At 38.1% G+C, this 122378-nt stretch overlaps 2 protein-coding genes across 9 annotated transcripts in view; one reads left to right on the top strand and one right to left on the bottom strand.

Moving 5' to 3' along the window:
* Positions 1 to 702: 702 nt before the first annotated feature.
* Ammecr1 (Alport syndrome, mental retardation, midface hypoplasia and elliptocytosis chromosomal region gene 1) lies at positions 703 to 104333 on the top strand. Its single transcript, XM_021188180.1, has 6 exons — positions 703 to 1337; positions 49724 to 49834; positions 83412 to 83526; positions 96528 to 96618; positions 97939 to 98035; positions 99870 to 104333. Exons 1-6 carry the CDS (start codon positions 868 to 870, stop codon positions 99982 to 99984), a joined length of 999 nt encoding a protein of 332 aa, XP_021043839.1. The 5' UTR covers positions 703 to 867; the 3' UTR covers positions 99985 to 104333.
* Positions 104334 to 112285: 7952 nt separating this feature from the next.
* Tmem164 (transmembrane protein 164) overlaps positions 112286 to 122378 on the bottom strand; it is a 161210-nt gene continuing 151117 nt past the window's right edge. For 6 of the 8 annotated variants that reach the window (XM_029534094.1, XM_029534096.1, XM_021187825.2 and 3 more), the window contains one exon: positions 117353 to 121545. In XM_029534094.1, coding sequence (XP_029389954.1) covers positions 121339 to 121545 — 207 coding nt within the window. In that variant the 3' untranslated portion in view covers positions 117353 to 121338. Of the gene's footprint in view, positions 113333 to 114096; positions 114159 to 117352; positions 121546 to 122378 lie in introns of those variants that run through there. The other 2 variants (XR_003843017.1, XM_021187826.1) reach the window with 2 other exon arrangements.

Here is a 122378-nt window from a genome sequence, read left to right as displayed (position 1 = left end):
CCCCCCCCCCCCCCCCCCCAATAAACTAAAACAAAGTTTAAGCCAAATTTTGCATTTCTTAGCAAAATCTCAGAAAAACTGTGGTGTCTGGCTAGGTTAGCATTAAAGATACTGACATGTGGCCATTTCCCGGATGGCTTTTACAGTGGCTGTCTCAGGTGTGGAGCTCTAAGGAGCACCTGCTTGCTCACACTCTTAACAGTTCAGAACCAGTGTATTTGAGGCCGGGTGGCTCAGGTTCCACCTAACTGGGCTCGAGTGTCACTAACACTGCATGCAATGGGGTATCACCAAGGTGCGTTTTGGAACTTGGATGCTTATTTCAGACTTTCTCCTTTCTTTCCCCCTTTCACTAGTTTCTGTCCCCCTGCTTCTTCTTAGAGCTTGCCCACCTCCTCTCCTTCCTCCCACTCCTCTAAGTCTTGCTCTCTCTCTCTCTGTCTCTCTGTCTGTCTGTCTCTCTGTCTGTCTCTGTCTCTGTGTCTCTCTGTCTCTGTCTCTGTCTCTGTCTCTGTCTCTGTCTCTGTCTCTGTCTCTGTCTCTCTCTCTCTCTCTCGCCTTTCCCTTCGCTTTTCCGCCTTCCATCCTCGGCCAGGAGCCCGGCTCCCAGGAGGCGCTAGTCGGGCGGGACCCACCGTAAGGCGCCAAGCCATGAAAGCTCGTGGCGCGCGCCGCAGGCGGGGGCGCGAGCACGCCCGCCCGAGAGCCGCGGCGGGGCTGGGCAGCCCGGGCCGCCGAGCCGCGTGTGCGCGCAGACCGCGAGCCCCCGGCGCGCCCCCGGCGGCCGGGGCCGCAGCGTGCTCGCCCCCGCCGCCAGCTCGCCTCACTTATGGGTCGGAAGCGCTGCGTGGGGGAGACTGTTCCAAGATGGCGGCGGGTTGCTGTGGGGTGAAGAAGCAGAAACTGTCCAGTTCGCCCCCCTCCGGCTCGGGTGGCGGTGGTGGCGCCTCCTCCTCCTCCCACTGCAGCGGGGAGAGCCAGTGCCGAGCCGGGGAGCTGGGACTAGGAGGCGCCGGGACGCGGCTCAACGGACTGGGCGGGCTGAGCGGCGGCGGCGGCGGCGGCTGTCCCCTCTCTCCCCCTCAGGGCTGCGGCGGCGGCGGCGGCAGCGGCGGCGGGGGCATCTCGCTGTCTCCACCTCTGAGCTGCGGAGTGGGAACCCTACTTTCTACTCCGGCCGCCGCCACCGCCTCCTCGCCGTCCTCCTCGTCTTCATCCCCCGGCTCTCGGAAGATGGTGGTGTCAGCGGAGATGTGCTGCTTTTGCTTCGATGTGCTCTACTGTCACCTGTATGGATACCAGCAGCCCCGGACCCCCCGCTTCACCAACGAGCCCTAGTGAGTACCGCGCTCCCCGTCGCCCTCTTTCCCCGGGCTCGGGATGGGGCTCAGAGTTGAGGCAAAGTCTTTTAAGTCCTCCGCCTCCTGTTCGCGGGTGCCCCTCAGTCCCTCTTGCCGCAAGGGTCCCCAGAGCCGCCCGACCCGTGGGGGCATTCGGTGCTCCCTCCTCTGATCCTCGAGGGGAGCACCCTACCCTCGGAGCAGGGGGCTGCTTGGCCAGACATGGCCCCCCCTGGCTTCCAGACTGCTCCCGCTTCCTCTTTGCGCTAACTTCCAGGAGTTTTGCCCCTTCCCTTCGATCCTTTCTACCCCTCACTCTCCACCCGACCAGCGTCTGTGGCGATCTGGATCACTATCCGTACCGACCTCTCCTCACTTTGCTCGCCATTGCCCCACGTGAAAGCCCCGCCAGTATTCCCGCCCCGCGTACCTTGCACATGGAGAGCTACTATCTATCCCATTGCAGGGTGAAAAATAGCAGTGATCTAACTTCTATTCTGCTAGTGATGGAACTTAGCTCTCGATCTCCAGGGAGGTTGCCCATCTTTTCCTCCGGGTTTCCCTGTTCCTCGGGGAGGGGAGAGGTTTCTTAAAACACCTTTTGCCTTACTACCTATTTTTATCTGAACGTACCCATTAAAATGCATTTCTAGTGAAGCTAGCGCACCACCTCACTATTGAGAGTGATACCTTTTTTTTTTTTTTTTTAAATCTCTTCCTTCTTCATTCCAGTGTCTTGGTATAGCACATTCAAAGAATGTTGTCCCCAAAGAGGCACTGTCAATTTGTACTAAGCGTGCGTTTGCTTTTGTGTAGATTTCACATTTAAGCAACCTATGTTAAACTCAATGATATGAAGAATAGCTAACCCAGTACATGTGTAGGCACTTTTACGATTTCCTTTGGCTTTTGTAACTTTACATTATCGTATCCTTCAAGTATATGGTTGAAATTGTTTAAAATAGCACTATTTACAAGCTAAAAGCCAGGTTACTTCTAATCTCTGTCCATTTGGATGTGTGGGAGATGGGGCATATGGTTTTTCTTTTAAAATGTGTAAACTGAGTGTAAACTGACTTTCTGAGTTAAATGCTAGACAGAATGTAAAGTCCAAAGGAAGGCAGAATGGGAAAAGGGACGATTGTTTTTATTATGACTGCTGGCATCCACAAGAAAAATACAGAAAAAAAAAAATTAAGCACACTTATACTGAAAACCATCAACCCCATCCCTTCTGCCCAAGAGCTCCTTGTTCCCCACAGCGTAAAGACATGAATTGATGTTCTTTTTAACTCGCTGCTTCTCATTTTGTGAGATTAGAAGAACGAACTACTACTGATGGATAATTATGAACAGTCTGACGCTACTAAAATATTAAATTCATATGTAAAGTGGAAATTACAATAAAGTGTCCTGGAAATTGTGCATTTGTATTGTTTGTTTCTTTGCTTTCATTCTTTAAATGTCTTTAATTTTGTAGGACTCCGCTGTGCTCCGGACATTTCTTGAGGTTTCATGAGAAATGGATGAAAAGGTGCCCAGGTGGACACTGTGGAGTGAATGAGGGGCTTTTGGAAAGTTCCTAATGTTAATTCTAGGAGCTTAAATCCTAATTCTCCACCTTTAATTGGCCTATTTATTTTTCATTAAGAGGTAAAATTCATGTTAAAAGGAAATGTGTGAGATACTTAGGTCAAGTCACTTATTAGTGGCCTTTTCTTGGGTGGCTGTGATGTAGTAAAAACTAGACCTGGGATGATTCTTAGACTGGCTCTGGAAAGTCATGGGACTGTCAAAATGTACTCCTGTTAGTTCTTAAGCTGTTACATGACTTCTGCAGAGGCTTTTTAGCATTCATGCCCCATTGCTCTAAAGCATATGAGAACACACTTTCAGGAGGTGCAATTTTCTCACTTTTAGAGTGAGTTTGGGTTAACTGAATAACTATCACAACAGTTAATGAGCTTGACCAGTTCATAAGGGGAATGTTTTAAAAATTATTATTATTATTATTATTATTATTATTATTATTAGCAGTGGCCACTCTCCACATGGGCTTAGGTTGTTTCTCTTTTAATATCTGAGTTGCTGAATTTCTGCCTCTCGGGACCTTAAGCAGATAAGACATGCATCTGACCACTGTGAATACATTGAGATGGTGGTGGAAGAATTGTGGCTATGACGGGTTAGGAGGCTTTCAGTGTGTCCCATTTCTATAAACCAGCTAGTTTATAGAAGGCACTGAACCTCAGTAACCAGAGAATGAAGAACATCTCTCCTTTCCATTTAAACTGATTTTTAAAATGTACGATGTCAAATTCAAGAACATCTTCTTGATTGTGGGAGTGAAATAACTGGATATTCCACAGTGCCTTGGAAAGCACCACACGTGTCTCCATTTTATGAGTTTGATATTGTGTGCTTATTCTTGTGGCACTCTATAGGCTTAAATTGTTTTTCTTTTTACTCCACTGACTTATGGGAATAATGTCATGGGCAATATGTTTAAAGTCTTTTTTTTTCTTGTCTAGCAGAAGACGTGCTTCTGACAATATCAAATTATCATATGTAAAAGCATAGAGTAGTATTGCCATCTTCTCCCTAGGACCTTTCTGTCAGAATGCTTGTAACTGGTGGGATCTGACTTTTATAGATTTAGAAGTCACAGCTACATCCATGACCCTGCCACAGGAAAAGGTCATTAGAAAATTTAATTATTTATATGTTTCAGGTTGGGGAAGAGGTCATCTGCGAAAGGTCACGTAGATGCAAATACTCCATGGTTGCCCCTGTCTTTTTGAGTACCCAACCATTGCAGAGAGCACAGTTTTTTGTTTTTTTTTTCTCCAGAAATAAGGTTCAAGATGCAAGGAAACCATAATTTTAGGTACATTTTCGTATTATTTAACAGTCAAAGCACTTCTGTGTGAGGAAGCTCTCAAAAACTACTTGAGAAGAACCTGTTGGCTACTCTAAAGGTTCCCCTGTGGCAGGTGTGGAGCCAGTTAGATTCCAGAACATTCCTTCTCAATCATGACTACACAATGGAATCACTGGGAAGTTATTCAAAATGTGGAAACCTGTACTCTCTCCAAAGATTCTGCTTTAGTCCCTCATGGATGGGACCTGGGAATCAGAATTATTTAACGCCCCCCCCCACCAGGTGTGTAGCATGGAGAACTGCTGACTATTTTCTAGGTTTTTATTTTGAGATTATTTGGATTAATTTGGGGTAGTGCCACAGACTCCATATTTTATGAGCATCTTGGGTAATTTTGGCAGACAATCAGTTTGGGAGAGACTTGCAATGTGGTCCATAAAAGACATCACCTGGGAACTTATTAGAAATGTAGGTTCCCAAGCCCCACCTCAACCCCCCTGAATTAGAATCTGCATTTTAACAAGCTCCCTAGGTGATTCTCATGCACGTTAAAGTTTATGGTGGACTTGTTCTCTGACTTTAGCATACATTGTAGTTTTCTGTTGTGTTTGTTAAAATTGCAAGTTGCTGGGCACTTTCCCAGAGTTTGATCCAGTTGCTCTGGGGCGAAGCTGTACATTTGCATTTCTAACAAGCTCCCTGGTGATGCTTATGCTACAGTTCCCAGGGTCACACACTGCCTAACTGTGAGTTAGGGAGAAATGAGGGCCTGCATGGGTGCTTGAGTGACTGTCTGTGTCAGATTGGGCTGGCATGGGCCTCTTTCTGTTTTCCTGTCCTTTATCATTCTCAAACATCACTAGGGGAATTGAGTGCTACCAAAGCAGGACTCAGATTCCTGGGGATGGTGTGCAGCGGGGGTTACTCTAGGAAACTTGTTATGTGATTTTAGGTTTTTCAAGGAAAGTGACCATGTGAAGGGCATATTTCAGGAGTTAAAATAATAGAATATCTTAGCATGAGTTACTATTAAGTAAAGACCCCTCTTGTCTCTATGAAAAGTACTTTTACAGTTGACTCCCTAAATAACAGGATGTGATAAGATTTTTTTCAAAGCCCGTATGTATACTTCTATTTGCTGGAACTTAAAGAATTTCCCTCATTAGTAAAGAAATACGAAAAGGGTCCCAGTTAAAGCACTGAGATTATATAGTCTTAGATTTTTAATGCTGTGATATGTGTTATATCTCATGAACCTTTTAAATTATTGTGCCATCTGGGAAATTAATGTAACACTAGATTTTTTTGTAGAGATTTACACATGGATGTTTTGCTTTTAAATATCAGTAAGTGTGATTTTCTGTTGCAAGGAACATAACCTTTTTTTAAAAATCCACTCTTGGACATGCAGATCTCATAATGCTCAAGTCAGAGGATGGAGCATTAACTCTTGTCTTACTATGAGAATAAAACGACTGTTTTCAACACGCTTGGGAGGTGGAGGGTTGTCTTAGAGATGTGAGCATTGTGCTCTACCGGAGTAGTAGCAATCTTGCTTATTGAGGATCATCAAGATCAAAATGATGCTTTGATAATGCAGTTCAGGTCAAGTGATAGTAAATTGGCATTGCAAAGATAGACAATTACATTTCTATTGTCTTTTTTGGATGAAGAGGGACTAAAATAAGTAGAAAGTGTGTCTCTACTGCAGATGATACAACTGGACCATGACAGATTTCCTTATCCATACTAGCGTAATGGGACTAATTTCCTTTCTCTGACCATATTGTATAGTTTTTTTTTAATAAAAGAAAAACATTTTTCTGACACTTACTGAGACTTTTGAAGGTATAATATGGTTCTTTGCACCAATGTTGATTTACATTGGAGAATTTCGTGTCTCTTCTTACTGATAGAGAAGACAGACATGTTCTCAGTTATTACTTGTGCCACAAAACCATCAGTGACTGACATAGACGTGTAAAAACATGAATTACAAAATTATTTTTAATCTGTACATCTAGGTATATATACAGTTGAGTATATTTAGTGTAAAAAGTAGAGCTGTTTATTTTCTAGTCTTCCCCATATGGCTGAAAGGAGTGATAATCTAACCCATAATTTTTCCTTGCTTATAAATTATGCTTGAGTTCAGATTCCAGTTAATGTAGCAGGTTAGGAGGAGCCTCTGCTGGGTTCTTTCAGTTCTATGGGAAGAAAGATCATAAACGGAAATGTAAAAGTTACTTTGCTAACACATGTATGAGCTGCTTTCCTAAGTATGTTTTTCTCTTTTAAAAATTACACTTTCTGAAACTGAAGCTGTATCATAGACACAAAATCTTTTTGGCTACAATGAATTATATTTTTAAGTCAGTTATTTTTCTCCCCTTTCTATGGATAACTTCGCTTTTTGAGAATGTATATGTATGGAACACTAAACTTGTGTAATGAGATTGGTCAGAGTTCCCAGGTTTCCTGGATTTCAATAGGCATTAGTCTGTGCTTTCCGTGTCTCCCATGGTTGCCTGTTTTAGAGCAGCACAATGCCCAGAGCTTTTACATTTACATTTTGTAAGTAGTCTCTTTTTCAAACGTGTGTAATAAAGTCTCTTTTTATACTGTTCTGAATCAATTCAGCTAAGTAAGTGAGGACTAGCAGTAAAAACCAGTGGCTGCCAAGAATGGACCTTCAATGTGTAAGCTGTCCTTCCACATTCAGTAATTGGGCGGTTGCTCACAAGACACTGGAGACTGTGGGAAGGCAGTGGTTGTGTAGGTGGGAAGACTAGATTCCCAACAGTAAACTTATTTAGAGTTGAGCTTCTGTAGTTATTGTTGCTAAGAGCAAAAACGAACCACAAGCTTATGTAGTATAAAGAAAAAAATTCCAAAGCAAGATGTATGGTGTAATAGTATATTGTTGGTTGGGTGGAGGAAAATTATGTTTGGTCCAACTATAAGTGGCATTTTTTGTATCAAGTGTGGGTGTATTTTCTACATTTCTTAATATATCACACTTTAAAACTTGCTCAACCTTAAAAATATGTTAGTGTTGAATAGCTGACTGGAAATTATGTGTCACCACAATTTCTCTTCCCCCCTCTCTCCCCCCTCTCTCCCCTTCCTCCCTCTCTCTCTCTCTCTCTCTCCCAGCCTCTCTCTCTCTCTCTCTCTGTTTTAAGCATATGGAGACACACACACACATACCCATAAATTTTCCTGTCTTCTTCAAGCAATGATAGAAATAAGGAAGTTGCTTAGAATTATTTCAACACAATGCAGACCTGCTCAGTTAATAAGATACANCTCTCTCTCTCTCTCTCTCTCTCTCTCTCTCTCTCTCTCTCTCTCTCTCTGTTTTAAGCATATGGAGAAAAATGGTCCTATCCCCTTAAATTTTCCTGTCTTCTTCAAGCAATGATAGAAATAAGGAAGTTGCTTAGAATTATTTCAACACAATGCAGACCTGCTCAGTTAATAAGATACAGGTAAAATAAAAAGGCACGGCATAAAAGAGGGACCAGGAAAAGATATGTGGGAGGGGGTGACTTAAGTCGTTGTTTTTTTTTTTTTTTTTTTAAACTGGGAAAAGCATAGGGGTTGAAGAGCTTTAGTGGCCAACAGAGAATGAACTCTAGGGTGTTCTCAAACCAGTTGCTGTTACTGCCACACCCTTTCCACAGTGCACGGGGATTCCCAGCAGCTGTCTTCAGTCGCCAGCTTGCTCTCTCAGCATTCCTCACACCATTCTGCTTTGCTGTGGTCTCTTTAATTCATAAAAACTTCAAAGAAATTCTACTTTGTGCTGGGAGTTCCCAGGGGAGTCTGGATGAGAGGATTTGAATTAGATGATCATTTCTTGAATTAGAGATCAGGAACGTAAGAGAGGCTTCTGCAGTGTAAGAGGAATTGGAAGATGAGTCTTCAGATAGGAGAGAGTGGCTAAGATGGCGTGGTAGTCGGAGAGTGGTGTTGGAAAGTGGGAAAGTTGACACTGAGTGGAGATTGTGCTTGTGAGAGAAGAGCTGGAAGAAGGGATCAGCGTTTTCAGGCATCTCTTCCTGGAGGGCCAGGTTTTGTGTAGGAGTGGGAAGATTGCAGCTCACCTGCTTTTTTGGCTTCCATCATTGCCTAGCTATTCTGATGCGCAGAAAAGATTGTTAAGCCACTGTATTGGAATGGCTGTGTAATTTACTCATGATTACATCTTCCTTAGGAGAAAGAAGACTGCTTTATAGAATTAGGATCAAGTGTAAAGATAAGATAGTTTTTGGAATGGGTTAAGTGAGGTGGCTGCATATGAGTAAACAAAGCAAAACTGAGGAACAGCAAGCACACTCTTCAACATTCCAGTTGCTGGGATAGGGGAATTAAAAGAAGAGAGGATTCGAACATGAGTCAGAGCTTATAAAACTGAAGCCCATTGGCAGGATGCACCAGAGAAAACAGGAAGAAACAAATGGTCCAACAGGTGACATCATGTTTCTTGGTATGTATTGATATGTTGGCAGTCACTAAATAGCATCTTTTTTTTTTTTTTTTGGTGGAGTTGCTTCTCCTTCTACCTTTACAAGGGCTCTGGGGATTGAACTCTGCTCACCAGACTTTCATGGTAAACACCTTTACCCCTGAGCCATTTCTTTTTGAATTATCAAAAGCACAGAACAGCCACAGCTTTTGTGATGTTTTGGTTAGTCTCTGGGGATCACTTCTTCTTTAGCCACACAGTGACCGTGAACTGCTCAGATGAGCAAAGATCAATGAGAGTTTTCAGCTTTGTACTGCTAGTAAAAACTAACTGGCAGAAAGTTGCATTTCCCTAATGTATGTTTTTATGTTCAGTCTTAAAGCTTGCCAATTTGTGAAGCAGTCAGTGATTTCTTAAAGTTCCTTAGTTCTGTATCATAATACAGCCTTCAGCAAACTTGTCTCATGGAGGATTACCAAAGGAAGTTAATAGTTTCAGAACCGCAATTAAAGGAAAAGAATGAAGGACTAGGAGTGTTGGTACTAGCTGCTAGGTTGTGTGTCCTCAAGCTTAGAAGGGAAAATAGATCGAATCAAGGACAATCTTTTGCAACTTTGCTCAACAGGGGTTAGAAGGATGTTATCAGTTGACAGGCTTAGCCATATTGCTTTGTGATCTTTGCTATGGGACATTGTAAATGCCCTGCTCCAGTCCAGGCCTAATAATTAGTTAAAGAATAAAGTCTGTGATAGTCTTGGTGATTCTTGCCTTCCCTTTGTCCATTTCATTTTCCAGACAAGCCATGTGCAATGTTGGGAAAGCAAAGTTGACTGTGTTAGGCAATAGCCTTCTAGAAGATGATGACAAGCTCTCGAGCAATGGAAACTGGCAAGACTGACTTCAACCTCTCTAGTTTGCCTTGCCATTCCATATATTTTAGTGAGGTCTGTAGGTATATGCTGCACAATTCTAGAACCACATTTGCCCTCCATTGGGGTTTGGATATTGAGAGGTTAGGTAACAACAGATTCTGTTTTCCTTTAGGTGTTGGTGGATCTTTGTGTCATCCTTATAGAATGGAAGCTGAGAAAAAAAACAAACATTTAGTAGTGTTGGCTTAAGGTTCCCACAGGATTGTGTTTGCCTCATATGTTCATGTGATTGTCACATTAGTGTGTTTCTTCTCTGTAACATCATTTTTGCTTACAGTAGCCTAATGACTACACAGTTAATTATAGATGCTTTGGATACAAATTAAGTTTCATAGATGGTAAAGCTGGGCCTCGATACATATCTCCATATAGTAAGGCCATACCACTTGGGTGCTGAATTTGCATAGTTAGGAGGTAAATATTTATATATGATGTGTGTTCATACATCTTTTTCATGTTGATAAGTAGAGAATGGTATAGATTTATTCACTAAAGATGAATCTTGTGACTTCATTTGACCTTTTTTTTTTTTGTTACAGTGGTGCTTTCAACACATTTTATGAGTTCCCACATTACAAAAAAAAAAACAAAAAAAAAACCCAAAACTTAATAATGTTTGTTGAAGTTAGCAGTAGGGTCCGGGGCAGTCAGTAGTTAACCATCTACTTCTGCAGCCCTGTATGCCTCAGTTCAAAACCCCCTCTCAGGAACAAATGGGAGTGAGATCCCTCTCCTTCTCTGACATTGACGAGGCAATGTGTGGTTTGTGGTCTATTTTACTCCACAAACTCCCCCAGCTTGCTTGCTTTCTTATCTGTAGAAAGTCACCTAGAGCTAGAGGCAGGAATAGAGGGCTCATGGGAATCAAGGAGGGTGAAAATGACTTGGGAGTGACACGACCAGGACTTAGGGCCAAACTCTTGACTCAACTCTGAGTCTGAGCACATGGTCCAGAGAGGAGAGCTCCAGGAAGCATGGTTTATAGCATATGCACTGAGATAGTTCTCCTTCAGAACCAGTGGGTGCGGCACTCCTGTTAAAAAATAATTATTTTAATCAGAAACAAATATAAGAGTGCCAACTCTAGGGCCTCTGAATAATTTCAGCAGACTGCATTGAAAACCATTAACACATGGTTTCATCAGAATGAGGCCTTTGCAAATATTTGAAAGCTGTAAGACAAATAACCTTACCGTAGTTATAAATGCCTCTGATTATTACCCTTATTTTTCTTATACTGCTGTGAATATAGTTATAGATTCTTGGATATTTAGCTATACCTTATTTTTCTGCCTGACCCTCTCTCTATCTCTCTGTCTCTGTCTCTCTCTGTCTGTCTCTACACACACACACACACACACACACACACACACACACACACACACACACGTAGCCTTATCTAAATGTGTGTGATGTTTGCTTTTTTGTGATGTTTCTTTTATTTAGTTTTCTTCCACTTGCTATTTATAACAGATTATGGGACATGTAATATTAAAGGACAGATACAACTATTTTTTATCCCTCTTTCCTTTTCATAATACTTAGGATTGAGTGCAGAGAATCCTTTCCCCTGTACTATAATTTCTGTTTGCACAGTTGTATAATATAGCTGTATGAAGACTCATCCTTCTATCTTATACACCTTTTGTCTCCTGTGACCCTTAACAACCTAATTTGTACGTAATATTCCCACAGTTTCAGCCATATACATGCTTTTGATTTTTCTTTATTTTACATATATGAGACTGATACTCTGCCTACTGTGGCAAGGAGTTAACTGTTTCTGGTTTTTAAAAATTATTCATTTTATACTTGCATATATGTACATGTCTGTCTGTCTCTGTCTCTCTGTATGTGTGAGTGTTCCAGTGCTGTTAGTAGACTTTTCTTGGTTCTCCACCTTATTCATTGAGGCAAAAACTCTCTGTTGAACCTGTAGTTCCCTAATTATGGCTAGTTTAGCTGACCAGCTTGCTCCAAGGATCCTCTACCTCTGCTTTCCAAAGAGCTGGAAGTTACAGGCGGGTCACCACAGACATCTGCGTGGTTTGGGGGAGGGAGTCCAAGCACAAGTCCCTCTGCTTGCTGGGCTATGCATCCAGACTAAATTTTGTTTTCTTTTGGACCCAGAGTCTAGCCTAAGCTGACCTGGAGCTCACTCTGTAGGCCAGGCTCGGCTTCAGATTGATGGTGGTCCTCCTACCTCAGGCTCTCAAGATAAAATGATGGACATGAACTGCCATGCCTGGCTACTTTATTTTTTTTTATTGTAGTAAAATCATAACAAGATTGATCTTTCCTCTTAGCAAATATTAAAGAGTACTTATTTTCTAATAATACAGGATAGTGGCTTCACCTTAAACAACTCATCTTTTTCATAGGAATTTTGGGAATGCTTTAAAAATTAAACTTACCAACATATAGCAGAGGGTGTAGAGCAGTTTACAATATAGCTCAATTTAGGGCTTGATATATTTTTCTAAATTTGCTGATAATTATGACTAAACCAGGTTACAAACAATCATAACTGTAAATCTATGTTTGAAATATTTTAAATTGCTAGAATTTCCAAATTGGCTTCATAGTTATCATTTATTGCTGTGCTTGATTCTGAATGCTTGTATTTGAGAAGAAGTCAAATTTCTAGATTTCTTTTTAGCTTATTTTTCTCCTCTCTGTCCGTTAGGGTTTTATGATGAATCTGCTAATAATAATTCACAGAAATGCCTTTGACAGGTAGAAGCCTCGCCTTTGTTCACCCACTTTCAAAGGTACAAGGACTAAGGCATTAAAGGAGAAAATTATTTTTGACAGTTTCTCGGAAATCTGTCTGGGAAACTGTGCTTTCTAGAGAGATGGAAAATTGGAAGATAAATTGCATAATGGGAATTATAAGTAGGACCTTTAAGTCCATATGTGTATTGTAAGCCACTTTAAGTTAAGGCACTTCATGAGATTGCTTTTTATACTGTACACACTTGTTTGTAATGAAAAAAATGTCACTTAAAGGTGGAAGCAGCACCTGTGAAATAATAGCTGCGGTCAAGCCATGGATCTTGAAAATTTGATTTTTTTCCCCTGTTGTTGCTACCCAGCCAATGTGAGATTCTTTACCATTAGTGGGGATATGCAGAGATTTAAAAATATTACTATTGAATTAGAAAGCATCAGTTTGATTTTGGAAGCATTTTCCCCTTCCATTTAATGATAGCTTTTCAGTTCTATATAAGAAAATAAAATTTCCATCATGAATATCATTTCTAAATAGACTTTTAAAAATGAGTATTCTTCATATCTTAAGATGTTAGATTATGGTAGTATATGCTTTATGTTACACTGAGTTGTAATACTACATTCAGATCAAACAGTATGCTTGTTGTGGGCAGAAAACTGTGCTAGTGTGGTTTCTGAGTGGATGTGAGAGGTCTATAAAAAGGCATTCTTTTCCTTAAAAAACTTGTAGTCATATTGAGGAGTTGAGGTTCATAAAATGCATAATCAAGTTGCATATCCTTTAGTGGCTGAATAGATGGTAAAAGACAATCAGTTTCACAGGAATTTGGACTGATCAATGTGGGCTGGGATTATATTGAAGGGCTTTACAGACAAAGTGGAATCCAATCTGGGTAGACTTTCATAGACAGGAAAAACAGTCTAGGTGGGGAAACAAAGAAACAGGTCAGAATGAGCATTATACAATGGTCATTGGATACCAATCAAAGGTAGATTGAAGTTATGGAGAACCTAGCAAGAAATGGTACCTGTTAGCTGATAGTTGAAATTCGGGCACTGGGAAATGATGGTCTACCAATTGACAACTTAAAGCTAGTAATGGTCCTGTGAATTCCCTCTTTCTTGCTAAAGCTTCCCTTTTGTTCAGTTAATTACGCTTCAGCAGCTCTTTTAATGTGTGAATGTCATGAAGCCTGGACAAGAGACAGAAACAACACAAGCAGGAGTCTGCTGCGTAGACAAAGTGACAAAGTGCTTTCATTCATCAATACATATTCAGCATAAGTCACTTAGAGCATTGTTACATCATACTCTGAGTGCTCTCTGTATCTTGTATCTTTTTCTTTTAGACACCTATATCTTCAATGTAAAGTTGAAAAAACTGACTTGCTGTAAAGATTATGTAATTTAAAAAACAAACCACCCCAGATATTCTAGAACTAAACAGTTCAAACCACTTTTTTCTCCTACAATTAATAAAATTTTACTTTGATATTCAAAATTTATTTAATATAATGAAGGTACTGAGAATTATATCAGTTATAGGAGGATTGTATACTAATTATTGAAAATACTTTTAAAATTGGTTTAAACATCTATTAGTCTAATGAATGTTCTCATTGTAGTTCTTAACATACCCTATTTAAGATGTTTCAATTTTGAGACAAACCATATAAGCAAACTTTATTAAAGCTCTATACTACTATTTTGGAACAAAATTTTAGAATCATTGCTTTTTGTTTTGTTTGTTTTTGTTTTTGTTTTTCGAGACAGGGTTTCTCTGTATAGCCCTGGCTGTCCTGGAACTCACTTTGTAGACCAGGCTGGCCTCGAACTCAGAAATCCATCTGCCTCTGCCTCCCAAGTGCTGGGATTAAAGGCATGTGCCACCACGCCCGGCTAGAATCATTTCTTAACTTACCATAGAATAGCACTTTATTTCCTAGTGAATACTGCTTACTCTTAAAAAAAAAAAGCAAATCTTTCCATCTATTACCTGATGTTATATTAAGTTATATTAAGACATATTTAAGACACAAATTGACCACTTTTAAAGGAGAATTTTCTTTTCTTTGAGCTTTTTTGAGATAGACTCATGTTCTAGACTGTCTTCTAGCTAGAGTGGAGGATAACTTCAATTGCTGATTTTTCTGCCTATACCTCCCAATTATTGGGTTTCAGGCATATGTCACCATGATCAGTTTCATATGGCACTGGAGATCAAATCCAGGACTTGGTGCATTCTAGGCAAACATTCTATAAACTGAACTACATCCCCAGCCCAGGAGAGTGGGAGGTATTATTGTTTATATGGGCTAATATTGTCCATGTATATAAGCTAACTTTATTTTCCCAGGTTTCAATGAATGTGCGTTTTTATTTGTCAGTGGCCTCCATAAGGTAGACATAATAGTTAAGAAAGAGTCATTTTGGCTATCGCAGTAAAACAAGTAAATTCTACATTAAAGTGGAAAGCTGGGCTTGGGTCCCATGGGTCTCCATTCCAGTGTTGACTAGGCAACTCCTAAAACCTTGACTCATGTTTATTGCAATTCAGTATAGCATGTCAGTTTTTGCTTGATCTTCAAGCTTGTTTTCACAACCATGAAGAGTTTTGACCATTTGCTAGGCTAAATAATGTTTCATCAACCCAGGATGGCCTCTACTGCTTTCATATATAGGAATAGCTATGTTAATTTTAAATACTTTCCTCTCCTAGTCTGTCTCGTCTTAAATTTAATATATAAATTTAGGGAGAACCTTTTACTCTTCCACTGCATAATCCCTTTTGTTGTTTCACCAATTTCAAGAATGAGTGTTCAATTTCTTGAATGTATAAAGGCCTGAGAACACTAGAATTTTATAGTTTCTATGGCTTTAATTCTAGCAATGCCTACCCCCTTATATCATATGGAATGTTATTTCCAGGTCTTAACTATTTCTTCCATTTGTGGGACCTAGTGGAGTAATGAGTGGAAGGGACTCTAAACTTTTTTTTTGTTTTTGTTTTGTTTGTTAGTTTGTTTGTTTTCGAGACAGGGTTTCTCTATGTAGCTCTGGCTGACCTGGAACTCAGTCTGTAGATCAGGCTGGCCTTGAACTCAGAAATCTGCCTGCCTCTGCCTCCCAAGTGCTGGGATCAAAGGCATGCGCCACCACTGTCCAGCTGGGACTATAAACTTAATGACTGTCAAATTGTTTCAGACAATGGATTTGAATATATACAGAAGTGTAGTTACACCATTTAATGGGATCAATTTTGAATTTGTGATAATATAATTCTAAAACGTATGCAGAATTTTTTCTTGACAGTATTTAAAGCAAAGAATGACTGCGATGTTCTGTAATGCATAAACTTTAACTATTTGCCAAACCTCTGAAATCTACTCTTCAATGCTAAGTTTACCTGAATATAGACATATTAGAAAACAATGAAGAATTTTTCTGAACTTAAGTACCTATACTCTATGTTTGGATTCTAGATTACAATTTCCTCTAGAGTGTAAAAAACCTTAAGACACAATCATTATTAACCTGAATGTATTGATACATATACTAGATACCTAGTAGAAAATAACACATGCTAGAAACATAAATGGAGATACAGCTTTCTAGACTTAAAATTTAGAACACAAATTAGATGTTAAAATAAATAGGTTTAAGATAGATTATAAATTCACAAAATAAAGCATGAGAAGACAAAGAAAATTAAAATTACCATTTACGAAGAGCTACTGTTATTGTTAGGACATGGCAAGTTTCTCAAAGGCAGTTTATTCTTAATCTTGGTGATATGAAGATGTGGTGGGACATTTAGGACATAGATCCTTAGAGGAGGAAGTTAGATCATTTAGGACTTGCCCTTAAAAAGAGATATTGGGTCCATGCTCCCTTTATTTCTTTTCTCTGCTTCTGGTTGCCATGGGGTTTACTCCAACTTTTGTTTCTCATCACAGTACAGTGCTGCCTCAGGCCTAAAGCAACAGAAAGAGATGACTGTTGACTAAAGTCTTTAAAAATTGTGAGCCAAAAGTAACCTTTCCTCTGGTTAAGTTGATGATCTCAGCTATTTGTCACCTAACAGAAGATTGACCCACCGCTACTCATGGCACCTCTCATCAAATCTGACCATTTATACTTTGTCTACATCATGATACTTAAATTGAATAGTTTTAAGAGATTTATGGTATGTTGGCCCAGTGACTATGGACCAGTATTATTCCTTTGTAAGAAAAAAAAAATAAGGCACTGTGGCAGAAAAATGATTTCTACCATATACCCACTTTATTCTTATATTATTGCCACATTGGGGATAGCCTACATTTTGTGGAAAAAGCCAATTCCTTTCAGCCTGAATAGACATATGTCCTAATTAGATACACAGCCAGTAAGTAAATGAAATATGCTCAATATCTCTTAGCAATCAAGGAAATGCAAATCATAACTGTTCATTCCTACTAAGATGCAATTATAAGAAAGAGAAAACATTAGCAGGGATGTAGACCAAAGGAACTCTTACATACTTTTGGAATTAATGTCAGTCAATTCTTACAATCAGGAAAAGTAGTACATAGAAATTCTTAAATATAGAGAACTTCCATATGATCCAGTTACAGCACTTCCAGAGAACAAAAGGAGTAGGTTGAAGATAAATCTGTATGGTCATATTGTTACATTATCGACACTAGTCAAGATAATGACCAAAGTGTGTACTGATAAAATGGATAAGGAAATTGATACACACATACTCACAAACATACTTTGGAATGCTGTCTAGCCCTAAAAGAAGGAAATCCTGCCATTTTAACAACATAGACAAACCTGGAAAAGATTATGCTATGTGAAATAAACTAGACACACAAAAAATATCACATTACGTCCTTTATCTGTTAAATCAAATTCATAGTAAAATATATGGATATAGAGTAGACTAGCAGGGTCTGAGGTGAGGGGATGAAAGGAATATTGATTGAAGTATATAAACTTAGTTATAAGCTGAATCAAGTTTTAGGGGTCTGATAGCATGGGTGTTGGTGGATATGTTCATTTGATTGTCATTATAGTATAAATGTATGCACAAGTAATCACTATATACCATGAATGTATACCATATATTTTAGGCAGGGTCTTTCTCTGTAGCCTTGGCTCTTCTGGCCTTGAACTCAGAAATCCACCTGCCTCTGCCTCCTGAGTAGTGGGATTAAAGACATGTACTGCTATATCAGGTTTATACCATATTTTAAATTGAATGTCTATAGAACATCTTTGTTTTTGTAGAAATGTGTGTGTGTGTGTGTGTGTGTGTGTGTGTGTGTGTGTATAGAGGGGATGTGCATGTGTATACATGTGCCCGTGGATTACAGTGGACAGTCTTGGGTCTTGGGTGTCATTTTTCTGTTGCTTTTCACCTTTTGTTTTGAGAAAAGGTCTATAGTTGACTTGAACTTTTGCCAGCTCTGCCAAGCTCACTGGGCCAGCAAGCTTCCAAGGATCTTTTTGTTTCTGCCTTCCATCTCCCCATCGCTGGGTTTATAGGCATGTACCACTATTTCTGGTTTTCCTTTTTAAAAAACATAGGTTCTGGGGACCAGCACCTTACCGCCTAAAACCCACCCAGCCTTGTTTACGTAAAAAGTCCTGATATCTTTGTTCTAATTTTAATGTACAAAAAGAGATTTGAGTAAGCCTTCTCCAAGGGATTATAAGATGTCTTTGAAAGCAGAAATACTATTTTTGTATGTAATCTCCTTCAAAAATGTTTTATGACTGACCTGTTTATTTTGCGGGTCTGAGTTGAAACTGTATTCAATGCATTAGTCTTTAACCTGTACAAAATTAATCTTTTGGCTGAGAAGAAACAACACTAATTTACAACTCTTACACCACTCTTTATGTTAATCTCCAGTACTAGGTATTTGGGAAGAACATCTTCAGAAAGAAAATTTCATCACATCTTAAATTATTATATAATTTATGATGCAAAGAAAATATTCAGGCCTGGTCAGATGATATGACAGACTCACAAAGCAATTTATTCCCACATATTAGCCTTAAAACATATCAGATTTATATTCTTAAAATTACTCTCCCTGTTAAGTGAAAAATTATTAAATGAAAGATCTTAATGGTTATCCATAAAAGTTTTTGCTCATAAATTTTTGCAGTTGCATATTTTAGTCCCACAGATTTTCAACTCTTAACAATGGAAATATATATTGTCCATTGTATATCCATGCTGTTTTTTAAATAAAATCCATATTTACAAAATGGAATTCAGCAACCAAGCATTGCAAATGTGACAACATCATGAACAACAGGACTGTTGTTGCTGGTTTTATGAGTGATTTCTTATATTCAGTAACTGTTCTTTTAAATTGGCTTCCCAGAAAAGGGCTTGGACTTTGCAAACATTGCAAATTGCCACTGATTTTCATCGTTTTATTCCTGCAGCAGAAGTCTGTACACTGCCACATGAGTCCCCAAACTAGTCTCACGTATAATTCTAGGTACTATTTTAATAGGGACAAAAGAATGTTACATATTTGTCTGTTTTTCTTCCTGCCCCATCATTTCTTCCTTTCCCCTCCTGCCTCTGACTGTGCCCTCCTTTCTCACCTTCTCCAATTCTCCTCTATACATATGAATGTTCACACAACTGCATACAGACATTATTATATTTATGCTGTTATTAATTATACCCTGAAAGCTAGCTAAGTGGAGAGTCACTTTTATATTTTATATCTCCTCTCCTAGTCTAGTATCAGGATAATGTTACTGTTGTCAAACTTTCATATCATACCATGTTTTGGAAACATCATGATGAGTAGTTGTAGTAGATAAAAGAGTATCTTCTGTATTAAAATGAATTTTTAAAGATTTTTAATTGTTTATGAAAGTCAAGACTTAGAGCTCAGAATTACTGTGTTCTTCATTTCATCAAAGAAATACATTGATTCCTCTTTCTTGAAACCTTTCATCTGTTGAGTTACAGTGTTAGACATTGAACAGTATTGTATAAGTAGTCTGACTGGCTAGCATCAGTTATTTTTTCTCATCTTTTATATAAAATTGACATGTGAATCTTTAAAACCTTAGCAGAATATTGATAATAACAAATACATTTTTACTGTATCTTTCAGTGGAAATCACAATTATTTCTTTGTAGTCACCAAAGTTAAAAAAGGAACAGGTTTCAAGGCCCATCTTTTCCTCTGCTGATTTTATAGACTTTCATAGAGTACCTTAAAATAGCAGTCTAGGTGGTGATATCACCAGAGATCCTGTATATTTTCTGTGGACTTTTAAGAGCTGAAGTTAATTTTTAAAAGACTCTATTACCAGTATGATTTTCAAGCTCAAGGAGGGGATTATAGGAATAAAGACATTAAAAATTTTACCCTTCTATAAAATCAATGTGACTGTTGACAACAGTTGTCAAAATAGCTTTTGGGAGTATCAGGAAGATGATTTATAAGGTGCATGATGTAAAGTCTGATGGCCTGAGTTTGATCCTTGAGACTTGTGGAAGGGAAGAACCAAATTCCACAAATTGTCCTTTGGCCTCCACTCATACTCTGTGGCACATATGCATGAGTATGTGTGCACACACATACCCAAACACACACAGTGTAAGTAAAATATTTTGTGGTTCTAAAAAATTTGACTAAGTGCTTCCAGCAGCATGAAAGACCATTTACTCTATACAATAGCTAATATTTCATTAGAACGGTAACCCCTATTCTGTTTTAATCTCCCCTAATGGTGTCTTCTGTCCCCTCTCCATGATAGCCTTGAAAGCCAGCAACCTCAAAAATGGGAAATATCTATAGCATCATTGTCTTCAAATAATTTTCATTATTTGACCTGTATGAGAGCTCTATGAGAAGACTGTATTTACATGATTTGTATGTATTTGATCTTCCTCATCCTCACACATTGGGATAAACCTAGGTTACTTGTTGAAAACTATCAGGGACAATAGTCTAACCCTGAATCTTCCTGAAATGATTGCCTCAAAGACCCTTGTGTAATCAGGAAGCAAAAGCTAAGATAGGATTTTATCTACCACACTATTGAATGTACATCCCTGTACAGGACACCTAAATGAAGAGTGAATGTTGGTTTGATTATAAGCTTGTACACATCATTAACTAACTATGAAGGTAATAGAAGGGACTTGAGTGGCCAGACATTACAGAGAATATGGGCTCTCTAAATAAACCACAATAATAAAAGAAGGAGGACATTTGCTTTTTAAACATTCTATATCATATTATTTAAATGTCTCATTTTCCTAACCAGGACACATACACAAATAAATAAACAACCAGTAGAAATTGTCCCTGAGCAAGCCCAGATATTGTGCTTATTAGACTACTTTAATTTAGATATTCTGAATATATTTGTTTAAAAGAAACAATGAAGAAGGAATTTTAAGAATGCTGTATTGACAAATATAATAGAGAAATATAAATTATGAAGAAACAAATATCTGGACTTACAGTTGGAACAAATGAAATGAAAATTTCACCAAAGTTCTCTAACAGAATCAACAAAATTTATTTTTGTTTTCGAAACTCAGTGTTGTTATCCAACCCTGGCTGACCTAGTACTTACTATGAAGACCAGGATGGCCTTGAACCCACAGACATCTACATATCTCTACCTCTAGAATGCTAGGATTAAAGACATGAGGTACCATGCCAGACAGAATCAAGAAATTTGAAAGTAAGTTCATTTAGATGATAATATTTAAGGAACAAAAAAAATTGAAAGACAAAGAATGGCCAGTCTAAGAGACCTGTGCTATCATGGGTACGGATGTATACACAGTGTCCCTGAATTGAGGATAAGGACAGAAAGACTATTTGAAGGAATAACATAAATACTCCCAAAATTTGATGAAAATCTAACTTCAAGAAGCTCAGTGAACTCAAATAAATCCCAAAGCATATTCAAACTCTTGAATGAGAAAAGCAAAATAAGTCTTGTAAGAGCAAAGAAACTCATCGTAGATGGGGCGTCTCGGTGAGATTAACAGATGCTTTCATATCAGAAAATTTTGACCCAGAAGAGCACTGGGATAAAATAGTCAAAACCGTGAAAGAAATGAAATTTGAACATGAAATTCTATATCGAAGAAGAAGATCTTTTATAAAAATAAAAGGACATTTTCAGCTAACTAAAAATTAAGAATTTGTTGCAGTCTGTCCTTTAAGAAATTATTGGTGGGAGGAATTCTTCAGACTGAAATGAAGTTTACAGTAGTTCTACTTAAGTTTTGCCTTTTGTTTTTGTTTTTATCAAAGTGATATTTACTCACTAGATACCAAAAATTGAGTTCTGAATTTGTAACGTTTACCAGGCTAAGGATATGAGGTATTATGCTGTCTCAAGATACCAAATGGTAATAATCCCAGCTCCCACTGTGCCAGTGATCCCGAGGGTAAACAACTGAGACTCTACAGTGTTCTGTGTTGCTAAGATGTGATGTTTGGGGAGGCTAGTTTTATTAAATATACTTTTGACTTATGATTATTTTTAAATTTATGATGAGTTTATTGGAATGTAACCCCACATAAGTATCTATAGATATAAGCTTAAATGCACACAAAGAAAGAACAGTAGTAAAATTAACTATAAATGTGAAACTAAGAGAGAAAAGTATTTTGATTACAACTGCTTTCTCTGATTTAAAAGACAGCAGCTGCATAAAACCCGTAATGGGTTTGTCATTTACAAATAAGTTATTTGAAGTCGGGCATGGTGGTATATACCTGTGATCCCACCGTTTAGGAGGCTTAGGCAAGAGAATTATATTTTCCAGAACAGTCTGGGTTACGTAGTGAGTTCTAAGCCATCCTGGGCTACATAGAGACCTTATCTTGGTGGTGGTGGTGGGGACCTGAATGGCAGGATAGCACAAATAAAGGAGGTTTTAATGAACAGATATAGATAAAGAGTTTTTGTGCATTACTACTGCTGTTTGTATTAATCTAAAGTAGATGAATTTAAGATACTACTATTCCCAAGGTAACCCTTAATTATATGACTTAACAATTGGTATTTAGGATTAGAATCTCAATGCTTTGGCATATACTCAGATTCTCGATTTTGAGAGTAAGAATTAATGGTATTTCCAAAATTAAGCTTTATTTGACAATTTCTTTCATTTATTATAACTAGGTACAAATATTTTGCCTATGTAGGATATTTTAATTTTTTTCTGGATAAACCTTAATGAAATACTTAAAAATTCACAACAAACAAAATCTCAGAACATTACATTGAAATATGAGTTCTTGTAATTTGAAGTTGATAAAGCTCTATTGAAGAGAATTTAATTTTTGCTTTCTTAGAACTTACACAAACTTATATAATGTGATTAATGGCGTAATATAATAAAGACATTATCTATCATAAGTAATATTGTAGTTTATATAACAATATTGTTGATTTGTTCCTATGGGAAGACAGTACAATCTCCTTTGGCTTGTTTTATTTGTTTGTTTGTTTTGTTTACTTACAGGGAAAATGAGTAAAAGCTGAATACTTTTGAATGTTATCTTGAATTGGTCATAAGTAGCACCACACAAGGGGCCTTCAGGATCCAGGACAGGAGCAGACAAAGCAAGATGTCTTGCTGGTAGGATGCTATTGAACTTGAGCTCTCAGAAGGGACTACTAGCTTCCATGTGTCTCCAGGGATCCTAGTCTCCTTATTTAGCATTTGTTTACCAAGTTTAAAGAGAGTAGTTTAGCAATTTTGTCTTAATGTTTCAGCTGAGAAGCAAGCTCTGCCTGGTGAATGGCAAGAGAAAGGAAACAGTTTTCTTTAATGCACAAAATGCCAGTCTCCCACCCACAAAGTCAAAATAACATCCTCAAGGGATAAAGCCTTGTTAGTTAGGAATGCCTAATTTCTTTCTGTAATACATGTATACAGTCTTTTTCATTGCCTTCATAATAGTAACAGTGTTCTATTTTAAGCCAATTAGTTTAAGTGTTATTTTTATAGTTACTTAATTTTTAAAATTTGAAGTGTTAATTAAATGGTCTCCAAGATGAGTGACCAGTATAATATTTGGTGTGAGGAATGCTGTGACAGTTGTAAAGGCTTCCCTGCCCTTAAGAAGGTTACTCTCTAGAACAAGAACTAATTATGGGCTCATAAACCTACTAAGTGCCTTATAGACATCTAAATAAAGCTTAGAGAATTTTGGCTAAGGTGACACATGGTCACAGACATATAGAATATTAACATAACAAATGTATAAGAAACTCATTTCCACAAGAAAGTCTACCTTCACTATATAAGCTTTTCAGTATTGATGGTTAAGGTTAGACAGTTGTTGATTAGAGAATGACTTATGCTTGTGAGAGTTTAAGTTTTTAATAGTGTCATCCCAGGCACAGAACCATTGTAAGGAATTTTTTCTGGGCCTAGGTTCTAAGAGTAGGTCAGTTGGAAAGGTCAGGCTAATAGGTTGAAGGTCTGTGTCTATTACTGTGACAGTCATTGTGGCAGGAATAGCTCATACGATGGTACGTTACACTTGAATAGCTCATAGTGTAGCTCAGAATGTTGGATCAGTGGAAAAACCTATCCCTAAATCCTATCCCATGATCTCCAGAGTTCTCAGTTGGGTGAAAGGCAATATGCCAGGTGGAGGGACACCTTAAAAGTTTGTAACAGGAAATAATGGGCCCATGGAAAGGGCAAATAGTATATGCTCATGATGTAAACATAGTACATTCCAATATTATATGAAGAAAATGCAGTGTAACCCCACCCCATCTCTCATCTATCTAGTTTGTCTCTCCAGAGGTAACTATCACTGCTGCCAGTTGTTTCTGTGTGTAGACTAGTATTTATAGTACATACTTTTTTTGTTTTGTTTTACACAAAAGTAGCATATTATATGCATAATTTTTCTACACATTTTCTTCAGCAGTTAAGGATTGATTTGGGGGTTACTTTTATATAATTTTACTTTGGGAGCAGTTTTATTTCACAGCAAAAAGAGAGAGAGGGGGAGACATGTAGAGAGACACCACCTAATCCTATTCACTGTTTCAGTATGCATAGTCCATTATCAAGAGTACATTTTTAAAAACTGATGGCATTTGTAAATCATCTTTTCAAATTCACTTACCAAGGGGCTCACTCTTGTGGTATACATTTTACAGAATTGAACATATATAAACGTCTTCCATGATAGGCTCATGCAGAATAGTTTTCCCACAACAAGTTTACTATTCTTAAAACTTCTGTGTGTTACCTATCCCTGCACCTCTGGAAACCATTGACTTTTTTTTTTTTTTTGATGTTTCAGTATTTTGTTCTTTTCTCAGAATGACACATAGTTGGAATCATACGCTATATAGCCTTTCAGATTGACTCTTTTCACTTAGTAATTTGTACTTAAGTCTCACTATGTCTTTTTGTGGCTTGATAGCTCGTTTCTTATTAAGTGTGGAATATTAGTTTATTATCTGATGTAACATACTGTTTTTATCTATTTGTCTATTGAAAGACATCTTAGCTGTTTCCAGGTTTTGGCAATTAGGCATAAAATCACTTTTAGACATCAGTGTGTGAGTTTTTATGTAGACATAAAATTTCAAGTCATTCTTATAAATATCAAGAAGAATAATTACTGGGTCCCACAATAGGAATAACAGCCAAACTCTTCCAAAGTTGACTGGACCATTCTCCTTCCTCCCTTCTCACCTCAGCCAGTAATGAGCAAGAGTTGTTATTCCAAATCTTGGGACATACTTCCAATCGTCTGCTTATTTACTAATACACAGTTTGTCTCTGTTTACTTTTACTTTTTATTTTGGAATAATTATAGACTCACAAGATACTGTAAAAATTGTAGGTAGATCCTATGTGCTCATCACAGCTTCACTTCTGGTGCCAATTTTACATAAATATAATGCATTATCAATACCAAGATATTAACTTTTGGAATCTAATTTAACTATTGTACTATGTCTTTTATCTTAATGCCTTCAAAGTATCCTACTATATAATATAACATAGTTAATTTAACCAGCTCTTTATTGAAGGCATTCAGATTGTGATGTTGCTGGCACAAGAAAGGTCAAGAAACAGGATACATCTGTGTATTCACAGGCACTGCTAGAATGTTATTTGTGTCAATTAGGAAAAAATGCCCTCTTAATTTATGTAGCCCTATAAGCACATGTATTGAAAAACAGAGTGTTACAAGACCAATAGCGTTTAGCAACTCTACATGCATATCTCTGTTGACCTATGCAGGAACCTGTGTCTGATAGCGGAATGTACTTTGAAATTCTTTAGCATATTAGTGTTCTAGTTTGAAACTCTGAAGCTGTCCATTTCAGACTGAGCATAAATGTTTTCCTTGCTGATACTTCAGGTGTTGGATGTTTTCTGTTATGTACATATGTATTGATTACAATGGATTGTGAGCTTCTTGGATACCAGAGACCTTATGTCTTTATCTTTAGTTTCCTTTATTTGGAGAATATTATTTTCAAATAAAAGTGCTGAAAGAATTTTTGTTGACAACATTTTTTTAAGTAAGCCATGAGCAGTGAATTTTAAATCTGCTTCTCAATACTTCAAGAAAGTATCTTGAAATTTGAAAACAAATTATCTGAATTAAAATACCCACACATACGACTCTTGCAAGAGAGCAAAAGAATATGCTATAAAATCAACCAGCTAATAATGGGGTACTACAGTTCCAAAAGCATGAAGGATTATAGCTTTAGGAAGAAAGGCCAAAGGAACAGCACTCCTTGTGAGTAAGCAGGTGGTTGCATTTTGGTTCCACTGAATATTATAGTATTGGAAAAAGAAGAATTTTTCACCAGAGTGTCTTAAGAAATTGATGTATATGAAAGACTTTTATATTTTATAGGTCAAAGAAAGCATATTAAACTCTATTTGTAACAAACCTAAAGACTATTATATACATTGTATTCTTTTGTTAAGTAAGTGTAGTTCTGAGATAGCACATACATTTTATGCCACAAAGTTCCCAATTTCACAAGCTCTTAATTTCTCATTGATTAGGAGGGAAAATGCATTTTTAAGACTTGAGTTTATCATTCCTGTTAAGCTGTAGAAATACTTTATGACTTTATTTTAAATATTTCATTAAAACTTATCTCACTGGAATCACATGTGCTATATGCATATATGTAAATATATATATATATATATATATATATATATATATATGACTGCTATAATTAAAAGACAAAGGAAACTACTGTTTTGTTAAACATGTCTGCATATACTTTATATTAGTAAATAAAATTAGTAGATTGACTGTTTGGCATGATCAAGACATCTTATACAAGTGACAACTGAAAAGAGGTAACCATAGTTGTGAAAGTGGCATGAGGGGATGAGATGCTTGACACCCATAATGTGTAACAGTCGAGATAGTAGTAGAGGTCGCTTCGAAGAGACTGTTGAGACAGAGCTTGCTCTTCGTTTATAATGTTCACAGTGAATTATCCAGTGTGCTTTGATACTAGCACAAAAGTATTTTACATTATAAAGGATGATTATTACTTAAAGAAAATTGGAGAAAATATTTGTTTTTCTTGATTATTTGCTGTAAACAGTTTTCTTGGAACCAAAGCAACAAGGATTGTGGGTTCAATGTGAGACTACACAATTTAATAGAATCTCTGTTAACCTGTTGTTAATTATAACAGGCTTTTACCTGCATTCTAAGAAATACAGCTAATTGGGTTGATTTCAGTAGGTTTATTTTTCAACATTAGTACTAAAATCAGATTGTGTGCAACTCTGAATCATGATTCTATAAATTCTTGGCTATACTTAGTAAATTACAGTATTACTTCCAGTATAATTATAAGAATGCTTTAACATGCTGGATGTTGATTTTGAGAATTTTTATGGTTAAACATTAATTTTCCCTTGAATTTGAATTATTCTTGTCAACTATCATTCGAATCCCATGCATTCATTTGACAGCTTATTGCTGAAAAGTAGGAATTTAAAGAATAGAACAGTATCTTATGTTTCACAAGTTTTCATAGTAGTGACTTGGATGGGCACATTTATATTGTGATTATGTATGCTTATGTACACATTTCTTATAGTGATCTTGATCTCTCTGCACTTGGCATATCCATCAAATTAATCTACTTAATCTTACAGTATATGTAAACATGCTATCTTTTCCATGGAACTGAATGATTGACTATTTCTATGACTGAGATATGTGTCAATTTCTAATAGAATTTAATATCACATTATCTATCAATCTATCTATAATTGTATACCTAGGTATACACAATTAAATTATGAGTTCAGTTTTAAATGTGCATGGATATGACTGTCACTTCCCATTATTCTGGCTTTTGTGAAGGACCCTGTACCATCTATAATCTTGCCTCCTTTTCTTGATCTGTCCCCTTGTTTGTGTGCCTTTTTGATCTTGCTCCATTGCTTTCAGTGGAGTGGGTTGTTTTACAAGTAGGAAACACAAAGAATACATGATGAGCTGAGTAAATTGGATCGACCGTGGGAACAGCAGTGTACACAGTAGGCATTTTATAGTTAGTGAATGATTTGCTGAGGAAGGATTCAGGGAGGGGTTTAAATTATGATTCAAATCATAGTGATTAGAATTTGGTTGTGTCGAAGACAACTAGACATTCCAGACATTGAGGATCATAGTCAGCGCTGAATGATTAGTTTTGTTCAGAGAACTATAGGATAATGATATTTGAGAATTCATGAATTAAATGTGCTCCAGAATATTGGAATGACTTGAAGTTAATTAATTTTTACTTTTAGTTATGTGTGTATGTCTTTATGTATTTATGTACACACGAGTGCAGTGCCTGTGGAGGCTAGAAGCAGGGTATCAGATCTCCTGAAACTGGAGTTAGAGGTGGTTGTGAATCACCTGGCATGGGTCCTGAGAGATAAACCTAGATCCTGAGCAAGAGCAGTACCTGTTCTTAAGTGCCAAGCCATCTCTCTAACCCATACTGCTTTCTTATATTAAATTGACCTGATCAACTGCAGGCTGGATTCTCATCTTGTTTGTGTTAAGGAGTTGGGTCTTGCATACTCTATCCAATTTTGCCTACAGAGGAAAACTCAAAGGCTTCTTTGGAGTCTCTCTTAATCTAGATAACCTATATCTACTCTGACTTGCCTCCAAATAACACAGTAATCCTACATAGGCATAATGTCTACATTCTCTATGTGCAAGATGATGTATATAGATTGAAATGTAAGTAGTGATTGAGGCAAGAAATTTAGAGCAGCAGTATACACACTCATGTGTATGGATGAAAACTCAGGAGAACAAGGAGCCCCTCATTACCCAACATGGAGTCAACTGCTTCAGGTAGAAATCAGAATAAGCTATACTAGTTTTTGTCACTATAGTGACTGGAATCCTGATATCCAGGTGTCCTTTCTCCTACAGCAACAAGGCAGCCTTTCTGCACCAGGATTGGTGAAGAAACTAGAACTGCTTGAAACTTCTTAGTGAGCTAGGTCTGGAGGAGAAAGAGCCATTGCTTTAGTGACTTCTTGTAACTCCCAGTCATATTAGTTGACTGAAATTTATTCTCTTAGTAAGGGGAAAAGTATAATACATTGTTATAGACTAGGTGGACACCCTACTGGACAGTAGATCACAGAATCTATTTCTACTATCTATATGTAACTTTGTATTCTTTGACCAAGAAATGGAAATTTCCTCCTTCCTTCAGCCCCTAGTAGCCATCATTGTTATACTTTTTTCTTGTGTAAGTATTAGATTTCATATATGAGATGTGGTATTTACAGTTCTGTGAAAAACTTACCATCCATAGCATACCCTCCAGATTTATCCATGTTGTAGCAAAAGACAAAATCCCTTACCACCTTTTAAGGCTGAATGGTATCCTAGTGTGTGTTACCACATTTTCTCCATCCATCCACCCATCCACATCCACCCATCCACCCATCCACCCATCCACCCATCCATCCATCCATCCATCCATCCACCCATCCACCCATCCACGCACCCATCCACCCACCCACCCACCCACCTACCCACCTACCTATCCATCCATCCATCCATCCATCCATCCATCCATCCATCCACCCACCCATCCACCCATCGGTGAATACTTAGGCTGTTTCTGTTTTCTTGGCAGTTATAAATAGTTTTGTAAGGAACACAAAAAGGTAGATATCGGTCCCTTTAGTTATAGAACCAGACATAGGAACTTTGTGTTGTAACATAGGTTTGTTTCATTTTGTGTTTGCAGTGCCAGGAAATGTAAGCAGCAGGTTTATGCATTCTAGTCAGTGGGTTTATGCATTCTAGGCAATCACTCTACCATTGACCTATATACACCACAGCCCTGTGTAGTAAGGAGGTTTTTTTTTTTTTTTTTTGATTAAAAAAAAACAAAGCAAAACACTCCCTACTGTTTTTTTTTTTACAATGGCTGCCCTATTTAGATATTTATTGATAATGTATAAGTATTGGTGTTCTCTGTATAAGATTTGTATCCATTCTAACAACTACAAGATAACATCTCATTGTGATTTTGATATATTTTACCTATGAACAGTAATACTAATCATTTTCTCATGGATGTCTTGTCAATTTGTATGTCTTTACTTGAAAACTATTTTGATTCTTTGTCCATTTAAAATCAGATTGCTTTTTTACTATTGCATTGTGAAAATTTCTTATATTTTCGGCATTTATTAGTCCTTTATCAGATGTATAGTTTACATACATTTTCTTCTACAGGTTGTCCTTTCACAATGCTAATTTCGTTTTACCTATTACACATTTGAAGAATCAACATTATTTATGATCACAGCATGCTGCTTTTATTGTGGTTGCTTTATAATACGTTTTGATTTCCGAGAGCACAGTGTTTCTAGCTTTGTTCACCATCTCTTTGACTATTTGCTTGTTTGTTTTTCTTCCATATACATCTAAGAATTGTTTTTTTTCTATTTATATGAAAAATGACATTACAGTTTTGATAGAGATTACATTGAATCTGCAGGTACCTTAGAATAATGGACATTTTCTCAACCTGAGTTCTCCCAGTTTTTGAACTTAAGATAGCTTACCATTTATTTTACCTATTTATCTGTATCTCATATTTTCAGTCTATAGCTGTGATAATCTTCACGGTCAACGTGAATGGATTTAGACTAGCTTAGGAGTGTTTGTGAGCATTTTTCCAGAGAGTTTGACTGTGGAGGGATCACCCACCATAAATGTAGGGACACTATTCCATGGGCTGGTGTACTGGGCTGAATAAGAAGGAAAAAGTGAGCTTAGCATCAGCATTCATTGCTCTGCTTCCTGACTGCAGATAGAATGTGGCTAGGTTCCTCACACATCTGCACCCATATCTAGGGCTGCTAATCACCACCATGCTTTTCCCACCATGATGTCCTGGATCAGCAAACTGTGAGTCACAATAACCCCTTACTAGACTTTTATGGGGACTTTTTTTTTTTTTTTTTTTTTTTACAACAAGAACAACTACTAACTAATGCATAGCCTTTTATCTCCTTGGTTAAATTTGTACATATTTTTTAATTTACTATTAAAATGAGATTGTTTTTTAAAACATACTAAAATATATTTAAAATATTATTTTTTTTTGTTCTTATGTATATATGTGTTTTTCCTGGATGTATGTTTGTGCACCACATCCATGCCTGATGCCTTGAGAGGTCAGAAGAGGGCAGGGTATCAGATCCCCTGGGACTGAGTTCACAGCTGGCTCTGAGCCATCATGTGGGTGCTAGGAATTAAGCTTGCGTTCTCTCTGAGAGCAACCTGTGCCCTTATGGTTAAGCCCTCATCCCTCATCCCTAATTCTTTTAATGTGTTTCTGAACATGGTTTTGCCAATAGTTTTTTTGAAGACTTATATTTAATAGAAATATTGCCTTGTGATTTTTCTTGTGGTTTCTTGGGCTATGGTGATATACACCCATCTTTTACTAATTTTTCAGTTGAGAATTTTTATTATTGTGTTTTAATCTTTTTACTTAATACTTTTTACTTATGTTCAGATTTTCTACTCCTTTACAGTTTGTTCTTGGTTTGGGCTATGTCTTTAAGGATTAATTTTTTTCTAAGATATCACTTTTGTTAAAATAGTATTATCCATGGCTAGCTCTTCTGATTCATTGTGTTTTGGTGATATCAGTTGTGTAATGTTTTTCATTACTGATCTTGTTTAATAGCCTTTCTATTCATTAGTTGAGGTAGTGGTTTGTCTATTTTTTTTTTCTCTTCAAAAACCAAATCTTTTCATTGCCTTTTCTCTATTTTATTTTTATTTTTTATAACATTCCATTTGTTTATGATCTGATCTTTATTCTTCTACTATGTTGCTTTTATGTGCTTTTGTTCTTTTTGATATGTTGATATATTGCTAATAACTTTACTGATGGGGTTGTTTTTTTTTTTTTTTTGTAATGGTTATTTTCCCGTTTTTTGTCCCTGTGGTTTTTCCTCTGGAGTTGGCCTCTCAGAGAGTCTAGGCTGGCCTTGAATTCATGTCGACCCTCCAGCCTCAGCCTTCTAGGTGCTGGGATTGTATGTATGTATGGCACCATGCCTGGCTCCCATTTTCTTTTGACCAAAGCATTTTTATTTCTTTTTAAATTTCTTCTGTGGTCCATTTGCTGTTTAAGAATATTTGTTTAATGTCCCAATATTTGTGTGTTTTCTAAGATTCTGTTAATAATTTTTAGTTTCATTACATTATGATCTAATTTAAGAATATTTTCTACCCACCTGCTCTTATCTTTTGACGTTATATTTTTTAGCCTAAAGTTTGATAACTTATTCTTTTTTCCCCTGCTCTGGACCTTCCGTTCTTTGATTTAACTGGCTTTTGTTTAGAACATTTTGTCTCTGAAACTATTTTCTTGCTGTCCAGTTTTATTTTGTTTTGATTAAAGTTTCTTTGGTATTCTGTTCCTATGCAGGAAAAGGACCTCTTAACAAGCACTATGATATAAATATTTATTTCCTCTAAACTTCATATGCCAAATCATAATTCTCCAGTTGACAGACTTAAGCAGTAAGTTCCTGGGAGGTAACTGGAACTTTATCATGTGCACTTCATGAGTAGGACTTAGAACCTTTATAGAAAGAAGGCCCAGGGCGAAGTTGCTGTCTATGAGCAACTGACATTTACCAGACAAACTTATCTGCTGGTACCTTTATCTGAAAATTCACCGTGAACAGAATTGTGAGAAATCAATTTGTCTTGCTGTTATGTGTATTGTTATCTTGTTTATTATTGCTTATTATTACCTACTTTATGATATCTTATAGTAAGGAATTCAAATGAACTAAGATAGTAGGCATTTCTTTGGTATTTCTGGGAAGAACACTTAGAATCACCTATCTATACGCTTCTAAGCCAGAGAATATTTGTCAGATGGACAGTACTGGAATGGACATTTCTAGTTGACAGAGATATTTCAGGTTTGAGAAATGGTTTGAAAAGTCATTCCAGGCATAGTTAATAGACTTTCCTATTCACCTGTAGTAAGGGGTTAGACTTCACTACTGTCCCCAAATTGAGATGTGACTTTTACCATGAATTCAGAGTTTTCTCCTTAAAATCTGAGTCCTGGTGGCACTCATGTATTTGAACCCATGTATTAACCAAATGTTTGAGTGAAATAACAGAAGAGAAAATGATATACAGGCTTTCTCCTATCTGGACATGAGAACCCTTTTCTGTGTCTTTGAAGGCAAACAGCCTTGGTTGGTCATATTCCGTCTGCTCTATATAGTGTCTTTGGCAAGTAAACTTGTCTCTTTAAATTCAGAACTAAGCTTACTTTACTTTTTATATAAAAATGCAATAGTTGTGCATAGGTAAAACAATCTTGCTGTGAAAGTAACCAATAGTACTTAACACCTAATGTGCTCTCACTAGATGCTTATCTTATTTTCCTTCTTACTGTTCTTAACTCTGAACCATTTGACTGATCAAGGTACAATCTCTTATGATACACCCATATTAGCTCGAGAAGCTACAGTTTCTAGATATGGAATCATCTCATGGAACTACCTGCTAAATGATTGTCATTGTAATTAATAACAGTACTTAGAAATGTCTATATTCTCTCAGGTATCTAAGGAATTGATGTCACATTGATTGAAAATTAGTAGATGTCACATTGACTGAAAATGATGAGAACATTTAGAGTCATACCTTTATTCATAGGGACACACTACATGGGCAGTTTGCAAATTCCCTTTCATCAACAATGTCCTTGGGCTATGTATTAGTTTTTTTTTTTTCACACTCTTGTGACAAAAAATACCAACTTAAGGGAGGGAGGAAGTGCTTCTTTTCAATCATGGTTTCAAGTGGTAAGTTAGGACAATGGAGCCAGCCCACCTGTGGAGGTAGGATAGAACCAGCTCATCTGTAGAGGTAGGAACTCGAGTTTTTTTGTTTGTTGCCCCCCCCCCCCCCCCCGCATCTCTGAGGACCAGGAAGCAGGGAGAAAAGGAAGTAGGATTTGACTATAAATATCAAAGCCTGCCCCAGTGACCTATTTCCTACATGTAGGTTTTAAGAGGCAGAGGTTTTACAGTCTCATAAAACAGTGCCACTAGCTAGGACTCAAGTGTTGAGATTACATGAGTTTACAGGACACATTTTACATCCAAACAATACTAGATCTCTAAAACACCTCATCAGATGTGTGGCCTTCATCTTGAGTAACCATGTCTGAAGATGAAGAGACTTGGATGGTTCCCTATCCTTTTGTATTAAATATTGTGCCTGAGGCGCATATCTTATGAAAACCCTCTCCTTCCTGTCCTGTTCCATCACCTTTGTCTTGCTAAGCCACAGTGATTTGAACTCCGAGGTCCTGGTACCTGATATATGTAGTTACTGGATTTCTAAGAATAAAGCATTTCTTTGCTTTCTCCCAATTTTATCTCTGGGATGTTTCTTTCCCTACGATAGTCAAAAGTGTGTGACTTAGAATCTCAAGAAACACGAGCTATGTCTTTGGTATACATTCTGTGCACTGCAGATCCAAAAACAGTATTCATTGGTCTTAGATTTTGGACATAAATAATTTTTAATATGATAGATTCTTGTTAGAACTAGTAGATTAAATTATTCCATTTATTTTTCTTCAACAAACATATTTCATCCTTGTTATGTTCTTGGGCTATGGTTATGTCCATTTGAAGTTTGACTCTGTCCTCTTGGGATTCATAATCTAGTGAGATAGATGATAAAAATGATAGTTATTGTAAAGAAAAATGAAGTACTTCAAAATTTGCCTATGTTAGGATATTACCAGATTATAACAGCTACCCCCCTGGTAGCCACTTTTACAAAGTTAGTACTGGGAAGGTGGCCTTAGGGGAGGAGCTCTTTGCGCCTTCATTTCTATCATTCGTGTTATTTCTTGTGTGGCTGTGGCAGTCTTGATCGAGTTGGAGCTTAAGGGAGTGGCCAAGCGGGTAGGAGTGAAAGGAAGTTAGAAATGAAACCATTGTAGAGAGTTAGCTTCATATGATTTCAGAGTGATTTTACCTTTTTAGTCTTTCAAATGGTGCTACGTGTAGTATCTTAATACTAAGAGCAATGAGGATTGACATATTAAAAATATATATTAACTCTGCTATGTTGATGAAAATTGTATGAAAATCATTCTACTTAGATGCTTTTAGTTCTGTGGCATTAGGGCCATAGAGTAAATTCTTTTTGACATTGGTTTTGAAGAAAAAGGAGCTCATAAGTTGGAAGGAAGCAGTTTTTACCATGAAGTAAATATACTTGAGTTTAAATTTTAAACTATTGCTGTGGTTTGACCATAAATTAAGACGACCTCTTTAACAACAAGAAAAACATTTAAAGCAGCTCTCATCGATTCAACAGATTCATAAGTGCTGGTCATAAATAGATATTCTTGGAGGTTTAACTTGTTGAAGCCAGTGTCTTCCTGGAAAGCATTTTGATAAAATGCATAGAGTGATAAAATATTTTCAGACTTTGATCTGGTAATCCTGTTTCTTTAGCAGTCTGTACTGAGTAAATAAATCTAAAATCTCTATTAAATCATAATGCATAGCCACTTTGTCCACCAGTTTAACAAGAAGGAAATGATTAGCTAAGGTTTGGAATACTTGTGTAATGAAATATATTTATATTTTCTTCTCTCTAGTTTTCTGTGTATATAGCCAACATGAATAAACATGTTCTATAAGCATTTCAGCCTTTGCCTCAGTGAGACAATTTTGACTACTATCCAATCCATTTCTATTAGTATGATATACCTTTTTCAGATTTTTATCTTTAAAACATTTTTCTTTGTAGTGAGTTTTTAATCTTCTAACATTTATTTTGATTTTTTGGCATGATTTTATCTTTCTTGGTTCCAGTTTCAAGGTATTCTCCTTAAAATACCGACAGTTTCATTCCCCATTGCAAGACTATTTTTTCAGGGGTAAAGTGCTTGCCTAGCACATTGCAAGGCCTTGGATTCAGTGCCCAGTACCACCTCCTCCATACAGAGTTCATGGTCTCATTACTAGCTATGGTAATCTATTATTTGCTATATGCATGAAAATTCTATGTTAGTGGGAAAAGTGAGTAACGAAGGTGTCAGTAGATCCCAAAATTAAGATCTATATTTGTTTTTTTAAAAAACTTTACGATCTAGATTTCTCTAACTGAATCTTATCTTCCTGAACATATTCATGATGAATAGAGCGCTAACTTTCATTGAATTTGTCTTTGAGCCAGACACTTATGTATTGTACAGTTTTGTAGTATATTACAAAAACTCTTTTAAATAAAACTATCATTTGCAAATTGTACTCTTACATTAGAAAATTACAAATGTGTTCCCACAGAAAGCAATTTGAATTTAACTTAATTTTAATGGCTTATTTCTAACGAAATAGTTCTTTATAGCTAATTAATTTTGCCATTGCTTCCATTCCTTCTATCCAAGAAAAGATACTTTCGTGGTCTCTACTCCCTCCTTCCTTTCTTGCTTGCCTCCTGCTTTGGTAGTGGATGCCAGCATTCTGCTACAGAGTTGTATTCCCAGCGCTCTTTCTTTACGTTTTCTGAAGGGTTTTCACTAAGTTAGCCAAGCTGTTCTTGAACTTACTATAGCCCAGGCAGGCCTTGAGCTTGCAGTCCTTCTTCCTTAGCCTTCTGAGTAGCTGAAATGATAATGCTTGTGACACCAGAACTGACAAATCATGCTTTCCTCTGTTATGGCTGTGATTAAGTAGGTTCCTCTCATTCCTTACTATATACTAGTCTCTAGTCTACCATGGACCTAGCAGTTTAGTTGGAGAATTTTTAAACCCAAGCATTTAAATACACATAGGAAGTTGTATTAGAGATTGTTGGTATAGCTCTTTGTGTGTGTGTGTGTGTGTGTGTGTGTGTGTGTGTGTGTGTGTGTTCCTCCTTTCTCTTATCTTCCTAGGGTCCTTTTGTTTGGCCTCTATTTGATTTGTTTATAGAGATGTAAGCTTTGAAGTAACCACTATATAGGACTATTAAAGAGAACGGTAGAGCGAGTGGGCTGCTTGATAGGTAAGCATGTATCCTCGGTCGCAGCCACTGTCATTCATAGATTTTACTTTCCGCTCACATGTCTGCATTGACTTTCTTGTTGCTGTCCTAATTTCCTGTAGAAATTTACTTTGTTCTTTGTCTCCAAAATTAGAAAGTAGTTCACATTACTCTATAAATATTGAACTATCATAGTGTTGCCTGATGTGTTAGTGGGTACTTTTAAAATACATTTCTGTTTATAATCATTTAATGGTATTTTCTTATCCTTTTTTTTTCTGTTTTGTGATAAAGGGCTTTGTGTATCTGTTTTCCTTCATATGGAGTTCCTGTCCTTAGGTGAATGCTCCTTTATGGATATGGCATTGCCGTTGCAAGGTTTGTAGTAGTAAAACTGATATGTTTTGTGTTGTTGTGATCACAGTGAGATAAGCTATGAGGTAAAACTGTATAAACAGTCACAACTAAAATATCCCCTTTAAAAATAGAAATAAAGACATGTACAATGTATATAGTTCATGATTACTGGGAACATCCTCAAGTATGTCAGGTCTTGTAAATATGGTTTTTCAGATTGTTTTTATTTTTTAACTCATGGAGGGAGAATAAGAGTGATCTATTTTTGGCAGGGACTCAAGGGAATATCAGTGTGACTGTTACCTGGCACTTTTGCCACGTTCAATTTCTACCTGAGTTCTTTGGGGTTTTTTTCCTCTTTCTTTCTTTCATTATTTTGAACAATCAAGTTTTCAAACTGAAATTTTGAACAGTGACATCTCTAACCTTTTGGTCTGAGTGGTGTGTTGCCCCTGAAATTGGTTGAGTCACTTAATATTTTCCCTACCTGTCAAAGCTGAAGAGATCTGTACCTTTTGCCTTCTGCTTCCCGAGCCATTTTCCTGCTAGTAGTAATCTTCTATTGTGTCTGGCAAGTTTTCCCACATGTTGTATATGAAACCTACCAGAGTTTGATCCTTAAAGTTACTCAAGGTTAAGAGGCTTCAAGACTTCTACTTCTGTTCATGAAAGAGAAACTATAACTAGTACATGATTGGTTTCTTTCAAGTTAAGAACTGGGAACCACACAAAATATGTGAAAAAAAAATGTATTCTGACTTTAGGCCCCAGGTATACAGGCTGCAATCTCTGAAATGGAACAAATGAACAACTTGAGTGTTACAGACATCCTGACTTTTTGTCTGCAAGCAGTTTAAAGATCCGTGACCCTGTGATCTTGCTGAGCTTAAGAGACAAAGAGGTGCAAATAGCAGGAATTGGTGGAAGATGTTATTAGAGATGGGGAGCTATGGACAGAAGTAACTCCAAAATTCTGCATAGATGTAAATCTGTGTAGGTATCAATCTGAGCTCCTACGCCAGGATCTAGGAGACACTGTGTAATTACCATGTGCATACAGTAGAGCCTCACAAATCTTCAAGTATAGTAGTTCAATTAATCCTAGAGTAAGGCTACTCTGACCTCAAGTGAACAAAACAAAGCCACACCTTGGAAAATGACTAACAGTAGTTTTACTGCGTGCGAAACTTGAATACTCCAGGTACTCAACAGTGTAATTGTTAAAAGATCTGGTCCGCTCCCCCCCACCCCTGATTATTAGATCTTCCAAGAAGCAGTAAAATGTGAGCTGTAACTAGGAGAAAGTTAGCCAACAGAAACACAAACAAAGACAATGACAATAAAATTAATAGAGGGAGACTTAAAACAACTCTGAAAATATATTGAAGGATTAAATGGAAAGCATAAATATTACAAATAAAGAAATAGAAGAGTATAGAGAACCAAAAGGAACTTCTGGAAGGGAAAAGTATACCATATGAAATCAACATGTATTGAATGAGATAAATAGCAAGGTAAGCATTACAGAAAAAAGTACTGATGAATTTGAATATATAAGAGTAGAAATTGTCCAATCTCAGACACAATGAGAATAGCCAAGTTGGGGAAGAGTCACTGAACTCTGAGGAACTATTAAGCAGATTCATATGCTATGTAACTAGAGTCAAGGAAGGAGGATAGGTAGAAAATAGTTGAAGTAATGACTATAAAATTTCCAAATATGTTGAACACTTTTGACCCTTCTCTCCATAGATCTAAGAAACTTAATAACAGAAAATTTAGAGGCAAAAAAAACTACAAGTAAGAGTAATTATAATCAACCTGTTAAAACTAGTGATTGCATTTTAAATGCTGCTGGAGAAAAAAACATTAAGTGCAGAGAGGGTCATTTCCTTCTCATCAGAAACACTGATAGTCAGGGGATAATACACTGGCAACACGCAAGTACTTAGAGTGAGAAAATGTACTTCTGATTGTAAAATCTATAGGTAATAAAAGTGTCTATAAAATGAAGAAGAAATAGAAATGAGGGTAAATTCATGGTTTGAGATAAAAATAGAAATAATAGGCTCCATCACACCCCAGCTGTAAGAAATATTCCTGGCATTCTTCAGACAGAAGGCAAGGATGCCTGATGGGAGCAGAGACAGGTAGGACCTTGGGCTGGCTGGCCAGTCAGTCAGTCTAAGCAAAACAGTGAGCTCCAGATTTAGTGACATGGAGTTTCAATCTCTAGCTAACAGATGAGCAGGTACTCATACTTCTCACACGTACATGAAAACAATGTATACACATACACACACACACAAATATAGATATCTTAGATGTAAATGTAACCATATAATAGTTATAAGTAATGCAATCACTGCTATTAAAAGTTGCAAAAAATGTAAGACCTAAGAGTATATTATAGATAAGAGCTAACTTTAAAAATAAACACTACTTAAAAGCATGAATGTGGAAAAAGATATGTGAACAATTACCACGAGGAAGCTAGAATGCTCATATTAGTACAAAATGTAGGCTTTAGGAAGAGTGGTGTGACCAGGAATAAGGCTGTCAATTTCATAAAGATAAAGTGATCAATTCACTAAGAAATCAATGACTAGAAATATGTCCCTAACAGAACTTGGAAAATAAATGGAAAACATGCATATCCTGATAAGATAAATAGACAAAACTATCATCAGAATTGGATATTTTAACTATATTAACTTGGTGCTTGATAGAACCAGAACTAGTAGGGAAGACTTCATTGAGGAGATAGAAGGCAAATAGCACAGCCAACTGAATCTAATTGACATTTATAAAGTATTGGAAACAACACTACCAGAATGCATTTTCTTCTCCAATTTATGTTACATTCACTGTGAGCCATAAAACATACTTTCAGCATATTTAACAAGGAACTCGCATAATGTATATTTTTTGTGGAAAATAAAATTAAAAGCAACAAAAGGATATCTGGAAATTCCCCAAATATTGAGCTGTTATAAAGTATATTTGTTTGTTATGATTATTGCTATTTTCGAGAGAGTCTCCTAGTGTAATCCAGGCCAGCCTAGAATTTACTGTGTAACCAAAGCTGGCCTCAAACTTACAATGATTCTCCTGCCTTACCTTCTTATGTTCTGGGATTACAATCATGAGCTGCCATGCCTGGCTTTTAGTGTACAATTCATGTAACATGAATTGGAGAAGAAAATGTGATTAATGAGCCAAAAGCATAAGAGATATTAGGAGATATTTTAGATATAATAATGAAAATACAGCATATGCAAATTTATGAGATACAGGTACCACAGTGCTTGAACAGAAATAACTTTAAAATAAACTAAATTCAACACACTTCTACTGTAAGCAACTAGGGAACAAGTGCAGATCCTTCCAGGTAAATGAGAGAAATGAAGAAAGGGAAAGATTAGTAAATGGAAAATAAGCAATACAGGAAAAATACAAAGCAGATGTCAACTCCTAGTAAGAGCAATAAACTTGCTGAGCTGATAGCTAGACTTACAACTATTAAAAGGGAAAAAACATGCTTGCAAATACTCAATGTTGGAAACAATGTAATAGATGCCTTTACAACTTTTGGAGTCACAGGAAGAATAAGAGACTATTGTGAATATTATGCTAGAGATTTCTACAGTGTAGATAAATGAAAGATTCCTTGAAAGGCACAGTTGATCAAAATGAACTCAGAAGGAGCTAAGAAATCTGAAGAACTTAACATCTGTCAAAGAAATTAACTAATTAAGAATCATACCTCAGTTAAAAAATCAATCCCCTACTGACAAATTTGATGGTAAGTCCTATAAGATGTTTAAAGAACAAATAAGGTAAATTCAGAATAGAGAGGACGGTAGAACACTTCTTAATTCATGCCACAGGGCAGATGAGATTGGGACCTGTTAGTGAGAATGTACAGGAGCCATGAAGAACAGTGTAGAAATTGCTGAGAAATATTAATTCTGGACTACCACATTGCTCTAACAGTTCACATTTGAGTACATATTCAAAAGAATTGAAAACAGCTGGGAGGCAGAGGCAGGCGCATTTCTGAGTTCGAGGCCAGCCTGGTCTACAGAGTGAGTTCCAGGACAGCCAAGGCTACACAGAGAAACCCTGTCTCAAAAAACCAAAAAAAAAAAGAAAGAAAGAAAAGAAAAAAGAAAACAGCTTAGGGGTTTCACTGGTCTAGTATGCACTGTGTCATTAATCACAATAGCCAAGGCATGGAAGTAACTCATAGTAATAAATAAATAAATAAATAAATAAGTAAGGGAATTGTTATACTGCCTTTAAAATGGAAAAAATTCCTGGTATTTGCAACAATATGGATTCATGTAGAGACTATTTTGCTAAGTGAGATGAAGCAGCCACAGGAGAACAAACACAGCATGATTACAAATGTGGTGATGCTTCTGTGAGAACTCTGTAGTAGTGATTATTGGAAGCTTAAGACAGAGCTAGAGGATTGTTCGTTGTTATGTTAGGTTATAGTTACACTTGATTTAAGCTGTAAAAATCTCCTATGTGACATAGCCCTATAGTTAATATAGTATGGTTATATTAAAATCCATGAAGGTGATTTCATGTTAAGTATCTCTAGAGGTAAACAAAAGGATGGAACTTTGGGTAAGCTGACAGATAGGTCTTTTACCTTGATTGTGATGATAATGTCATAGTTGTTTGTAACCATACAAGCTCATTAAATTGTAGTACATTTAGCTAATTAAAGCTGTTAAAACTTGAAGAAAAGTATCAGTGTCCTCATTTGTAATAGTTTCAAATCAGAAGCCACCTGCATATCTCTCACCAAACTGGAAGCAACCTACACATCTATTACCAAACTAGAGGCAACCTATATAGCTATCACAGTTTACTGGATAACTCTTCATTGTATTCATTCAGTGGAATGCTAAACCATAGTAATAATCATTCAAGATGTTTCGATATCCAGTGCACTGTTGCTAGGTGCAAGAATACTGACACAATAGAAGCTAGATAGAATGATCCTATTTATATGGAATTCTAGAAAAGGCAAAACTATAGTGATAGAAAGTAAATTGATATTTACCAAGATCCAGGATTGCAAGGAAGGAAGTTATTACTAAAGGGCCTGAAGGAACTCTTGGGGATAATATTAAGAGTTCCAGACTTTGATTGTGGTTCAACTTAGATGCGTGTGTACATTTGCTACAGTTTGTGGAATTTTACATTTGATTCTGGTGCTTTTTTATATAAAAATTATGTTTAGGTAAAAGTGATGTTTAAGAAACAGTTTGGAAGAAAAACCACTGCAGGCTAAACCAATTGTAGCTAAGTGGTGGAGTGCTTGCCTAACTTGTATGAGGGTATGGGTTCAGTCCTCAACACCACACATGCACACACTCTCATACACACACAGGCACACTATCTTATATAGTTCACGGTAGAGGTTCTTGGAAGTTTCAGGTGTTTTCTGAAAGGGAAAAGAAGGAACGAGGGAGAGGAAAACTAGATCATCAGTTGTCTGCTTGGTCCCTGGAGTCTGATTTTCTTCCTCCTAAAATGAGAAAGTCTTGCTGATTTTTCTGTTCAAAGCTATGTCTTCCCAGCTCCTTTCTTCCATAGGAGCTTATAGTCCAAAGAAGGACTTTAAAATCAAAAGAGTCAGTCTTGTTAACTAAATGCAGAAAGCACGTGAAAAACAAATCCATCACTTTTATTATGGGTCTTACTTATTAGGCTGACACATTCCATCAGATCTCCATGGAATGAGAAAGGAGTTAAAATCTAGAACGAAGAAGCTAAAATGATTTTCCAGCTCATTTTACATTAGTGCTTAAATTAATCAGCGTGTTTATTTCCTATCTACTCCATTCCTCCTGAGTGGGCTTCATAGCAAAGGCAAGAAGGTAAAGAATAGATCATTAACTGAGAAGATAGAACATAGGTACAAAATCTAACTACTTGCTTGTTTTCTGTTGTTTTCTTTAAAGTATTGTGATTTCCCTAGTTGCGCTACATATTTTCACAGGAAAATACCAAAGCAAAGCCCCCTAAAAATTTTTAATGGTAGAAAAAACTAAGAGAAGACTGTACCCACTAATTGTGTCCACTGCTATTCATTCTAAAACTTCTGGACCTAATTTTGTTTTCTTAATTTTGTTCATGCTGAGGAATCTTCAGATGTCATCAATAAAGCCTCTTTTTGCTCGATCTGTTTCATATTAAAATAACCCTTGTCATAGGAAAAGCTGAGTTGCAAGGTTTAAAGCTCTTTGAGAAAAACGATTTTAGAATAGGAAATTCCAATGAAAATTGTTTCATTTTTGAAATTTGTAGTAAATTGTCACCTAAAATTAGTGAGTTAGATACTCAAAGGAATAAAAAATTGTGGTATGTTTCTCTTATCAGGGAAGAAACCATAGCTAGTCCATTTTCAGAATGTTGCCATGTATGAAATTCAGTGCCTACTGCAGTATAAATTAGGAAAAGAAAATGTGTACAGATACGTTATTTTTTTCCCGGCCAGGTAATCATGCTTATCTAAATTGGACTGTAATAAAAAATAAGACAGCCTGTTGACCTGAAACTGAATTTTAAAGAAGTTTGCTGAAAATGGTTGATTTAGTCTTTCTAAGGGGAAGAAATGGTTCCTTCAGTTCGAAAATTGGCAGAATCATGGTAATCTCCTAAAGTATACTTCTGATTGGGGTGACTGCATGGCAGTGGTGATTAGTCTTGATTTATAAAGAGAATTCAGCTTTCCTAATCTTCAGTTAAACTTTACTTCTCTCCTTCCTCTGCCATTTCCCAACTAAATTAGAAATATAAAAGTAGGAAAAAAGCATATAATGCTGCTGTTCTTTTATTTCTGTTACTACCAAACCAAAAAAACCTATTAGAATATGGTAATTCTTAATTCTTAAAATGTAGATATTTATGATCTTCTATACTAGTCATGCTATTACCTTACTTTCCCAGGAGCCATGAGGAACAGGCTCCATGGTTGAAGGGAGGGGTATAGTATAAAGCTACGGTTTTTGTGTGTTTTTATTAGGATATTTTCATCTATAATAAACAATGGTGTGGATGAAAAAGTGTCCGATGCATGTAACCACCCCTTCACTCTCTTGACCCCTCCAGTTTAGCCTGTTTTCTTTTCATTTCCAGTTGATGTGAGATACAGATTATCCAGAGCTTTAACATTATTCATTTCATAACATAAATTGTATAATTAAATGATCAGATCCCATACAGAGATAAATAATCACTAAACAAAGGCAGTGGGATTTTTATTTGGGGGACAGTTTGTAGAGAATAAGACAGAAGACCTGCATTTCCCAAAGTCTGTCAAATAACAGGACAATGTGCAATGAGAAAGCAGGGAGGAGGCTCTAAAGGGTGTTGGTAATAGAGAATGAAATGGTAGGCTTTGATGTGGGTTTCTAATAGGAACAGTGTAAGAACTTGTACATTGGTGCTGGTCTTTCTAGATCATTTGACCCATGGGGGCCAAATGACCCTTTTTATAGGGATCCCTTAAGACCATCAGAAAACAGATATTTAAGTTATGATTCCTAACAGTAGCAAAATTACACTTATTCAGTAGCAATGAAAATAATTTTATGGTTGGGGTCACCACAACATGAGGAACTGTATTAAAGGACTGCAGCATTAGAGAAGTACTGTCTCAACCTCTGATGCAGTTCTGGTGCATCCTATCATCTTTTCAGCTAGGCTTTCCACACCTGAGTGGAGGAGAAGGAAGAGGATGGGGAGGAGGAATGGGAGAAGACTGGTCCTTCTGCTTATCTAAAGAGTTCACTGTTTGGTATCCATAGAAATGTTCCTATTCTGTGGTAATTTACACAACAGCTATACTTACTACCCTGAAGATACCACCTCACCATGCTCACAGGAAATGGCATGTGAAGACCAAGTAGCTTTCTATAAGCCTGGAAAAGGGCTCTCTTCAACAACTGAACTCTACTATATCCCGGATCATGGGATTTGTAGCTCTGAAAGTATAAGAAAAATTTCTTTAAGCAATTATTGATAATTATTGATACGATAGTTACTGTTGCAGCCCTGCTGACTAATTCAGGATGTAATGATATTGGGCATATTTTGAATTCATAAAACCTGCAATTTATATGGCTTGGAAAGGAAATATACAACTTCTTTTCATTGAAGTAGGAGGAGAAATGTCTTCACTTGGTGGTGGAAGGAAGGCACCATCATTTTTGGTTTTTACTTAAGCTTCCTAGATCCCAGGGTGTAATTACATGGTATGAGAAATATAATTGGATTTTTGAGCTAAGAAACAAACTAAGATACAAGGCTTCTCTCTTTTCTGTTTTTTCTACCTTTAAAATAAATAATCTTGCCTGAGTGCCCACAGCAAAATATAGGTATGATTTATATTATTTGTGTTAATGTTGTTATCTGAAAGCTTCATTCAAAATGAGAAGTGAGAGCTCGGCATAGACTGTATTTTTTGTGGTTTTTTTTTTTTTTTTTTTTTTTTTGTTATTGTGGAAGGAGAGGTAGGCCTTGAGCTACACTATTGTTAAGTAAATACATCTGTTTCAATGTCTCATGTAATTGTACTCCAGGCTGACAAACACATTTCTAATGCATTGTCTCTTAAATCAATAGACTGTCTCAGAAGAGGACATTGGAAATGGCATGAAATTTGTACTGGGACAATCCTGTACAGATTTTTTTTTTGGTTTTTCCAGACAGGGTTTCTCTGTATAGCCCTGGCTGTCCTAGAACTCACTCTGTTAGACCAGACTGGCCTCAAACTCAGAAATCCTCCTGCCTCTGCCTCCCGAGTGCTGGTCCTGTACAGATTTGTATTGTTCTTTGTGTCATTATTGTTCTATAACCGCTGTTTTGGAGAGCTACTTTTGATCTGACAGGAACTGGCTGCCAGTTGGCAGAGAGGATTCACTTAGATTAGGTAGTTGCTTCCTGTTTCTATGTATGGGCTTGGGAAAATGGCGTTTACTTTCCTCCAAAGATTTCTCAGAACATACTGGTACAGAATGTTCAGACTTAGGATAATTTCTTTAAAAGCTACATCTGGTTACCCTCAGAAAAATAATTCCATTAATATTTCAACTCATTCTGATCCTTTTGTAGTTTGTAGTATTTTTTCAATGTATGTAGGTGGCCTTAAACCATATGGCAAAAGCATTTCCCAAAAACATTCAATCCTTGTCTTACTATGAACTATTTTTCATATTTCCTTGTTATTTGAATAGCTCCTCTCAGCAGGCTCCAAACCCCTTTTTTCCTTTGATCCAGTTCTGCTTATGCTGATGGCTAAGCTCACACACATTGGCAAATTTATACGTGTTTTAATACCATATTTAAGAATGAAATCACCTATTCCTTTCCTGTGTTTGGAGTGAAAATATGTTGTTACTATTTTTAGATAACATGCATTGAATGTTTGTGCAGCCATTGCCCTGTACAGAGTCATTATTATTCATATGATGCTGTATTTTGGGCTCAGTGATTTATTTTGTATCAGTCTACTTTAAAATGCTCAACTGCCTAGATTCTTTTTTTCCATTAAATGATGCTTTTAGATGCTTTACTTTTAAGCCTGTGAACACTTTTTTTTTCAAGATAAAAGGTACTGGATGTGTATTTATAAATGACAAATCAGAGACTCAGACATTTAAGGAAAAACTTTATTCTGTCTACTAAAAGTCTGAATTCTTACATCTTCAAACATCTGTCTTAAACTTAGTAGGGCTGTCATTCCCTCCTCCTCTTGACAGCTGCTTTCCTCCAGTCTTAACTCCCAAAGTGGATGTTGCCTAGGGCATGTAAGAAATAGGAAATAACATAGATAATTTACCTGCTATGAGGACTCAACACATATTCAATAATGTCAAAAATTCAAAGAATGTTAAATCTGGAAGAGACCACAGCAAGTTATAAAGGCTCCCAGTCCTCTGCAGTTTTACATCCCCATGCCCTGAGTTATTGTGAAGTGCCTTTGCTTCCTAGGTTGTTTTGCAAAAATGTAATCCTGGAGCACCTTTAGCCATATATTAACAATTCCTCAAAGAATGACCGTAGCATTATAAGAAACCACATGTAATTTTCCCGACTATGTGGTCAAATTCCTTCTAATATATTTCATAGTTCAGTAAAGTGTTAGTATGTGTAGTTCTATTTATCCTTTTATATTTAAAATATTTACTGGAGAAGATGTACTTAGAAGAATGACATGTATGTATTCTAGTGGGGTAAATAATGAAGGTGTAGCACTTTTAAGTGGCTTCCATTTCAAGTGTTTTGGTAAGAAATGAATTCACTCCCACTTTTATGTTTCTTAATTCACTGGTGATGAAAATATACAATGTAGGTAGGTCTGTATTATTGAAAAACCCTCAAGGTACTTTGAAAGCATGGCTTTATATAGATCACAGGATGACTTTCTTCATTCTATAGCTGTCAATGCTGTCAAAGGACCTGTCTTGTGTAGGGATGTTGTCTAGTCAATGTAACAAGACAGTATTGATGATCTTGCTGTCCATAGGAGTAGTTGCAGAGGTGGACTACACCAAGATGGAAACTGGAAAAAATAGAGAGGTGAAATTTATCTATATTTAGCACATAGGAGCCAGAAAACAGAAAAGTTGTGCTGTCCCTTTGGATTTTCTTTTTAATACCTTTGGTATAGGTCACACCCAGTGCCTGAATGTCACCTTTGCCTTGGTAGTGCTGTCATAGATTTCAGTACTATTGAGCATTGAGTTCAGTGGAGGAAGGAACCTTTTCATAGTGCACCCTGGTTTGTCTGTGGTGCTTGTTTGGGACCCAGTCTGCCATTGTGCCTGTCAGAACTTGCTATAATTTAAATGTTTAAGGTGGGTGATTAACCTGTTTAGCAGACTGTCTTACTGCCCAATAACTTTTTGTTTTTACCTTTTTATTGATTCTTTGTGAATTTCACACTGTGCACCTCAGTCCTACTTGTCTCCCCATCCCTTCATATCAGCCCTCTGCCCTTGCAACTCCCATAAAAGAAAACAAAAACAAAACCAACCAAACAAGCAAAAACATAGTCATGTAAGCTGCAGTGTGTCAGTGTGCCCCACCGCATACCCTCTTGTCAACACATCTTTACTTGCAAATATTCATTGCAGTGAGTCATTGGTCTGGTTTGAGGCCTCGGGCTTGTGCTGCACTATCAATGCTGGATCCTCACCAGGACTCCTCTTAGTTATCCTATTGTTGCCCTGGGTCATGGAGATCCTGCAGGTTTTCTTGTTCTTTTTCTCAATTTTTTTTCAAGACAGGGTTTCTCTATGTACTCTTGGCTGTCCTTGAACTTACTTTGTAGACCAGGCTGGTCTTGAACTCACAGCAATCTGTGTGCCTAGTTGTTCCAATGCTAAGATTAAAGGCATGTCACTAGGGACTAATGATAAATACATAAAATATGGTATATCACCCTAAATTTATTTTAGAAAGCAGAAGTAAGTTATAACACTATTATTATGAATATTTATAGTAATGCAGACCATGCTACCTGTGATATATTTCTATTTTTGCAAAATGTCCTAAAGCATAATTAGAATATAATTCTTCAACTGAATCATGAATCGAGGCTGTTACTGGTTTGCTGCAGAACCCAAGTGTCTACCATATTCAGCTCCATTTTGTGTACCATGTATTATATAAAACCTTTTGTGTAAAAATAAAGATTTCTGGTCTAAGGGTATTTGCTGGTTAATGTTTGCAGTCACTCTTCACTTATCTGAACCATCCTGATTTTACTCGGGCAAACTAAAGACCCATCAGATCTGATGAAATGTCTTTGTATCCCTTTAGCTTAATTGATGGTATTTTGGGCTTGGTTTATAGTGCCTGTTTTCACCTGCCTTGTTAGTAAGCTGTGACTGTTTGCCTCTGTGCTGGATTTCTTTGAACCAATGGCTGCCTTTTAATCTTTCATAAGGAAAGGTGTTTGTTGAAGTTGTTGATTATCTGTTCCCAGTTTTCTAGATGAGACTTACAAATGAGCCAGTGATCCTAGGTTTAAACAGAATCCTGCAGACACCTGTGCTGATTTAAGGCTCTAGCTTCAACATTACCAGGTTTGAGTGTTTATTTTACTATGTTTGACCTGCAAACAGGAAATTAATATCAGTCTGCAAGAATTGTTGATGAAGATTAACATATAGACTTTGTTAAAACATTAATTTTGGTGTCTAATGTGCAGAAGAGACCTAACCCAATGCATTAAACTTGAGTTCCTTCAGGGCTTGTCTTTTGGTCTTTATGTCTTAGGCACTGATCCTAGCATATGGGAAAGACTCAGTAGATGCTGTCTTGATTGAAATGGCTGGTTTACCCTATTTTATCTTCTGTTACAGCCCACTGTTTGTAACATGGAAGATTGGTCGAGACAAAAGACTGCGTGGATGCATAGGTACCTTTTCTGCCATGAATTTGCATTCAGGACTCAGGGAGTACACACTTACCAGGTGAAGACCCATTTCTGTTTCATGTACTTCTACTTACAAAAATCTCTTCTGCTACTTGAATGTGACACTTTGACTCCTTTTCATTTATTAAATGGTTGACATTACCCTCTCATTTCTTGTTAGCTTTTTCCTTTTTGGTGTCCAGGTACCTTCTCTTATAAATTATTATTGCTATGTATCATTCTTTAAAATGCTATGGTGACATTTATCTTGCCACTGATTTTTAAAGTGATTTTTTTCTTCCATTGGGCAGTTTATTATGTATAACTTGAAAATGAGTGACTAAATGTCCATGAGTTACCAAAAGTATGATTTCTACCTTAACAGCCTTGATTTGATCACCTTTAAGACCTTTTAAAAATAGTTGTTGGTTTTTCCCCTTCATTTTATACATTTTGGTTCACTTTTATGTGCTTTAAAACTTTAAAAGAAGTCCTGGTAAGAAAGTGCTGTCACAGCCTGGCAGCATAACTGTTCCCATTGCCATTTCGCCCTTGGCTTAACTGTTACTTTCTTTCCTCTAACACAATGGGGAAGTCACAAGTGCCTCCTTACACTTTGTAAGGCTTTTCCTTCACCTTCTCTACTGACAGAAAGCTGTCTACCATGCCATCTGATTTTGATAAATACAACTTGTAGCAAATTATGTTCCACAATCATTTCAAAGAAGAAGAAAATGTCTTAAATAATGACCTATTAGTAAAGGTATTTCCTGGTTTTGTTCATGTTTTTGTGTGGCTACTGACACATAGTTGTAATCCATACAGCATTTGTATAAGAGATTGGTCTTTGCTAACTATTGTTACTTGGGGCAAGTTGCATGACTTCTATAGGTAAAGTTATAATTCTAGTATTTTCTTCTATATACTCAGTATCAGTATTAGGAGGATGTTAGGAGAATGAAATAATCAATTACAATGTTGCTACAGGATTGGTGTAAAAATTTATCTTACTGTAGAGTTGTGTAAATCCAGACATAACACCAATATTTAAAAAACTGTACGTTTAGTGTTCTCATGTTCTAAATCTAGAAAATTCTATAAAGCAGCATTTTAGACTCTAGTTTATCTGACTGTAGACTCTTTTGTCCCTCTAGTCCAGTGTCTTGTGCCATGAGGATTCCAAGGAACATAACTTGGTAAACTCAAGCCTGTTAAGAACTTTTACAAGTGTAAAACTTTATGTTTACATATACACAATTTATAGTGTAGAGCTTCTTGGTGCTTTCAAATGAAATTGTGGAAAACATTCCATTATGAAATATTCCATACTTTACAAATCTTTGGTAGCAGTGGTAACTGCTAACAACTTGCTTTTGTTTAGAGAAATTCTTTTGCCTAGGAGGTGAGAATATCCAACTTTTTTTTTTTTGAGCTTGTGTTTTTTTTTCCTGAGAATAATGTGAACTGAGTAAATTTTTCACACAATTGAAAATTGCCTGTATTTGTGTACTTTTAACTCTCATTGCATTGTGGTCTGTGCCTGGGAACTTCCTGGTTACTTTTCAACCCTTTCCTTGTATTTCTATACAGCTTCCTTAAATTGTATATAATACATTCAAAGGAATGCATTTTGTGTTTTATATGCACACATATATGCATCCTGTTTGCCTCTCATGTTTGTATCAATATAATTTACATATAAATCTTGATATTTAGAAGAGATAAACAAAAGAAATCTTAAAATTTTAATTAGTATTTTAATTCATTTTGGAATCACAAGCTGTATAGAGTCATTCTTTTTAGAAATTTTAATGTAATAATGTTTTTCAGTCCCAAAAATGTGCTTACGTTCCTCTACCTGTGTGTTTCTATGGCTGAGTGTCATGAAAAATGTTTCTTGAATTGAGAGTTTTTAAAGGCAAGTAATTTTGGATTAGTTACATTTATTATTTGACAGCCTCATAAAATACATTCTTCTAATCCTTATCCCACCTTCTTTTCTCATCACTGTCACACTCACTGTCCTTAGAAGACCCTTTCTCACAGCCATGCCTCTGTTTGGTTTATGACAGTGAGTTTAGCATGGATTGCTTGTATGACTAGAAGGTTGGAAATATGTACTGAAACTTGGTGGTCTCACCAGTAGGCAAACAAGGGAAGACAATGACCCCCTATCCCTAGTGTTTATCTTCCAGCAGCAGTAGTTCAGCAGTGAGGTGCTGGGGCTCATGAACCCTTCTCTCCTCTTTGTCTGACTCCGTGTACTTATTTCCAACATGTGATGCTGTTGGGAGGAGCTTTGTGCATTCTTTGTACTAACTTGTAGATACTAGTAACTACATCTTTACAGCGAGGAAACAGAGATTAAAGAATTTAAGTAATTTACTTAGTCTTGCATCTAGTTAGAAAGTGGTAGAACTCAAATGCATATTCAGGCCATGGACTGCAAAGAACATGTCATATGCTCTCTTAATGGGAAGTTTGTTTAAGTTAGTTAAAATAAGATGTCATATACAGAAATAAATTTTTTATTCTTATTTTATTTTGTAGCTTCACCATGAAAATAATGAACTCAAAAGATTACTTTAAATTTAACAAGGCAATGATCAGTAATTCTTCAAAAGTTCTAATGAAGAGTTATGATTAAAGTTTACTTGAATTATTATTGTATAGAAGAAAAATGCTTATATCAAAATACTACTTTGAGATAGGAAACTATAATTTTTGGTTGTATAGCCTGGACTTCAAGAGGAATTCAGAATTTCTAAACATAGCAAGTTAGTGGTTGTTTTTGAAGTCTACTCTTCCTATCATAAAGTTTATAACTCACAAATGAATGAGATGAACTTAGGGGCCTGGCTTTAGCCAGGGAATAAGGAGAGCAGGAGAATCAAACAGTTCTCAGTGATAGGTTAAAAATAAGGACATCCAGTTATTGGTGGGCTTCATCAGCGATTAGGTAGACATTCCATTTTCCAGAATACTATTGAGACCCATTCTTATTTTGGTAAAATATTAGTAAAATTACATTTTATCATTTTACAATGTACACTTCTGTACATTCTTCTTAACTACATTCATGTTGTTGCATGACCATGCCCACTGCTTAGCTCAAGAACTTTTTAATCCTCCCCGATTGGAACTCTTTACCCTTTAAATGTTCATTCCATTCATTCCTCATAAGCCCTGACAACTACTTTTCTACTTTCTCTCTCTATGAATTGACCCCTCCAGGTCCCCACTTGCTATCACATGGCTGACTTACGTCACTAAGCATAATGTCTTCAAGATTTTTTTTTTTTTAGATGCTAGGATATGCCATTTTCTTTCCCATTTAAGACTGAAGAATAATCTTGTAAGTGTCAGTATTTATGATGGTTTGTGTATCCATTTGTTCATCTGTGGACCCTTGGTCAGTGTCTACCTTTGGGCTATTGTGAATAAGGCTACAATGAAAATGGGTCTCCAAATACCTGAATAGTCTCTCTATAAAATAGTTAACTCAGATTACAATCATGCAGCTTGTTTATAGCCCATTAATTTTTTAAAATAGTTCGTCAAATTTACCAGGTATTTTTAAATGAAATATCTACCCCAGATTAAGTTTTGATTCATAAATGAAGTTTTTAATTGAAATTTTGTCATAGTCAATGTTTACTTAATTGAAATTTTGATTTATTTTGGATTGAAAGAAGACTTTATAAGTTGCCTGAAGATGTTCTCCCAATTATAAAAATACATAATTAGAAGATATGAAAACTTTGTGATAATTATAGTATGAAACTTTACAGAAGATATTGCCCCTCTCTTTGGCTTAAAGTCAAAAGCAGGAAAGTTTATAGTGAACACGAAGCTGGATGCATAGCTGAGGGTCACAGAGACATATTCATAAAACACAGGTTGGCAGTGAAGTACAAGGATTACTGTCCTTTTCATTGCCTAGACTTTGAAGTAGAAATAGTCTTTTGTCTCATTGGATAAGAAGTTTCTAGTATTTATCATTTTGTTTTACCCATAACTTATAGTATTTTGTGGATTTATAGCTTTTCTAAGCTGGATAATAGAAAGGCTTATCTTTTTTGGTATTTAAAAGTATACTTGTGAGTAGGAGATGGGGATTAAGAGTGGAGTATATTCATCTCTGTCAATGAAGGGGTCTTTAAAATTTCTTATAAATTGATCTTGAAAGCACAGCTCTAACTCTCTATGTGAATTCATGGTAATAACTTGTAATTCTAGAATACAGGAGGGACTGATAGTAAAGACAGGGATGTGGCCAGTCACCACACTTATAAAATGATTATCTTTTTTCTCATCTTTTTCTTGTACATAGATGTCTGCTGAGCAGTGGAGTAATTCTGTAGGTTACAGCAGGACCTGGAGCTCCAGTCTTCACTATGCTGCTTTTGTTGTGCTCTGCATTCTGAGAAATTTGTAGTGGGGGTTTAGTTCTTTCTAAGAAATGGAGTAACCATATAAAAAGAAGAGATTGTTTTGATTTTGATTTTTCTTTTATTTGGTGTGCACAAGTGGTGGGTATATGTGTGTATGTGCTAAAATGGAATAACCAGAAAAGCAAGCAAGGGATTGTTTGCACATTACAAATGTTGGCTTGCTGTTAGATTGTTTGAGATATTGAAAATTACAAACAAGCTTTGCTTTTTTTTTTCTTTGAAAGGTCTTATTCAGATTGAGTATGTCTGGGTGACTACTTACATTGTAAACTGATTTTTCTTTTGTGTTTGATAGCATAATCTTTCATTTTTGGTAGTGGTATGAGTTTACAACCATTGTATGCAGCATAATTATGTTTTCCCACTCAGAACAGGCTATTCTGTGCTAATTCTTGAGATTGATTGTTTTAGTAATACACGTGGCTCATTGTGAATAATTAAACAAGTTCTTCCCTTTTGTGTAATATTGGTCCTTACATTAGCATCAGCCAGATTGATTGTTCTTATGAAAACTCACTGAGTCACTTCTGACTGTACATTATTGTCATGGCAGCTTATTCTGAGATGTTAAGGACAGACTGTTTTTGCTAAGCATCTATGGCAAGTATGTGCTTTGTGGGAAATAGATTTATCAAAAAATATATTGCAAAACTAATAACTTAAATCTATGCTTTACTGTTTGAAAAGGGGGGAATGGGCCCAGTTCTAAAATGTATACCTACTGTGGTTATTTCAACTCAATTACCAAATGAAAACTTGCTAGATTTTTTAAACTATTTAACTTAAGATACAATGTGGAACCTAGATTGTCATATATTTTTATTCAATATTACCCTTATGTAAGCATGATGAAGATACTTATCTGTAGAAATCTGGGATCTTCGTTTTAGCTGCTGGGTTAATGCATTCTTTTCATTATCCCAAGATTGTGCTAATGTGCAGAGATGTGGCCAAAAAAATTGGCCAGCCAAATGTAGAAAGAGAAACGAAAGAGCGTGGGCCATTCCCAGTATGGCTAATGGGTCCCGAATCTTGGAGAATTGTCTGAACCCATCTTGCACCTCTTGCCATAGAAATTAAATGCACTGAGTGTATCAGATTCTAATTTCCTATCCCATCTTTCAGATCTCCAGTCTGTACTTGGAATTCCCCTGCTGCTTTGATTAAGTGCCACAGGCACAATGCCTTGGGGCAGAAAAGCAGAAAGAGCCATCTGTAAAAAGCTGTGAGAGAAGCTGCAAATGGAGCTTCTTCAATGTCAGGCCTCCTGATTCTTGAGTTTGACAGGTAGAGAGTAAACTACAAAAAACTGACTGCATTCTTACATACATTTATGACCTTAACCTCCTTGCTCCCATGATGTTGATATTTCGCCTTTCTAATTGTGGACACTTTTACCACATTTTGAGGATGGTGGTCCTAGTGATCTGAATAGTTTAAAATAATGAATGTTGAGGTTTGGGTGTGGCAATTTCATATTAAATTTTTAGCTATGGTATTTTTGAGCATAAGAAAATGCTTTTGAAAAGGTTTCCTTAAAAGGCAAAAAGAAAGCCTTTTCCTGTGATCTGTGCCCTGCTCTCAGACACATGTGTATGTTCAAAGTAGCAGTCACTAGAAGAAAATTCCTTTGTTTTTTATTACTGATAACCGTTTGTTGTCCTTCTATGGCCAAACACTGTGTTACCCTTTAATGTTACATCAAGAATTTATTTTTCTTAGAAACAACTTTCAGATGTTTTTACATAATTTTTCGCTTTTTAAACAATTCACCAATATTGAGTATAAAATGAGGTTTGAAAGGACTACATTGTTTGAACTGCTTCTAGTTAACAAAATTAATTATATGCATATACACACATATATGTGGAAAGAGATTATGTAGCATGTTTTTCAGTATATTTAAAAATTTTAAGATGAAGAATGTAAAAATGCAGCCTAATAATTAGTGCCATGATCAGAAAATATTTGTATTACTTTTTAAGATTTATTTATTTTATTTTATGTGAATGAGTGTTTTGTCTGCATATATCTATATGCACTGTGTGTGTTCCTGGTACCGCATTGGATCTTCTGGAATCTGAGTTCCAGGCAGTTATATGGGGATTCTGGGAGCTGAACCAGGTATGTTGCAAGAGCAACAAGTACTTTTAACCACTAAGCCATCTCTCCGGGCTTATTGGTTTTATTGATTTTTACAACCTTACTTTAGCTCACAAAATTAACCTGTATACGCACATTCAAACTTCAGGGATATCATTTAAATGACATTAGCATATTGGCGTCCCCATTTCCACCAAACCCCCCTTTAACATTTTCACATTGAAATACTAACTTGGTATCCTTCCTTATGATAAAATGGAAAATGAGAAAAAGCCATATAGAAAATTCTATGGAAGCTTTAATTACAGGGATTGCTGAGAGCGCAACTTCCTGTTGTTGTTAATACCCAGCTACCCTAGGCCTGCTTTATATGTTCTGCAAAGTCAGTTTGAAAGGTTCCAACTGTGGCCACTTCATTAACAGTGGCAGGCAAGAGAATTTCTTTTTGTTTGTTTTTCAGGTGACTTTTAACCTAAGTCATTCTAGTAAGATGATCGTTTGTTGCTTCCTAAATAGGGGGAGTTGCTAGCTAGATATCGGGCACTATTCTAAGGTTTTGAAATAGGGATCAAGGTCATATATGAAAAGTAGTGAATTCTTCACTGATGGCTAGTCTTATACTACTAAAAGGGTCATTGCTTTAGCCCCGATTTAAGCCATTTGCTTTGTTGTGTTCCACATCCTGTACCCCAGGCTCCAGTTGGTTGACATAGTGAAACTCAGGCAGAGTATATGCATGATCAGTTATGAAACTCAAACATGGTATCAGTATCAGGCAGGCTACACTAAGACTTCTAACAGTGAGCTGTCATAAGAAGAGTTAATAATTGTTTTGACTCTGTAAGAAAAAGTGTAGATATTAAAAACTGCTGATTTATTTTCAAAAGCTCTCTTAAGAAAGCCAATATGGCTTTGGGGAAAAAGGTTTTAGCGCTTTGGAAGGGAAGGAAAACTGAGGACATAGTTTGGCCTGCAACAAGCCTGAAAGTACTATGGGAAACAAGAAAATCTGGACTTCAAACATCTTGGAGAACTCCTTTATTACTTCCTCTTTCCTAAATTTCCACCTCTAACGCAGGACTAGAATTAGGGAGAGTCATTGCAGATAATACTAGATTTAAGCTGCTGCCACTATTAAATATTTCAGTGGGAAAGACTGACTAGATTAAATTTAACAGTGTGAAAAATCCATCAAGTACAATTGCTTCTCGTTCAAAAGTACATCTTAAAAAGCTACATTTTAAAGTACTCATCTGTTGTGGGTGGAGATGTTCCCGTGCCTCAGGTAGCAGCTCACTAAAGTGAGTATCTGTGGCCTCAAACTGTGTGCCCTCCTGTGCAATTGCCTCTTCCACTCCATAGATTTTATTATTGCTTAGAGCACTTACCCCATTAGCCCATGTGGCCACAGACACTCATTGGCACAGCTGAACTCTACCTACGCTCTCCCTTCCTTTGCCTAGAGTAAAAGCCAGCATCATTACAAAATTTCCATTTTACTTGGAATAAAATTATTACAAGGTTCTGCTTACTTCCACTTTCTTTCTAATCTTTTGCTTCGGTCTACACATTTCCTCAGCTAGCCATAGCCTGGCTAGTTTCTTTGTTTTCCTTTGAACATGTTCAGCGAGGTTCCTCCTCGGGGCTTTTGTGAATGCCATTTTCTCAACCTAGACTAATCTTCATCCAGAAACCTATATACTTGGCTCATTTCTTCCCTTTATGTCTCAATCCAAATGCCTTTGAATATCATGTCTGTCTTTTTGATAACAGCAACATTTGACTCTTAATTTACCTTGCATCTTTTTGATATTTAGCTTTTAAGAATAGAGGCTGTGTTGAGACTGTTTTAAGACCCCAAGCCTTAGAGCCAGCAGTGGCCACCTTCTGGTGCCAGTTACCTCAGCCCTTTGTGAAATCAGAGAAGCTAAAGAATTTCTATGCACTTTGGTTTCTTTGGTTGTAAAAGAGATGATACCAATGTGATATGTTTCTTGTGAAAGCTAAGAGGCATATTTATGTAAAAAAAAAATGTCAGCACATTCCGGTTATGTTGTATTTCTGCTTTTGAAATTAAATAGTAAAAGTAGTAAACAAGTAAACTTTAAATATGCTTGTAGGAATTTGAATTTTCCTTTATCTCTTGCACATGTAAATTAACAGGCGTTCTTATAGTATGAAAAGACATAACCATCATTAAAAATAAATCAGTGACTATCTGTCACCACTTGTTTTTTGTTTACAAAATCTTCCTTTAAATGTGAGCAAGCACACACACACACAAAATGTGACCCTTGAACAAAGTGCCACCAGTCGATATTGTCTGTTGATTGTACACTACCAAGCAAGCATGTCCTCAGTTCATCTCTTCAGTTTAAGCTTTAATGCCACTCCTTTATTGAAGGCTCTGATTTTGACTCATAGGGTACACATTCTTCCCATCCAAACCATTTCAGACCAGGCTCCCATGTTGTCTTAACACAATTCCTATCATTGCTTAAATGAGCTACTCTTTTCTGTTTGCACAGAGGGAGGTCCATCCTCCTAAGCTGCTTCCCCTACCAAGCCCCAACCTCACAATCTAACATGTGTGCTTAGGTACCATTTTCTGTGTATATTCTTTCATGTCTTTCTGGCTTTGAACATGTTTTTCCTCTGCCAGCTTTGCCTCACCCCATTTCCACCCAGTCAACTCCTACTCATTATTCAAGACTCGGCTTGCTTGTTACTTCCTCTATGAAATTTCTTTGACACTCCCCAGCAAAGCTGGTTAGTCTTTTGTGTTCCCACAGCACTTCATTCAGGCCTCTGTTGTAAATATTTAACCCTCTGGATTATCATTATTGACTTTATATGTTTGTCTCTCCAGTATGAAATTGCCCTTACTGTTAGTTTACCAAGCCATGTCAAAGCAAATAAACACAAGCCAGTCTCATTGCTTGGTAGCAGCTTTACTTGATCCTGATAGCCATGTCTACATTCTTTCTTTCCATCTGCCTCTGTTGGCTTTTGTGACCTTTCACTGATGCAATGTATTTGAGCTTATAAGAGATACTGAAGCTAATTGATAGTGATGAGTTGCTTTAAGGCCAGTTGTAGTTTGATTGAACTGTAGGACATAACTGGGTACAGAACACTTTACAGAGCAGATTCACTCAAGATTAATCCCTTGTTTTAATAGTCATAAGTGATTGACGAAGCTCCATGTGAACTGATGCTTGCTATAGGACCATAGAGCAACCTGCCTTTAAATCTTCCAGGAAATGAGCATTTAGCTTCTGTCTCACTTATTTCCATTGACCTGGAACGCACTACCAGCTAAGTAGACCCTTTCATTTTCAGATAGCTCTAACCTCACTACCTTGACCCCAGTTACTCTTTTACTAGGCACCAGTGAGTTTGAATGCCTGAAGCCACAGACTGCCTGTATTTAACACATTATTCTTCATGAAAGCCATATTAACCAGCAGTGGTTAAAAAAATTACTCTCTGAGTAATTCTTTGTCTTCAGATGTTTAGTACTGGTAAGATGCAGAGTTGTACAGTTGACTTCCATCCACCCAGCCATAAGATTTTTAACTGACTCTTATTATTGAAAGCTTTGAAGGTACTGCCATCACTGTCTATGTTAAACTGTGGCCCTGGGGGCCATAGAATCTAGAGATTTCAAGCTAGAACTAGAATTAGATCTTTCAGTTGTCTCAATACTTTATGACATAGAATTGGAGCTAGAGTAAGAACATAGACACTGTCTGGGGCTATCACTCAATTTACGTGATAGAAAGTATACAAGTATGCAAATTTCTATATTTTTGTTTTATATTAATATATACATCATTTTAATGAATCCTACAATAAAAGAATCATTTTATAATGTAAAGACTTACTTTTAACTACATGCCTGACATCATATTTTATATTAATTCCATAAAATATAGAATACTATTAGAGCTTTTCAATCTAAAGAAAACTGGGCCAGGAGGATGGTTTAGTGAGTAAAGGCATTTGCTTCCAAGCCAGGTGACCTGCATTTGATTCCTGGGACCCAATTGGTATAAGAAGAGAACTGACTGTCACAAATTATCCTCTGATCTCTACACCCATGTGTATTCACACACTCAATAAATGTAAAAGTCATTTAAACCTGTAGTAGTGGAAGCTGTTTTAGGAATTATCAAAACCTTTAGTCTTTAGTGTTAGGTCTCCTCGTCTTTTTATGAAAAAATGTCTTCAGTGTGAAAACAAACCTCTACTCGTGACTGAGGAGCTCTTGACAATTGATGGCTTCTGGGGGAAGGATAGTCAGTATCTGCTAAGGGTGTTGCTCCTGCTAGGTCAGCTTCACTCTAGCAGGTGGCCCCACACTCACAGATACATGGAGGGAGGATTGGGTGCATGACAAGATCAGTGTTCATTGAAGTTCTTAAATAGTTAAAAAATGCATAATAAAAGTAACAATGTCTCAAACATAATAGTAGTTATATTTTCTAATAATTATCATATCAATAATCATAAACTTTATTTTCTGTGTACTGGACCTGTACTGATTGTTTTAAATGTTGCCTCATTTAATCTTTTCAGCACCCACATCAAGTTAAAGTCATTTCATTTATATTCTTCATAGTTAGGGAAATCCAGGGCTTAGGAAAATTCAGTTTTAGTGAATGACAATTACAATAGCACCTGGATTTGACTCTGATCCAAACTCCAAAACTTGTATTTCAAGGCGCACTATCACATTGTTCTTCCCTCAAGAGCTTTATTCCCTCCTCTTTATAGAGATACTTGCTTCATTCAGTCAGCTATCTTTTAGTCTTATCCTCAATTGAAAAAAAAAAAGGTTTGGGTGAGCATCCTTATCCTTCAGGCATTGAGTTTCTCCACTCTTTGTTTTCCACAACTTCCCAGTACGAAGTTTGTTTGTTCCAGTTCTATTTCTCTCTCCCCTACCCCGCCTTTCCCAGTTCTCTTCTCTGTTAAAATCCCAAGGCACTATCTTCCTTAACAATAACTGACTCTCTCTGCCTGAGAAGCCCACAGCTGTCAGTAGCTCCTCAGTTAGGAGTGGAGGTTTGGTCCCACCATTGAAGACAGTTTTCAAAACAAAAGGAAACCTAATACAATAAACTAAAGGTTTTCTTCATAGCAATCTTCTTACTCCAGTCTTATGCACTCCCATATTCCAACAAGAGCTTCTCATTCAGGGGATATAGAGGCTGAAAGCTTTGATTTCCCTTTCTGTGTAATGTGTGTACCCAGCCTCTAATACATTTACATGGAATATTAGTTTAATTTTCAGGTTCTAGGAAGGAACAACTCTCTGAAATCTATGACTTTGGAGGCTTGGGGAAAGATTTACCATAGGGGACAGGAGAATCATCCTGACTCTGCTCTTCTCTACAACTGGTCAGATGGAAGGCATCATTTTAGCAGTAAGAAGTTGGTCCATTCCTTAGTATTATATTGAAGTAAGTACCCAGATTTCTAGGTCATTTAGGTCAAGCATTGCTTTCATTTTCTTTTCTTCTTCTTCCTTTTTTTCCTTTGTAATTTAAGACTCTTAAAAGTTAGCATAAAAGAAGAAAGTTATATAAGCAGAACATAAGTGTACCTATGACTGAATTTTCCTCATAGAAGAAAAACAGATTTTAAAAAGAAAATGTGTATGTGTGGTAACAGGCTATGCCTCTTCTACCAGCTTTAGAGTTACAAGAATCAGGCTTTTTAAAAAAATAATAAAATCATCCAGAATATATCATTTTCTTACTGTAGTGGAGATTTGAGGAATAATGAAAAAAAAAGGAAATACTTTTAAATTTATAGTAATATTTTATAGATATTATCTTTAAATTTTTGAGTTAAAGATTAGTGAAAACTTTAGAAATATAGGCATTATTGAATGTCTTATGGGTTTTCTCCCGATCCAAGTAAGAGCTTTTCTTTGTCTGAACCAAATAACACATCATCAAGAATCAAGTATCAGAATAGGTATTTTCTATTTTTATTCTTTCTATTTTACTCACATATTGCCTGTTAATTATAATGAAATGGATAGCAGTATTTGGGACATTATCCATGTTACATGTCATTTAGAATTTCAGAGAATTTTACCAATGTAAGATATTGTCATATAACATATTTAGGGCCTACATATTTGCTCTTGGCAACACTGCAAATTAATGCTGGCATGGATGAGAAACCAGCAAGCAGCTATAGGTGCTAGCCCAGAAATTGGTAGCGTTTTGTTCCTTTGGGATGTCAGTGAGACTAAGCAGTATTCATGTCACTTTTTTATAAAGAGAAATGGAAAACTGAATTTATTTACAATGTTAGCCAGAACCAGAGTGAAAGAAATTCTTAATTTGTCTGTACCTTGCCTGTAGCAAAGTTACAATTTATAGAAAAGATGAAACAAAAACAAGACTTTTTTCATCTGTGGATATAGTTTTGAGAACAACCTGTAGAGAACTGAGAGATGTGTTTTTTTCTGTGAGAAAATCCTCCCTCTGGCACCAAGGTTTCCTTGAGTGGCCTATACTCATGACCATTATGAAATTTCCTGGAATAGAGATAATCTTTGGACCCTCTTTGTTTTGCTCATTTTTCAGTCTTGAGGGATTAGGGGTGCTGTGGCATCTACTGCTGGATTACTGTGTAGATACCATCAGTGGCTTCTGAAACATAGAGGTATAAAGGAGCCATGTACCTGCACCAGAAGGAAACCCCCTGAGCAGAATCCAAATAGTAGCCTAGGTTAGAAGTCAGCCAACTAGGTATTAGTGGCAGGCAATTACATATAAAATCTTTTTCTCCATTGCCTGCTATCTGGTTACATTGGGAATATCTAGCACAAGTGATTGACGTTTTTGTAGTCAGCTTTTAAGACAGGGTCTCACTGTGTAGTGTAGGCAGGCCTCTGATACATGACCCTTATGCTTCAACCTCCTGAGTCAAAAGCTGGGGTTACAGACAATGCACTAGTACAGTCAGTGCGACTTCATTTTATGTTTTGATAGCTTTCCCTCTTGTCTCTGAGTCATTTTTTTTTCAGAAGACATCACTGATTAATCATCCTGTGGCTTGTTCTCAGTTGTCCTTTCTTGCCAGAATGAGATGTGTTCCTGTTAATCTGAATGGGAGTCTACTCTTAATTTTAATTTAGTTTTTATGTAGGCACTATCCTACCTAACATTTCAGGGTATTTTGCTAGAAGGTGTATTTCTCAACAAGCAGTCAAACTATCTTTAAGTTACTAGAAGGATGAGTGTCTGAATGAAGATCAGACTTCTTATTGGGCTACTCTGTAGGAGCAGTTCCTAGGAGGTACACCTCAACCATCCATGGTCTTCCAGCAGCAAATGCATACATCTGAGCTATATCTATACTCAGAGCCTCAAGAAGAGTTAGCTTACCAGAGTAATGGCAATATTAAACATGATTGCATCTGAAGCCTTCATAAAACAACTTGTAGGTTCAATTCTGTGGATTCTGAGGCCGATGTGGCTGTATAAGAGCAAATGTCAGCATCTGGTGTCAAGGTTCATAAAACCCAGCTTTGGGGGACTTTTTGTTCAAAGCAGTAGATCAGTGTGTGACTGATCAATCAGTCAGTCATAACTAAGAACAAAGTCTTCAGAGGTATGAATTTAGGGTTCCGGTTAAAAAGTCTCTGGAACCTAGGAGGAATCTGGTTCTGTCTGAGTTACAGCACCATAACTGCAGTACTGCCCAGTGAATCTGTTACCTAGTGTATGGATTCAGTAGGAGTCTTAATTCTCTGTCCCAGAATACCTTGCTTATTTCATTGTCCACAGCTCCCTACAGCCTCTCTTTGCTGCACAGTAAGTGCTAGCCCAGTACAGACATATCACCTCCTCACACCACTGAACTGGTATGTGCTCCAGGCCACAACTTTCAGTGTCATTTGTAGCCTGAAGTCATAGGCTAAAGAAATAGGAGGAAAGGGTGATGAGTCTTGGTACAGTGGTAATTTTGCCAAATAGCTGAGTGTCAGAGTTGGTTTTTGCTATTCTGTTCTCGTGTAAGGCATATGCTATTTTCAGCTCACGATTCCCAGAAAGAAACTTAAACTTTTTCAAAGCACATAAATGAGTACATACTTGTGGCTTTATCCTTTTTAAACTGTAGATTTCCTTTTCTGTTTTCCAAAGGAGTCATTTAGAAATTTCCCCCAAGTTCCCAGAGTTCCTGTTCCTTCCTCTGCGTGCTCACATCACACTGTATGTCTGTGTGGCAGTGCTTGCTTCATTTCTTGTACACTTGTGTGCCCTACTTAGGTTGATAATCCCCTCCCCAGCCTAGGTCAGATATGTCACCTTTGCTTTCCCTTAGTAACTGCTAGAAGTTAGGCATAGCCCAAAATAAGAGTTCGACTAAGAGCCAGGTCTTTCAGTATACAGAATATACAGAAGTATCTGTTTATAAGATAATTAAGGTAATTAAAGCACTGGGAACTGTAATCCTATATGTGAGAAGCAAGGAAACTTCTGAAAATTGTGTTAAGTTATAAGAAGATGAATCATTTTGCAAAAGTTGGCTCTTTTCATTTGTAGCAATTTACTTTGGAATTGAGGACCTGTATTTTTTTGTTTTCTGCTTACAATTTTAAATCACAGACCTTCTACCTCACTATGTTATAACAGTATCAGTCATCCTTTAATAAAGGATGGGGGTACTCAGTTCCTACATTTAGATATTCTTGTTATAGTGATGAAGTTGTGGTAGTCTAAAGATGTAGCAAATAAAATACAAGTGTGGAATTTGTTCCTGGGGGGGGGGGCGACCCTATATACAGTCTAAATATGAGGTGAATGAGAAAGAGCAGGAGCCGGAAGGAAAGTGGTAAGTACAGTGTGTGTGTGCATGTGTACATTATAGCACACAGTTACAGCTCACAAACATTTGTAAGACAAGGTACAGCGAAGCCTTTGTAATTGTTTTTGCAGAGGACATTTTATTCACAGAAGCCCTACTACTTGTGTAAATTTGAATCCTCATGAAAGAGAGATGGCCATTTCTGTGAAGTGTTGTTTATAGTTCCTTGTTTTGCAAAGGTTGAGTGGGTAGGCAAGGGTGGCTTCACAGAATGGCCTTTCTGTGGTAGTGGAACAATTTGGAAACACCAAAGTAATAGGTAAGCAACCGGAGGTCATGGGTTCATATTGTGCCATTTATTAGTAGCTAACTAATTATGCTTACTTTTACTAATGGATGAAGGCATTTAGGTTCTGTTAGTACAGAAAGAAAACTTGAATTCAACTAATTCAACAAATCGACAGAAGATATTACTTAATAACTTTTTCCCAGGGAGGAAGAGTTGAGCTAACAACTTAGCCATTTTCATCATTAAATGTAGCAAGTACAAAGAAGTTCTTTGGAAATCCAGCCTCTAAAAGCTGCTGTTTACAGTCATTAATTGTGGTACTATCTATTCCCAAAAGGATGCCACCCCTTTCTGAACTTGACTTTCTTCTCCCATTCCCTGTGAAATAAATATCACACAGTAAATGTCTCTGTGAGGAATAAACAATTTAGAGGTTAAATGGAGGACTCAGTGTAATAAAGCTGACATGCTCTAGGAAAATATCCTTTTGATATGTATTTGGTAGGAATGTATTAATTTCAACAAGACATCTGGTAGAAAAAGTTGTGAATGTAGGCTATTGAATGTGTGGGTTGGGGTGAGGGGCAATTCTAGAAAGAGAAGGGATTTACTGTGTTTAACAGTTGCCAACAGTCAGGTACTTGGAAGTTGTGATTTTGCCAGACTTGGAAATCAAGTTGGATCAGCTCTACTGAGATCCTTTGGTGGGAAAAGATCCAAACCAAGCTACAAGATGAACCAGTGTATGAGTTAGGAATAAGACACTTAAAACATGTCTCCCGGTTAGTTTTCACTAGTGTACTTACTGTTGCCCTTTCTATATTCTGGGCTTTTTAAAAAAAAGAGCTCTTTGTGACTTATTGGTTGACCGTGTACAGCTGGATTTACTGTAAAGGTCTTTAGTTTGCAGCGGGTGTCATGTTACTAGAGTGCAGTGTGTTTGCTCTCTTGCTTCATTCCTTTCTACTTATTTCCTTACTACGGTCATTCCAACTCAGAATAGTTACCATAGTTCCAAGGCTTGATTGAAAGATTCATTCAGTTTTCTCCAAATATGCAGCAATTATAACAACACAGCTGTAGTTAAAGATAGATTTTTTTCATAAATCCTCATAGTTTTGCTTCTTAATCACATCAGACTGAATTAAGGTTTTATTCATTTCAGTATGGTTATTGAATACTAAATTCTGGAAAAAGTCACAGTACTAAGTACTATATAACACTATTGATGACCATCAGGGTGCATCCACATTCAAGGCGCTTACAGTTTTGTAAGAAACACTTGTGTGTACACAAAAGCTCAATGATTAAGAATGTAAATAACAGCCAGGTTAAGTGGAGATATAATGTCACTGGAGTGGAAAGAATTAGTTGAGGCTCAATAGATTGGCAGTTTGAAGGAATGGACTTTAAAGCTGAATCTCTGTGGATATTTTAAAATCAATTTCAACATTCAAGAGTGGAGATACGTAAAAGGTATATATGATTTCTATATCGAAAACACACCTTGCACTAAATATAAGAAGGTATATGTTATTTAGGGAAGAAGTGTAAGTATAGTATGGCTTGGCCTCTAGAGACCGGGACATACAGTGATAGACTGTAAAGGCATCGAGCTGCCATTGGAAGATGTCAACAGAAGAACAGGGTTATCTGGGATGGCTCTGGTTACCTACATTTAAGAAGATTTGGAAAGGACAGATATTAGTAACAAAGATGGGCACAGTGACAAGAATCTGCAGTACCTTCTAATAACAAAGCCATTTTAAATTTGTCTTAAGCTATCTTTCCCCCTCAAATTTAAGCATGGATGATTTACTTTTTTATTTGTGTGTATATGTGTGTTCATGCATATGTGCAGGTGCACATAAGACCAAGCTGTTGGACCCTCTGGAGTTGCCATTATACAGTTGAGAGTCTCCTGGTGTCAGTGCTGGGACTGAACTCAGGTCATCTACGTTAGTAGAAAGTACTCTAAATTGCTGAGCCATCTCTCTGAGTCCTCAACATTTTTTTCTGTGTAGAATTTATTTAAAAATTAAGTATTAGTCTCTTAATTATCCAGTACCAAATGAAATATACAACCCTAAAAAATGCACTTGAGTATCATTATACAGACTGAACAGGTTGTGTACATGTGTTTAGTAATATATACATACATGTTTGTAGCAATAATTAATGAAAGGAGAAGCTGTGAATTTGGAAGAGAGCAAGGAAGAGTATATGAGCAGGTTTGGAAAGTAAGGGAAAGAGAAATAATGTATTATAATCTAAAAATGGAATTAGTTTCTCAGTTATAGACAAAATTATTTTTGTAAATGCGGTGGGGCTGATGAGATGGCCCATTGGGTAAAATCATTTGCCATCCAAACCTGACAAGTTAAGGTTGATGTCCAGAGCCAATGTAAAGGTGGAAGGAGAAAAAAGGTTCCACAAAGTTATTCTCTGACCTCCTATGTTAGGACATTTGTTAAAATACAGCAGAACCCTGAAAAAATATTCCTAACCAAAAATACATCTGTGGATAACAAGTATGCAAGGAAATAAATGTTTGTAAACACTGCATGGTTGTTAGGTAATTTAATATCTGTACTTATTACTTAAGTATGTCTGAGTTTTGAGGCAGTATTAAAATAGATCCTAGGTTCTCTTAAAGGTAAAGAGCACATCCTTTGAGTAGTACAGTGGGAACTAAAGTTTGAGTGTTATAAAAGGCTGTGGCTTCTTACTCCACTCATGTAGCAATACTTTTGAGTAATCTGTTCTCTCTTAGGGAATTTTCCAGATTTTTTTGGTGTGAATATGGTTCCAGTTTATAAGATGTGGCTTTATTTTGTAGCTGAGTGATGTCCTAACTAGGAAACTTTTAGATGGAGTAAAATTCTATCCATGCATGCATGGTGGCCTTGACTTTGACTTTCAGATCTTCTTTGGAGGAAGCTGAGGAGAGTTTCCTGTTCATTGCAGTAATAACACGGAAACAAAGAAAACATTTCCAGCAGTTAGCTAGGGTCACTAAGTTTTGAATAATGTTCATATAATACAAATGAATAGCTGGTTCCACAAAAAAAATTTAGATGGCTCATTGGGTGCAAATATTGACACACATTCTAAAGGGAAATTCCTGAAATAAAGCAAAAAGAGAGGATGGGTGTACTATACACAATGTTGAAGCAGAAGCATTTCCAAGTAACATCATTTAATGCTGATGTGTTGTAGTAGATTAGCACTGAATAGTAAAACAACTTCAGACAAGTGTCCAAATTATTTTATAGTTATTTTTGTTTTTAATATTTATGTGTAGTCTCTGTTTAATTTTGCTGATTTTGATAGGGCTCCATAGAAAAGCAATCCTCAAATGGAACAACTCAGTAGTTGGTTTGTGCCCCGTGCATGTTGGCTATCTTAGAAACATTGTCCTGAGAAAATTCTCATTTCTAAAGTCCCAAGCATATGATGTCCTGTGGTAGATGAGTTTTGGACTGACAGTACAGAGCTGACCTGAACGATTATCTCAAAACATAAACATTCATCTTTCCATTTAAAACAGAGACTCTATGGGCTCTCCTTCCCAAACCATTTTGACTTTTCCCCTGTATAAAATGTACTGGTTAGCATTTCACTTTTGTTGGAACATTGACCTGTGATTATTTTATCCAGTATTCCTATGTAGGCCTTTGAAAGGATACCTATCAATTTTAGTGTCCCAAGTTTTCTTAAGCAAACACATTTGGTGGTTCTGGTGTTTTCAAGGTTTCCATAGAAACAGGACAGCTTGTTGCCTTTTTGTTTTCTTTTTAATCGCTGTGGTTTACAATTCTATATATGAAAAGGAGGCATCTTATCCTGGCCAACCAAGCAAAACTAGGAGAAAATCCATGGTGTGCTACCTTAATATGTCTTGTGCTTTAGGGAAACCTGTCTAAATCCGGGAGTTAGAGTGGCCAGATGTAGATTTGTGACCAAGTATCCTAGGCAGTGAGCCATGCTTGCAGAGGAAATGGTTGTAGGGAGCTGGGAAGACTGCCCTGTCTCATGAAGTGAGAGCCAGTGTAGATGCATGAGGAGTAACAACTTCCAGGAATGCTTCCTCTAGACAGAAATGATACTTTGTTGGGTTTTTACCTGGTATTTATTTCACAATGACTAGATGTTTAGTACTTAACGTACAATGTTCCAAAAGATTTTATTAGTTGTTGTAGCTTTATATTTTTGATGGGTTAGGTGTGTGAATCTCTAACTTCAAGAATATAAGCATTTCTTAACCCCCTTTCTCCCTTTTATGGATAGAGCTATCTCATATAGTAAACTTAATTGGGTCAGATGGTGAGCAAGCAATTGAGCTTGGTGCAGATGTTTTCGTTTTATTTTCTGTTTTAGTTATTAGTGGCCATTGTCACAGTAGGCAAGTGGCTAGTAATACCACCATGTGAATAAAAGCTCCTAAATTCAAAACAGTTGCAGGAAGACCAGAATAAGCAATAAAAATGAATGAAATATTTATTTTAAAATTAATTGTACTTGGTTTAGTGACACAGATGTATCAAAATAGGTTGTGTTATAGTGACAGTTCACTAGAAACCTGCATTTTACCTGACACAGTAGATTTGTAATTAGGATGTTATACTGCTTGTAGATGAGTAAAGCCAGGAAAATAATTTGTTCTTTTTGAGCAAGTTCTTTATTTCCCTTACAACCTTAATTACGAACTTGATTTGCTTAGCAGATCCTTATTTTCCAGACTCGCTAAAGGAAACCTTCAGCCAAGGTCTGTTTGAATTAGGCCAATTTTTTGAAATAGTAGAGTTTAAATTAATGAGCCTTTATTCTGTTTGGAGAGTTTGTTTTCCATCATTGATAATTGTTTCCAGGAACGTTAAGTCCACAGAAAATATTCACTCAGTTTCCTTAATGTTGTTTACCAAAGTCTTAAGAAGTGGCTTTTCCTTTCACAGGGCTACAGAGAGGACAGGGCAGTGGCTGAGGAAAATGAGGTGCTATAACCTGGTCTCATCCCCCTGGAGCAGGCTCTGATAAGCCTTGTAAGCTAATATTATTCCATGTAAAGGCAAAGCAGGCCTTGGGATTTGAAAGTCTAATGGGATTGATAGAGTGCATGCTAGTACGTCAAATCCCATGAGCCTCATGAGGCTAGGACCTTCCAAATTGACAGACATTGGACAGCCCTGACCAGTGTGCACTGTTCCCACATGTCTTCCACAGAATCTACCTTTTCCTATGAGATAAGCCTCCTGGCTTCCCTTTGTGTCTGTCTGTCTGTCTATCTATTTATTTATTTTAAATTCTTCTCTCATATATTACAGCCCATCTGCAGTTTCCCCTCCCTCCCTGGGTCTTTCTCTTCTACCTCTCCTTTCCCCCAGATCCACCTCCCCATACACTCCACTTTGCCTCACAAAAGAGGAGAGTAGAGGCTTTATTTTCATCAAGGCCCTTTCTCCCTTTGGACATTGGACACTTACTAACATGAAATCTAACAGAAAACAGGAAGTGGCCAGAGTGTTTTTTTTTAATTCTCTGCATATGTGTGTGTGTGAGAGAGAGGGGGGGAGGGGGAGGGAGAGGGAGAGGGAGGGAGGATTGGTAAGCTGACTTCCCCAGGTATATGTTCACTTAAGGAGACTATTATGCCTCTTTTTTCATCTATGCCTACCTTTGATGTCTTGTGATTCATCCATTTTATAATATGTCTCTTTATAAGATGATGTGAAAAGCATAAAATAGGTTAGTAATATGGGCCCCTATATGTTTTATGCTACAACAAAATGGTGGTAATAACAGCATAAACATTAAGATGCTGTTAAACTCGTCAGGATGCAAGCATTCATGTTTTCCTCAGGGGGGGAAAAGGCTTGTGAGATCAAAGCTACTCTATGATTCTATCATGGAATATTATTATCTATTTATAGCAGTGTGTGAGTTTCAGATAAAAATATTGCCAAATAGTAGCACTTGAACAGTAATCTAAATAAAAACTAGAAAGACCAGTTACCACGTACTAAATGAATATCATTTAATGGCTATAAAGAAAGGAAGATACATTTTAATGGAAGAGTTTTTAAGCTGAGCAATAAAAGATATGCATAAAATATAAGGATAAAAGAATTTAAGGGAACATTTACCATTTAGTAAAGTATATATAGCAGAATTATTTTAATGCTTATTATAATACCAATAAATGTGTATTAAATGAGACTTTCTATATTTTTTACTTCATTCATTAAAGACCTACTTACCAGCTACTCTATATTATATAGTAGATGTATAGAAATGTAAAAAAATAATAGCCATTCACCTTGGGTGTAATTAAATTATAATATATACATGGATATAAATAGTCAGAATTACTTTTAAATTTGGGTTCCTATAGAGTTTTGCCTAGCCTAATAGATATCTCTGTAGACAGATTAGTAGTATCCATAAAAGTTATGATGTCATAAGATCTTGAGTTTAAGTATCATTCTGTTTCCTTTTTATTATTTTATTCTCTCAGAAGCAACTTAGTTTATAAGATTTGTACTTGGTATTGGGTGTTATGGGTAGCACATATGAAGTCTAGTCATGTTACTGAAGTGTAGTAAAACTTCCATGAAGCAAGGTGTTCCACAAAGCAAGTAGAACATTGACCCTAGATATATTCTTGTGCTTTCCCTGTAGCAGGCACTCATAAGTATCTGCTAAAATACATCATGTCCATTGATACTCCCTGATGCCCAGAGTCATTTCAGCTGCTACCTGTTCATGGCAAGTTCTGCTCCCGTGGATGATAGTACTACTGTCATATGACTATGATTTAAGTTGCATGGCTTTTGTCTATTGCATTTCCCAAACTCAAATGATGCTGTCAGCCCCTTCAGTATCACTTGTGTTTTTTAACTATTGTTCACCATAGGCTGGGATTATCAACTGCTATTTCAGCTGCGTATTATGAAGCTTCTCCAGTGTATTTTATTACCCTATGTTCTTTTCTCATGGAGGCCCTTTTCATTGAGCTATTCCATTTTTTATGGTAAAAGAATGAAAAACTATACTGGCGAAAATGTTGTTTGCCTTTGAAAATTAGGTTTCTTTAAATAAGAAACAGAGTTAAATTATGTCCTTTCCAGTTTGTTAAGGTCAGTTTAAACATATTGGAGGGAGTAAAGTAAAATCTGGTCTAGTTTAGGAGACTGGGGTTGGATTAAAGTCCGAGAGAGCCTTAGTACATCAAGCACCACACATTTCTCCATGTACTAAATCTGCATGTGACATTGCGCTATTTACCTGAAAATGAGCCCTGATGTTATCTTGCCCTGACCAGCTTATAGTCTGACATATTTGTACATACACAATCAGAACATGCAGTGGCTTTTTACCATGGGGACAAGACTCTCCAGTTATTAGACTTTAATAAAAGGGAATTAAATGTCTTATTTTAAAAATATGTAACTTTTGCTGTTGAATGATTCTTTATGTAACCAAGTAACTAAGGAGAAAGGATGCATCTGAATAGATGGAAAACAGAATAAGGAAAGCAGGAGAGGGAGGGAACCTCACTGTAGAAGACAGTATAAGTACTGTATATGACCAGGGGAGACTGTGTATGGACTATTTAAGATCAGAAGAGCAAGAAGACGATGGTAAGAAATGCATGGAGGCTGCTCTCATGCCCTTATCTATTCGCTTTCTTAGTTGCCCTTGGCCTTAATAGGCTGACAAGTGCCAGGCGCCCAACATTGTTAAATTATGCTGAGCAGTAGCTCATTGTTTCCTTTTTGCTTCTTAAACATCTGCTATCAAGTGTTATTGGATCAGGATGGAGCTGATCAAGTAGTAGGTGGCAGAATGATGGAATGTTCAGTGGAAACAGGAAGAAGTCAAAAGATGTGGTAGCATCTTGGTCCTGCTGCCTGGTAGCTGAGTAACTCTGGATACATGGAGTCAGCTGTCCTGTGAAGAGTACATGTTCTCTAAGGATTTTCAGCAGTGCCACTTGGTTGGAGCCATGACTACAGGGGACTTGCTCTTGGAGGACTTCTATTATAGTTTCTAAGACTAAGAGATTATTTGCTTTGTCTTCTTCATGAGGCTGCTTTGAGGTTCGGCTATGATGAAAAGAGATAAATGTACTTTGGAAACAGTGAAATGCCATGGGAAATGGAAATATTCTCCCCAAAGATACCATGTAACGGTCATCATGAAAATAGTTCAATGTAAATGAATGGATGACAAATTACAATGGTCTTAGGAGGTCCCCTGTACTTATATATATTGTAGAGAAATCGATATGTAAAAAGTACAGACGAACTGTGTAGTAGACAGAACCTAACATTGGACGGTTAAGCAAGGAGGGTGTAGAGATGAGATATGCTACTTTCTTTCCCAATCCCCTCTCTGTTCATTCCTGGTTTCTCTAAAATCTCTAGGGAGAAGTAGACAGTAGATCACTCACTTTTCTCTGTCACCATCACCCATCTCCAGAAAGAATGAACTGGAACATGGAAACCTGTTCCATGAAGGGAAAGTCATCTTGACCCAGTGGGAAAATGTAGGACCGCAAGCCCGCTTCACAGGTGCCTCTTGCACCTGTATTCACTGGCATGTGTAATGTAGGTGGCCACTGTGTACCTTTGTCTGATAGTCACCTCGTCTCCCATAGCTAATATTTTCTTTCATGTCTTTCCTCTAGCATATTACTGTCCTTTCTTCCTTATCTTACTAAGGTAAACAGCAAGAGGAAACCATCTAGAAAGTCACAAAGGAAGAGGACTGAAGGGAAACCATGAAGAATACACTTCCTTCTATCGCTTTCTTTCTTAGTTATAGAGAACACAAGCTCACTTTGTATCTGATATTTCTGGTTAGCTTTACTTCTTCCCTTAGTTACCTTTAGTCCTCTGCCAGTGATAAGTAGAAAAATTACCAACAAGCCACACAGTATGAACCATCATGTTCTCTGTCACCTGCCCCATCCTCAAGGACTGATGATAATGTTAGAAAGGACAGTAAATCAGTAGGTAAGACTGGATGGCTCTAATAGGACACACAAGTTAGAATAATAACACATGCCTTATAGTTTATGAAATTCAAATTACAGATTTGATTGTCATGGAAAAGGGGGAAGAAAAATAATATGGCATTTGTGGCATACATGAGACAACTTATTTAGGTCCAAAAAGCAGATAAAAATCAGAAACAGGCCCACCAGCCTAGATGTGTCCAAATCCTAGTACTTTGGTAACTTTATTATGACTTCCAGCAGATTAAATTTCAAGCTGTGGAAAGGCTTCAGAATAAGGGAGTGCTTAGAATCCCACTAATAAGACTTATTAAGTTTAGACAAAACAGATGTTTTTCAATGGCAACAGCTCTGAATCACTAAGATCAAAATGGGAGAGAAGGAGGGAAAGGAGCGAGTGCTTTCGCTGCAGCAGTCTGGAGCCTGCTCATCCTTGTACACAAGCTTCTAGTTAAACTCCCCAAAAGGAAGCTCCATTAAGAGGGAACTCTTGAAATTGACTGAATGTGTGTGTATTTGTGGTTATTGACTACATTCTGGGATATGACACAGGCAATAGACACCAGGTTTTGAAGTGAGCATTGTCAACTTCAAGTTTCCTCACCTATTTTGTGACCATAGACAAATTGCTTAAATCTCAACTTCATTTTCTTCACATACATCATAGTATTTATGTACTTTGAGGACTGAACAGAAGAGTCCATGCATCACAGCTGGCTCACAGTAAATACTCAATAAATTTTGATTCTTTAGTGGCTAAAGCTGCTTTTGCTTGAAGTATTGTGTCTAAGTAGATTAAGACCAGTCTTCTAGAACTTGGTTGGAAGAGTTGGTTAGCAGCTCCAAAGTGGGATGTGTCCAAATGGGAAGAAAATATTAGAAATTCTTCCCAGGATTATTTTATCTAGAATATGTGAAGATATTTAAGCCCTCTAATAGATAGCATTTGTGTTGCCTTTCGTACCGTTCTGTTTTCCACATTGGCGGGTTTCCCTAACATTAAATGAGGAGCTCTAAGGGCAGCTATGATTCACTATTTGGTGTGCTGTGACCATGGAGCCTGGTGTTTCATTCACACTTAGCACACTCCAATGTATTTCAGTTTACACATGGCTGGTTAAGTAGATTCTTTTGACTTTGCAGTTTCTTTGTAGCAATCTTCTTAAGCTGTTCAACCAGTTCACCCAAAGCTAGATAAAGCAACCTAAGCAAGATTGACATGACTTAAGGTTTCAGTAACAGAATGAGAGGCGAGGACTGGCATGTCACAGCTTTTCTTTCTGACAGAAGTGTTCAATCCAAGTAGTTTGGAAAGGAAGGAAGCTGCTGCCTTTGGGGGGGTCTCTGATTCCTCCTCCACCCGTCCATGCTTCTCTCTCTGCCTCTTTTGGTCTCTGTCTTCACCCCGCCACCGGGCCACTCTGCCACCCCATCTCCCCTGGCTCTTTAAGGAGTTGTCTTTTTCCTTCTGATCATTTTTTAGAATGTAACCAGTAGGATAGAAAATAATACACACTGATTATAATTTCATGAGCAGTTTCTTTATATTAGTGTATGTTAATTGTATAAAATGGGTTTCATTGTATAAACTAAACTGCTTAATAACATCTCTTGGACAGAAGTAAAATTTGCCCTAGAGAGTTAGGAAAAATCTAGTTCAGGAAATCCAAGAAAATATTACATAACATATGACTGCACTCTTCTGTGTTGATGTAATTATTAAAGAAGCCCACAGCTTACTTGGCAAAACAGGTTCCTTTCTGTAAAGTTACCTACAATCCTAGGTCATTTGGCAACTAACAACCAGTAGTTAGATCTTCCCCCAAAAGGGAATTAACCTAATCTGATCATTCCTCTTGGCATTTTATAATTTATTATTTTAACAGGCGGTTTACACTTGTCCATGTGTTATTTAGTAATCGACTTACTGCAAGCTGAACATCCTTTATCTGAACTGCTTAGGATCAGAAGTGCTTCAGATGTCAGATGGTGTTCCAGTGTTGGGGTATTTACCATACCTAATCTGATTCTGAAATCAGAAATGCTCTAAAATCCAAAACCTTTTGAGTCTTCTGTTGGTACTCAAAAGGTTTTGGATTTTGGAGCATTTTGGATTTTAGGTTTTCCCAGTAGGATGGTCAGCCATTACTATTATTACTCTCTGTTTTCCCTCTCATAAATAACAGACCTTAAGCGCTTCATAGATACTTTGAAAATGAAAGAAAATGAAACAAAGGGTTTTCAAAGGTGCTTGTTAAAATCTTCCTGTAGCTCCCTTCCTTTTACAAACCAGTCCTGTAGCTCCCTTCCTTTTACAAACCAGTCCCTGGGTGTAAACTTAGCAAATATACCCACTATCAGAGTTCTTCAACAGGCACTACTTACTAAGTATCTAGTGTGTGTAACTCACTTCTGCAGTTGTGATTAATTATTTTATTATTTATTCTGCAGTTATTATTTATTTATTTTTATTACCATAGTAGCACTGTGAGACCAGGGACTGTTCTGGTGAAAGGAAGGGAGCTAGAGGACTAAGCTTGACTTTGTAGTCACACTATGGGAAGCATCTTTGAAGGGCCTCTGTTTCATTTTCAAAATACTTACCGAGCACTTACTACTTGTCATTTGTGAGAAGGAGTGCAGAGGTACTATTATTTTCTTTATTTTATAAATGAAACTTCCACAGATTAAGACATCACATGGCTAGAATGCAGTAAAGCTAATATCCATATGCAAGGATTTCTCATTCCAGAATACATTTGATTCTATACAACTATAAAATGTTTCTTATGTGTTAACTACAACTTCAGGTTTGCACTTGAGGTGCTCTGTCTAGTGGCTCCACCATTAAGACATGCTTTCAGTGGCTGCAAAGAGATATTCAGCCTGGAATAAAAACTAAGTTTTAAAACTCTAAGTATTTTAAGAAGTAATTCATTGAGAGACAAGTGTGAAGGTGCTTGCCTGTAATTCCAGCATTTGGACGGCTCAAGCAGGAATATTGTGAATTGGTAGTCAGCCTGAGCTGCAGAGTAAGACCTTGTCTCCAGAAATTTAGCAAATTGGGTGTGGTGGTGCATGCCTTCAATCCCAGCACACCTTTAATCTTAGGCACACGGACCTTTGAAATTCAAAGCCAGCATTGTCTACATAGCCCTAGCTACATAGTTCCAGGCTAGCTGGGGCTACATAGTGAGACCCTGTTTCAAAACCAAACAACAACCAAAACAACAATAGCAACGGAGAGCTCACAACAAAAGTGAAGCCATAGTTCCCTCACTTAAATGAGAGCTCCATGGAAGATTCTAGTCTGCATCAGCTCATTATTAGATTGCAGCCACTTGAAATCAGAAATAATCTCGTTTTCAGTTTTGCCAAAATGGAAATTGTTCATGGCCATATCATAGTCTGTTTTCCAAACCCACACAGTCTTTCCTTCCCAGTGTGATGAGAGTCCTGTTCTTATTGTGTGTAGTAATGGATGACTCAAACTCATACTGAGTCTTAAAGATGAACCTGACTCATGCAGTGAAAATAAATTACCACTTGCTCTGGTAGGATGTAGTTTAAAGACTTTCATCAGAAAAAAAAAAAGTAAAATTTAAAACATGATTTCATGTTGTTTGTTTCCAAAACCAGAGTAGAGTAATCCAGCAATTCTACAGAGAAAGTGTTATGCGGACGTTGCACAGGAAGAAATGAGGTATATTTGCCATGTGCACACTTAGCCATCTGCTTCTTTAGGTATCATATATTTGGCAATCTTCATCTCGCTCGACTAAATCAAATTTGCAGCCAGTTCCTCTAGTTTGCAGCATACAGAGACAGATTCTGATGATAACTCAGGAGGAGAGTTCTCATGGGCAGCTATGGCCGTCTCAAAGAACCCTGGCTTTTACAACAGTAGTTCCTCTTTTATTTTTTGAGATTATAATATAAATATATGTAGGTATTTTAAGAATCCAAGAACCCCAATAAAAGACCAATTGGGTGATAGCACTCTTGAAGGCTAAATGAATTTCACAGGAGCCAAACAATACCTAGCAAATGGTACGAAAGTTCCTAGAAGGTTCCCCTCACCCATCTAATTTTCCCTTCCTTGATTGTACCTTTGCATGTAGATCTCTACTGGAGACTTTTCTCGGTGTCCTCCATGTGTACTCTCCCACCCCATGTCCTTTTCCTCATTTCTTCTTTTCTTTACCCTCCTTTCAGCCCTCTTTGGATCCCAGACCTGTGTTCTTTTCTCCATTCCTCATGAGAATTGCCCATTATCATATCACACTAAAATGGGCATCAGAATTCACCAACAGAAACGTTTCTTAAAACAGCAACAGTAGACATATGACATAAGAGTTGGAAATGTCCTTTCCCTGTATAGATAGCCCTCAGCAAAATCAAGGTCACTTTCGTCTCCCTTGTTGGCAGTGTGCTTAGGCTTGGGCATTACTTCCATGTTTGCATTTTGGTTTGTATCCCATTGTTTCTTGGATTTGAAAAACTAAAACACACTACTCAATGAGGAAGAGAAGCTATGTATAAATTTTCAGATGGGGGTTTAGGATTCTAGTTTTCTACCTTTCTGAGGTGCAAAGGTGTTGCATATACATTCTGTTCTCAGGGTCCTAGTGCTGCCTGGGAATGGCAAAACAAGGGATTTCCTAATGGTCTAAACCTCTCAGAAAGAAATTGAAAAAACTAGTTCATGCACACTTCACTTGCTTCTCTTTTACCCAATAGTGAGTGATGCTTAGTTGTGGGTTTAATAACTTGTGCTGCAGTATGACTGTCAGTAATAGGAATCCCCTATCACTTTGGTAACTTCCCCACTGCTTAACTTAGCCAACTGACTCTGTTTCAGGAAGCGAATGGCTAGCTTGCCAGGTGCATCCCAGTCATTACTGTTGCAAGTAAGAATATTATTTAGGATGAGCCTCGTAATATCTAATTTGTGCCTCTTTTCAGCTGTGTTTTATTTTGATTTAGCAGAAACCCTCACAAACCTTGATTCCTTGATAGCTAAAGTCCCATTTTCTTAACATTTTCGTTGACATGCTGCTTAACATTAGGTACTAACTTTGACAGATGTTAATGCTGCTTCTCTCTTACGTGAAATGTGACCTAGGGAAGGTGCCAGGTCGAACTGAATACATTCAAATTTGGTATTTAAACTAAATTGTGTTTTAAACCTTTCATCACCATCATATGGTTGATGGGGAAGCCAGCTGATTTTATTCATAAACGTTTGGTTATTTTCCCTGGGACTATTTAAACATTAGAGAATGGCTTCCTATCATTTCAAAGAGAATTTCATTATCAGTTTACTAGAAAATCCTCCTGTTGAATTCTTAAGCGCCCTCCAATTTAAATTGGCAGGTACTTGTTGGGTATAAAATGTTTTCAGTGGACAGTATTCATCATTTATTTTTGTGGAATTCCAGTGGCCAAGAAGTCTAGGAATATTTGCCATTTGGCTACTAATGAATGCAACTGAATTGATTGTGTATCTTTTTTTAGGCAGAGACATTACAGGTTTCAGATCAGAATTGCCAAGTAAGACAAGTGTTTGGTGTTCCAGTTAAAAAGTATAATCTATTCAAAGGTGAAGACTAACATGTGGATAGTAAAAGGAATTTTTGGACTTGAGCCTAAAAATCTGGGTTAGAGACTTAGCTCCGTCTTTGGCTTAGCTGGATCATCTCAGCTAGGTCATTGCCCAACTTTAGAATGCAGCATCTTCTCCAAAGCCCTAGGTTTAACAGTGTGTACAGAGGATTCTAAAAGGAGCCTGGCTGAGGGAAGCTGAATTCTCTTGTGTGTAAGCTATCCACACCAGCCTGGCAGCTCAGAGACACATCTCCAGCTGAATTTTGATCTCTTTGGGATCCCTTAGATCCTTCCTAGGCTTTTATTGCCAATGTAGTTCTCCAGGAATTTGCATTGAGAGCCATTGATGTTTCTTTGCTCACAAATTGAATGAAAAGTTACTTGGAGATGGGTGAAAAAAATGTGACTACTAAAATTTCCGTTTGACTTTTTGATGCAATCAGATGGTTCCCACCATGACTAGCATCTCTTTACTTCTCATGTCAGACCTTTGAAGCGCTGTGCTCGAGTGCTGGGATAGCAAAGTACCATGTCATCTTCTATCCGTCCTTACCTCACTCATTGTTCTAGATATCTTCTTCTCTTCAGCTCTAGAGTGACGACTGAGCAGCAAGAGAACAACTTGTTCCATTTTAGGTACTTGAAAATACTAATCCATTTGAAATAGGTTGAATTTTTTTGGCCTTGAATTACTCTTTTGTTGGTCAGTTTAGGAAATATGGCACACTACAAAATATTGAGAAATTAGCTATGTAGTGACTTCATTCCATATATTCTTTTAGGGAAAAAAAAGATCTGGATGCAAAAAAATATCTTCTTAAAGCAGACCCAGAGTTATTATACAAAATGGTTATTCCCCTGGTGGGAACCATCTGATTGTATCAAAAATTCAAACAGAAATTTTAGTAGTCACCTTTTTTTTTTTTTTACCCATCTCCAAGTAACTTTTCATTCAACTTGTGAGCAAAGAAACATCGATGTCTCTCAATGCAAATTCCTGGAGAACTACATTGGCAATGAAAACCTAGCAGGGATCTAAGGGATCCCAAAGAGATCAACAAACAAGCAAAGCAGGCCCAGAGTTCTTATAGAAAACAACAAACAAAGCAGTAGATGAGCACAGTATTGGTGACGATGTTAAAAACAGGGACCTCCATACGTCGGAGATGGGAATACACAGTTATGCAGGTCTTTGTGGGAACTCTTAGTCCCTCACCAAGTTAAAGACAGCATTACCTTTTTATGTTAAAGGTTTGCTTATTTGATGTAGGTGTTTTCCTTGTCCTCCAGGCTACCAAGCCATCTTTCCAGCTCAGCAGAATTACCTTAATGACTAGTCTTTACTAGTATTTACCTTAAATACTAGTAGGTATGTACCCAAGAGAAGTGAAAAAAATCATGTCTTGATTAAAGCAGCATATTTCATTTATCTTTCTTTTTCTCTGTTGTAAGTCTAATTCTACATGCATATGTGGCCAGGAACTGGAGGGAAGAGGGGATGGGGAGTTGGGGTTAATGGGTATAGTTTTTCAGTTGAGGAATCTGTGCATTTCTGGAGCTAGGTGGTAGTGATAGCTACATGAAACTGCGATGATACTTAATTCTACAGAGACATAGATATATACAAATAGTGAAAACATTAAGTTTCATGAATACTTTAAACACAGTAAAACTCCCTCCCTAATTCCCCAAAATACATTTTATGATGCTAAGTATAGAGGGTTTGTTCCTTTCCTTATGTTCGTTTTAATGAGAAAACTGAAAAAATGTGATTGGCCTTTTAATTAGCTGGGGATACTTCTACACAATGTGTTAGCATTTTATTCTAGTATTTGTGTGTAAAAGGTGGTTAAAAATATGTGTGTCTTCAACTTGCCTTTGGGTGAGAACTTGAGAACATTTTTAAGAACTTTATTGTCAGTAGGAGAATAAAGGGAGCCAAACCATAGGACATTTATGTTGTTAAACAGTAAAACAGTGAAATGCTGCTTTCAGAGTAAGACTTTGCAATTTCCTGGTTTCTTGGTTGATTTTGGCTTCTTGAATGACACGGCCATTTCTACTGTATAAATATGTAACATCTCTGTATCTTCCTAAGAGGATATTCTTTTGTATAGTTGGATGGGAAGAGCACCAAAGTGCACTGAAAATACAAATGCAGTGAGTTTCAGAATGCCAAGAAGGGATAGAAAGTGGGGAAAAGGTGCACAGCGAGAGCCTGTTTTTTTTTTTTTTTTTTTTTTTTTTTGAGCCTGTTTTAAAATACAAAATGTAGAAGGAGACTGGATTTTGGCAGTGAGTCAGTTAAAAGGGAATGAAGTTATTTCTGAAGGCTGGGGGACTTTGTTATGTTTCTGAGTTTATAATCTATGAGAAGGAAACAATGAAAAGGTTTTTAAGATACTGTGTCAATAGTTTGATCCATATGTTAGATAATCAGAGGTGTGTTTTGCTTGACCAGGAAGTGGTTTCTTATAAAAGTACAGGGCATATGGTGTGTGTGACAGGCAGGGAGACAATAAGAGGGGGTGGGAAGGGTACTGTTGATTTAGCTCTTCTACTCTTGGAAGAAAACCATTTTTATCCTTCGCAAGGGTCTCTCTGGAGTTTGGCACAGTGGCACTTGATTAAAGGGTCTAATCAGAGTTGATGTACTTAGAAACTCAGAACTCCGCTGATGGGGTTAATGACCTCACTATCTCCTAATCAGACCTCCGTCGCACAGATGAGCCCTTTTTTCTTGTCTTTCCACAGCTTTTGAGTCCTGTCTTCCATTGCCCTTTATAGGGCCCATGAGATCCTTGTGTTTTGAAAAGCCTCTGATTTGAATGATTATTTTCTTTTACTTTGATTTTTTTTTATTTTTTTCTTGATGAAAAAAATAATCTTTTATGAGTTATTTAATGCTCTGTGGTAGCCATTGCAAGTTGTCTTAATGTTTTTATGTTTTACAATGTGATTTCCTCTATAAAAGACTCAGAGGTCTTCCAGCATGTTCCCACTACTCTAGGTTTTATTTTCCTCTAATGGAAAAGGAAGCATGTTCTGCTTTTACAGATGATACAGAGAAACAGAGAAAGTGCTCTTTAGGAGATTGACTTGAACATTCACTCTTTACAGCTGAAGTAGCCAGGGGATTGGCCAGTAAACAATCTATTAAATGAAGAATACCGACTTCTAAAATCGCCGTTGATGATCACTTGTGCACCTTTGATACAGTTCTGCTGCTTCTTAGTTATTTACCTGATTCAAAGGATTGCCAGTATTTGAACTGAACATAGGAACTGTCATATCCAGTGATGGCTTTAATCTCTGCTGTCTTCAACAGTGCCCTTAAAGACAGCCGTTTTCCGCCAATGACAAGGGATGAGCTGCCAAGGCTTTTCTGCTCGGTGTCTCTGCTCACTAACTTTGAAGATGTTTGCGACTATTTGGACTGGGAGGTAAGATTATAGACACGTTACATGAAGGTGACTCCTGAGTAGATGTTAACAACTTGGACCATAAAGTGAAGCTTTCTATCCATTCTTACCCAGCAATAAAGCTCCCTGCGGAACAATGAGATATGATTGGCTTTTTTCTTTTTTAAGGCAACTATACCCTGTGCTGTTAGAATCTCCAAACTGAATTTTATCCTTTTATCCTAGCTCACCTAAGCGCCCAATAAACGCTGTTAACAAGTAGTGAGAAGGAGTGCCTGGAATCTGTTTCTCCCCGTATTTCCATTCCATTCCAGTGTACTGTGCGGTATGTAACTGCTACTGAAGATTTAGACAGTCCGAGTATGCATGTTAGAAAGGAGCAGCAAGAGTTAGTTAGCATAATTATCATTTGGGGGAAAGAAGTTTGTGACAATGGCAGAGTATTAGTAAACTAGAATGAAATAATGTGAGTTTATCCCTAGCTACATTAATATAGACATTTGAAATTATAGCAACAATACTGTTCTATCTAGGGTATGTCTGTACATTGCTATTATCTGAGACACCTACTTTAATCATATCTTTTTTTGACTTTACTGTGTGGTAACTTTACTAAGTTCTCATGGCGATTTGCTTTGGAGGTTAAAATTGCTGAGTGGAGGTCGTGCCTGTATTCCTGAATACCAGCTGTGTTCTCGGCTGTATTCTACATGTACAGACTGGCAAGATAGACTCTCTACCTTGATTCAGAGAGAAATTTATATATAAGGTATGAAGAAACTTGTGGGAGAAGATTGAAACAAGGGAAAGAGGATGATAAAATAGCATCCTCTCACACACCACTTATAAACAGAACTACTGTACCCTTCCAAGAGCCTTTTCTTCTACTGCTGTTTTCAAAGAATCATTCTTATTGTTACTGAGACAGCCTTGTAACCAGATCATCATTGTCTTCACAGTTAATTGGACTTGAATTTTATTTTCGATTTCTTTATGATTTTTTGAGACTACAGATTCTCCACTGCAGTTCACTTCTTCTGGGTACAGAATAATATTCTGGAGATCTGTCTCAGAAGATCTTTGATCTGAATTATTTTTGTGACACCAGAGCTATTTTATAGCTTTTTATATTTGAAGATGATGAAAGTATACCCTCTGGGTTTTCTTATTGGCTTTTTGTGTCCTTATCAGAAAATGAAACCATCCTAGCATCTTTATAAAGGAAGAAATAAAATAATTTAATAACAGTTATACTAGAAAATTTGAAAAGTGTCAACCTCTTTCTAGAACAGAAATTTCCTACTTTAATTTTGTTAAGTTTGACATTCCTATTTGATTCTCCCTTTCCCCCTTTCCTCCTTCTCATCTTTCCCCTTATCTGTCAACCCTTTTGTTTGTTTGCTTGAGATGGGCTCTCACCATGTTGTCCAGGCTGCCCTCGAACTCAAAATCCTCTTAACTCTCTGCTTCCTTAGCAACAGGACCACAGGTGTGGTGGTGGTGTTGTTTTGTTTTGACTTAATGGTTCCAATTGACGTCCCTATTTATGAACATTTACTATGCTCTGTATGGCTATATTTTTACTGGTTTTGAACTGTTGCTTTTTTTTCTCTAGCCAGAGTTTAATTTTTGCTCTGTAGACTAGAAAATGCAGTGTATATAGTGGTGGTGTGGGGGTCAAGAAGCTGGGGAGGCTTCAGATGGAGGGGATGAACAAGCTACAGGAGCACTTCTGCCCTCACTGCAGCCACAGAGTTGGAAATACAGTGTGAGCATGGTTGAACACATTCATATGTCTTATTCACACATGCTTGTTCAGTAGTATATGTATGTTTCATGGGAAAGAAAAAAATTGCGACTCCAACAACTGATAAGTAGGTAGGTAAGAATAAGCACAGAATTAGGAACAGCACATTGATGTCACATCACAGATTCTCAACAGCAAAAGTTCACCTCGCTATGTGGCTTTGATGTTCATAGAATGTATCTGTTTTCTACTGGGTGGATGGGAAGTACAGCAATTGAAATATTAGCACTATGTATTTTGTCAAGTGTTAATCTTTTGCGGTCACTATCTGTCAGCTTGAATTTCTACAAGAGTCTTTATTCTTTCGACTTGGTGTTCGGGAACATAAATGTTTGTTAAGTCTGACATTTAACATTTTTTAAAAAAATTATTTATATGACTACACTGTACCTGTCTTCAGACACACCAGAAGAGGGCATCAGATCTCAATCCGGGTGGTTGCTGGGAATTGAACTCAGGGCCTCTGGAAGAGCAGGCATTACTCTTAACCGCTGAGCCATCTCCAGCCCTCAATAATTGTCTTATTATGTAACCTTCTCTTGTTAATTTAAAACAACACACATGGCTTTGTACTTTTAGTATATCAGCATTTGAAAGTGAATTACACACTGCTAGAATGGTAGTTCTAGGAGGAACAGACTGTCTCTTTCTGTGATTTCATCAGTGTTTCAAAGAAGACACTGGAAACTCACAAGAGGTATAGTCTCAAAGAGTAACAGTTGCATTTGTAACTATAAGAATGTGAGTTAGTTTAGGTGTACTGTTGTAGTTGAAAATGGAATACTGTTCTTTAGGAAGGATAGTCTAGAAAGTCTAATGGTTGCCTTTGGTAATTAATGAAAACCATTGCTATTTAAACAGTGTCAAAATGGAAGTAAATGTATTTTTTTAATTTATAAACTGATACAGTTCCACTCTTAGATATCTGCCCAAATTAATTCAAGGCAGATATTGAAGCAAAAACCTGAACCAGGAATGCTCATAGCAGTACTTTTCACAGTAATCACAAACTGAAAATCCAAGTGTTTATTAATAGCTATATCCATATCAGCCATAGCCCATGAAATAGCATGGATAAACCTAGGAAACATCATGTTAAATGAAAGAAGCCAGACATGAAATATCACATACTGTATGATGCCACTTATATGAACTATCCAGAATAGACAAATCTCTAGGAAGATTATGGATGGGAAAAGCATGAAAGGGAAGTGACTGCTTAGTGGGTACAGCATTTCCATTTGCAGTGGTGAAGTTCTCCAATTAGTGGGTGTTAAATTTTACAAATGCACACACACACACACACACACACACACACACGTATGCATACATTCTCTCTCTCTCTCTCTCTCTTCTCTCTCTCTCTCTCTTACACACACACACAGAGAGAGGAGAGAGAAAGAGAGAGTTCTTAGTAATTTTGACTTATTTTAAAAACTTAACTTTAAAGTATAGAAAGGAAACATAAATCCCTTATAATCTTCACCATTTTGCTTCTGAAAACAGTCAGGTCCTTAGTACCATCTATGGCCTCTACAGGCACCGATTTAAGCAGATGCAGACTGAAAAAGGTTGGAAAGCATTATATCTATAGCAAAAATATACACTTCTATTATTGCATTTAGGTGCTCTAAACTGTTTCTTTACATTCTTTGTCTATCAATACATTTGCATGCTTAGTTACATGTGATTATTAGATAAAAGATGGCTTATCTTTGTATATTAGTTAATTATATATTTTTGATCTCTCATTATGAAAAATCCAATTGTATTATGAAAGTTATAACCTTCTCTTCGAAAAATTTCACACTGTCAAATAATTAGATCTCTTTTCCCTGAATAAAATACCATATTTTCTGTATTTAGTTTTAACATAAAACACAGAGTCCTAGTTTTAACATAAAACACATGAGCTTATGTCATAAGGAAAAACAAAATTATTAAAAAATTTTAAAGAAAAAATAAGATAGTACATTTGTTATAAGCAGAAGTTGGGATAACTGATGACATGTGTTACTTGAGCAGAATCCCTAATTAGAGGAATCATTTAAAGGTATGAAAAGTGAGTAATTTAGGGAAAATATTCATTAACTGATGTGTTGTCATATCCACCTGCAAAGCTAAAATGATTGTTCAGTGAGGAAAATTACTCCCCCAGGGAAAATTCCAACACAATCTCCTTTGTGTTTGAACATAAAAACTTATCACCACCACTGTTCTGTGTTCTTCCACTGACAGCATTATGCTAATTCTAAATGACAGGATGATTGACAGACATGGCACTTTACAAAGAAAGCAGACCTCATGTACCATGTTGGAACCTTCCAAAATGACACATAGCCTGTAAGTTCCACTGTTTGGGAGTCGTGTTTCTCCTTAAACCAATATGAAAGGATGTAAGACAAATGACAATCAGCAGAGCTTGATGATGGCTTGATTCTAGGTATAGTCACCTCAGCTGCTCATTTTCAGGATGTTATAAAGGAATAGGCTTTGTGTTTGTAGCACTTCTGTGGCATGCATGCTACAAATGATTTTGTGGGGATCTAATGTACCACATCGCTGACAGGAGTCAAAATATTTTCTAAATTATAATCAAGCATCTTTTACTTCTGAGCTTTAGAGGGAAGATCATTTTAAGGCATGAATAACAGATGTTTTCTAATGTATCCTAAAGTAAAAGATTAGATCATATTTAGATAAGTTAATGACAGTTGCATGAACTTGAAGACTTTTTCTTCTTTATCTGACTTTGAAGACAGCTTTTTGTGTGTGTGTGGGGGGGTCACTTTTAGTATACCACACTTACATAGATAGAATCATCCCATGCTTAATGGAGCTGGCCAGCATGATACTTGCATGGTTCGAAAATCTGTCCCTGTACTATTAAAGCTAGACCTTATCTCTAGTCTCTCGCTGTCCCTAATGTAACAAAGCATCTGTCATTGTATGTGAGCCTTGAGGACTCCTGCTACTCAGCGAGCTGTACTTCATTTTCAAAAGAACCTCTAATGCACACCTCTCCAGTGATCACAGTTCCATTTCTGATGTATCTGGTTGCAGTTAATAATAGGGTGCTTTTGTAATATCCTTCGTGAGAATAAACAGATGAGATGAACAAATTGGCTACTGTCATTATCCCCCCCGTATTTTAGATGCTAATATTCTCCTTTTCACTCTCCTTCCCCCCATAAAGGTTTCCATTTTTTTTTTAGATCCTCTTAATGTACAACCGAAAACAGAGTCCCCATTCATACACAGATGGCTAGCATGACTCACAGACTCACCAAACAAAATGACTTCTAGTTGCATATATACAGTCTGTTTCCCCCTTGCTTATTTTTCTGAAACTAAGATGTACATTATGTTCTGTTTTACTTCTGCCTTAAAATTCCTGCCTTTGTGAACACGAGACAAGGAGACAAGCAACAACAAATAAAACAGTCTACCTAGATGAGGAAATTGCTTCTCATTGATATTTAGAAGGACCTTGAGGTAGAGTGGGAGATGCCACTGTGGTTATGCAAATATAGTCCTTGTCCTGAAGCTCTGCTGAGTGCTCTGTGGAGTGCTGGGGACATTGGGGAGGAAATGCTTTGCACTCCCTGGCCATCAGCAGAGGATTTCTTAGGTATCATCAAGGCCTCAGACAGAAGAAGAAGCCTAACAGGGAAGCAAGCAGTAAAGCAACATTTTAGAAGTGGATTTACCCCATAAATATATGCATTATCCATTTGGACCCTTAGTGAATGACCAACAGAGTCTGAGCTCAGGTTTCCTGCCTTCCTGTCTGTATTGTTTGGTGGAGGAAGTGTTTCTGTTATTTTTTTTCCTCTTAGAATCTAGACTGCCTTCCTTCCCCTTCCTTGGAGGTTCAGTTATAGTTTTTTCATATGCAGTTTGCATGTGTCCCCAGCATTGAATTTTTTTCAAAGTGCTGCATTCTGAGGAAAAGGAGACTTGGGTTCTGTGACCTTTCTGGTCCTCAGTTTCTATACTAGGAAGTTGACAGGGTTGGACTAAAGTCTCTTGACAGAGTGTGGTTCTGTGTCAGAGTCCTTTTTTTTTTTTAATGGCTTCTGTTTTATTTTATATGCAGAGATTGAATCAGCCATTTAGAAATCATAAAAAGTTCCCTAACTTTTGAAATGGTCATTGTCAATGTAGATGTTGGCCAAAAACTATCAAAGAATTCAGTTTTTTAAAATTATGCATTCTCCATTTCATTTTCACAAATTTTCTTTGGTAACAATGAAATGGAGCTATCAAGGCTTCTATTTCATTACTGCATCATTTTCTCCCTTAAGTCAGTATTTTACATCCAAATGTAAGTGCAACAATTACAGTAGGAAGATAGTATACTTTTATAAATGGTATTTTGCTTTACAGAAGGACACAGTATACTTTCTTTATTGTCTTCCTCATAATTTCAAAATTAATCTATTTTCATAAATTCAAGCCCCTTATAACTGTTTAGAAAGAACTCCCTTTTGTAAACTAAGCTAACTCGTATTGAGTCACATACTCAATGTACATTTAGAACTTGGATAAGATTTTTCTTAGCTTCTTATCAGGCAAACATTTCCTACAGAAACTTGTTTAACCAGAAATGCCCTCTCCACTCAGCATTTGTAGAGTAAACTAAGTCATAGCTCTAGGCTCAAAAATATAAATAACTTCACTTTCCTCCTATTTAAATTCATCTCCTTTGTCATTTTTTTAAAAATGGTAGGAATGCATTTCTATAACATTTGATGAAAAGCAGGCTTTTTATTAAATGTCACCTATATTGCCTGAACTTTGCATGGAAAGTTTCAGTGCGTTCAATTTTTCTGAATGCTTATTATTAGTGATAATATAGAAGTGTTTTTCCCATAATTACACTCTGAGCTGTCATTTGCTCACTGTAAACCTTTGAGTAAGAACATTTTCTATCATTGCAAATGATACATTAATATATTTGGCTTCATAGCTTTTAAATGTACTACTTCATTAATACTGCTTTATTTCAAATCTTAACTGATTCTTCACAAGTTCATAGGGGTTATTGTTAGTTCAGGTACTTTAGTGTCAAGCTACTAGGAAAAATTAAATGTTATATCCGATTTTTTTTAGTGAACTTTTATGACTAAATTGACAAGTTCATATTCCTTATATATAGAGGTCTAAGTTTGCTGCATGAATCAAACCTACTACAAAAGCTAAGAACTGATCCTAAGAGACTGAAGTAATTTATTGCTAAGCTAAAGTGACTAATTTACAGAGATTTGAGACCAGAGCAGCATATATGTATTTTATTCAAGGGAACACTTGCAGTTATTGTTACATAATAAGAAAAAGTAATCCATTAGCTGAGGTAGATGATGTAGGCAGGTTTTTATATTAATCTACATTAAAATATTTCCAATGCCCAACTGATAAATATGTAATCAGCTATCTCTTTTGATTTATATTCTTCTACAAAACTTCTCAAGAAGTATTCAGAGAGCTCGAAGAGCCCGGTGTGTGATAGATAAAGGCAGCCTAATGTGCACACCTTATTGGCTTAGGTCAGGAGAAAAGTATTTTTATCACTAAATTACAAAGTCACTAAGTTATGTGATAGTCATACTAGGGATTACAGGACAGTCACACTACCTTTTCCTTCTTTATATTCTTCTAAAGAAAAGTTCCATATGTACATCTCTTCTTATCTTCATGGTCACAGTTAGTTGTTAAAATTTACAACTTAAAAGTTACTAATGGTGGTGGGGGATATCCAAATTTCAGAAAGACGTTAGAAATTTGTAAATTAGCCAGTTTGTTAACCAGATAGATAGCTGCAGAACTTCAGAATTTCTACTTAAACTGGTGGGCAAAGAAATGCAGTCAACCATATGACTGAGAAAGTAAATGGAGGATCTAGAGCATATGTAGTCTAAAACATACTTTTAGGAGTACTGAGTTTGGGGGTAAGCACTGAGTAGGATCTGTACAGATCACAAAATCTTACAACAGAATTGATCTATATTACAAATTTGAAATAGGCAGACCCAGGTTTGAGATAGTGTCATCTCTTATGTTGCATTTGCTTTTACTAGGAAAAGTCACTATTGTGAAAGGGAGCTGGAGTCCTGTAGAATCTCCTGTGATTGGAGGAGTTTGAGAGGGCAATATAGAGCACTGTGGGTTTGTAGTATTTTTAGAAAAAAGAAGCATCATTTTTTTCCACCTAGAAATATGGGAGATGCAGACTCTGGGTCACATCTGTAGACTGTCATGTGCAGCATTTATTTTTGGTCACACAGTCCTAGGCTTCTTTCTGGATGCATGTGTATGTCATCAGCGGTGTAAGCCTTGAAAGAGTTGGTAGTGTGCCAAACATCCCTGCTTCTCTCATTAAGAACTGAGTCCTTTCAATTACTTCAATGGTACCAGTATATTAAGCCTGGTAGGTCAGTCTTTTGTGAATGGCCAGTAACTGACTGTGTTGTTAATTACAAAACCTATTTTGCCAAATGATTTCATCCAAAAAGGCATGCCAAACAACTTTTAATTCTCTGACCTCCTGCTATATATTTCTGTATGTTATTCAAGATGAACTCACTGGAAAGGAGTGTGGTGAGCCATGGACATGCTGTTAAAAAAAAAAAAGCATGAGGCTCCAAAATGGGAATTAATGGAACTGGCCCTGCCAACAGGCTGAGATAAGATAACACCTAAGGAAACTGATTGATATTCTTGGCCCAAATATTATCAGGTGCAGATTTAATTTCAAAATCAGGACTTTGGACATAATTTTAGACCCTAATGGTCAAAGATTTCATGGAGCCCATTCAACTTAGCTAGCACTCATTTTAGAGACAATTATACTCTTGCCAAGATGACTTTCTTTTTCTTCCATCAGGTTTTAACCTATTCAGATTGTCTGCTCACTGATTAGGCTCACCAGTAAAACCAGGATCCCTTTGTAATGCTGCTAACATATTATAGGACTAGCACTTGCCTTACAGTTAGACGAGGGTTTATTAAGCTTTGACTATGCAGCTGTAGAGTGCATAACATGGACTATGGATTATAATAGAGTGGGAGAGGGCACTTTTGTAATGCTCTTAGGTTGAGGGCCACTGCATTAGAGAATAATAATTTTAAGTGAAGCCACATTTCTAACAAGGGGCCAGATAATGAGGATAAATGAAATCTGTAGTCAGTCTCAGGGTTCATTTCAGCCATTAGTTATAATCTTTTCCACCAAACCTTTTACTATGAAGCAAAATTGATTAATTTGCATGTATCTCTTTTCCCTGCACCCACAAGCTTGCTGATAGAATGAACAAATAGAGAAATGGATGAGGAGACCAAAGATGATGGGGGCTAAGACCCAGTAGACTCAGGGATACATAATCCCTAAACTGGAGAATCATGATAATACATCTGAGGTGGTCAACATTAATCTTGACATGTAATCATTCAGAACTATGTTAAAAACAAAAGATTGTATAGTATCATTAGTAAAAATTACTTGCAATGGAATGACTCAGAATAAACATGACTTTCTCTTTAACATGAAATAGAAATTTGTTTAACTGGTCTTAATGTTCTCTCAGCACACAGATATAGGTCCCTTTAATTCCATATCCTCTTATCTATAAGTCTTGGATTTAATTTACTACAACTCTAGTTGATTTATAGCAAAAGTACACTCTTGATTAAAACAATATTATAGCAGTTGATAGACCGTGAAAGCATTTTTTTTCTCAGACATTCTAATAATTTTTTTTTTTTTTTGGTTTTTCGAGACAGGGTTTCTCTGTATAGCTCTGGCTGTCCTGGAACTCACTTTGTAGACCAGGCTGGCCTCGAACTCAGAAATCCGCCTGCCTCTGCCTCCCGAGTGCTGGGATTAAAGGCCTGCGCCACCAGGCCCGGCTCACATTCTAATAATTTTAAAACTGACCTGCAGAGTCCCTTGAAGCTAGATTTGTAAGTCTCCAGTCTTTGCCCACTTGGCTATATTTCTGAAGACTGGTATAGTCCGTTAGGGATACATTGCCGTTCTTTTCCTAGGTGCTTTCTCTTTTTCCATCCTAAGTAGTTACTAAGGTAATTTTAGAGCAGACTTAACTTCAGGGAATACCAATTCTTTTTGTAACTGATCAATATCTCACTGATAAATACAATAGCTGTGATAACACAGGCCAGCAAAGCATCGTAAGGGAGAACACATTTATTTTTGCTTACAGTTCCATGGGGCATATAGTCCAGTGTAGTAAGGAAGGCAAAGTTGCAAGAGGATGAGGTTAGCACCTTACATTGCATAAGAGGTTGGGAAGCAGGCAGAAAAAGATCAAGAACTGTGGGCCGAAGCTCTAAAACCTCACCCCGCCTGTAAGGCTCTACCTTCTAAAGGTCACCAGCTGGAGACCAAGTGTTCATACACAGGAGCGAGGGATGCTTTCCACATTCACATCACAACAGTGATTTTTCCTTTTCAGTCAAGGAAACTTAGTTTGCAAAGCTGGTGACTTCCATAAGCTGATCAGAATTGGTTGCTTTCCACAGTACCAATTTCCACTCTCCTGCTTTGACTCTTCAATGTATCTGTTTGTTGGCAGCCATGGTCCAAGCATGATTTAAAAAGCTATTTCTTAAATAGTACCAAAGAGAACATCAGTCCCATTCTCCGGATTCTGCTAGTTGAAAAATGAGTCACCCTAGTTTGGGCTTCCTAGCTTTGTGGCATATCTTTCTGACCTATTAAAACTGTTGCTTCACACAAAGCCTTTCCTTTGAAATCACCATATTTATAGGAGCTTTCAGTTGTTCAAATCAGAGGAACCCAGACAAGTGTTTTGCCTTTAAATCAAAGTTGTTGCCTGGGCCTTTTCACAATATAAGAGTAAATCAACACTCTTGGTGAGTAATTTTTTTTTTTGTTCAACATGTCGTTCATTTTGATCTCGTGTAAACAGGTTTCTCAAGAAACAATTTATATACCATACAATTAGCCTTAGATTATTTTAATTACTAAATTACTAGGATTTAAAATCTCAGATTTCTATAGAAGAGAATTGTGTTATTTATTTAAAAAGGATTTATATATCTAAACTACTCCTCCATCTGATTAATTATTTTTCTCCAATATGTAGGTGTGTGGTTTGTCATACTTGCATGGTTGGTTAGTAGAGATTATCTGGTTTAACTAGGGTAGTAGTCACCGTCAAGAGTTGATCCTTTTTCAAACCATACTTGCTGAAATATGATCTACCCTGTAATTCTAATCAAGTTTTCACCCCCTTCCTCACCCAAAGACAGTTAAATATTGCTCAACATGCAGATAAGAAACCCGTCTCAGAGTTTTGACTAGACATCTTAATAACACCAAAATTATCTTCAATTTTAACATGACAGATTTTTGATAAATAGAGTTAAAGACTCAAAATTGACTCCTGTGAATGATAGAGCATAAATTACATGTGCTGTGTATTTTGAAGAACCAAATTATGAAGCATCTGATATTGTCACTGATCAGGAAGTTAGTATAGAGAAAGTATCAAAATTGTCATTGCCTTAGTGCTAAGTCAGATATTGGGGTGATTGGTAAATGCCCTTCATCCTAGAAATGTTTGTGAACTAGACACTCATATTACCTCTCAGCAGTCCACAGTCACAGCCCATGGGGTCTGAGGCCTTACTGTGGTGGTTTTTAAACAGCTGTCCTGGTTACATTTTTAGCAAGAGGAGATTGATTCATAAGAAGAATACTGATATCAAATAGATAGAATAGCCACAGGGATACACTTTAATAATAATAAAATAAAAACCCGCAGTAATCACTCAAACGATCTGACAGGCTCAAGGGGTATTTGTATGAAGACAGGATGAAATCCATTTATCAGGGGACATTTCCTTCCCTGAAAAACTAGAAAACTTGTGCCTAAGGGCAGAGATGGCAAAAGCGGTTCTCACTGACATGTTTACACACAGAGAAAGCATAAAAGACTCTGTCCCCATTCATCTACTCTAAAGGAAGCCTCTGTCCTGGGAATAGTGTGTACCTGCCTTTGCACTCACCCTCCAGTATGTTAGACAGCCTTACAGTCCTCTTGGGAAATCTTGATCCAAGGCAACTAGAGATATGGGAGAATGGAATATGATCGTTGTCCTTTTAATTTTTCATTTTTATTATCAGTGTTTTCAAAGAAGTTAAGAGTTTAGAATATTTTTCTTCAGCTTTGTGCACTATTCTATGGGGGGAATGGTCAGCTTCCTTTTGATTGTATGCTAATTGAAGGGAAAGCACATTGGTTTTGCTTACAAACAAAAAATAAAACAAAAATATATTAGTAACAGCCAATAGACTTCCCTTTTGGGTATCAACAAAAGTTTCATACTTTAAAATGCCACAGTGATACCTGAGCTAGGATAATAAACTATAAAATTGCCTTGTCCGAGGCTAATTTGAAGTCCTTATTGCTATTATATTCAAAGATACTATGCAACATATAGTCTGATTGTTTTCATTCCTTTTTAGGCTTTTCTTCTAAGCAGGGTCTCACTATGTAGTCCAGGCTATGGAGCTCACTGTGTAATATGGATATAGCACTCCATATTTTTTAGACTTATCAGTGTTGGTTTGCCTACATGTAAGTTACTTTTTTTTTCTTTTATTGGATATTTTCTTTATTTACATTTCAAATTTCCTGGTTTCCCCTCCAGAAATCCCCTATCCCATCCCCAGATTTAAAGGCACTAGAGCTTGCAAGAGTCAGCCTAGGAAGTTTCAGGATACAATCTTAAGTTGTGAATGCAGCTACTTGGGTATTTGCTCTAGTTTCCTTATTCCAGGCTGGGAGTTGTGGCCATCAACTCTCCTACTGTATGCAAATTGTTCGTTGCAGATTTCTAAACAAAATAGCGTGGCATATATTGGACACACACAAATCAGTGTTTTTGCAGGCTCTATGGATAGCATACTAGCCTTCCAATCCAAAATCAAAGCCTTGGAAAACAGAAAACGAATATATACTCCTGAAGACAAGGGGAACAGCGGATTGGGGACTAAGTCCAGTGGTAGAGTGCTTATCTTAGCAAGCACAAGTCCCTGGGTTTGGTCCTGAGTTCTAGAAAAAGTAAAAATGAAAGGAAGGGAAATTGCATTGAAAGTTAAATGATAACATTTTCTTTCTGATTCTTTGAAGAAGTCTGTACTAATAAAACTGCCAATTTCTTTCAGGTGGGTGTGCATGGCATTAGAATAGAATTCATCAATGAAAAAGGATCAAAACGCACCGCCACCTACCTACCGGAGGTTGCAAAGGAGCAAGGTCATTGTTGTCCTTTATTTCATATGATCTAGAGAAAAATTTAAACATGCTGCAGTGCAGTCACTGACCTTGCAGTTATGTCTGATAATTGATCAACATCAAATTATAAGAAATGACTCTTCCATCACTGCCACTGCAATGTCTTACTCAAATCGGTTAATTACTCACATGGAATCTGCACCTTTCAGTGATGTCTGACAGCATACTCATAAGTGTATTCTTTTAAAATGGCACAGATTTGTAGAAGTTGGGAGTTTATTTTAGGCAACTGTTTGTTACTGCTTTGTAACACAGTTTTCCAGGCACCAGTGTGCAGTAATTTTGATGGCATTAAGAGGCCTTAGGTTTAGAGACTACATCAAATGTAGTTTGATGTCATTCATTGTCAGTATCTAACAATTCTTATGTGATTGCCATAACTCATTCAGATAATAGTGAAACTGTAAGCTTTCTATTAAGATTAGGGGTGTTGTGAAAACATGAAGTATTTTATGTTTAGTCTATACTTCATAATCAAAAATAATTTTCTTATTTCACAGATATGCCACATATCTTTATGAACCAATATGGTGACACTAAACAACTTCAGTATAGTACTTTGTCCTTCCTAGCCACTACTAAATTCTAACTTTACATTAGTTTAAATAAATGCTTTTTAAAAGTTCTATAGCACTTATCTTTTCAGAAGGCATTTAAATGTGCTTTTCTCATGTATGCTCATATAAATGTGAGAGATATAACAATAGATTTTAATGTGTTAAACTTCAAATAAAAATATTAATCTTTAAGGCAGTTATGTGAAGATTTATTTGGATTGCTTTAGAAAATGTGTTAATACTGCAGGGTTACCAACCTCATAAAGATACTAGAATAGCATTCATATTAGAAATAATAAAATACCATTGAATATTTCATACAAATATAGATTATCAAGCATAGAAGATACCATTAAGACCAGCTATTACCATAAAATAGGGATTGGAGCCCCAACTAGTGAGTTGACACAAGTCATGTTTTATTTATTTAGGCTTTCCCTCCCTTTTGAAGGAATGATCATTAGAGAAGAGTATGCTGGTTGTGATTTGTGACAGAGACATGACTGAGTAGTTTCTTAGACAATTTAAGGCATGTTGTGACGGACCTGATTCTATACAAGGATAAAATGTTAGCTCTTCTATATGACTGTTTTTTAGGACCAAAGGAATTGATGGCATTTGGTGACAGGGATAGTTGACTTCTACCAAGTCATTTCTGTATTTAACCAAAGGTGCATTTGTGACACGTGCTTGACTTATAATTTATCTGGCTTCTTTTCCACAGGATGGGACCATATTCAGACCATAGACTCGTTATTGAGAAAAGGAGGATACAAAGCTCCAATTACTAATGAATTCAGAAAAACCATCAAGCTGACCAGGTACTGGGATGGCAGTTTGTAACTAGCCAGTAGACTTTTAAAGATATGCCTATACCTGATTTTTTTTAAGACTCTCAAACTATACTTGCTTCTCTTGTCTAAAATAGTGGGAACCAATGGCAGGGTGTCCTGAGAGTGGCTACACTGGAAGTGTGCTGTGCAGTAACACCTGCATGATACCCGAGCTCATCCTCTTCATCTCTAGCTCCTTGAAATTACTTGGACTTTGTACAGCAAGCCCTGTGAGATTTGAAGCTACCTTACTGGAGAAAGTACTAGAATTAGCTATTCACAAGCTTTTGACATTGCCTAGCAGAACCCCAGGATTCTAATAAGCAGTCCGAACATTTAAATTTAACCTTAGGATTCTGGCAGTAATAGGAGTCTACTATGAAAGCTTATTGAAAAACAAAATTGAGCTGAATATGAATGCTAAATAAATGTCAACATGGAATAATAGGGATTCTTACTTAAGGAAAGTATTGAACATTTTAGAAGAATGGGGTACTGTTTCCATTTATTTCAGTTCCAGAAAATTGTATTACATGCCTGTAGTTTAAAAAAATGGATTGTTCTCAGCTCTGCACAGTTACAAATTTGAGAATGTCCCCATTTCTGTTCTTCTCAAGCTTATAGTTGGAGGAGAATGGAAGGGCACGAATAAAAAGAATTACTACTACAAAGCAGGATATTACCAATGTGTAGGATCCTAATGCTAGGGAAGAGGAACTCCAGGAAGTCAGTGGATAACAGACAACTTCAAAGTGGAGGTGGATTTAGGGCCAGGCTTAAAGAATGAGTAGACTATTTGGCAGGTAGAGAGCAAGAGAGGAAAGGGATTCCCTGAAGATGTGCTGTGAATCAAAGCACGTAGGTGGTGCAGTACAAAGCCAGTACTAAGAAATATAAAGCACTATGATTTGGCTGGTCTTTTAGCCCACATAGGAAATGTCACTAAAGGAAAATATAGTCTAGGAGATTCGTGATAGAGCTGGTAGCCTGGGATAATCTGTGAGCAGGTCAAAGTCAAAGCTGTGGGGATCCCAGTGAACAGAGGAGGGCAGAGTGTAAAGTCTAACTGCGAATGTTGGAACCTAGGAAAATCCTGCAAAGTAGGAGTAGAAGCAGCTGTCAAAGAGATGAGAAGCCATCGGAGAAGCAGGGACATCATCAGGGAAAGGTGGAGGTGTATAATCCATGAGCCTACAGAACAAGTGGTTTGTGGGAGTATCTTGGAAAGTTCCAAAGAGAATCCTAAGGAACCTCTGACAGCCATGAAAAGACAGTGGCAGAACCAAGGGACACTGAGCACCTGATTGGAAAAGAAAGAGCCTGAAGGGAGAAATTGTACTTACTCTCTGGAAAAGTTGGGTAATGGACAAATAACTAGATATAGACAAAGTGAGAGGGCTTCAGTACTGACGTGTAGCATAGAGCAAACCCAAGATGTGTGAACAAAGAAAGGAAGAGTGAAGGGGGAAGAGATGGAAAGTCTCAGGTATAAAAGGAGCCCAATGAATGAGATATATCTATGATGGAGATGTAGACATGATGGTAAAAGATAGCCTCTTCCTTGTTCCTTCCTGATAGCAAAGTGGGTAAAAGGGACAATGTCATTCCTGGAGTAGGAGGGCAGAAAGAGCACTAAGAGATTAGTGTTCTGATCTCAGCTTTGCTGCTTGCACTAATTCTGACTTTGGGCTACTAATTGCTTCTCTCATGGCTTTTTGTTTCCCATTATATAAAATGATCTCATAGAGTCCCTCTGGCTCTGATAATAGCATACCATGTGTTTCTCAATGTTAACTTTTCTCTTCCCCTCCTCCCTTTTCAGGTACCGTAGTGAAAAGATGACCTTGAGTTATGCTGAATACCTTGCTCATCGCCAGCACCATCATTTCCAAAATGGCATCGGGCATCCCCTTCCGCCATACAACCATTATTCCTGACACTGAGCCGCACAACCAGTCAATGGGCCTCTCTGCAGACCTCTTCCCAGGAGACCCTACACCTTCTTGGTCTAGCTATCTCTTTTACTGTACCATTTTATGATGATAGTTTCCGTTGCCATGGTGAAGCTTCGACACTGCTAGTTAAGACCATCATGGTAACGGGTAGGACAATGGCATTTGTTAAGAAGATCCTGTTTTATTATTTTAGATCACTGATTTTTTTTTCAGCACATACAGCTTTTGAGGTTTTCTTTCCTTACAATATTAGGTATATTTTTTGCTTTGCTATCTCAGACAGGTTTCTGTCTTTCTTTGTTCCTTTTTTTCTTCCTCCTTCCTTCTTTTGACTGTGGATGGAAGAAAGTATGCCGTTTCTGAGGATTTATTAGGTTTGTCTTTAGTATTCTTCGGTAAGATTGTCATTTTTTGATAGCTGAGTTGGGGATTAATTCATAACAAATTCAGGTATTTGTATATTACTCTTGAATTTGCCTAAAATTCTATTTGCTATGACAGCTTAGTATTTGGATCAAGTACACATTTTTTCCCATGGTTGAAATAAGTGAGCTTTAGATTAAGTAATGAACATTCAGAGGTCCATGATAGGACTTGTCACAGAGAGCAAGAAACTGTTTACGCCTTCTGTGCTTGTTATTGTAGAAGAGACTGCCTCATGTTATAGAACCAATTTACAACCTAAAATACTGTTTTAGAAAAGCATAAGCTACCTTTCAAATGGGCTTCGAAATCATTCTGAAAGGCAGCGTATATTGGGAAGAGATCAGATGCAGAATTTAGTGCCTTTGAGAAGACTATAATTAAGTCAAATTAAGAGGGGTTTAAAAAGGCAATTTAGAGAATATTCTTATAAAATTTTATTGTTTCTATATAAGAAACAACAGATTACACAAATTCCTTACTCCAAAGTATTTTTTTAGCTGAAAAAATTATTTTGAGCAAATAACCAAAAAGACATTTGTCTATTTTGTATTAATTTAAATTTGTTAGCTTTAGGTTTCAATGTCATAATTGGCCAGAGACAACTTTAGCTACTAAGACATGATAAAGATAATCTAGTGAAACAAAAGTTCATACATACTATGATTTCAAATTTGTCTATCACAGAGACAATGCTGAGTTTCAGAGATACTACAAAGAGTTTGAATCTCTTTCTGCACTACAGCCTTTTGATAGAAACACATTTCTGTGTTGATAGATAATATGGTAGACCTGTAAAGATGGCATTCAGATATATGAATTAGAGCCTAGCTCATTTGTAGGGCTCTTCTTCCCATGGCACAAAGAGAACTTACTGATGTCAATGGGAAACCCTTTTGTTTATCCCCAGGAAAACCCATGATGATTCTGGTAAAAGATGACCTTTGTTTTATGGTAGTATATATAGGTATATATAGATATATATATTTGGGAAATATATAATTTTTTCAAACAGGAAGTCATTAGAACAAGTGGTGAGTGAAATGCTGCAGAATGTATATTCTACAACTATGACATGCCGCTAATTATTGAAATAGTCAAGCTTATACATTTAATTGCTGTGACAAGTGACAGACTGGTAGTTCAGAAAATCCTTGTCTAGTTTGTAATTGGCTGAATTCATTCTCCTTGCCATAAGGGCAAAGTACACAGCTTCCGTTTTTGATGAGAGTTCTTTGAAGTTTGGTATTTCTTCATCCACAGAATCCATTGTTGATGTATCCATTTTCAGTTTTGATGCCTTAACTAAGAAGCTACTTGCTAGCCTGAAAGACAGTCTCAGTAGCCAGTTCCATTGAATACAGAGAAAACATAAGCTGCTGAGCTTTAGAATGGGCTTCTAAGTCCTGTTGTTTCTACTTGGACACACTTTGCGGGTGGATTAGTCTTTCAGTATAAAAGCAAGCAGCTACCTGACATTTTCTTGCCTTTATAGGGAAAGTGAGCACAAGCTGAATGATATTGTCTGCTACAAAAAAAAGAGAGAAAGAGAGAGAGAGAGAGACAGAAAGACAGAGACAGAGAGAGAAGAAAAGAATGGGGAGAAAGAAAAGGAAAAGAAAAAGGGGAAAAAGAAAAGTAAATATAACATAGAAACTGAAGAGACAGACTAGACCAATATCGTTGTGAAATCCATCTAACCCATCATCATCTCATCATTTCAAAGCTCCTCATCCCGGGTGAGCTTACGGCTAGTTTTTTGTTGTTGTTGTTGTTGTTGTTGTTGTTGTTGTTGTTTTTAAAGAAAAGATCTATCACATACATATATGCGTGTATGTCTCCATATACTTACACATGCATACATGCATATGTGTGTGTTTATGTATTTAACGGTGCTAATCAATCTTGAGCAGGTCACGTGACTGGTCATGCGGACTCTAAAATCATATCAGATTTTTTAAAAAATCCTTGATATATGCAGATATTATACAGATTTTCTTACCGGTGTAATAATGTTCTACTGAAGAATAACCATCCTGCAGGCTTCAAAGGACGAGGTCAGCAATATTTCCCACCATGGCTTGGGGGGAAAGGATAGTTTTGTCTCCTTTTGTATTCAAGTTGATGCACAGTGCATTTTTGTGTCTAAGTAGCTGTTGACTAAAAGACTTTGTAGTGTAAAGGGTGTTATACAAACTATAATGGTGTGCTTCAAACAAACCAATGCTAGGCCCTTTCACTCTTGTTGTATATGACAAAGTTGTTAAATATGTGGTTTGAAATAACTTTGAACATGTGGAAATATGTAGCATGTGTCTTTAACTCAGACAAAGATTCTAATTGCACAAGTTGTGTTCTAGCCAGTTGTGGTTTATTTGTTCAGAAACACAAATGTGAATTGTACTCTTTATCACCAGAATATTGTATGAGTTCCGTGATCTTTAAACAGCTCAGAAGTAATACTTGAACTTCATTTGAATAGCACAAAGTTTACAGAGCCCCCTTTTAAATGTTAATTAGTTCCAGTTAAGTTTTCCTTTTTTTTTTTCTTTTTTCTTTTTTCAAATGCAACTGGGTATTTTCTTGGAAAACAATGTGTAGTTTATTTTTGGTATGTAGCAAAAGGCTTCCAATTCTGGAAGGTTTTATTGTTCTTAAACAAGGTCAGCCAGGTACCAGATTCTAAAAGAACAATTGCCCCCCCCCTCAAGTGGCCTTCTGATTGCACGAATGTGCTACTACCCTCTCCAATGTCCCCTACCCTGAGGAGGTCAGTGATGGAGGAAGTCCAAGGCTTGCTCTCCCCTCCCCCTCCACCCCACACCTCACCTAGGATGTCCACTCCAATGCAAATGGTTCCATTGCACACACAGCACACCGGGAAGTTTGTATACTGGCCTCTTCCTGTCTTCAAATGTGCAAGAATTTGAAACTGTCATCTGGAATGGGTTCCATCGCTTATGTGTGTTAGATCAAACCAAAGAAGCCCCCAGCCATGCCCAAATGCTGCTCCAAAAGCCTGCCTTCCAGTCCTTACAAAAAACCTTGCAGGATTAAATGTGTTAACTTTTTTATTTTTGTACAGTTTCTAAGTGATTTTTTGCTAGTGATGTTAAACTGAATTAAGTTTATTTGAGGAGTGTGAGCACCTCCTCCATTTAAATAAACTGGTGACTTTCCTTTTATTTTTTACAAGTGGAAACCCATTGTGTGCCTCTCGATTTAAGGGTTTCTGATTACATTTATTCTTAAGACCAGCATTGATCCTTTATATACAAAGATATGTTTTCCTTGTTTTTTATTACTGTTTCAGAAGAAATGAACCTTTTATTTTGCTCCAGACCCAGTAACTGCGCTGGTACTTAGACGCACTGAGAAAAAACAAAGTAAAACAAACAAACAAAAAATACTTTTGTAAGCACCTCTGACCGCTTTTGTATATCAAAGTTGATTACTTTTGAGATATTTGGATCTAGTTTCTAAGTTATTTTAGTGTTTTATATGTTTCCCAAAATTCCTTTGACTCGGTCACCAGCATAAAGAGTTTTTGGTGATGCAATGGTGAGACTTGTAACAAGAAAAAAGCTACCTGGAGTAGCTCTCCCCTCCCTTCTTAGTAACCTGGTGTTTTGATTACAGTGAGACATCACGGATTATCTACAACCCCTTCGTTATAACCAGGTCCTCCCTCCTTCCACACTGAATTGCTTAATAGTTTGAAGAAGTTATTGGAAGTGGGCATTTTATATGACATGTATGGCTTTAAAATATTAAAAATGAACAGAAAAAGACAAAAATATGAAATGGTTTATGTGGGTCTGTAAGGTATGGCTGTGGAAAGACATTGTAGTAGTTTTGACACTATTGTTATTACCTTTTAAATCATTTACCCAATAAAATGTTCAAACTGAATCTTTGTTTTAGATTTCTTTATGTAACCTGCCTCATGATGCTCAATGGCATGTCTATGTTTAAAAGCCAGGGTCTTCTGGGCCTCAGACTGCTCTTTGTAGTCAAGGGTGATCATTTGTAGCTGGTGAAGGACATTGATAAACTATAGAGAAGACACCTGATTAAGTGCAAACCCTTTCTTTTAACATCCAGCCTTGCCTGGATGTTGGAACCTGAAAATGTTATGAAGATGCTGGCCACCCAAGGGCTGTACACACCGGGCATGCTACACACTGAGGCTGAAAACCAGGTGCTTTGCCAGTTCCAGAGTGGTACTTGTGACTTTTCTGGTGACTTCCAGCTTGGGGAAAATGTTTGGGCTTAGGGTCAGGGCAACTGGTGCTGTGACTTTGAAGAGCCAGGTACAATCTTGCATCAAAAAAGGAAGCACTTGCAGCATGGAGCTCTGGCAGCAGCTTCTTGTGTCTATTTTATATGGGAAAGCTACCAACAAGATTGTGGCCATACCTCTGGCTCTTTATCAGTCATTTGCTGTCATACTTCAGCCTTAGTTGTTACTTGAATATAAACAGTACAATTGCCCCAATGCCCTAGCACCATGTGAATTTTATAATGGACTTATGTCAATCATGGTAGCTAAAAATAACCATCTCAGACCCTAAAGGACTATTGTGGTTTGGGCTAGTACTCTATTAAGGAAGTCATAAACTGCCTGTGGTTTATTCATTTTCATCATTTATATTTAATGGGACATTAGGATTGCCTAATCATTTAGACCATATTAATAGTTTCAGGTAGAATAAAGTAATATAACAGGCCCACAACATTCTTTTTATAGTATTAATGGTGAACTCAATGGGCTGGACAGATTTCAGCTTCACTAATCACACTGCAACTCCCTCACTTCTTCCTCGAGTTTCAGTATACCATCTTTAGCTTTCATGCTCCACTGGTACCTTTTAAATAGCTCCACCACTTCAGAAAGCAAGTATGGCTTTGTAGGCTGAGGCACATTCTCTCTGTTCATGGGACAACATTACCACCAAGGGACCCTGCCAATATGAGGTAGAGCTGCTAGTCAGAGCTGATGAACAACAGACTGCCCACTCAACATGGCTCCTCCTGTTTTCTTTGGCTCTGCCTTTGTGAGCTGAAACTTGTGTGAGTTTGGACTAATTGAATTCTTGATAACTGCCCTTCTGTGTTTGCCTGGGCTTTTCAGTTTCAAGAGGGAAAGCTAAATGGGAGACTGCAGCTAAGAAAAGCTCTTGGGTCTTTTGTTGTTGTTGTTTTGTTGTTTTGGCAACTGTATTGAAAGGCACCATTTCCATACCTGATACCCCCAAGCCTGATAGAAGAAATCTCTGAAGAAATGGAAGGGATTATATTAAGTGCCATTTAGAAACTAGGCTAATTTTGCCAAAAAGCTTGGATGTCATCTCTTTAAAATGACACTTTAAGAGTGGAGCTCTAGTTCAGTTACAGAGTTCTTGTCTAACGAGTGGGAGGCCCTGGATTGAATCCCTAGCACCACCAAGAAAAATGGCTCTGTAACAATATATAGATTCCCTGTCTGTGGGGAAACGTACCAAGTCTGAATGGATGCCCGAAACCTGACAGTAGAAAGCCCCAATAGATACTATTTTGCCTATAACTGCCTATAATGTAGCATAATTTGTAAATTAGGCCCAATCAGACATTAATAACTCAGAATAGGTGTGATAACGTGCTGCAATATAATTGTCAGCATCACTACTCTTGTTTGTGACATTATTAAATAAAATAAGGCTTCTGTGAACCCAAAGACTAGTAGTGCAGTTTTCAATCTGATTACAAGAGGACTGTTAAGTGGCCAACAGATAGGTATGGGAGATACATTAGACAAAGGGATAGCTCACACCCTGAACAAGATAGTGCAATGGTGTCAGATTTCTTCATACTGCCCCTAACACAATCCAATTGAAAACACAAATACTTATTTCTGGAACCTTCCATTTAATATTGTTGGACTGTGGTTACCAGCAGGTGTGTGAAATCACAGAAGGAAATTGGAAGCTTCAGAATGTTCAGTGGGTACTGTTTTATCTCCAAGCCTTGAAGTGGGAGCACTTAGCCGTCAGAGGATGGACATATGCGCGATTGTAACCAGGTGTGGGCCTGCAGTTGCAGATTTGCACCCTGGCCACTGATTACTTATTTACACAGAGGGTGAGAGAAGGCTGCCTACATTTTATGCTCATCAACTACCCTGGCATCCTTGAGCTCTTGCTCCCTTTCCAACACATCTAGGTCATAAGAAAGGTGCCTAATTTGTCCAACCATTAGTCTCCATTCAAAGTGGAAGAAGGAGCTAGTTTTTTTTTTTAAATCAAAATCATAGTAGTCATTTGTCTGTTAAAAATAGGCATAAAGTGGCATTTCATCGCTCTGCAGTACAAATGGATGCTAGTTGCTTGTAATGTTAAGAACAATACAATTGTGATTGGGGAGAGGAATGGCAGTTGTAGTTAGTTTCAGGATTCTTTCTATATTTTAGTTTGACTGGGAAGTAGCAAGAAGGCTTTCATTTGCACAAAGAAAAGGCATGATACATGGCGTGCAGCCTCATAGCAGTGGGTCTATATCGGCCTAATCTATAAAAGCCCAGTACAGACACAAGCCTCTGAACCAATGAGTCGAAGCTTACGAAAAGTTCCGGCAGGAAGAAGCATCGCCCCCATGGTTGAGCAGAAATGAGTCAACTTGCTTCAGCTAACTCCCTTCTAGATGTAACATGAGGTGTCCATGAGCTGTTCTCTTCAGAGTTTGGTATTCCATTTTAAAAGTAGGTTATACTTAAATGCACATGTGTGTTTAAATTATGTTTATGGAAAACTGAAACAGTTACAATAACCCAAGGATCTCACGGGACAATCCAAAGATGACTGTTGGAGTCCCAACTGCGAGTTATTCTGGGAACCACTGGGAAGCCTTCATTAGATGAAATGACTGCCGTTTTTGGCCTTTTCCTCCCAAATGTCAGGCTCAATGTGATCCATCAATATTTATTGAGTGCCTGTGGTCTTCAAGTCATGGTGCTTTGCTTGGTCACAGAGTGAATATCATGTAATTGCAGAAGACAAATTAATAATCTGGGCTGAGAATGAGGGTGGGCATACAAGTTAGTCCTTGCTGCAGAAACTTCTTCAGACACCCAGGCAGCAGTGGCCTGACATCACATGGCTTTTCTAAATGGCTTCCACCTCACAATGATACTAAAATGGCATTTTAAGTTCTGGCCCTGGAACATGTCAGTGCCATAAACTACTCTGTATAAAGTACAATAATGATTTGTGAGTGGAACCAGGTATTTTTCCATATCCTCAACATGTCTTGATCTCTATGAGAAATAAGGTTTATGGATATGCAGAATGATATCTGGAAACTGATAACCATGTTCCCTCTGTGAACCTGCCATCTGAGAGGCTCATGGCCCTTCCTGGCACCAGGAAAGAGGACAGAGATAGGAGGAGACAGAATATAGGCATTTGCTCCAAGAGACTGCCTTTGGGTCAGAGATGAAGTGCACTCAAATGCTGATCCCAAAGGATGCAAAATCCCTTCACGGGGTAGGAGGAGAGGAAGAATAACAAAAAGCGAATGACACGAAAAGGGAAATCAGAGTAACTTTATGAATCACCTGGCTACATAGGAAGGACAAAGAGGCAAAATTGTGTTGGGGTTATTTTGAGACAGGAAGCACAGCCATTCTGTAAATGCCATTTAAAGTGACAGAAAGCTGCTGAATTGTGACCACTGAGTGACTATCAGGTGGAGCAGAAACTGGAAATATTTGTATCACTTTTTGTAAAATGTGTATTTCCTCCTAAGTGACATTCTGGAATGATCTACAATGGTACATACACACGATGTGTCTCAGCATAAAACATAGTTTGGGGTCTGGCTGGATAACTGGAAGGAACATAATACTACCCACTCAAGTAAAGCATCACAGAATATAAGGAGAGTGGCATGAATTGGAGGGAGTGGGAAACACTTTGTGTGTGTGTGTGTGCATGCTCGTGTGCACGTGCATGCCCACAGGAGCATAAGTATAGAGATCCATAGAAGCTAGAGATATCCAATCCCGTTGAGCTGCAGATACTGTGAGGTTATGACCCACTAGATATGGATGCTGGATTCTCTGGAAGAGCAGTACACACTCTTTACCAGTGAGCCATCTTTCCAGCCCTAAAAACCCCATGGTTTTGAGGAACAGGGCATGTGTGAATAATGCAAACATTTCCCAACACTCTGTGTACTTCAGGCATCCAAGGAAATCCCAGGAACTTGTTACAGAGGCATGTAACACGTCTCAGCAGTGCTCTCTTTACCAGAAACACAGTCAAGGGCCAAAGTGTGTGGCCTTCGGTACTAGTATAAGTGAAGCCTTGGTGATTTGGGTCTTCTTTGTTTTGCCTAGCATATCCAGCAATAGCACTCCCAATATGGGTCATATTAGGACATAGGCCAGCCCGTTTGTTCAGGTCGAATGGATTGTTGTTCTGCTGGAGATTTGCTTCTTCTCTACTCCAGCAGAATCTGCAGCCTTGAAGGTCAAAGAGATATTATACTGGCATAGCCTGGGAAAGCGTGGGCAACTCTTTTTGCTCTGTGGATGGTTCTATCAGAAGGTTGTATGAGAAGGGTGCACAGGGCACTTGTGAGTGAAAAAGAAACTGCTTAATTCCTTTAATAGGACAATTTCTTTTATTAAGAGAAAACTTGGATTGTATTCAATTTACCAGTCAATAGCGTGCATTCTCAGTAGCAGGTAGTGTCTTTGGGGGGGGGGTTACAGTCACAGTCACCAGCTTTCAATTTCAAAACACTTTTGCATCACCCCGTAAGCATATCGACAGTCCTATACAAGTTTCTGTGTGCATGTGTTTTCATTTCTCAGAAATGTTAAAGTTAACGCCATCTTAGCAGAGGTGAAGTGGTAAGTCAATGTTGTGGTTTGGGTAAATGTTCCCCCAAATGTCAATGTGTCAAGTCCCCAGCCTGTGACGCTACTAGGAACTGGTGGAACTTTTAAGAGGTTAGGACCTAGAGGGAGAAGTTTACTGATTCAGGCATGTCCTGAAGAGAGTGAGGGTTGGGACCCTAGCTCCTTGCCATCAGCCTTTGCATCAGGCTGCCTTGAAATTTGCACCTTTCCTCACTACTGGCTCTCACTGGCTGTGATGTACAATAGGCCAAGTCACCAAGGAATGCTTAAGCTGTGAACCAAAGGACAATGTCTTCCGTGTAAATCCAGTCTCTCTGGTATCTGTTGGTGTTTGTTCTTTGAGACAGGGTCTTACCTGAAGTGGAGGCCAGCCTGGAAGTCATGAACCTTTGGCTCCCACATCCCTTCCAGCTCCATTCTGGTTTGCATTCGCACTTCTTTAATGATTAGGGATGGGGAGTGATTTTTGGCTAAGGTGTATTTTGGGGAAAGTTTCTGTTCAAGTTGTTTGCTCTGATCTTCATTGGACAATTTGATTTTCAAGTTTTTGTTTGCTATTAAGGCAAAAGAATTCTTTATATACTCAGGATATTAAGCCTTTATCCAAATTTATTAGGTTTTAAATTGCTGCTTTGTGCTTTTTCTAGCAAACCTACGAACTCATTGCCAAAGCAGAGATCATAAAGATTTGCCCTATTAATTGTTCTAATAGTCCGTGGATTGATTTAGCCTTCACATTGAAGGGTTTGATGTGCTGAGTGAATTTTTGTATGACCATGAGGTAGTTGTTCAAATTGCATTGTTTTTCATTTGGTTACATGGCTGGCCCAATACCCTTTTCTCCCACTGAATGGTCTGGGCCCCCATGCTGAAATTCAATTGATAATAAAGGTTTAGAATTATTTCTGGATTATTTTGATGGTTTTCCATTGGTTGACATTTTGAAACAAGATATATTTTCTCTTTTTCAATGTTCTTGCAAACATTCAAGACTCTGAGAATCGATATATAAAGCTGAGGATTGACATGTCCATTTTGAAGAGAAACAAGCCGTGGAAACTTTTGAGAGGGACAGTAGCTAGCTTTGGAGACCATTGCCATCTTACTATTTTCCAGTGTTCTAATAGGTTAATTGTATTTATGTACACATTTGAGTAATAGCTCATTGTTTACTATGTACAAATCATTTACCTCCTTGATTACATTTACTCCTGTTTTTTTTTTCTTAACATTCCTTTACATGTAATCATAAATAGGATTTTCTTCATTTCCAAATTGTTCATTACAGGCATAGAGAAGCATGACTGATTTTGATGTGTTGCTTTTTATATTCTGCAATCTTGCTGAATTTATTTATTGACTCTGGTAATTGAGTATGTATATTATATTACATTCCATTTATATATTAATGATATTGTCCTTGTATGTATATCTGCGCTTACTTTCATATGAGTGCATGTCAGAGGACAACAGGTGTCATCCTCAGAAATGCCATCGACCTTTGATACAGACTCTCTCATTGGCCTGGAGATCATCAATTAAACTAGCTGACCAGTGAGCCCCGGGAATCTCCTGTCTATGCTTCCCCAGTGCTGAGATCAGAAACATGTGCCCCTGTGCCTGACATTTTTACACAGATTCCCAGGTCTGTACTCAGTGCCCCCTGACAGAGTGATAAGTGCTTTACTGACCAAAACATATTCCCAGTTCCTACCTTTTCCCAACTTCTAAATTTAGATGGCTTTCCTTCTTTTTTTCCATTATAGATCCATTTTTTATTATCCTTGTATGCAATGTACCTTGATCATTTCTGCCCCCGCCCCTCCCTCCAGCTCATTAGACCCCTAACACGTCTCCGTCTCAGCTCCACATCCTTGTCTGATTAATATTTTTGTGTGGCATATATCACAATGAAATTCAGCCACAGATAAAAATGGAATCATATTTGCAGATGAGTACGAGTGGAGAATTAATCTAAGAAGGAAAAATGTCACATATTTTAAGTTCCATTTCTCTAATTTACTAGTATGTTATATGTGTTATCTATTGTTATATGTATATCATAATATATATACATATGTATATGTATACATACACATATATATTTACACACACATATATTTACATACACACACACGATAGTAGATATTTACACACACATATTTACATACACACACATACACACACACGATAGTAGAAACAACACAGTCTTGGGGAACAAAGACTTTTGCTCAACTTCTCTGGCTAGGATTCCCAGTACTATGTTGATGGCAGAGGTGTGTATGATACACTGGTTAGGAGAAAAACTTTCAATCTTTTGTTAAACAAGGGAAAAACCAGTAGCAGAAAAGGCATTTGACAAGAGTCATCACTTTCATAATGAAAACACATGGCAAATTCAGAATGGAAGACAAATTCTTTGCCATGATAAAAACTACTTATGAAAAAGCACACCATCCCGTTGTGTGATGGACGCCCTGATGTATCAATATTTTGAATTGCTATATCTTCACTATTAATAATTATTATTCCTATCAATAAAATGTACTTCGTTCCCTTTAATTTTTTACCTATAAACTGATTGTTTCATAATAGTACAGCTACCACTTCAGTTTCACTGTGCTTATTATTTGCATGGAAGTGCTTTTTAAAATGTCTGTCTGTATGTATATACGCATGCATGTATGCACGTATGTGTATGCCACACATGGGCAGGCACCTTCAGAGGACAGAAGTGTCAGATCTCTTGGAGCTGGAATTACAGTTGGTTTTGAGTCTCCTAACATGGGTGCTGAGACACAAATTCAGATCTTTCTGACAGAATATGACACACTCCTAACCTCTGAGCCATCTCTCCAGCCCCGTAAGGTTTTGAATCCATTATGCCAATCAATATCTGTATTTTAGTTGGCGAATTTCATTTCACCTATATTTAAGGTGAGCAGTGATAAATAGTTCTGGCATTGTACATTTTTTTCTATCTTTATGTTTTTTTAATTTGTTTGTTTCTCTATTTTCCTGTTACTACTTTATTTTGTGTTTGATGTTTTTGTTGCAATATATTCCTTTGATTCCTTCCTCGTTTCATTTTTTCCATATTTGTTTAGTTATTTTCTTAGTGATTATCATGGGAATACATTTAATATCTAGCTAATCATTCCTTCCTGATTTTTCCTTTAAAACATATTTTATTGTTCAGAATAGCTTTGAGTTCACTTCACATTTGAAAAGAAAGCTCCCCTTGGCCCTTCACAGTCTCCCTTGCCAGAATGATGGACCATTTGCAACAACGGATGGAACTACATTGCCACATACTGATTAACCAAAGTGTATAGTTTACATAGGGCATACTATTGGTTTTGTGTATCCTTTAGGTTTGACAAGTGTATTGGGATATGTATCCACCATTAGATCATCATATGAAATGATTTCACTACACTAAGTATCCCTCGCTTGGCACAGTCATACCCACAGCCATAAATATTTAGGCACAACTCTTCATGGTCATTCCTTTTTAACAATAATAAGCCAACACCGATCAAATGCTTCCTGTACACTAAAAATCATATTTTCCATTTTACAAAGTAAGAATGACATTCAAACAAGCTGTCCCTTATACATGGCCAGGGTTCAAATCAAGCTTCTTGGGCTCCAGAGACTGAGATGTATAGCATTCACTCTTGATCTTGATGAAGATGATGGTGAGGATGATGGCGGTTATGGTGGTGGCGATGGTAGTGGTGATGCGTAGCGCTGATGGAAGCAGTTCTTAAAATATGCTGTGAGACAGTGCACCGGGTGTTTTATGTACTAGAGGACACTCTGAAGTGGAAACTGTTATTCCTTGTAGATTACCAAACTGAGGCTCAGACGGGGTAAGACCTTCCTTAAATGCAGAGACTCTACTGAGTGGAGACTAGTGACTCACTGAGGACCTTCTGTTGATGACCCACCACCTCTCTTGACAAATGGCGATAGTGAAAGGTGTAGGACTAATCCCTATTCCTGAAAATGAATTGGTTAGTCTGGTTTTGTAGGTCTATATCCGAAAATTGATAGGTTGGTCTGGTTTAGTAAGATCAAAATGCACAGACCTGACCATATAGCTACTCTCTTTTCCAAGGACTCAAGGTGTGTCTGAAAGCAGTGCTTTCCCACCAGCAAGGCCGGCTCTGGCTCAGCCATGGTTATTGTCTTTCTAGTCAGGGGAAGGCTGCTCCTGGGCTTGTGGGTACAGGACTAGTGCTCAGAAATAGCCCCCTAATCGGCCTCATCAGCTTTGAAGGAGGCCACAGCAGGAGGGGCCTAAGTAGGCCAACACTTTAACCCAGTTATGTGAGGGCAGCTCTAATCCAGGATGATCAGATCTTGCTAAACCCTCTAGGGGGAAAATGTCCAAAAGCTGTTTCTTGACTCCAAGTATCCCAGGTTGGCTACAGACACACCCTTCTCCTTCTGGAAGAGCATGACCTGATGGTTATAATGGGCCAAGCTTAACTTGTGAGGCAGCCAGCACTGAGAGAAGGCTGTTAGCCATTGCCAACTCTATTGGAAATACCCAGGGTTCAAGCTGCCTCAGGTCAAACCATTGCTTTTCCTTGAAAGGGCCACTGGCCCTTCCTCCACCTTGAAAAGTCAGGAAATCATTGCCTTCCTGTGTGTGGGCAGGACAACCACTTACGTCAACCTAGCAGGTTCTGGAAAGACTGGGCTCCCCTCCCGTGTGTTCTCACTGCTGCCAGCTCACCTCATGTCTGGCATTGACTAACCTTAAAATTCCTCAGGGAACCAGACTGAGCTGTCTTTTGGGGCTGTGGTTGGGAAACAAAACCTAAGAAAACAAAACAAAAAAAAATAAAAAACAAACAAACAAAGCTTTTGGAGCTGGCCTGGTCTGGTCTGGCTGCCTCCTGCCCCATCATTTGGCACAGCTGTCTTCCCGAGGCAGGTGCACTTGGTCTCCTCGATGATGTATCCTACAAACCACCTGTCATGAGAGACAGTTAACCAGAGTGAACCCCATGGACAAGCAGAAAGCTTGTCTGGCCTCGTGGATGCTGGTAGAGAAAGAAGACAGTGTCGACTTTATGTGTTCTTTCATTGACATGGGGTCTTGCTATGTAGCCTAGGCTGTCCTCCCAACTTAACAATCCTCCTGCCTCAGCATCTCAAGTGTGAGGATTCCCAAGTGCTGGGATTTCAGGCTTGGGCTATGACATCGAGCTAGGACAAAGTGTTACAATGATGTGTGTTTACAGTTTTTCCACATGCGGGTTTTCTGTAGCAGGAAGGCAACTTCTGTGAGGGAGGCGGGAAGAGGAAAAAAAAAATCACCGAATTTAAAGTGACGCTAAAATGCTTTAGGTTCTAAGATGTCTCTTATTTTAGACCACTGAAAGAGAAAGGGGTTGCGTGTCATCGATCATTAGGTACATCCAGCATTACAGGGATATTAAGACATGACAAAATAGAGGAAAAATCCATTTGAAAACGAAGATACCAGCTTTTCTATACACACCATGCTCCCACACACTTCCACAACACAGAGCACATAAAGGCACAGAGGGTGAGTGCAGAAAACTTCGGAAGCTGCTAATAGCTACTCCGAGGACAAGCTAGATGATGAATGGGAGAGGCCAACTACTCTGGCCCTATCCCTCATCCCCGGAAAGGGCCCTCTAAGGTACTTCCTCAGAATCTATGAAGTGTGGAAGAATGATTTCTAACTGTCTGGAGGAAGGGAGAGCTACGATTGCACTGGTAATGTTCACTCCCTTAAGTTGGATTTAGCTGTCATTCTTGGTGCCTTTTAGATGTCTTAAAAGGTTTCATAAAAGCACTGGTATGGACTGTCAGGTCAAAGCGATGACTCAGACCCTAGAAGCTTAAAGAACAAAACCAGAAAAGTTTGCTTGGAGTTATGGGCTTGAGTCAGACCTCAGCATTGACGTTTTTAATCCCCAACCGTCAGCCCCCTACCGATGCGCACTCAAGCCATAAATACATAGCATTTACGAACCTGTCCACTCTGGCACACTGAACATAAGGTATGTCCAAGAATGTATAGGAAGGCCTGAGCTCCCCATGAGCCATAATGCTGGAGGGCACAGGATGTTTGTGAGAAATGAAATAGGAAAGAAGTTATGCTCTTGGCTCTTAGGGGAGGAGAAATTGGAGACAGAGCAGAGGCAGGCTAATACCTCCTCTGAAAGCCCCTGAGAAAAATGAGGTGAAGGAGCGAAGTTGCCAGGGAAAGCTGGTGGCTGGTACAGAGGTGGGGCTGGGATTGAGCTGAACAGTAGAGTAGCCTGATGTTTCATGCTATTGTCCTTAGAACCTGGCAGAGATGGGCAGTTCCATCTTTATTACTGAGATGTACCCTGTAAGATGCTGGGAATCCTAGCTGTCTGATACACAAGGAGTCCCAGGATCAAGGTTGAGGAGTCTGCTGTGGAAGGTGTCTACTGAGTAATAGCTCCTACTACCTTTCTGGAAGACTTAGAAGCCCCTCAGCCCAGGAACTTAGCTATCTCAGAGGGACTGTCTCAACACTACATACAACCCTGACTGGGAGGGACCAGTCCGACTGACTTTGATCGTGAGGCTTTGCCCTGTCTGCTGAACCAGGAGCCCACCCCTTTTTTCAGCTAGGCTGGCAGGATGGCGAGCACCAGCGGTCTTCTTGTTTCATTCCTCCCAGTGCTGGGCTTACTTCATTTTTTTTTAAACATGGATGCTAGACATGGGAACTCAGGTCGCCATGTCTTTACAGCAAGCTCTTATCCACTGAGTCATCTCCCCAGACCTCTCCTCCCCTTTCTCTGAGAGCTGGATCCCTAAGCCAAGGTCTCCCCAGCAATCTAGCAATGGTGCCTAGAAGGAGTAGCTAATAGTTTCTAGATTCTTGTTTATTCCTGAGCCTCACTTGACTAGGGTTCTTTCTGTAGGCAGGAACCACATTGCCAGCCAACTCCCAGCACATCCAGAGGGCGGGTGGAGGGGCATATTTCAGGAAAACATGGAAAAGCATAATACATGGGGGCCTATCACACAGTTATAGCTAGTGCTTTGCAGAGTGAGAACCCGAGCGGCAAATAGAGAAATAACCAAGCCGGTTATCTCTAGGACAGGACAGTAAGGTCCTGCATGCTTCACAGCCAATGTCTGGCTGATGGGGGGGGGTGGTGGTCTGTGTTAGGGGGAGGGTAAGAGGGGATGCACGGGCACTGACTGTGACTTTGCCTGCCTTCTAGAAGTGGCAGCATCAGCGCAACAGGCAGAGGACCTTTGAAAAGCCCAGCTGGCTGTTCCCAAAGGACACCATTATCTTGTTCATTGTTCTCCAAGGACAGTCTGACCCAACAGGAACACAGCTAACTTGAAGGACAAATGAGGGCTATGGGCCAGGAGTCAAAGTTGCATTCTTTCTTGGGTACATGGGTGTGTGTGTGTGTGTGTGTGTGTGTGTATTCACATTTGTGTTCAAACATCAGAGATGAATGATTTATATCCCCCTATATCTCCTCTTGTTACTATAATTTTTGAACAGGGTCTCTCACTAGACACATAGGGTCACACTGACTGGCCAGCAAGGTCCTGGAAACTGTCTCTACCCACAAGGGCAGAGTTTAAAGTTGTACTTGACTTTGTATTGGTGATTTAAAGTCAGGGGCTCTTGCTTGTCCAACAAAAACTTTACCCACAGAGCCATCTCCAAAGCCTCAAGGCATTGTTGACCTCAGCCATCTAGCCTAGCATAGAGAGCCTAGATTCCTGACATATAAGCTCCCCGTTTGAGCAAATGGCCTGGTGGGCCCCAGGAACCTTGGTGTGGGGCAGTGTGGTGGAAGTCAAGGCCAAGTCACCATTGTGTCATCAGGACCAAGCTGTGCTGAGAGCCCAGCTGCCCTGTCTTGGGTGGGGGTTGACTACTTTATGATATACAAAGCCAACAAATGATCTTTTTTGGCTACTTTGCAAAGCCTTCTTGAGAGAGTTCTGAGAAGCAAGGCCAGGACTCCTGAATTCTCATAAATCTTTTAATAACAGTAAATGAAGAAAACATTGTAACAATAAGTCCCATGGGGAGGGTTTCTTTTCATTCAGGAATCTTCAACAGCAGAAACACCTGAGGCTAAGATTCAAAATGCTAAGTGCACAAATTAAGGACCATTTATTTCCAAAAGGTGGCTGCAGAACCCACTGCATTACAATCAAAGGGATTTTACAAAACAGAGAAAGCGCATTACAAAAACACCCCAAGAGGGGAGGTAGACTAGAGGGGGTAGGGAAGCATGTCCCAGAAGCAGCCTGACAAAGAGGCTAGATTTTTGCTGCCATCTAGGGAGTTCAGAGACTGGCTCTCAGAAGAGCCATGCACACGAGGGTGACAGTACACAGCAGTCTCAGCTTGAGAAGAAGAACAGGAGACAGGCTTGCCATGTCCCAGAAGAAATAATTGAAAACCATCCAATCCTGGTCTCTTCGATACAATTACATCAAATAAATGAAGAATGCTTTTAAATCTAACATAATGTTGACACCAAAATAAATCAAGAGTTTTCCAAAACATCATCTTCTGCTTCAAAGGACTTTTGGTTTTGATTGGTTTTTCATTGAGTAGGGATGGATGTCTGCTTAGTGCCATGAGTGGCAAATCAGTGTACAAAAGTGTCACAGACAAGAGCAACAGCAAGCAACTTGGTCTTCCTGCACACAGTGAGCTCACTGCATATACCAGAGGAAGACTGACTCCTCTAATGGACTTTTACCTCAGAGGCAGCTGGACCAGGAGGAGACAGGATGTTCCTTCCTAGTCTGGGGACTTCCCAAGTTGCCAGAGAGGCCTGGTCCTGGCTCACAAAAAACAGAAGTGATGTCTTGTCCAACAGCAACAGAATTCCTCCTTTCCTCCCCCGCCTCTGGCCTCCCTGAGAGTAGAAACCATTAAGAAACCCTTAAGAAGCCCTTGTCCCAAAGAGGACAGGTGCCAGAATTCCCAGGGAAGTCTATTTGGCAGAGAGTTAAAAGGGGCCCGTTGCCATCTCCTGAACACCCATCCCAACACACCCACTGCTGACACTGAGCTATCCATGAGAAACTTGTAATTATATCATGAAACACTGAATCACCCATATGATCGCAAACCCCTACCAGAGGCACCATAGACTAATGTGCATAGGCAACCCTACTTAGCCCACACAGAGCCCATAGACCACCACCACAGGTACAAAGAAGACAGAAGACAGACTTAGAGAGGAGGAGAAGGTGGCTCCCCAATCCCACAGCGTGTCACAGGATGACAGAAGAACATGCTGCAAGGCTTCTGAGAAGACGTTGGGCCAAGTCTTACATACACAAAACCAAATACCAGGGGCAGGCAGGATCTCTAAGTGGAGAAGCTGGCTTAGCCAACTGTACTTACTGGCGCAGCCCCCTGACCACCGACAATTAGGACTTGAAGAGACATTGTTCCTTCCTGTTAGCCACCTCTCTGAACACTCTCACCCAGGCCCAGAGCTCACACATGCTGGTAGGGAATGACAGGCCCAAGGAGGAGCTGCCAAGTTACGGCATACTGTCTTCTTGGTCCCTGTACCGCAGACAGTAGAGGGTAGGCTCTGGACATACCTAGGGACAACTCCCACAGCAAAGTGCTAAGAGTCTAGGCAGGTTACCTCTTTCCGTGTAGGTTTGGACCGAGGTAAGAGTGAGATATATAGACAGTGAAGAGATTCCCTGTTCCCCAACATCTCAAACCCAGGCTGAGCCTCCCTATGAAGTCTGTTGAAGGAGCCACACTCTTGCATTTAGCTTCCTTATGTATGAGCCAACCTAGGCCCCTCCATGTCCCCTTCACTTCCTCTTTCCTGACTTGCCAGGCAACCTGGCTTTGAATTTCCGCTCTCCCTCTGAGCACCAGAAAATACCTATCAGAAAAATAGTCTGCTGAGTTGGCACCAAAGCAAAGGCAAGCCAATGCAGGGAAACCCAAGATGCCTGGTGACCTGGACTATGAAGCCTCCGATGGGAAAGAAGTATATGTGGCACTCCCACCGTGGTGGCATTCTGGAGTTGGTCCCCTCAGCTGAGGCCCTCCACCGCTGCAGGTAGTAGCTCCATGTGTCGGGCTTCATGGACTCCCCTCCTATGACCTCTCCTTATAGTGAGGCCACAGGCCAGGGAGGCTTCCCTGCATGCTATTCATCCACCGACTTCTATGAGTGGGCAGGGCAAGTCAGTACCTGAAGAGTCAGTGGGGGAAGCTCAGCATAGCCCTCACAGATGGCAGAGGGCAAAGATGCCAGGGCAGGAGCTCAAGGGCAGCAAGCCTAGAGTTCTTCCCTGCTTTCAGTACCTCAGACTAGATCACCTCATGGCCAGGCAGCCCATCGCACAATGGCTTCTCTTAGTTTCCATGTGCACTTCTGCAGATGCCTCCCCTGAAAGTCCATTGTGTAAAACCATGGCCACCGAGCCACTGAAGTTCAGCTTAGGCCTAATACCCACAAACTCACATTGAATACTGCATCTGGCACAAGACAGTGGGGTAGTCATGGTACAAACGTTTCTTCCTACTAGAAGTTGACAAGGAGTCAGCAAATAGATAAACACGGGTACCCTTTGTGGTCCACATAAAACCAAGTACCTTCCAACCAGAGGTCCTCCCTTCAGAGCACATGAACCTATGGGGCTCAGGTCCACGTGACAGTTCCCTTTCAACCTACACATGGGTTTTGAACATTGTCAAGTCTCTAAACCAGTGATGTCTCCCCACACAGAGCACTTCAGTAGAGTCGAGCTACACAAAAGAAATCTAACCCTCATAAAACTGCCTTCAGGAATCATAGACACATCTTCCAAGTGCCAGGAATGGCTCGAGAGTACCTTTGAGAAACGTGAGGGTTCCCCCATTTTAAACAGCCAAAAGACAAACAGCCAAACAGCACCCAAGCCCCAACTCCAGCTCGTTCTTCCATGAAGCTGCCTCAGACAAAAAAACCAGACAGACACATACACAGACGATGAGGATGGTTCAGGGGCAGCTGAGACTAGAACCCTGCCTATTATCCGTTGGATACAGAGTGTGGTTCAGATCATGGCTTTCTCAAGTTGCCACTTGACTTCGTTGAGTTCTTAATTTCGGATGTGGATCTGATCTCAGCTTTCATAGGGAAGGTTGGTTTTGTTTGTTTTTCTGGGGTGCCGGGTTGTCCAGTCTGGGACTATTTACACTTTTACCCTCTTCCCTTGAGATTCGCTGTGGCAACAGACCCCTAACACCCCTGTACAGAATCTTGTCCTTTGGCTGCACACTGCTCTCATTATCCGCCCCAGGCAGCACCCTTAGGAGGAGTGGCTGGGTGGCTCCCTGCTTTCAGTCATGGGACATCAGTCACTAGAAGAATCTATTTTGGCTGTGAACTGGGAAGTCCCTTGGCTCTGGGCTTGTGGCTGGTATAGAAGCAAGGCCTTGGTCCCCTTCTGGTGGGGGGCTATGCTGGAGATTAAAGGGGATCCCAGCATGAGCCTGGAGGTCCCTGGCAGTGGAGAAATGAACCCAACACTACTTCATTGCTGGGATGCTGGAAGAACTACTGCTTGTTATCCTCCCCTTCCTCAACTGGCTGCTGTCAAAAGCACCGACAAGCCGTATGAAAGGGGCCGCTGACTACCATTTCCCTGGGTAAGGCCACGCAGATGGGGTGGGCCACATGAGGGACCCAGAACCCAGGGAAAGAAAAGGAGTAAGCTCCAGCCCCCAGCACCTTCCCTGGGCACCAAGAGTCATCCGAGGGGAGGAGCTGGGGAGGGAAGAGTAGTGGAAGAAAGGGAGAGAGGAGGGGAAAAAGGAAATAAACCAAGCATTCTATCTGCCCTTTCCAATGGTTTCTCAAGAGCTAGGTATTCTGAGTCAAGTTAGGATTTGCTTCCTCAGGAAGAAACAAAACAAAACAAAAACAAAAACAAAAAACAAACAGAACTAAAACAAAACAAAACCCCAAGCACCTTCAGTCTATTTTCTTGGCTGGAAGCCGGAGCAAATCCAGCAGATATTTACACAAGGGCCCAGCCATGTATGAGAACAGGATGACCAGCTTCCCGTGGGTCATGGTCATGAGAGTCTGGTGTCCCGAGGCCCAGATGCGATACCAGGGGCCGTAGAATGGGTCTGAGATGGCCGGACACAGCATGTTGTTCAAATTCACTTCGGTGACCTGCAGGGACAAGGGAGGTAGAGTGAACGTTCGTCATCCCGAGGCTGCTTCTGGCTACTGCCAGTTCAGCCATCTCTCCCTAGGGGTGACTAGACAAGGAGGGATTGACCAATCCCCGCCTGTTCATAGAGGGACTTCTTTGCCCTAGGCTTCCTGAGTGGGTGACAAGTCGCTGTCCTGGATGAAAGCTGTTTAGCTGTGCTCAGTCTTGCTTTCCAGTTGGGCCCAGAGTCCATTGTCACTCCAAAATGTTCATCGTGTGCCTAGCTCCTGGAGAGATATTATGGGATTTTTTTTAATCCATTAATGGCATGGTTTCCTGTCTCCAAGTAGCAAGGGCAATCAGCTGACTGCATCCGACCTCAAACTAGACGGTGGTCCCTAAGCTTGACACGCTGCGAGGAGGTCCGAGGGGTATACAGAAGATGCTGCGAGCGAAGTGGCGCTTGAATGGACTCATGAGAGATGGACAAGAGTTAATGGGAGGAGTGGGTGAGTAGAGCTTTCCTGGTGGGAGGTGTAGCAGAACACGGTATGTATGATGTGAGCACGCAGACACTCCAGCGTTATCAGTGGGGGAGCAGCGAGAGGGGCAGAGCAATGGGTGTGCAGGGCAGAATCATGCTGAGTCTCCCCACAAGCACAGGCAGCATTCACACTACTGGCAAAGAACCCAGGCTACCTCCGGCAATCCAAAAAGAGCAAGGAAGAAAAAAAGTGAAGGCTTCAACAGAGGCACTGGGGACATCCAGTTCCACGTCCCTTATCATGCAAGGCCGCACAAGGCTCCACATGACTAACGCTACATTCATGCCAACCGCACAAAACCAAAT

The sequence above is a fragment of the Mus pahari genome, chromosome X (assembly GCF_900095145.1).
Source record: "Mus pahari chromosome X, PAHARI_EIJ_v1.1, whole genome shotgun sequence".
Taxonomy (NCBI): domain Eukaryota; kingdom Metazoa; phylum Chordata; class Mammalia; order Rodentia; family Muridae; genus Mus; species Mus pahari.
The sequence above is the reverse complement of the archived record's forward strand: the minus strand, read 5'-3'. Positions and strand labels throughout refer to the sequence as shown.

Coding starts and splice junctions, on each gene's coding strand:
- Ammecr1 (XM_021188180.1), top strand. CDS start 868: ATGGCGGCGGGTTGCTGTGGGGTGAAGAAGCAGAAACTGTCCAGTTCG. Junction 1,338..49,723: donor CGCTTCACCAACGAGCCCTA/GTGAGTACCGCG, acceptor CTTCTGTTACAG/CCCACTGTTTGTAACATGGA. Junction 83,527..96,527: donor GCGACTATTTGGACTGGGAG/GTAAGATTATAG, acceptor AATTTCTTTCAG/GTGGGTGTGCATGGCATTAG.